At 42.3% G+C, this 144,179-nt stretch overlaps 2 protein-coding genes across 3 annotated transcripts; both read right to left on the bottom strand.

Annotated features, from left to right (window-relative positions):
- Positions 1–80,131: 80,131 nt before the first annotated feature.
- Dck (deoxycytidine kinase) lies at positions 80,132–97,692 on the bottom strand. Its single transcript, XM_051170466.1, has 7 exons — positions 97,597–97,692; positions 91,763–91,878; positions 87,443–87,636; positions 86,376–86,523; positions 83,722–83,837; positions 81,801–81,891; positions 80,132–80,204 (listed from the first exon to the last, which is right to left on the bottom strand). The coding sequence occupies exons 1-7, from the start codon at positions 97,685–97,687 to the stop codon at positions 80,178–80,180; spliced, it is 783 nt and encodes a 260-aa protein (XP_051026423.1). The 5' UTR covers positions 97,688–97,692; the 3' UTR covers positions 80,132–80,177.
- Positions 97,693–107,643: 9,951 nt separating this feature from the next.
- Mob1b (MOB kinase activator 1B) lies at positions 107,644–134,152 on the bottom strand. Of its 2 annotated transcripts, XM_051170299.1 has the most exons (6): positions 133,984–134,152; positions 124,000–124,166; positions 121,743–121,836; positions 116,655–116,788; positions 112,387–112,550; positions 107,644–109,192 (listed from the first exon to the last, which is right to left on the bottom strand). In XM_051170299.1, the coding sequence occupies exons 1-6, from the start codon at positions 133,995–133,997 to the stop codon at positions 109,115–109,117; spliced, it is 651 nt and encodes a 216-aa protein (XP_051026256.1). In that variant the 5' UTR covers positions 133,998–134,152; the 3' UTR covers positions 107,644–109,114. The 2 variants fall into 2 exon arrangements, with proteins under 2 accessions (XP_051026256.1, XP_051026257.1); XM_051170300.1 differs by lacking the exons at positions 107,644–109,192; positions 112,387–112,550 and adding an exon at positions 115,889–116,010.
- Positions 134,153–144,179: the final 10,027 nt, after the last annotated feature.

The raw sequence follows: 144,179 nt of genomic DNA, 5'->3' as shown, positions 1-144,179 counted from the left end.
AGTGAAAGAAAAACAATTACAAGTTAGATATGATAAGAGCCCCTCCTAGAAAGAATGAACACAGAAAGCACTTGGCATTTTTATTTTTCATAGTCTGTTATATAAAAGTCATCTTTTAAGAAGTTGTAGGGTTGGATAAAATGTGGGTGAATATTCATGGAGACCGAGGCACATGATTTCATCTGTGTTGAACCATTTTGCACTCATTTATTCAAACAAATGTTCATGGACTTGCCCAGATTCCTCAAGACCCAGCAAGTATTGAAGAAATAGATGAGCAAGACAGACAAGATCACTGACTAGAAGGAACTTAAATTCTAATGGGAAAAGAGACAGTGAGTAATAAGCAAACATAAAGTAAGTTGTATCATGGAATACTAAAGGAGAGAATCCTGTGATGAAGCGATTGAGGTTCACTGCCCCAAAGGCATAACATAGCAGCAGTAGCTGGTTGAATGAGGCAGCTGCACTGGACTATGTAGGGAAAGCCATCCAGGTAGATGAAACAGAAAAGTCAAAGACACTTGAAGGCAGAAGAACAGAAAGGGGTGGGTAATGGTGGGGCACGATGGCCAAAGGAAACAGGCGTGGCATCTGGAGGAAGAGGAAGGTGCCTTATCTCACAGGGAGCTACATATCCAGGAAGGAATTGCGGTCTTATTAGAAGATCGATCTGAATCTACTGAAAATTTGTAAACAAGGATGACATGTGCTCACATTAAGGCACTGCAAAGTTTACTTTTAGAACTGAGTGGAGAATAGATTGGAGCAGAAGATAGAGTGCCTTGTGGAGTGTTGTAGTCTGAATAGTGACCCTCTACAAAGCTCACAAAGTGACTTACTGCCACTGCAAACATAGTAAGATATTAAGACTTCAAAGGAGCAATGAGACTGGCGCTTTTATAAAACATGAGTCAGTCTCTTTCTCTCTCTCTCTCTCTCTCTCTCTCTCTCTCTCTCTCTCTCTCTCTCTCTCTCTCTCTTCTTGTTTTTTTCCCATTCTATTGATTCCTTTACTGATTTTAAATGGTCTAGTGATTTTGGGTTTAACTTGTACTTTTCCCAGTATTCTACAGTGCATCATTAAGTTGTTTATTTGATATCTCTCTGGTTTCTTCATGTAGGTAGTAGGGGCTATAAATGTACCTCTTAGAACTTCTTCTATTGTATCTCATAGGTTTGGGCATGCTGTGCTTTAATTTTCATTTGATTCTAGGATTTTTTTTTAATGTCCTTCTTTATTTATTCAATAGTACATTCCTCAGCCAATAGTGCTCTGTTTAATCTCCTAGAATTTGTGTAAGTTCTAAGATTTCTTCTGCTATTTACTTGTAATCTCATTCCATTACAATCAGATAGGATATAAGAAGTTGTTTCAATTTTCCTGTGCTTATTGAGATCTGCTTTATGCCATAACCCACTATTTCTCTTGGAGAAAGTTCCATGAGCTGCTGAGAAAAACATGTATTCGGCATTTTTTGGATGAAATATTCTGTACATCGTGTTAAGTCCTCTTGATCTATGATGTCTTCTAACATTCATATTTCTGTTTACTTTTTTTTTTTTTTATAGAGAAGTCCTGTCAATCCGTAGGAGGGGAGTATTGATGTCATCTGCTACTATTTTACTAGGGTTACTTTACGGCTTTATGCCTAAACACGTTTGTTTGTTTGATCAAGTTGGGTACACCTGTGTTTAGGGCATATCTGTTTTCAATCCTGTTTTCTTCAAGGATTTCTCCTCCAATACGAATGGAGTGGCCACACAGGGCACGGTAGTGCATGCCTTTCATCCCAGCACCCTGGGAGGCAGAGGCAGAGCTCCTGAGTTCAAGGTCATCCTGGTCTACAGAGTGAGTTCCAGGACAACAAAGGCTACACAGAAAAACACTGTTTTGGAAAAATAAATAAATAAAAATAATCATTTCTTCTCGCTATTCTTGGTTTGAAGTCTGTTCTGACAGATATCTACAGTGACAACTGCTTGTTTCCTTTTCCCATTTAGGTGGAACACCTTTTTAAAATCCCTTCCCCCTCAGGCAATGTCTGTTACATGTAATGGGGCTCATCGCATGGGTGCAGCAGACAGGTGGCACCTGCTTTCTGTCTAATCTACCAGTTTGTGTCTTTCGGTTGGAGAACTATGAATATTAATATTCAGAGCAATTACCGAAAGTTGTGTGCACTGACTCCTGTCATTTTGCTGAGTTTCTCGTGTTTGTATTTTTTTCCTCTTCCTTGCTTGATTACCTATTGGTCTAGCACTGTTTGTTCTTTACGGCGTCCTCCTGGATAGATTTGTTTTCTCTTCAGTCTGAAAGATTCCTTCTAGTGTTTTCCATAGAGTCGGTTCGGTGATTTTAAATTTCTTTAGCCTATTTTAATCTTGGAAACCTTCCCCTCCCCCCACCTAAAATCATGACAGCTTTGCTGGGTATAGTAGTCTGCCTTGGCACCCATTGCCCTTTACGACCTAAAACACCTCAGTCTAGGCCCTCTTCTCTTTTAAATGTTCGGTTAAATGGTATCCCATCATTCTGAGGGACCCACTTACTACCTAACTTGCTGCTCCTGTTTTGCTGCTTTTAATATGCTTTCTTTGTTCTGTGTATTTATAGTTTTGTTTTGTTTTGTAATATAAAGAGGAGAGGTTCTTTTCTGGTCATGACTGTCTGGTGTCTCAAATGTCTCCTGTACCTAGACTGACATGTCTTCTTTCACTTCTGGAAAATCCTTCTCTTTCTTCTATACCTATTATCCATGGAGTTCGTTTTCTCGGAGTATCATTGCTTCCTTAGAAATACCACATGGACCTTTTACTTACTTTTCTCCTTCTTTGATTATTCTGATTCCTTCATGTGGCCTTCAAGTCTGGTTACTCTGACCTCCTTTTAATGTATTCTATTGGTGAGAATTTCCACGGAGCTTTTATTTGATATATTGTGTTTATTTCTGACACTTTACATGGGTTTTTCCCTCTTTTGTATTTCTATCTCTTTGTTGAATTTCTCCTTTTTTGTTGTTGTTGGTGGTGGTGGTGGTGGTTTGGTATGGTTGTTTGTTTGTTTGTTTGTTTGTTGGCAGGGTTTCTCTTATAGTCCTAGCTATCCTGGATTTGCTTCGTAGACCAGGCTGGTCTCAAACTCACAGAGATCCCTGCCTCTGCCTCCCTAGTGCTGGGATTAAAAGTGTGTACTACCATGCCCAGCAAATTCCTCCTTTTGTATTTTGCATTACTTTCCTCCTTTTGCTCAGCTGTTTGTGTTCTCAACAGACATTTGTTTTCTCTTTCTTTTCTTTTCTTTCTTTGTTAACCATTCTATTGAGTTCTATATATTTCATCTGAGTCACTCTCTCTAGATGTCATAACTGAGGAGTAATTTTTGGAGGAGTTATGAGTCTTGGTTCTTGGGTTTTTTTTTTTTTAATTTCTTGTGTTCCTATGGTGGGGTTTACATATTTAGTATTACTTCTTTGCTTGTATTTTTTATCAACTATATTATTTGTTTTCATTGAAGTGTGTTCATGTAGGACGTGGAGTTGAATGTGCAGTTCAGAAAATAGTTCCTCAATCCAGGAGCTCAGGAGACTGGTGGCAAATTCTGTATTATTCCCTGAGTGATATAACAGCGAGAGCAATCACAGCAGTTTGTATTACCACTAGGTAAACATTGTATTAGCCAACAACTATTATAACCTGGTCAACTTCAACAACTATGGGAGAATAAAAAAATCAAGGGTAATATAGGGTATATATAGGCTTCGCCTTTCCCAAACCTACTTTATTTTAGGTTCTTTAAATGCTTATACCTCCCTTCCAATCCACCTAACCTAGATAGGAGAGAGAGGAGGTTTAAGAGAACAGGAGAAGTAGACATTCGTTAATTCAGTTCCTGGGAGCGATTCACGTGGCATAGTTGGCAGGATTTCAGCAGACCAGCAATTACACCAAAGTTGCTGCTGGGACCTGGAACAGCAACTGGAGCTCGGAGGCTCGAAGCCTTCACTGGAGCAGCCTCTCTAGGAGTGTCTCAAAGTGGAGTGATGAACTGCCAAACAATACCAAGACCCAAAAATCCCAGCCTCTTGTTGTGGGCATATATATCCTCTCAGAGTTTGTACTAGGATGTTTTCAGCTGGCAAAACCAAGCCTCCTCCCCCATGAAGTGGTTCGACTTCTAAGTGGATTAACACTTGTTCTCTCATAAATCTGTTCCCCATCCCACACTTGGGACCAAAACAAAAACATGTTTCTATCCACTACAGGTATACTCGAATTTATTTAGTAAGATTAAGAGTGGGATGTAACTTGAGGTATGGTGGGTAAAGATAAGAATTAAATATTAGGCCAGCTCTGAAAAGAAAAGAAAAAAATCAAGGGAGTGAGTGCTGTGTAATAGTTTCCTCCAAAACTGATACATCCATCCTTCCAGAAGCTCCTTAAGCAGAAAGGTAACCACCTCAAAATGGTTTCAGGAAATCCCTGAAACTGATCAGAATCACTAGGCTCTTCCCTGCCAGAGTAAGCTGAGAGTCCCAGTCAGATGGGAGAGAACTGAGCTGCAAAGAAGACTCTGGGGCCAGAGCAGCTTCCTGGAAGGAACGGAAACCCGCCCTCTGAGTGGCTTGGAAGAGTCACTAGGGAAGGACACTCTCCAACCTGCTGTGTTGCCTGCAGGCTGGGTGCAGTGTGTTCCAGGTTCCCAGCTTTTGTGAGCTGTCAGCCATGCTGGAGTGGGCTTTGAGTCACTTCTGCTCTGCTAAGTTACCCCCAACCCATATTCTTCTAAGTAACCCCGATAAAACTTATTGCTTCGCCAAATTGAACTTTAGTGGTACCCATACTTTGCTCTGTTATGGGCTTCCTTCCTATCGGGGATGAGCAGGTGCGTGTTGAGTCTCCTCAGGAGACTTGCAGAGTTGGTTGGTGGGTAAAGCAGCTACAACGGGAAAGTTGATATACTGTTATGGTCCCCAAGTTTTATAGATTATTAAAGCTATGGAAAGCAATAATTGAAAAGCAAATAGAAGAGGAACTAAAGAGGGAAAAAGAAGGGGGAAATATGACAGGAATAAAAGAGGAAATATGTGGCTAAAGAGTGTAGTAAACATAAAATATCAGCCGTGAAACTTAGCTGAGCAACAAGTGAACAAAAGCTAACTCACCATGAGACACATACACAAGAGTGGAAATTAAATAATAGAAAATAAAAAGAATAAATAAAAAGAACACCTACAGACTGAGTTGTTGGCACAGCTACCGTCTTAGGATTTCTATTGCTATGAGAAACACCATGACCAAAGAGATACTTGTGGAGGAAAAGGTTTATTTCATCTTATACTTCCAAGTAAGGGCCCATCTCTGGGGGGAAGTCCAGGCAGGAATTCCACCAGGGCAGGAACCTGGAGGCAGGAACTAATGCACAGGCCATGGAGGGGCATTTGCTTGCTTACTAGCTTGTTCTTCATGGTCTGCTCAGCCTGCTTTCTTACCGCACCTGGCATCACCAGCCTCTGTGTGACACTTCCTACATCTATCATCAATCAAGAAATGGCACCACAGGCTTGCACACAGGCCATTCTGGCGGAGTATTTTCTCAATTAAGTCTCCCAAAATGACTCTACTGTGTGTCAACATAAAACTAGGCAGCACAGCTACACTAAGTTGAAAAGTAAAGTTCTCTGATCCCTGTGCCTCTGACAGTCTGTCGTCCTCTGAAGTCTCAACATTCTCTGGGTTCAGGCATGGGGAGAGGGGAGACTTCTGCTCTGCTGTAGCTTCTTCTGGTCCTCCAGATCTGGTGTGCGTGAGGAGCCCTTCTTACCTTTACAGCTTCTCCTAATCTCTGCAGCCTTTCAATTCTGCTCTCACTTTTCCCTGAGCCATTGTATGGTATTTTATTTCTAAAAAGAGTGTCTGTCACCTCTCCTATCCTCACATCCTTTTTTCCTACCTGATCTTGGCCGCACCCACTAGCAAATGGGCAGGTGTAACTTGGCTTTCCTTGAATCTTTATGCGCTTGAGCCCACACAGCACAGGGAGAGTGAGGCTGTGCAACACAGATTCCACAGTAGGACGATTCCGCTGCTCTTTGCTAGGCTAGACAGCCTTTGAGCTATGACTGCAGTGTACGAAATCCAATTACCCCAAAGTTGCCGTGCTTGCTGCCAAGCCACTGCCTATGGGCAGTCTAGTTGGCAGCTCTTCCCAGCACAGATATGCGAGTGAGGAAGGAGTCTCCACATGGTCCCGACCCCCAAGCATGAAATCCACCCAGCCTCACATCTCTGCTAGAATTATAAACCCTGTAGAGGAGGCAATTTCCTCCTAACCCACAGAAACCAAGAACGGAATAGAATGATTACCACAGTAAATCCTGAAATCATTTATTTAGTGGCAGAAGTATCCAGGTTGGCCAGTTAATCAAACACTAAGAGAATAAATTAAGCTACAGTGCCACCAATATGCTGCATATGTACATATTTCATATAAATAACATATATATGTATATAATTCAAATACATATAGCAATAGTACAGATGTGTGCAATCCTGAAAAAATATTTAAGTGCACTCTAATGAAGACTAAATAACTGTATTTGCAGTACCTATTGGTCAGACAAAGAATCTAAGGTTCAGACATGCATTTGGTACTTTAATGCCTCTCAATAAAACTAAGTTTAATAGTAAAACATATTCAGGTTTGAAAAAAGCTAAATTCAAGGAGCCACATTTCTGAGCCCTGGTGCATATTCAAAGCTCATGATTTTTCTTGCATCCCATTAGCAGTTCTCCTGAAGTTAAGTCCACATAGGTGGGGCTATTATTGCTCTTTCAGATCCATAGTCAATATGAAACCCTTTATCTTTTACTTTTTTAAAATATTTAACTTTTTTGTTTAGTTTGATCTTCTCTGTATGAGTATTTGCCTAGTCGTATGTATGTGCACCGTGTGCCTGGCCGGTGCCTGTGGAAGCCACAAGAGATGCCCTGGAACTGGGGTTACAGGTGGCTGTGGGCCGCTGTGGCGGAGCTGGGAGCTGAACCCAGGTCCTCTGCAAAAACAAAAATTGTTCTTACCTGCAGAGCTGTCACTCTAGCACTGCCTCTCCTTTTATCCTTTATGAACAAAATCAATTGAACTCAAGACTTCAGGGTTTCCATTTGTACCTTCAATACTATGTCCTATGGGTCATGCCAATGTTAGTATGGGCTCATGGGTGTTAGAATTATGGAACCACCCCCCACCAAACACACACACACACACACACACACACACACACACACACACACTGCAGTAACACTATGTGCTTAATGTTTTCTTCGTTTTGTTTTGTGTTTTTTGAGACAGGCACTTTCTATTATTATGTACCTCTGGCTGTCCTGGGACTGACTATGTAGACCTGGCTGGTCTCAAACTCATAAAGATCCACCTGTCTCTGCCTCCTGATTAAAGATATGTGCCACCACTTCTGGCATTTCAATACTTTTTTCTTTTTTCACACACACACAAAAATAATAATAATAATAACTAACCCAGGGTGGCGTTGAAGCCTTATATTGTCCCAGATACAATAGGGGCTTTTTTATTGTCATTTACTGGGGTCACATCTTTCAACAAAACAAATATGTTTGTATGCTTATTTGCTGTTGTTTTCTGAAGAGTCTGATTTAAAAGGTTAAAGTTTTTTCCCCCCCGCCAGAATTATATATACAGTAGAAATGAGATTTTTAAAAACTTAGTTTAGGAGCTGGCAAGATGGCTCATCAGGTAAAGTCACTTGGCATCAAGCCTCATGGACTGAGTTCTGTCTACTGATCTCCCAGGGTGGGGAGAGAGAATCACTTCCAGCAAGGAGTCCTCTCATACGCACATGTGTGCCTTGGCATTGTGTGCTGCATGCAGAGAAACACACACACAGTTAAATCTTTTTTTTTTTTTTAAAGAAAACAGAACTTATTTATTTTTAACAGGGGATTACAAATCTTCTTCTATAAAATGTCAAGCAGAAAAATATTTGAGTTTGCTAGCCAGTCTCTCTTCGCTTTGAGAAAATAGCTGTAAATGGTATGCAAATGAACGGGTGTGGCCAGATTTGACCAAAAGGCTACGTTTTACCAATAGCTACCTTTCAGATGCCTTAATGTGGCTTTGTACTCATTGTTTTCGTTTTATTTGAGGCTACGCCACGCCTCCTTACTCAGCCCCACCTCCTGTGCTGTGGAGGAGGTCCGAAATAAGTCAATCATCCTATGACGTCAGCTGGAATGCTACAGAGCTACTCCGGAGCACAAGAGGCGGGAGAGACTGAGCCACAGACTGTATGAGGTGTTGCCGAATGGAAAATAGGTGTAAAAAGACAGCACGTGCCTTCATTAAACAACCTAATAAGACTAATGTGACCAAAGTAAAGCCCTAAACATACATACTCCTCCTATATAAAGGAAAAGTGAAAGACAGGAAGAAATTAAAAGATTAACTTCATAAAGTATCTAATGACCTCCTTCTTCTACTCGTAGGAGCAGATCCTGTGCTCCTGTGGCCACGCGAGACATGTTATCAACCTGCCCTGAACTGCTTGTTTCCTTCCCAGCTTGTGTTACCAATCACTTTCTAGCTTTTTTTTTAAGGTCTCTCCAACATCGGACACACCGAGGTCTGAAATCAAGCATAAAATGTTCTCTGGCATTGCTGATCCTTTGTTCCTTCCTGAACTAATCCACCGAATCCAGCTTCCCCTGTACTGTACAGTCATTAGCGGTTCACACTCCTACTCTGGTGAACTGTCGCTCCACGTGAAGGATAAGGACAAAGAAAGCTGAGAGAGAGAGAGAGAGAGAGAGAGAGAGAGAGAGAGAGAGAGAGAGAGGGGGGGGGGGGGGGGGGGGGGGGGGGGGAGAGAGAGAGAGAGAGCGCAAGAGCAACAAAGCTCAGGTCCTCTGTATTCCGTGCTGAAGTATCTAAATCCCAGCTACACGCATGACTTTTCCTGGCAATGGCAGTCAGAGTGGGACTGAACGTTCCTATTGCTTTGAGAAGGACCTCGCTAGATCCTTCTTGTCTTACGAATGTACCATGAAGCTTGGGAATCAGACCATGCGAGATCCAGAGCTTGGTTGCTCCTTGCCCTCTCAGGAACGTCTTTTACTGTGGTGGTAGTACTGCTGGCTGAATGCGGCAGTGTTTACTAGTCACTTACTAACCACATAAAGGCGCACATAACTTACTAACCACATAAAGCCTTCTCAGCGCACCAAACGTACCTACCGCTTTGGTCTATATCTGTGTTCTGTTGGGGAAGTAAGACTGTTTATCTCGGTCTTGGTATGAAGAAGAGCACAGCAAACGGTCCTCACTATTAAATTCACATCCCATCCCCTGGAATTTTAATCTCCCTGGAATCCTACACTCATTAGGAGATACAGTTGAGAGAAGGATCAGAATTACATCAAGTAGCAGACCTATTTCTTTTCAATCACCCGTTCCTTCATCTTTTAAACTCTGAAAGCAGAGTTAGTGACCCAAGTCAGAACCCATTATTTCTTCTTGTTGAATCACATTTATTTTCTTTCATTTCTTTTTTTTTTTAAGATTTATTTATTTATTATTATGTATACAGTGCTCTGCTTGCATGTGCTCCTGCAAGCCAGAAGAGGGCGCCATACCACATTACAGATGGTTATGAGCCACCATGTGGTTGCTGGGAATTGAACTCAGGACCTTTAGAAGAGCAGGCCGGTGCTCTTAACCACTGAGCCATCTCTCCAGCCCCCTTCTTTCATGGGAACATGATGTGGGGCCTGGAGAGAATAATTGTCTTTTATCGCCTGCTCTGTCCCTCCATTGTTTCGCACCATCCACTCGTTCAGCAATGCACAGAGTTAACGATGTGTGAAACACTATGCTGAGTGGTAGGAACGGGTAGCAAGGTGTGGCGCTGTCCTTGTCCTCAGAAAGCTTACTGAAATGGTCCTACAAAAGACCGATATTAAGTGAACAGAGAAATAGGCAATTTGTTAATTACAAATGGTTGTGATTACAATATGGTTAGTTACAAAAGGTTGGACAGCAGTCGTCTTTGAAAAGAAATAGCTGGAGACCAACTCAATGAGTTCTGGTGAGTGGGCACCTAACACCTAAAGAGATGACAACAGAAGACAACTTTTCTGTCTCCACATTCCCTGCCACTGACATCATCTCTCAGTGGAACACAACAATGGGGCATGGATGGTACTGCTTGGGTGGGGCAATGAATGTTCCTGTAGAGTAAGTTAATGAAAGAATCATAGTGCCACATGACAGCTTTTCTCACCCTATAACGCTATACTTGCCTTTAGGGAAATCCCACAAATTGTTTGCTTACTGCACAGTGAGTGGCCTGTTTGTTTTGTGTTGAAGAGCTCAAGTTGGTGTCTCCAGTGGAATTCTACAGATCAGTAATGGCACAGGTTCTTAAAGGAATGAAAATCAAACTGGAAATGCCGCCCCCCCAAAATCCCTCTCCAAGACACACTCTTTGTTCAGGCATACAGCCCTAAACAATGCTCAGAATTTGCAGGGAGGTTGCGATTTAATGCATCCTTAAGACTTCTCTAGTGACCTGGATGGTAAATATTTATTACTGAGAGCACCCCACTCTTCAAAGTGTGTCCTCCCTCAGGGGATCATCACATCTCATTCTCGTCCACGACATGGAAGGTGTGTGCCAGAAGCACCTACTTCCTCTTTTTGTCCAGTGCTGGGTATATTTTTGACCCTTTGAATGTGGCAAAAATATGAGCAACTCTGAGTACTGCTAGCCAATGTTTTCATTTGTGTACTTTCTTTCCCATAGGATTTTGTTTCAATCTTTCACAGTTTGTCTTTTTTTTTTTTTTCCTGGCCAAGCCCTTATTCTCTTATCCCATTTTTACACCTCACAGGACTTGTCTGAACTCCATGATATTGACGTCCCTCTCTGTGTCCAGACTCTCCCCCACCTCCGTTTCCGGTTTCATTTCCTCACTATTTAAGCTAGCTTCTGAATTTCCAAGGTAAACATGCTTTTTCCTTTCATCAACTTGTTGTAGAAATAAATGGAGTCATTTCTCTAACTTTTGGCTAAGATCAAGTATAGAAGAACAGAGGTGTTCCATGGGAGAACAATTCAGTGTGCAGAAAAACAATTACAGTTTCACCCAGGACTGAAAAAAATAGCATTAAAAATATTTGGGCATGTACAATTGCCGGCTCTGTATTCTTGAAAATGGGGTCTAGAGTTAATAGTGTATATGTATAAGACAAAATAATATCTTATATACATATATGTGTATTAGATTATATGTATGTATGTATGTATGTATGTATGTGTATAGGACTGCACAGAAAGCTCCTCATCATCATAGCAAATGAAAAGAATGATAATAAAGTTAGCACTCATCAAGGAATCTTCCTAGGAAGAGTCTAAAAAGAGGGAGGAAAAGGTCATGTAATGTGCATCATCACTGCTGCAGTTGTAAAATAACATTTTAAAACAACTGAGAATCAGTTAAATGCCATATGGTCCATCTTTTTGATTGTCCACAATGTTGAGAGAAAGCAGGAGTTTTTAGAAAGGGTGTCAAACACAGTTCCACATCCTTTGTATGACTATATAGCACATTGTTAACATAGATTTTACATTATAACTTAAAAAGTTTTATGTTTATTGATAAGCCAGCCATACTTTAACATGTAAGCCCATATAGAGCACTGGGAAATTCACCCAGGCATTTCACAGACAAAAAAGAGGAACTTCTTTTCTATCTGAAGGTAAAAAAAAAAAACCGATGAACCTGCCACTTCAGCACTCTCCTCGCCAGTTCCCACCACGCTCACCTTCAGACAGCTGCACACAAGCTAAGTCATCCCACACCCGCCCACCCACGCTTTCTGTATACTCCCCCTCCACTCTAACCAGAACCCAAACATCATGGGTGGCAAAGGGCACAGGAGAGCCAGGAGAAACTGGTCTGATGAGGAATCAAAATTCTGTAGCATTAGCATTACAAGTGCCTTTCCTCAGACCAGTGCTACAAGACTCTGGAGAACTTGGGAGGCTGGTGCTTAAAGGGGAAGGTACCACGGAGGCCATTGTTTGAACTAAGAGGTCTCTGAAACATCGGTTCAGCATATGAACTCTCTAACGAGCCTTTGAGAACCAGCCAGCTTCTACAAAAGCTCAGGGTAAGTGGGAACAGGGGATCAGCCGTGTTGATTAGTCTGTTTATTTAGCTAATAAAACTAAACTGTTTTTTTAGGCACAGTAGTTGGTTTCTTTGCCAGTGTAAGCAGAAAATTGGATTCACTGTGTTTAGGCATGCCCTTTCATTCAAGTCAGAGTTGTACGTTCGTAAATCTTATCGTGTTTAATATCTATGCAGGTGATTTCGGGACTATGGTGCTAACATTATTCATTCCTTTAAAAGAGAGACATGTGGGGCAAGGGGGTCTTTGCCTGAAATTCTGAGTTTCAATTGGGTCTTTCCCCCATAAACTTAGGTTACTGTTTATGGTTTTCCTCCCTTATAAACACCATAGCAGCCAGAGAGAGAGTTCTCATGAAATTTGTTTTTCATCATATAATGATCTTAAAATTCTATTTAAATCCTAAGTCAGGCGTGGCATTTCCTAGTGTGCTGGGTGTTTAGGAAGCTTGGTTTTCCTTTCACACCATTGCTTTCCGCCTCGGGAACCTCAGCAGGCAGAGTGATGCTGAGTGCCTCCTCTCTCCATTCTCCAGGCCTCCCCTCGAAAAATTCCCTACACGTGTAGTGTAGCGCGTGCATGCAGTATACGCAGAAACAACAAGCAGATCCTCCATACAATACTATTTATGGCCTATTTTCATGCTTCTTAGTATACAAAGGGTCCGGATGCACAAAGTCTAAGAAACTCAATTCAAAACTACATACACTTATAAAACTTATAAACTTATAAAAATTTTTAATTACGTTAGGTACAGAGGTACTTTTTAAATCATCAGGCTGGTCTTGTTACAAAGGCATACTCCAGGTTCTATTTATCAGTCATTTTTAGAAGAGAGGAAACCATTGAGATGTAATATGAATAAATTAATAAAATAAAATTAAAAAAAAAAACAGAAGAGAGGATGATGGCAGTATTCTGCTGGCTTGGTTTCTAACTTTCCCTCATACTTAAATAACTTATCATTCCAACTTCCGCTTTCTTTAACAACATTTCAGCTGTAGGTACATCCTTATCCTAGCGTCATATGTTCTCACAGATATCAGACAGTTATGTTTCACAACTCAGGTTTGCAGGTCTTTCGTAATTACAGGTTAAGAGTGCCGTGTTTACCTCTACAGACTAAGGAATAAATAATTAAGCAATGCGTGAGTAACGCAGCCATAATTATGCTATTTAGACAAGTGCTGGGTAGGAATAGTCTCCATTCACAAACAGGAAGCATTTTCTTTATGACATGCTGTTCTAAATCTCAATTTAGAATAACTAATGAAAATGATTATAAATCACTCTGCAAAATAAATAAATAAATAAATAAATAAAACCGCTAAGCCTGAGCTGAATCAGTCCTGTTGATTAGAGCTTGTTAAGGGTTTGGAGCAGAGAGATAATGTTGTCTCGTCATTGCTGGGCAAGGTCAAACACTGCTGTGGGTGAGAAGCAGGAGTTCCACAAGACAGAGACGTGCGTGCAACGATGGCCACACACCAGGCCTCCAATTGCTTCGGCTGTTAGGCAGGTCTTTTTTTTTAAAGACAGGGTCTCATGTGGCCCAGGTTGACTCTCACTTCCTATATGACCTTGAGCTTTGCTCTTCCTGCCTCCCGAATGCTGGGATTACAGGTGTCTGCCATCATTCAAGTTTTGCGTAGTGCGGGAGATCAACCTCATGGCTTGACATATGCTAGGCAAATACTCTACCGAGTCATATGCCTAGCCCTGTTAGGTCTTTTTTTTTTAAGACAGTATTTTTTCTACCACATGCATATAACACACACAACAGACACACACATATACACACCCATACACATATGACACACATGTACACATATGATACACACACATATACACACCCATACACACATGACGCATATACACATATGATACACACACACACACTCCTGCTATTTCTGTTAACAATATACACACACATATAACACACACTCACACACACTTCAACTATATCCGTTAACAATAACAAACGTCACAAAACAGTAATTCCCTTTGTTTTATGAAACAAACTCTAATACTTTCCATTCAACTGTATTTCAAGTGTTCATTGAGTTTTGTTATTCGTTAGATAGGCTTCAATTTATGCCACACTGAAACCATTAGAATTTTATAATGATAAAATGGTTCACGGGCAAAAAATGTTTTTTTTCGACAATGATACACAAAATGGATTCTTGACAAGTCATGTTTATTGATCCGGACCTATAGTCCCAGCACTTGGGAAGCTGAGGCAGGGGGATTGACTCGTTTTACATATTAACTTTTAACATGTATCACCATTTTTTTTTTCATAAATTTAAGTATAAATAACCAATTATTTATTAGCCACTCTTTATTTCTCATAGATTTGCTTTCTTCCAGCTTATTTATCTTTGTGGCCTTTGTCCTGACTTAGTCACTAATGAGTTCTTGAATTGCTGTATTACCTTAGAGTGTTTATTTCTTTTCTTTCTCTTATCCTCTGAACCAAGTCCAGTACAGATTGGTATAATGATTCTGATCCCTCCCACCCTCACCTTTTAATCAAGATAACCAGAATTCTCCATCATGCACTGGTGAACTGAGCCCCTGTATAATTCTTGCTGTGCCCCTGCCCCAATGAAAGCAAGCATCTCCTCTCCTCCTTCCTGTAAAACTTACCATGACTTTGAATAACAACTTGTTTTTACTTTCCCTTTCTCTCTCTCTCTCTCTCTCTCTCTCTCTCTCTCTCTCTCTCTCTTCCTTCCTTCCTTCTTTTCTCTGTTCCTTCCTTTCTTTCTTTTTGAGTGAAGGTGTTACTATGTAGCTCAGACTATCCTGGAACTCACTATGTAGCCTAGAGCATCCTTGAACTTACCATCTTTCTCCATCAGCCTTTCAGATCCTAGAATTACAGATACACAGCATCATGCTCAGCTTTGTGCTCATACGCCATGTAGGGTTTTGTTGCCCCATCTCTCAAGTTTCTTGCAAATGTGCTCTATTTTTATAACCAGTATTCTTTCCCTCAACGTATGCTATGGGGCATGCTTCCAGTTGCAGCATGATGCTCAGCCAACAGCCATCGTAACCCCATGGTAAAAAAAAAAAAAAGCCTTTGAAAAACCAAAAGTGTAATCTCATTCCCAGGGCAACAGAAAGGTGATTCTCAAGGCCGTCGGCATTTGGGGAACTCCACTTCAATGAGTGCTAACGTTCGAAAGTGCCCTTCTCTTTGGCTATTTCCCACCCAGTACTAGAGACATACTAAACCCATTGGAGTTCTTCTCTCCTGAAAGGCATACGTCAGTCATCCCCTCATTCATCTCATGTCTGGATGGATTGTGGTGAGTCTGAGCAAGCGCGGAGAGTGTGTGACTTTGCCTCATTCACCCAGCTGCCTCTTCACCCTTTCAGGCGTGCTGGTAGAGCAGACCAGTGACCGTCTGTGTTCCCTATCACATGCACCCTGGTTACTTGTGGCCAGCCTACCAGTGGCCAGACAAGGACGTGTACTAGAAAGTCAGTCTGAGCTACTGGAAGCAAACGAGATCTTTCTGCTTTTCGCTGTCTACTAATCAGTGGCATGGATGTGGCTCTGACTTCCTTTTCATAAGGTGTGGTGCACAAATTAGAATATTTTACCTCTAACAAGGAGGAGAGGAGCCAAGACATACTGCCTGCCTACTATTTTCCATGCCAAGTGCTGAAAGCCATACACATGTTCTCTCATTGGCTATCCATATCATCCCTACAAAAGACGCCATTTTCATTGCACTGAGTGACTTGCCCGTGGGCACATATCTTGTAGAAGAACTGGGGCTTCTGACCAAATCGGTCTTTTATCCACTCCCTCAGACTTCCAGGAAGCCTGCCTTTCTCTCGAAAATGACCCTACTTTGAGGATAAAATAATTAGCCTCTTCACTTAACAAACGAGTAAATAGATTACAATAGAGAAATGAGGCAGCCAGAGTGGAGAAAATAAATGTGAAATGAACATGGAAGAATGCTCAAATAAATTGTGAAACAAGCATAGCCTGAAGTAAATATCTGGAGACATCTGGCACACAGGCATCAAGAAGGGGATGCTTGTCCATAATATATTTGGTGATGATAACAAAAGCAATAGTAGAAAGAGCTTAAATGCCCATCAAGAGGAAAATGGGTAAATAAATTATAATATATTCACATAATGAATTCCCATATGGGTAGAAATATTATAAACTACATATATACATGTGAAAATTTAATTATTCTCAAAAGTGTAATTTGAAGAACAAGAATTCTTATTGAAGAACACATCACTAGTGAATAATTTTATAAATGGAGTGTTGAGCAAAGAAGGAAGTAATCGGAAAAATGGACGGTGTGGTTCTGTGTATGTGAGGGAGTATGTGTGTGTGTGAGAGTTATGTGAATGCATGTGTGTAAGAGTTTATGTGAATGCAAGTGTGTAAGAGTGTTTGTGAATACATGTGTGTGAGAGTGGATGTGTATGTGAGAGTGTGAGAGAGATTGTGTGTTTGGTGTGTGTGACACAATGTGTGAATGTGTGACTGTGTATGTGAGTGTGTTGTGAGGGTGTCTATGTGTTTGTGAGAGAGAATATATGTATATTCATGGTATATGTGTAATTGTGAAAGTGTATACATGTGGGGGTGGTGAGTGAGTGAGTGTGTGTTTCAAACATCAAGAAAAACTATATACTACATTTTTATGAGGTAGGAGAAGGCCACTTTAGAGCATCTGCATGGGCACTCTTCTAGATCTTTGGATAGTCGGTAAGAATGTAACAGCACTTATTTTCATAAACTATGTACAGTGAATTTTATTATACCCTTCACACATATTTTGGCGTTTTTAAACTGTTCAAAAAAGAAGTTTGCCATAAGTATGCAGACTATATACAAGAGCACACAGGAACAAAGAGAGAAGAGGGCTACAATAGAGGAAAGAGATTAGTCAGGGAGCCACAAGGAGGCATTAGGAGAAAGGTGAAATAGTTAGAAATATACACATTACAAAAGCTATACCGAAAGATTGTGCGTGTGCATGTGAGTGTGTGCGTGCGTGAGTGCGTGCGTGTGTGTGTGTGTGTGTATTGTATTGGAATTACTAAAAGAGTTGGCAGGATGTCTAGCCACTGCTGGCCAGTACTTTAGGGAGTAGGCTTAAGAAGGCTGCAAAAACTTGCTTCTTAGTACAGCTGACTTGCTGTCACAGTGAGAAAATTGTTTGTTCTTAGGAATGCATGAGTGAAATAAACACCAGAAAATGTTAGGCATGTACTAAAGTACTCATGTACTTCTCTTTGAATCTTCACTCTGCTTTTCTCTTTGTCTTGGTTTGGTTGGGGTGGGGTTTTTTGGTTTTTGGTTATTGGTTTTCAAGACAGGCTGTCTTGGACTCACTTTGTAGACCAGGCTGGCCTCGAACTCACAGAGATCCACCTGCCTCTGCCTCCAGAGTGCTGGGATTACAGGCATGTGCCACCACATCCAGCCTAGTTGTCAAACACCCTTTGTTTTGTATGTTGATTTAAACATGGTAGAGCAGCAATCTTTTAGCCCATATACCTAAAGCTGAGTGGACCCTAAGGAACTCATGGAGGCTGAGCTATCCTATGCTTATTGAGTCTCAGACGAAAGTGTGGCCATGTATGTGTGTGTATGCTGATGGTACACATGTGTGCGTGACACATATGTGTCTGTGTTTGACACACGAGAAGGAAAGAGTTACACGAATGACATTTAAGTGCAAAGCTAAGCAGCCGGGAGGATGGGTATTTCAAGGCGTGTATCAGGAAATGGGGAAGGTAAATAGAAAACTAGTGTGGTAGCGCTACCCAACAGAACATCAGAAATGTCTACCTATTCGCTAGTCCAGTCTCTTGGCTGGTGTGACAAAGAAACTGAATGTCAATTTGATGCTAATTACTTTGAGAGAAAATGGTCGCATATGGTCAGTGACAACCGTAATGGACAGTGCAAGGCATCTTCACCTCCTCACCTCTCAGAATGAGGTGAAGTCACCTGAGGACGACCTGAGGTGTGGACCTGTCACGGGGCAGCAATATCTGCCCCATAACACTCCTGATCACAGCAGAACTCTCTGCCACCATCCCCAAGGTTCCTTAAGTTTATGAGAAGACAGAAGAAAAATGCAGAAAGGAAAATGGGGCAAGCTGATGGAAAAGGAATGGGAGGGCAAACCCAGAGGCTAGTGGCTCTGACCACTTGGCAGTCTAAAACACAAAAGTGTCGTCTCAAAGACAATTCAGATCTCAAGCTCCAAAGCACGCTCCCCTACACTTCTCCCCTGCTGATCTCTGCGCAGTAAAGAGGTCGTTCATTGGACACTGTTGATGGGATAAGACTAAGGATTTGATTTTTTTTTTTTAAATCATCGTTTCTGCTTGCCCTGCTGAATGGCAGGACATGTGTAACATACTGAAAATTAAACTTACTCTTCCATTTGGATGACACACGCACTGAGCTTTTATTTGCCTTCTCCTGGCTAAAAAAAGGGCTCATGGTGTTCAGACTTTGTTCTGTCTGTATAAGAGGGCCTCACGTATTTACAGACCTGGCCTGGTAAACCTCGACTCCCAAAGGAAAGAGGCTTGAAGACCACCTCCATTTACCAGAAAGGACCTGGCTCCCCAGCTGTTCATATACGAATGTGAACAGATCTGCTACCTCCCCACTTCCCAAACTCCAGTTTGGTTTCTGTTTCTAGATACTGTGTTTCCATGGGCAACATCACTATGTACTGAAACTCATTGCTTGTACACTCCATGGATTTTTCAGCGTTCACCTTTTATTTTCATAATGTAACACAAGATAGACGATGTAGTTTTCTTTTTCAGCCATAAAATTCAAAGCATGCTCTTTAAACATTTGTGTTAGATGAGTGTTTACAAATATATATACACATATTAATATAGGAATTCACACTTAATCGATGAACAGTTAAGCCAGATGGCTAATTGGATTGAGGGTTTCTATTTGATGAATCGAAAAATATAATGCCATTATTGAAAGTAGGCCAGTAAAATGCTGGCCCTGCGTGCATCTTTGTAGTGCTAGGAAGAGAAAAGCCATTAGTGGGCAGCAAATTTCATCCAAAGCTGTCAGCAGAATTGATAACACAAACTCCACATTAAGCTAAAGAAGGTAAAATGAGAGCAATGGCCCTCCCAGCCCCATCCGTATGGAAGGCAGTGCCTGACTTGTGGCTGAAAATAGGAGATCATGAGAAACAGAGTAGCAAGCCCCATCCTTACTTAGAGGTAGCTATAAGGTTCCAATCCCTACCTGACAGAGGTTCGGAGACTTCCTAGTTTGATCCAGGAGCTGATGGTCTTTAATTCCCTCACATAAGGCCCTTTGAACATATTTCAAAAGAGATGTCTTATTCTTATGTCCCTTTTGAACCAAGAACCCAAAGTCATATCAGAAAGGAGCTGAGAGAAAGACTATCATTTGGAAGCTTTCCAACAATTAGGGGCATCTCCTTTTATTGTCTTCCCTCATAGTAGCATCTATGTTCAGCCTCTTAGTTTTAAACTAATGGTAGTGTCTCCATGCCAACTACCAGAGGATGAATAGTGCGAACATTCAAAGAAGGAAAACACGCCTTCGATTAAAGTCATTGTTTTTGTGGTACACCTTGCTTCAACCAGTTCCTCTTATGTCAGCCTTAAGGGTCTGAGTCCTTTTGTCCTGAGGACTTGAGGAAATCCATCTCTGTGGTGGGTTTTAAGATGTGGTTCCTTTAGACTGATCTGAAACTTGTTTTCCAGAGTCCTCAAAGAACCCTGAGAGGTCAACAAGAAAAAACCTTCAAGAAGAAGAGACATGTTGGCTCCATAGGAAGAAAACTGCTTTTATTATCAGGGCTTGTTCCGAAATTATACACCTCGGTGTTCCCTGTCACTCACTACTCAGCAGGAGGGCAGATGAGTAGAAAGTGAAAGAATGGTGAGGACTTCTGGCTTCTAAAGCCCTTTCCAGTCCCAGGGCTTTGATTTCCATGAGCCCCCTTCACAGCATTTAAAAAAAAAAAATTGGGGACCAGGCCTCGTGCCCTGACTAGAGAGAAAGCACCAAATATCTCCCTGCACGCTCAGGGCTTTCCTCTTTCCAGACACTTCCCTCTAGAGTCACTGTTGTGGGAAGTTCTCCATCTTCCCTCAGGACAACCAGGCCAGGCCAGTCTGCTACTGGGCACACGGAGTTCAGCCAAAACAAACCCAGTCTCAGAGATTCAGAAAATGGCTTTTTTTTTTGTGGCTACAAATAGACAGAGGGTTGCAAGGCCTCCTTAAGTCCCCTCTGAAAACCCTTGAGATCCAACCTGATTTGATTGTATAAGCTGAAGAAATATTTTTTTCATGATGTGATAAATTCACTTGCTATTCTGACAATTGAACTCCTGGTGTGTTGAAGTCAAGCCCCATTTGTTTCCTATTTCCTCTTTCTCTAACTCTGTTTCATGATGATGCCCCAGCAGAAGAACTCAAGACCTTGTTACATCCTGGGGAGAAGCGCCAGGGGGTAGGCGAGCAAGGCATCCCTGTGGCGTGTGGTGTGGCTTCCCACAGCAGACCTCCGAGCTCATTTCTCTAAATTCTTATTACCTCTGGGCAAGGTGAGGAAAAAGACACGTAGCAGTGGAGAGAATCAAAAGAAGATAGCAGAGGCGAAGACAAAAAGTAAAAGTAAAGAGGGAGAGAAATGAAAAGAGAGAAATTTGAAAGGAGAAAAGAGCTTCTCACTGACAACAGAATCCACGCAGTTCCCCATCTTCCAGGGAAAGTTAAAGGTTTCTTTCTTAAAATGACTAGAGAAAGCTGAGTTCACGCTACCCATTTCGAATGTCTTGGATCCTCTCCAAGAAAAGCAATGTGAAGTTGCCACAGAGGCCACACTGAGGTTGGTGAAGGCTTGTAACAGGATCTAGTCCCTAATGGGCCCTGGGCGGGGCAGGGGTGGGGCGGAGAGAGATCCCTCATCCTGACAGCACTCCTGGGGTCCTAGTTTCCCCTAATACAGAAGGCAGCAGGAGCTGACTACTGGATGTCATAGGGAGCTAGAAATGGCCCCACAAGGACCCAGCAGGGTTACCTCAGCAGGTCCCCAATCAGTTCCTCCTCTTCTGCAGCTAGGAGCACATTGTAACATGGATTCTGCAATTTTGTATTCACCTCTCCTGTGCAATATACAAAAAGACACCATCAATAAATGTTTTCCCAGTGTAGGTTTTTTTTTATTGAAAGAGGGACATGCTAGAAAGGAGCCACATTTATGGTCACCCTTATTCCTTCTCCTGTTTTTTTCCAAGCATTGAGCCCTAGCTTAAAAGATCTATTGAACCTTGGTTTTCTAATCGCTCTGGTTGAGTCCCCAGTACATCCTCCTGTATCAGACTCCGGAATGGCGAGGTTGGAGGTATGTGTCTCCATCCCAGGAAGATGTAACTACAGGATGGCAACTTGTGAGCCGAAAATGACTCAAGTGAAGCAAGGGAGATGGAGCCGGGTGAAGGCACGAGGGAAGCTGGCTCAAGAGCAACACGCAAAAGCAAACTCTGCAATGGAAAAAATTTGAGAGGTTGAGGCAGCATGAATGAATTGAAAATGAACCTTAAAGAATGATAGGGAGTTTGCAGATATGGTCATAAGAACAGTTAGGAGCAAGGAAGTGGGTGATTCATTTGGCTGCAGGATCATAATGGAGTAGGGCAAGCATAGAAGCCCAGACTTAACAGTCCGTAGCCGAGATGTACGTGGCCTCCTGAGCTACATGGATGAAAATCGATCGTGTTTGCTACATATCTTGAAAGTGAGATTGCCATGCTCTGAGGAAGGAAAGAATCAAGAGTGAGCTCTTGAATATGAGCAATTAGTAAATGCTAAATGAGCAATTAATTAGTAAATGCTAAATGAGCAATTAATTAGTAAATGGGGTGGCAAAGGGGGAAAGCTAGAGCAGTGGGGAGGGTCAGCATTTGGGGGGAAAATATCAAAATGGTATGTTTGTGATGCCTATTTAAAAATCTAATAGAACACAGAGAGCAATTAAATGCGTAAGTCTAGCAATGACAAAGAAATAAAAATTGCAGATACAGATCTCATTGTCACTAGTTATGAATTTTTTGGGGTAGTGCTACAGGTCAAATTCAGCTTCATCCAAACCCAGTCAGCAGTGACTTTATTCGATTTAATTAGGTAGCATTTATTCCTATTAGATGCAATAATATGTTCAAAAATCACCTATTTTTAAATAAATTCACTAGAAAAAAATTTAAAGGAAGATATTGAAAATACATAGAACCAGAACCTTTGATTTCTCTTTCTCAAAACAAACAAACAAACAAAGAACAGTTGTGTGTGATTGGAGTGACCTATATGGCTCTGGGGGAAAAATACCTTCAAGTACAGAGGTAGAAAAAAATATAAAAAATAAAAAGTACAGAGGTAGAGAAATAATGTGCGAAGAGCTGGAGCAGCCTCAAAGGTGAATGGTGTGTGAACACAGCTCACCATATTACCATATTAGCTAGAGAAGCCTCTTCAAGCTGGGCACATACTTTGCTAGAAGCTGTAAGTTGGTGTGATAGACCCCACCAAGGCTCCCCTGTGACAATGAAGGCCATCAAACCTTAGGCTCCAGCAGTGGGGCACAGCAGGGTCAGTTAACAGTGGTTCTCCATCTTCCTAAGGTCCTTGGATACAGGTTCTCGTGTTGTGGTCTTCCCCAAACATTAAAGTGTTTTTGTTGCTACTTCATAAGGGTAATCTCGCTCGGTTATAAAGAATAACGTAAATATCTGAGGTGCAGGCTGTCTGATATTCAACCCCTGTGAAAGAGTCAGTTCAATCCCTTAAAGGGGTCACAACCCATAGGTTGAGAAGTGCTGTGTTAGTCGCTGAAGAGGACCAGATACGGTGATGAACAGTGGGGACTATTTAGTGAATTTTGCTCTTGTTGTCAATAAGGGCTAGAAATGCACACACTGGGCAGTTTAGCTAGAAGACTTATATTGATCACCACTCCTCTCCCAACCAGATAATCCATTATGGTTAAATAGAAACGGATCAAGCATCGACATCCTTTGTCTGTACCTTTCCTCTGGCCTTCAGCAAATCCACCAGACAGTTCTGCCAAGTAGAAAAATCTTGTTTTGTTGGCAGAGAAGTATGAAGCACTGTGACAAAGGTAGAAGGATAGAGTCAGTCCAAAAAAGACACGGTGTTTGTATACTCTGTGGACCTTGAGATTAGCTGTTGAAGGGAACTTTGTTCGGTGACTGTACGAGCTCCGTGGAGATAATATAAATAGAATGAGGCTCAATGGTTGAGTTGTTTTTCTGGCAGGAGAGATGGAAAGGCTTGCTATGGCCTCGATCACTCCCTTCTTGCCCTAGTAAGAAGTGTTCTTTCCTGTAGACCCCACTTAAAGTGTTAAAAGACAATCATGGCCATCATTTGATGTGATTGTCACCTGTGATTTATCTTGTTTGTCAGGACAAGCCTTGGGAAAGAACTTAGACTGAAATCCAAATGGATATGAAAAAGAATTGATTGGTGAGGCAGCCAGAGAAAGGACAATGTTAATTTTTTCCATGGGAGTGATAACTGGCCTCCACAGAGTTCACATACTGACCCCTCTGACTTCATTTTATTCTCACTGATGAATAAACAATAGCCCCCATTAGTCAACTTAACTACCTGGCTTGTCATTCCAAGGGCATACTAATAATGCATGAAGTCTATGGTTCATAGCCCTGCTACGCTGCTGTTGAATAGAAATTTAAAAAAAAAAAATGTATTCGGCAAATACATCCATCCAGCGTTACTACTGAAACTCCAGCAAGATCTTTTTAGTATTTTCCCATTACCAACAAAGGAGCATATCTCATGTCAGGCACCACCTTCTTTGGCTAAGGAATTATGGCTGAGTTCACAAGGTTGTTTTTGCAAATGAACCATCTCACAAAGGCAGTCCTTCACCTTTAATCTTAAAGACACAGGAAAGTCTTTCTCTACACTGGTGTGCCAACCTCACCTGTGGCTCCTTTATTCTTCACCTTTTTGTGTGAATAAGGAGCTCCCCTCTTATCTGTTCCAAGTGGCCAGTGAACTTCCAGCTGTCTCTCAAAAGAACTGAAAGTACACATTCCACTGACAATCCGTGGCCAAAGCACTCCCCTATGCACTAGGTTCCTTCCCTAGTCACAATGGACTTGGAGGCAGTTGTTGGTCATCCAAGACATGACCAGCATTGAGTTCTATAGCACAGAGATCCCAGTCAAAGGACCTGTGATGAGACTAACAGTGAAGCATCAAAACAGGGTTTGCAATGAATAGCTGATCCTGTGCTCACAAAGGGCTGGCTGGACCAGACCTTAAAGCCACATGTTCCTAGGGAGAAGACTATAAAGAAAGTTCAGGATCTTATGGTTCCCTCAAGTCTGCCTCTCCAACACTAGGAGCCATCAAAGAGAAATACTGAGAGTTTGACATTTTAACCAAAATGACACCGAAAGCGCTGAAAGTCTCCCTTATGTCAAAAGTGCCATGCTCTTTAGGGAGACTACCTAAGCCTCAATACCTCAACAACACAAAGTAGATACATGCTGTACTCATCTGTAGCTTCAGTTTAGATAAGGCTGGGTTGAAATAGCATGAGATACATACATCACCTATGCTAGGAATCGTAAAGGTGTGGAATTAGAGAGTAGAATAGGAGCTACTGAGGGCTGGAGCTGGGGCAGGGGTACGAGGGAAAGTGAGGAAAGAGTGGTCAAGGGGCAATTCAGTTAGATGGGAGGAATAAGTACAAGAGGTCTATTATGCAGGATGGTGACAATAGTTAATAGAAAAGGATGTCCTCTTGAAAGTTGCTAAGAGAAGGATTTAAAATGTTCCTGCGCCAATGGATGTGTTACTTATGTTAGTTAACTTGACTTAGCTGTTCCGTGGCCTGTACATCAATACATATCTTTCCAGATATCATAGACACTTAATCTGCATATTTCAAAACATCATGTTGCATTCAGTAGCTACAGAATATATTGTCATTTAAAGAATCAATAAATAGAGAAGACATAAGTATTATGAACTTAGTCAGGCCAAGATTCCAGAAGCATTAAAGAACAATCTTAACTTTCTGTGTTGGCTTTAGGGCCCCCTGAAACTTGGTAGTGTGGTCCCCAGGAAGTCCCTCCCATGGTCTCCAGACACACATCTTCTGCTCAGGAAGGTGCCTCATCATCCTGGCTTTGGAGTTGAATGCCCTAGTGTGTGTGCACTCAAAGAAGACAGGGCCCAGGAGCATGCATTCCCAAGTCCCTGCCCAAAGTTACCAGCATGCTGTCAGGAAGTAGTTATCCCGGTTTGGGAAGTAGAGCTAGAGCCCACCATTACTGACTCAACTTTGGGGAGGACAGTGAAGCCTTAGACTTCACAAAATAAAAAACAAGAAACAGGAGTTGAGAAGCCCCTTACACTCCCAGCAGCAGAGCTAGAACACCTGGGCCAGGCAGAGGACAGCAGCAGGGGACAGCTGCAGCCTCTGGGCTGCTATGGAAGCAGTCTTCTCTCGCGTTCAGGAGACTGAGAGGCTGGGACCAATCAGCGAGGGAGGTAAACACAGCAGAAAATAGGGGTTTGGTTGTTAAGTTTAGAACACTTTCGGGGCCCCACAAAGAAGATGCAGGTGGAAAGTACAGGTTCTTTTTCTTTAGCAAACGACAGGGGCCCTTGGTGAAAAAACTGGTCTAAACATTGTAAGTAGATAGCATGGTCAAGGTCACGTCATAATGGCACCTAATATGGACCTGGCTGGATGGCAGGAGAAGCAAGACTAAAGGAAAGTTTGTGGTACCGAAGGGCAGCAACGTGGAGGAACACCACAGTAAGTTTCAGAGGAATCGTACATATTCACGAGCCAGGTGTGGTGGTACACACCCAAAATCCCAGTAGTCAGGGAGGCAGAGGCAGGGGGATTGCTGTGACTTCAAGGCCAGACTGGTCACTACAAAGTGACTCCAAGATAGCCAAAGCTGCACAGAGAAACCCTGTCCAAAAACAAAAACAAACAAACAAACAAACAAAAAAAAAAAAAACCCCAGCAACAACAACAACCATAGTTACATTAACTTGTATATAGAAAAGTTTTTATATTTTAAAAAAAGGGATTGCAATAAGAACCCTGTATTTTCAAGTAAAACTTTCGGAGATGATTCATGCATGTGCCTCGCCAGTCTCCCAAACCCCTTGACACATGTCCGCACACCTAGATGCATTCAGGTCTCTATTTGAGAATTGGAAATGTAAGGAGAGCCGAGCAGTGTGGGAGGCAGTCTCCTGAAAACTTCACGGGGGAAATTAATAATGTAGCAACAAGGCAGGGCTGGCTAGGCATTTGGTACCTGCCAAGAGAACAAAGTGTAGCACACTTCCTGGTCCTCTCATCTTTCGGTAGCCAGATTCTTGAAGCTAAGTTCCCTCTCTGAGCTACCAGAAATGGCACCATTATGGTTTTAAGACAGAGCCTTAAAAAGTCTGCCAGCTTCTGCTTTTGGGCTTGGGGCAGAATGGCCATAATATAAGAAGCCTGGCTTCTCTCTGTCACATGGAGAAGGGCTTAGAAACTCTTCCAGCTGAGGTGGCCTCGGCTGCCTGCTCCAACAGAGTACCAACTTCTAAGGCATGAGCCATCTCAGAAAGTTGGCGACACACTCCTGGGCTGTGTAATAGCCAATTGAAATAGCCATAAGCAAATAAGTGGATGCTGCTTGAACCACTGAGTGCTGAAAAGAACGAATAATGAGCACGCGGCCAATCTATTTAGGAAACAAGAAACAAGTAGCAGGAGCGAGAGAAGATGTCTTGGTGCTTCCCTTGCTCCCAAGGCTCTTGCATGTGTCCTGGGGCTAGCAATAAAAAGAACTTAACGGCATCACTCACCCCCAACACCATAATGAAAATATTCTACATTTCTGTGAGTCGTTTCCTGCTAACCGTGGGATTTCACCAATGCTTTGGACATAAGCAGGTAGTCAGTACAAACCTGTCGTCATGTCTATCCCTTTGACGTCCAGGGATTGCTAGCCTGCCACATTCCCCACATATCCATCTGCACTGTGGTGACCTGAGCCATCTGTCTCGCATGCGCAGTAACGGACAGGAATGTGCATGCTGTACTTATCCAGAGAGGGCAAAAGGCAGCAGAAGCTGGGGTTTGCGGTTTACTTAGGGTCTGTCAACACTAACTGTAGAAGAAACACTACTGAGAAATCGCGGCTAAGCAGAGCTGATAAAGTTACCAGGAAAAGACCTGCTGGTTTCCATTTATCAAGGTCTTACTCCAGAACTGCATTGCTTCGAGATATCTGCACTGTCTCTGTCTATCCCTCTGTCTCAGGCAGATGGGCGGAACCTACCCCTGCCCTAGCTATATATAACACTTAAACAAGGGGTGGCATCTGTCCAGCCAAAGCTGCAATAAGTACGAAAACCAACTCGGCATGCTACTTCTGTTAACATAGGAGTACACAGCTTTGGGAAATTTAAAAATAATTTTGCAGCTTCCTTTGGAGCTGAGACTCACCGTCAGCTGAAAACACATTTTAGAGCCCCCCGTCGACATGTGTCTGGAGAAGGAGTGGATTAATAATAGCTTACATTTCTATACTGCTTTTTTATCTCCAAGGATCCTAAAACAAGGGAAGCAGGCTGACTCTTTTTCTCCTTGTTTTAAAGGAAGAACCCTAGTGAATTTCAAAGCAGTCCTAAACACTACAACTAATTACAAAGAAATTTACTTTTGTAAAGTGTCAGGACATAATTATTATTTTTTTTTTTTAAACTTAAATAGCATCCGCGTCGCTCCTGAAAGCTCACAAAGCGGTGTCACCGTCAGCATTCTGCAAGCCTATCATCTCTTTCCAACAAAGACAGTCGCGGTGCCAGAAGACTCAGAGACATCATGGGTGAAAAGATTAAAAATAATAATAATAATTAGCAGTGCACAGGGAGCTCCATCTGGAGTTTGATAACACAGTGGGAGATAGATACAGATGGAAAAAGGTGGGTGGCATGAGTAGAATTCGTCCTGATCCCATGGGCTTAGGACCCTAGCCATACTCAGATTAGTGTAGGCTTTCTTTCTTCCTACTCCCTGCTATTCAAACAGAACAAACCAGTCCAGAGCCATCATGTCTTACCAGTGTCCAGGGTCTGCACAGTCTCTGGATCAGGCATCACCTTGCCTAGTATTATGACGTGGTCAGTAATACGTTTAGTGGCGTTTGGTAATCTTAGATTCACATCGTATTTCATCCTCTAATGCGCAGATTCTTTCTTATCTTTCGCCCAAGTAATTTGCATACACTTCCACATAGCAATTCTAGGCACAATGCTGCTTACTCTGAGCCTTTCCCTCTGACTGGCAGCTAATTAGAACCCTGAGAAGTTGGCAGGTGTTGAGATGAAAAGGCCTCATAAGCCCAGTTACAGCACAGACAATGGCTTTGTTTTTTTTATTAATTTATTCATATTACATCTCAATTGTTATCCCATCCCTTGTATCCTCCCATTCCTCCCTCCTTCCCGCTTTCCCCCTACTCCCCTCTCCTATGTCTGTGACTGAGGGGAACCTCCTCGCCCTGTATATGCTCGTAGGGTATCAAGTCTCTTCTTGGTTGCCTGCTATCCTTCCTCTGAGTGCCACCAGGCCTTCCCATCAAGGGGACGTGGTCAAAAATGGGGCACCAGAGTTCATGTGAAAGTCATATCCCACTCTCCACTAAATGGTGGAGAATGTCCTGTCCATTGGCTAGATCTGGGAAGGGATTCAAAGTTTACTGCACGTATTGTCCTTGGCTGATGCCATAGTTTGAGCGGGACCCCTGGGCCCAGATCTGCCCATCATAATGTTCTTCTTATACGTTTCTAGGACCCTCCGAATCCTTCTATTTCCCCATTCTCCCATGCTTCTCTCACCTAACGTCCCAATAGGATGTCCTCCCCTCTGTCCCAGTTTCCTGGTAAGTGAAGACTTTCATGGGACATGCCCCTTGGGCTAGTATGCAGATATAAGTGAATATATACCATTTGACTCTTTCTGCTTCTGGCTTATTCATTATGATCATTTCTAGTTCAATCCATTTGTCCAAAAATTTCTGGAATTCCTTGTTTTTAATAGCTGAGTAGTATTCCATAGTGTAAATGTACCACAGTTTCTTTATCCATTCTTCTACTGAGGGACACTTAGGCTGTTTCCATGTTCTGGCTATTATGAATACGGCCACTATGAATATGGTTGGGCATATGTCCCTGTAGTGTGGTGGAGCATTTTCTGGGTATATTCCAAGGAGTGGAATAGCTGGGTTTTGAGGAAGCCCTAATCCCATTTTTCTGAGAAAGTGCCAGATAGATTTCCAAAGTGGTTGTACCAGTTTGCATTCCCACCAGCAATGAAGGAGTGTCCCCCTCTCTCCACATCCTCGCCAGCATGTGGTGACAGACAACGGCTTTGTAATGGCCTGTTTAAGTCACATCACTTGCTTTGAGAATGAGAAGCTTCTTGATCTAGAGGCTTCCTAAGCAAGGAGGGCCTCTGCTATTAAAAAGAGTCGCCATCGTTGAAGGGGAAAGACACTTGAAAAGAGACAGGATTCTTTTCCTTGGTTTGTTTCCTTTGCGTGGAAGTGGCAACCTAGCAGAAGACAAGCAGACAACCCCCATCTCTCCCCACCGTTCCTAGCAAACATGGTCTTATGATGACCAAAGCTAAGAGCAAGTGGGTGAGAAGACAGGGTTATCTAATTGCAAAAAGGGAATGCGTTAATTGCACCATGGCTCCAAGGAATGCCGTTCTTTCCCTTCAGTGTCACAGTCTAGGAGGCCACTGAGGAACACTCACATAAAAAACATTTTCTGCATAAGAGAAATGTGTAAGAGAAGAATGTTCCCTCACTGTGTCACTGGGGGGGGGGGGAATCCCTGTCATTGTGACTGCTTAGCACACCCTCCTCCCATGAAGGGTTCTGTGAACTCCAAAGACACCTCCCTCAACTTGATTTTTTTTTTCTCCAAAAAAAGGAATTGATCTCCCAAATATTCACAGAAGATCTCATATTCTCATAGACTTTAAGCTTTGTGGGGTAAACAAAAGTATGAAGAGGGGCTTTGGTTTGGAGAAGCTGTAAAGCTGAGAGATATATATTATATGAAAGAAATAGTACAGTGGCGCACGCCTTTAATCCCAGCACTCGGGAGACAGAGGCAGGCAGAGCGCTGTGAGTTCGAGGCCAGCCTGGTCTACAAATCAAGTCCAGGACAGCCAAGGCTATACAGAGAAACCCTGTCTCAAAAAAAAAAAAAAAAGAAAGAAAGAAAAGAAAGAAAGAAAGAAAGAAAAAGAAAAGAAAAGAAAAAGAAAAAAAGAGTACAATAAAGGAGAGAAATGCATTAATGTATGACCTCCCTTAGAGCTTAGAGTGTATTGATAGTAAGTAAATGGATACTGAGTGTTTGTTAAACAAAATAAGAGACTGTTGAAGACTGTAGAACAGAGCCGTGGAAGTGGCAAAAACTGAGTAAAGCAACAGAAGAGAGAGCATTCTAGCTGAGAAACTGGAGCTGACTCTGCATGGATGAAAGACATTAGCAAAACGTATTTCAAGGATTGGAAATAATGCAAGCCGGCCGAAGAGGCAAGGTCCTTTGGGGTCACACTCAACTGCAGTTGGGCTGCGAAGGTGCTGTCTTTAGGTTGTGTCTCAAATGAGTGTGACATGTAAAAATAAGGGAATGTCGAAGTGGGACAGAAACAAGATTTGTAGCTATAAGACCTAATCTAGTCAACAGGAAACTCTCATGGGTATCAGACACTTACATCTACATTGCATATACATCTATACCATATACATAATATATATCTATATATACATATGTATGTAACCACAATTAATGAAAAATGACGTCATGAATTGGAAAGAGAGCAAGGAGGATTTTGTGGAAGGTTTTAGAGGGAGCAAAGAAAGGAGAAAATTATGTGATTATACCATAATCTCAAAAAATGCTATTTTTAATCACAAATGAGGGATTTGGTTCAGCTTGAAAGTCTCCCACCACCATGTTTTAACTAAATTGTAGTTATCATTATCATGTGAAATAGAATTTACCGTCATCCCTATGCTTATGCTTATAAGGCACAAGCCTCTTACAATACAACCAATGACTGTGTGCGCATTTCACATATTTTATGTATCCTAATATACCAGAGAACTTCTTGGCATGTTCCAATATCCTGAGATGAGATCTGACATGTCTAGGTAAAATACCATACAAGACAGCCACCACCAGAACAAAATAAACAAAGGATATATGTTCCATTGACAGAATTCCTACACATATTTATCAGTGAGTCAAAAGTTCATCAATAAGTAGATCATTACAGAAATATCAGTTTTTAAATACATCTGAATTTTTCTCAGATTACTCAGTCCTATTAGTTTAAAGAGAATTTAAATTGGCCCTTGCATGATCAAATATTAATATCACAAAATACTACATGTAAAAAAATAAAAAAATTTCGCAAAACTTGACAATAATTCTAAAAGCCTGCATGGTATTATTAATAGCAAATTATTTTCAATAATAGAAAGAAACTTGGATCAGCTATGCTGAAGGAAGTGTGAGTTATCTGTCTTTTAAAAATATTCAAAACAATTGTCATATCAAACGATGATCAAAGAAGATGCAGCTGAAAATACTTGAAAATGACATTATAGAGCTGCATCCACAATAGGCTTATAAATTTATTATTTTCCAAGTCTTGCATCGTTTATGAAATTTCTTGATTTTCAAATGTGACTATGGAGGCTGGTCATGGTGGCACACACCTTTAATCCCAGCACTTGGAATGCGGATCTCTGTGAGTTCCAAGGCAGCCTGGTCTACAAAGAGAGTTCCAGGAAAGCCAGAGCTGTTACACTGAAGGTGACTATGGCCAGGTGATGGCTGAGTGGATAAAGGCACATGTCGCCAAGCCTCACTACCTGAGTTATGCCTCCAGAACTTGCATAGTGGAAAGAGAGAACTGACTCCCACAAGTTGACTTACTCCTCATGTGCACCACATGGCACCTGCACCTGCACGTGCATGCGCCCAGAGGCATGCGTGCACATGCACGCGCGCACACACACACACACACACACACACACACACACACACACACACACACACACACAAATGTAAAACATGACTAACATGTGGCAATTTCTTTTCTTGTGGTAAATAAAAATGTTGGCCTGATTTTGCATATTTATTTATAAATTTTTTTTCTCTTTTAAACAGAGCTTCATCTCAGGTTCGAGAATCACAGGACCTGAGTCTGTCCGCTAAAGCTTCTAAATATTCTGCTAGTTCAGTGTCATGATATGATCCTGAAGTCTGAAACACAGTACACACCTTTGTCAGCTCCGATGACTTGCGGAGCAATATGTCGCTACAGGTACCTGTGATAAGAACACACTCTCGGACTTATTGTTCTTACAGTTACAGTTACTATTTTGGCGATTTGAGTAGGGACAACCCCCTTAGACTCATATGTTTGACTGCTTGGCCATAGAGTGGCACTATCAGTATGTGTAGCCTTTTTGGAGTAGGTGTGGCCTTGTTGGAGGAAGTGTGTCACTGTGGGGGCAGGTTTTGAGGTCTTCTATTTTCAAGCTACACCCCAGGTGGCACACAGTCTCCTGCTGCTGCTTGCAGATCAAGATGTGGAACTCTCAGCTCCTTCTCCAGCACCATGTCTGCCTGCCGCTGCCATGTTTCTCGCCATGATGATAATGGACCAAATCTCTGAAACTGTAAGCCAGCCCCAATTAGATGTTTGCCTTTATTACGGTTGGCCTTGGTCATAGTGTCTCTTCACAGCAATGAAACCCAAACTAAGACACTATTCTTTTGTTCTCTCTTCCTGAAATATTTTTAAGATGTTTGCCCATACCAGAAACCATATAACCAATAAACCCATAACCAAAGCTGAATGTGGCTCACATCTCTAAGCCCAGCACTCAGAAGGCTGAGGTAAGAGGACCATTATGAGCTCCATACCAGCCTGGGCTACAGTAGGAACCTGCCTCAGAAATAAAAACAACCAAGGCTGCAGAGATGGCTCAGGAGTTAGAAGCTTACACTGCCCTTGCAGAGGACAGTTCACAGAACATGTGTCAGGAAGTTCACAACCACCTAGGCCTCTGGTTACAGGGGATCCAAGGAAAGGGAAGGGACACAACTGAAGATTTCTGAGCAAAGGAGAGACATCGAGGCAACATTTGGAAGAAAGTAGTTTAGCAAGGCCAGTTGAGATGGTCACGGAAGTTAAGAGGTAGAAAGATGGGTTAGACGGCCAGTCCAGTGATGCCAAGTGAAGCGATGTGAACGAAATTGGTAGAATTAAAGTGAGGAGGAAAAAGGAAGAGCCATGGATCTGACAATGTAGAATGTGTAAAAATTGTAAGGGGCTCTTTTATAGCTTGAGTGTTGAGAGTGTGGGACTGAGACAATCAGTGTAGTATGTGTCGGTACACCCAATTACCAGACTGTGTGTGTCCGCTGGGAAAACAGGGAGCTGAAGTGTCACAACCCATCAAATAAACATACTAGAGAAATGAAAGCAGTGTGCACAAACATATGGGGTTCAGCTGACTAATTAAAGCACAAAAGTGCCAAACACAGATTCCACGGAGCCAGCGAGAAGAACGCAGCAGACGAGACACTCAACGTGGAAACCTCTCACGCACAGGACATGCACAGCATTTTACATGGGCACTGAGATCTGCCCTAGGGTGTTCATGTTTACACAGCCAACATTTTATTGGGTAATCCATCTCCCCAGCCCCACTCACTAAGATTTTATACACCCCAAATCTCCTCTTTTCTTTCTCTCATTCTACTAAAACATAATATTAACATAGTTTTCGAGAAAGAATACGTGGGGATAAAATAAAAGGTTTGTATTCCGACCTAGTTTTATTGATGTTTTGGCTGGGTATAGAATTCTCAGACTGAGTTCATTTTCTTTAAGATTTGAGAATATAACTCTCATTTTCTTTTTTTTCTTTTTTTTTTTTTAACTTTGCAGGCACTATTTGAAGTCATGTACAACTACCTCAAGTATCACAATGTTTATTGATAGATATAAGTATATAAAATCAGGGCATAAGCATGACTTGATAAATTAAGTAGACTTAATTTCAATACTGTAATAAGAGGAACGAATTCAAATTTTCACCATTTGTTTCACACCCACAAAAACCACTTCAAGGGCATTAATGATGTCTCAAAACTGATCAGTTTTATGCAAGTAAACCATGTTTCTTTTTAAAAAGACTTGTGCACTTGCCCAGGCTCAAGGATATTAAAATCTAGCACATATTTTCTTATGATAATAAGTTTGGATAAATTCAGTGTTTTGCTTATTTTCACTTTGAAAGTAAGGTAAATGTTCTTTAGAGTCCTTTTTTTTCCCCTAAGAAGATTGCAACATAAAAAACTATGTTCCTTGCCTGAAGTTGCCACCTCCTGTAGGCAGCTGGGACTCCCAGTGGAAGGAGGGAGACACCGACCCACCCATAAAACCTTCAACCTATAATTTGCCTTGCCTATAAGAAGTGTAGGGATAAAGATGGAGCAGAGATTGAGGGAATGGCAAACCAATGACTGGCCCAATTTGAGACCCACCCCATGGGAAAGAGGCAACCCCTCACACTATTAATGATACTCTGCTCTGAATGCAGACAGAAGCCTAGCATAACTATCTTCTGAGAGGCTTCATCCAGCAGCTGATGGAAACAGTTGCAGAGACCTACAGCCAAACAACAGGCTAAGCTCTGGGAGTTTTGTGAAAGAGTGGGAGGAAGGATTGAGGGAACCAGAGAGGTCAAGGACACCAAGAAGACCTACAAAATCAACTAATCTGGGCCCATGAGAGCTCACAGGGACTGAACCACCAACCAGAGTATGCATGGATCTAGACCCCCTACCTATATGTAGCAGATGTACAGTGTGGCCAACATGTGGGTCCCCTAACAATGGGAGTAGGGGCTGTCTCCAGGTCTGTTGCCTGCATCTGGATCCCTTCCCCCTAGCTGGGCTACTTTGTCAGACCCCAGAGGGAGATGTACTGAGTCCTGCTGCAGCTTGAAGTGCCAGGGTGGGTTGGAACCCCTTGGGGGCCTCCCCTTCTCTGAGGAGAAGAGGAAGAAATGGGGTACTGTGAGGATGGGACTGAAAGGAGGGAGGGAGCTGGGATCCGGCTATAAAGAGATTAAATAAATAAATGAATAAATCAATGAAAATTGTTTTCCTTGATAAAGGCCTTTTCATTTTAAAAAGCATTCAAAGTACCCAACAATCTCCAACTGCAAAGTATATTTTGCTTTCCTGAATATGTCCAATGTCAATCAGTATACAAAATAAATGACCCTTTGGGTCATCTGACAAAGTGTACATTAAATATTTTTTCTTTCTTTCTTTTTTTTTTTTTTTTTTTTTTTTTTTTTTGTTTGTTTTTTTTTTGAGTGTGTGTGTGTGTGTGTGTGTGTGTGTGTGGTTTTGTTTTTTGGTTTTTTTGGGGGGGGGTTGTTTGTTTTGTTTTTCGAGATAGGGTTTCTTTGTCTAGCCTTGGCTGTCCTGGACTCACCTTGGCTGTCCTGGACTCACTTTGTAGACCAGGCTGGCCTCATACTCACAGCAATCCACCTGCCTCTGCCTCCCGAGTGCTGAGATTAAAGGCATGCACCACCATGCCCAGCAAATACTTTTTCTTGTACATTAAATACTTTTTAAATAAAAAATTATCCAAACTGAGATGACAACATTTCACTTGTACATTTGAAAGACTTGAGGAAGTGCTAAGGTAATGGGTTCCTTGGTAAATTCTCGCGGGGCAAACAGACGGATCTAAATTTGAATCTCCATGTAAAAGGCAGACATGATGCTACCTACAACCCCAGCACCCATGTCAGGATCAGAAGGATTCCCTAGAAAATATTACATGATGTCATCAAAATATGGGATCTTTTTAAAGTCATGTATACAGATGAAGAGGGAACCAGTTGCTATTCCCGTGGCGATGAAAACGAGACCTTTAGTCACAAGATATAAAGTAGAAAATATGTGCGGTAACCAGATAAAAAGGTTTCATATACACTGTTAGGATGTAATTAGGAAGAGTGTGTTGAGGCTGGGCTGTGGTGGCGCACGCCTTTAATTCCAGCACTCTGGAGGCAGAGGCAGGTGGATTGCTGTGAGTTCAAGGCCAGCCTGGTCTACAAAGCAAGTTCAGGACAGCCAGGGCCACACAGAGAAACCCTGTCTTGAAAAAAAAAAAAAGAAATAAAGAAATGTTGTGTTGAATTTAGGAGAGTTATGACATGAATACGCTACAGATGTTCCTTGCTGCAGGAGAAATGGTTGAGTACGTGAGCTAATGGTGATGCTCACTCATCTTACCTCAGTAGTGACTTTACTATATGTGTCTACAACGTTATGCTGTATGCCTTATGTAATTACACTAAAATCTCTTTTCCTAATGAAAAAAACAAATTGTCTTTATAAAACAACTTGTGAGTGACAAAAGAAAATGGTCACAGAAAAGGATGCCCCCCTTCAAATTTCCTTACCCCGGAACTGTCACTAAGAAGCCGATCGGTTATTCATAAGGAGTCACATGAAGGCAAATTCTGCGTCAGATCTCAAGTCCTGAAGCAGATCCTCAGTGTGTCTCAGTGTTCTTAATCTGCTCCCATCACAAGGATTGGGGTTAGCCTCCTCATTTGGGGGTACGTTTGTTTTTTCCCCTTGAACAAGTAAATTTGGTCTGATAAGAAAAGTTTGTCTGTGCTCTTTGTAGCAGCAGTCACTACAGAACGGCGCCTTACATGAAAGGATCAGGCCAGAACCAGCGGGGCCCAGTATGATATGTCACATGTCTATAATCCCCATGCTAAGCCAAGTAGATCTGGAGTTCAAGCCACACTAACACAGATATTTTTAAAGGTTAATACACATACACATTTTATTATATACTGAAATGTTTAATAGTTTCAATATTTTCAGGAGTATAAACATGTCACTTCAGAGACCAATCCAACAATTTCCTTTTTGTACAAAAATGTGCCTCCCGACCACTTGACCCTTGCTCCCTGACCAAGGAGGAGTTTTCACTGTACTTTAGGCTTCTATTAATGTACAAATCTACTGCAATTAAAGATTGAGAGGGAACAGAGTCCAGTGGAGAGTGTATAAGGAAGCTGGGCAGAACATAATTTAATTATCAGAGCTGGAATTTGTCCAGAACTCCACCTGCCATAAGAAAAGTACCCTGGGATTTTTAATGACCACAAGTGGTCAGGATTCTGGTTTTACAGTTTGTCCAATTAATTTCCAAGCACATCGTGTGCTACAGCATTAGGTAAAGGAACTGGGGAATCCACTCGGCTAATAAGGGAGCTGGGGACTTGTACTAGTTTCCCAGAGGATTTTTCAAGGTACATGGAGATGTGCATTATCTCATGAGCACACAGTAAGTACTTCCATCGCAGACAACAAGACCCAGCCACTTCTTCTCCATCCAATTTGGGTGAGACTGTTTCTACAATCCAAGTCAGATTCAGAGTGAAAAATGCTAGACTGAGGAAGATCCTAGCATCTGTCTCTGCCTTTAGTATGGCCAAGTGTAGAATGCCCAGATTATTTTCTACATGTCCACTGCCCTGTGGAGGAATTTCACCTTCATATGTATCAGGTTTTCTTTCAGAAACTTGAGGTAAAATTTCAAAGTGAATTTTCAGTGTAAAAATTCTCATTTCTCATATTTTCTATTAATAAACTTCTGCTTTCTTTTCTTCAATTAATGCCTTCTTCAAAGTAAGGGCCATGGTCCCTACCATCATAAAAACAAGACAAAAGCATTTTTCTTAGTGAAAAATAGAAAGGCTCAGTGTCAGGGGCACTTTCTGCTCATCCACGGTCAGTCCCCAGCACCCTTGTCGGGTGGCTCGGGCCTTTGGGTACCTCCAGCTGATACTTCTGTACTCTGTGGGTAGTTGCAATCGCAGGCTCATATCCATACGTAGATGCACACACACATACACATGATTAGTACAAATTAAAGCCTTTTCTGTTTTAAAAAGCCCGGCTCTGTGGTACCTAGACACCCCACTCCATCAAACAAGTGTCTCCGTATCACCTCAGCAGAAACATATTTTCAGGATGGAGTCCATACTGAGTCAACCACAGTGACTCAGGACAGGCCCAGGTGTCTGAAGTTTAGTAAGCCCTGAAGGTCAATCTGGTTTTGAGAATTAAAACTTGAGCATCCTTTGGAGACAACAACATGTGATTGCGTGATTCTGAGAAGAAAAGCGTGTTGATATATCATATATACTCCACCCACTATCTTTCTCCCATTACTGTGTTTATTTTCTTTCACAGATAGCGTCTCCTTTAGGTAGGTCCCATCACTGCCGTTCTTGAGTTTAATTTCTTTTTCTTCAGGAACCATTGTGTAAAATTACTTTGGGATCTTATTAAAATGCAAGCTAATTAACCTGACCACATTTATTTTCACACTCAGACAATATGAGTAATTCATGAGAGACGCAAAACTTCAGACACAAGGGACGTTAAGATGCCTGTGACGCAAATAGAGGCATTAGGAAAAGATTATTGGACAATTTCAAACTGACTGCCACTTTTTCCTGTTACTGTAGCTGGTCTCCCAACATAATGTTTTGGTTTTCATTAAGGGGAAGGAGCTGTTTGAAGACATTTCAGAAATCCGTGCCATAGCAGCTGGAGTGAAGAAGGCAGCTTCCTCTTGCCAGTGCACTTGAGGCTTGCAGTCATCTGGAAAACGAAGCACTTGTAGAGTGAGATCTCTTGACTCCCTTCTTGCTCAAAACTGCCAACAGTCCATGGATGCTCAGAAATTTACTTCTGATGACTGTGCAGAATTAGCAGGTACCTGCTACCCTCACACAGAAGAGTGACGTGACCTTTAAAAAGAAGAGCGTACTTCTGCACTAAAGATGGTAAAGAGTCACCCAGATTTCTCTCAGTAGTGAGGGGTTTTCTAGGGTACAGAGTTGACAGTGCTAAAAATTGCATGGTCCAAGGCAAGCCAGGGTGACGAGGCATCCTATAGAAGGAGACGGAGCTCAAAAGATGTAACTGAACCATTTTTTAATGTTGTAAACACAGTTTGCCTCTTGGCACACTGAGAGGTAGTCTAAATTTCCACACCAATGAGACAACTTCTAAATTTACTTCTAAGTGTGTGTGTGTCTGTGTGTGTGTGTGTGTGTGTGTGTGTCTGTGTGTGTGTGTGTGTTTTCTAATGGCCAAGCTCAATACCTTCCCCATTGTAGACAAGTATTCTTCCACTGAGCTGTATCCTCAGCCCTTTATTGTTTATTTATCTACTTATTTTATATTTTCTCACCTAGGGCCTCACTAGTTACCCAGGTGGCCTTGAACTCACGCTGTAGCCCAGATGGGCTTTGAATTCACAATTCCCTTGGCATGGCCTCCCAAACAGTTTGCTATCCCTGGTATCAAGGCCAGAGACTCCCAAACCTCTAAAGAATTCCAGTCATAGCCAGGCATGGTGGTGCATGCTTGTAATTCCCAGCACTGGGGAGGCAGAGGCAGTTGGATTACTGTGAGTTCAAGGCCAGCCTGGTCTACAAATCGAGTCTAGGACAGCCAGGGATACACAAAGAAACTCTGTATAGAAAAACAACAACAACAACAACAATAATTCCAGTCATGGTTAGGAGATCCACCCTGTCCTTTTTGAGTCAGGAACACAGTCAATAAAGGGCAGAGAAGCCCTTGAGAAGGGATATAGAAAGAGCTTCATTAGAAAGGACCTGAGTGGGGGCGTTATTGAGCATGAAGCTGAATTACAATAGTACTTCCAACGGAAAGGCCTCTCAGGCAGCCAGTTATGTAAAAGGATCTAGTGTCTCCCAAACAGAGCCAAAAACATACAAGTAAGTCCAGTTAGCTTTTTCTCCAGTAAACAGGATTTTAAGTAGCAATTATGCATAGTACCTAGCTTCCTAGCCTGTAAGGCTAACCCCTATACACACCTGCTCCACGGACCTAAGCAAGAACAAGAATCCACTCGGGCTTATCCTAAACTTTCATAAAATGTTGTCTTTGAACACAAAGGATGCTAAGAAGCTTAAAGGGCACTTCATGAGAGAATTCCAGGGAGCTGAGTGAGAAGGACCAGAATCCTTTCTCCCCTAAAACAGCAATTGCACCAGAATGAGTCTGATATAACCGTGCTGGGAGCTCCAGTCGGTTAAGGTTTGTAACTTCCAGGGCTGGGTGATAAACAGTGATTAATTCTAAACAGTGATTAATTCTGACCAGCCCCAGCCCTGCCTGTTCTCCTCACATCCATCTGCTAACAGGAAGCTCTGTGTGTGTGTGTGTGTGTGTGTGTGTGTGTGTGTGTGTGTGTGTGTATGTGTGTGTGTGTGTGTGTGTGTGTGTTCCTAGAGGCAAGGTCCTCCAAGCACCAGAAATCTATTGTGATCATTGGCTTGCCCTACTGGTCTCAAAAGCCAGGTAGCTATTGTTACATCTCCTGTCACTGTCCACCTCTCTGGAGGGCTCCCAGAAGCTCTGAACAACTGGGACATCCCTGCTCCTTCCCCACCCTCTGCCGACCATTGAGACATTAAAGAACTCTGTGACGGGAAGGAGAATGTCACTGTGTCAGTCAGTCTTGTCAACCTGGTTTGTTTGATTTCCCAGGGTCTCACATGTAAGAGGTTCCCTTGAATTCTAGAAGAGACGTTAGACTTTGGAGTTTTGAACGCTGTTTGGACTTTTAGAGATTCTGGGGGGGTGTCAAAGGGTAGACTGTCATGATCTAAAGGTAATGTGTTAAGATGTCCTGTTGATAAGGGCTGGGCTTGTGACAGTTAATCTGGATTGTCAGCTTGACAAGATTACAGTTGCCTAGGGAACAAACCTCAGGGAGTGCCTGTTTGGGTACTTCCGAGGAAGTCAGACTGATGTGGAAAGACCCTCCCTGGGGCTGAGTGACACCGATTTGTGCACTGGGGTCACTTGCATTTATTTCTCTCAGTGTCCTGGTGGAGTACGCCCTATGACTGGGGACTTCATGTTCCTGCCACCAACCAATCTCTACCACATGGACTATACCCTCAAACCATGAGGTAAACCCTCCTCTCAAAGGTTACTTCTTCTCTGCAAAAAGTAAAGTAACCAATAAAATCATCACCCATCGCTATGGGAAGGGTAGGTTCAGAAGAGACCTGAAGTTTACAACTCAGACTGACTCTGAGCCCAGAGATAGCCTTTAACAATAGCACTTGGGAAGCAGACAGGAGAATCACAAGTTCAAGGCCAGCCCAGTCTACATAATGAGTTTGAGGCTAGACTAAACTATACTATGAGACTCCGTCTTATTAAAAACAAAAATAAGTAAAACAAAATAAGAGCAGACAATTCTGGAGAAAGGAAAAAAATCTGACATTTTTAGAGATGCCAATATTAACTAAAACATCTATGTTTCAACAAGAACAAAACAGAAAGTACACACAAAAAAAAAAACAAGAAAATACATTTTGTTCAAAAGAAAAACTAAAAGCTGTTCACTAGAAATACATGAGGACAAATCTGACAAGTACATTTTAAAAGTTGTCTTAGGTTACAGGGTGAAGCTTAGGGGTAGGGGTAGGCTACTTGGCCCGCATGTGCCTTAATCTCTAGGACCCTCTAGAACCCATAAACACATCTGTCTTAAAGACACTTACAGCAAGACACCGAGATATCAAGAAAACAACAGGTGAACAAACCGAAGCAACAGGATGCAGAAAGAAAAAGCTCAAAACAAACCGTAAGGAAGCCTTCAACCTGTGCACCAAAATGGCTGGAATGAAAAATTCACAGCAGTGCTGGGCGTGGCGGCGGCGCACGCCTTTAATCCCAACACTCGGGAGGCAGAGGCAGGTGGGTCACCCTGAGTTCGAGGCCAACCTAGTCTACAAAGCAAGTCCAGGAAAGCCAAGGATACATAAAGAGACGCTGTTTTGGGAAAAAAGAAAAGAAAAGAAAAGAAAAAAGAAAAATTCACAGCAGAAGTTTCATGACATCATTGAACAGAAGAAAACAAACTCTATCAATTCAAAGTGAAGATAGGTGATGTTATTAAGTCTAAGCAGGGAAAAAAAAAAAAAAAGATTGGACAAATAGAAGAGAGCATAGGGACCAAGCAGACCAATATACAGAGAAAGAAAATGCAACCAAAAAGGAAATTTATAATACCTTGAATTTGGTAAAAATACTTCATTATAAAATCCAAAAGGTTTAACAAACTCCAAGTAGAATGAACTCCCAAATATCCACACTGAGACACCGTATAACCAAATTTTCAAATGACAAGGGACCTTCAATAAAATTATCAGACTATTATTTATCAGAAATATAGTATACCATGACTGGGGAGATGGCTCAGTGGGTACAGTGCTTGCTGTGTAAGCCTGATGACCTGAGTTCAGTGTCCACAGCCCCCACAAGAGCCAGATGCAGTGGTAGCTATAATCCTAGGGTTCCTACAACAAGACAGGAGAGTTACCCCTAAGCTCTCAGGCCAGAAAGCCTGGAGTACACTGTGCAACAGAAAGAACAAGAGAGACTCTGTCTTCACAAGGCAGAAGGGAGAACCAACTCTCAAAAGTTGTTCTATAATTTCCAAATGTGCCTACGGTGCCTGTGTGCTTGTAAAACACACACACACACACACACACACACACACACACACACACACTGGGGAGCGAAGGGAGAAAGACAAAAATAAAAAATAAAGAGACTCGGTAAGCCAATGGGTAGGAGGCTAATAAAGTTCTAAGAGAAAAAATTGTTAACTGAAAGTTTAACATGTGGTCGGTCAAACTGTTTTTCAAAAGTGAGAAAGAAATTAGAATAAAACCAAATAAAAGCTGAGGTAGTCCATTACCTCAAGAACAGCCTTGCAAAATAATGTTAAGACACATGTTAAGAAAATGTTAGGGACATTAGGAAGTAACTGGAACCACACAAAGAGATAATAACCATAATAAAGATAAAGTCATGGCAACTGTAGAAGTTAGTATCACTTTAACTTGGGTTACAATACATCTTCTGTTCTGTATAATAAACTAATTCTTACAAAAAAAATAGCACTTGCATGAGGCTACATACCCATAGGTATATTGTTTATGACATCAACAAAATTAAAGGATAGAGAAAAATAGAAAGGAACAGGCTTGTAAGCTATTGGTTTTTAAGGTGGTATAAATTCAAATCAGTGCTGTAGCTTCAAAATGTTTAACTATACAAATATCAAACATCAAAAGGAGGCAGAAATTCCAGAAAACCCTATAGCATATACAGAGGACAAATAGCAAAATGATTAGTGGTTCCTTTACATACAAGTAGATTAAGTTAAATTCAATTAAACCTGGTCTAAAGACAGGGGTTGGCAGAACAGACCAAAACCCTATTATTTACAAGCTGTCTACAAGAAACTCTCTGAATATTCAGAGATTCCCAAAATACCTGTTGCGTGCAAGTGACAACCAAAAAGAGAAAGAAGGGACTAGGCCAAGGAGATGGCACAGGAGGGAAGGGCTCTTGCCTTCAGGACTGGCAACCTGAGTTCTATTCTGGGGTTTGACACAGTGCATGTTGTCCATGTTCACAAGCACACATGTAAGTATGGGCACACACACACATATGCACACACACACATATGCACACACAGATAAACAAATGTTTCTAAGAAGAACGGCTACACTAATATCAGACAGAGCTGATTTAAGTCTGTGAAGGGCTTTTAATGTACAGAGTCTGTTTTGTAAGGCTTAAGAGAATTCTAAGATAGTGATCACTGCACAACGATATAAATTTATTTAACACAATCAAACCATGGGCCTAAAACTTCATGTTAAGTACATTTTGTTAGAATGAAAATGTGAAAGAATGCAAATATACATTTGATTTACTCAATTGTCTAAGATAAAAATAAAAGACAGCATTTTAGAGGTGGGGATTATGTTTGCAGAGTCTGTTAATTAACTCATGTTCTGATTTATTAAAAGGCTCGGTGACAAAAGCCTGTCCCTAAAGCTAGTGAACTCCTTGTAGCCCTTTTCTTAACTGGCATCTCAGCCTCGGGTAGTACTAGCAAATTGCTTCAAAACACATGACCACTAAATACGACTATGCAACAGTCTCCTGTCAGCCATACTTCAGATTTAATCCCAGTACTCAGGAGGCAGTGGCAGGGGTTCAAGGCCAACCTGGTCTACAGAATGAGCTGCAGAACAGCCATGGCTGTCTGTGCCTCCAGAAAGGAAGGAGGGAGGGAGGGACGGAGGGACGGAGGGAGGGAGGGAGGAAGAAAGGAAGGAAGGACTTCTGATGTCATATTTATTTAAAATGTTGGTGTTTTGTTCATCATGGGTTTTCGTTGTTGTGGTTGACTTTCTTTCATTTCTAACGCACCAGAGTCACTAGTTCTCTTTAGTGCGTCTCCTCAGCCATCTTTGCAATTCTTCTGCTACCTGTCTTGGCAATGTTTTTCATATTCTCCTAGTTGCTAACTGCTTCCTCCTCCCTTCACCCTTCAGCCACACTACAGGAGTAACAGTCCCCTAGTCCAAGCCAATCCTCTGTCCCTGTGGGTCGGGTGCCTATTCCTGCGACGCGTTTTCAGAAAACTATTTTTCAACTTCCAGTGAAGTACTTTAATTTGACAAGTTTTAATAGATGGATTCATCAATAGCCATCACCTTGCCTTCCTGATGCCTGCCTTGTAGCCTATGGTACAAGAAGAAAGAAAGAAGTGACAGGAATCCCCCAAGGCCTCTTCTCACCATCGTTTCCACTTTGCCCTCCAGTCACTCAAATAGGTCAAACTCCCAACCTCACACTCTCAAATTTCTCCTCTGTGCCTTACACATACTCCTTATATCCGTTCATAGTACACAGTGCCCTTCTCTGGCCTCTTGGTTGTATTACGCTTCCCTTGCTATGTGCAACAATAAATCCAATGTCATCTTTTCTTTTAAAGCTCTTGTAAGCATTATTGCAACTATTCGTTCTAATTTGTTTCCACTCTAGATGAGGGTGAGGGATAGCTTCGTTTTGTTCTCTGTCACATGTCCAGCCATAACATGGCGCCCAGCTCCCACCAGACCCTGCTAAGTAATTAAATAAGTAGGGGAGGGCAGTCAATGAACTTCAAACACCATTCAAAGTCTATACAGTCAACGGACAATTGAGCCAATAAACAAAAGACAGCCGGGCACAGATTTCTCGAGTCCAGCTATGACTAGGAAGCAGCTAATTTGCAAGTCGCACCTTTTCTTAATTCTGGAGTCATTTCTCTCGCAAAATAACCCTGTGCTGCTTGTGTAACAGGCAGAAAACAGTCCGTTTGTTGGCTTGGCTATCCTAGGGCTTCTGGGCATCTTGGCAGACCCTGCAGGGCCATCTGGCCTTTAGCATCCCCCTCCCCCCCCCCAAGCTCAGTTCTGCTCCTGTGTGATCAAATGCTCTGCCATTGATCTTTTCCAGGATGCGAGGTTGTACCTGCTGTTCCCTGGCTCCTGCGTCTCATCAAAGAGTGAATACCAAATGGCTTTGCACCGCCATGCGGAAGAGGTTCAAGTTTTCCAAGTTCCAAAGGCACACCATAAAGATTTGGGAAGCCCTTCTCAACAGAAATTCACAGCATTCTGAAATGTTTATGCTCATACAGTAAGTAGAAGCAGCACATAGGATTGTACCAGGCAACTGGAGGGGTGTGAAAAAAAAAAAAAAAAAAGCCTAACCCTGTAAGTTAAACAATAATCATTGACTAACTTTCAACCTGTCTGCTGAACACTTGTGGCTATATACAAAACAAAGGTCAACAGAACAAAGCTAATTAGTGTAGAGCTTAACTTTGAGGAACTTCATTGAAGACTGGAGGGGGGGGGGCAGGTTGGGGGGGGGAGGCGGGGGAACCTGGCTTGGGAAAATGGGAGCTCTTACACCAACCAGACACAGACTTTAGCACATAACACTCAGCTTCTTGTCATCCTTTAAAAGCGTTGCAGACGACCTAAATTTACTCTGCAAAATAAGTTAAAAAAAAAAATCAAACAAGACCTAGAGAATGCTGTTACCCACACTGTGTGGTTAATAAACCACTAGCATACTGGACTCTCCAACATTCTTACTCTTATACAGGCTAAGAACTAAAACTTAGAAAGGGAAGAACCAGGCTAGGAAATTAGCATCATCTATAAAACCAGGAGAGCAGCCTCCAATATCATAGCATCGTAGAACTGGATGTGCGTATCCAGGGAAGCCCTTTTCTGCATCATAAAAGCCTGCACCCTATTTCTAACGTGGTACCCAAAAGAGATGCACATGCCTCTTAATGTCTGGGAAAGGGTCTGGGAATTCTAGCCCACACCACACAAGATCTCACAGCTAGCATAAGTACTTTTCCAATCCATTCTTGTCAGAGTCCTTCCCTCTAACCATCAATATGTGGGCCACTGTGCCTAGCCGCAGGCCAGGCAAGACAGCCTCATATAGGGTCTGATTCTCCAACTCCCCTCAAACTGCAAAGGAAAAAAAATCCCACCACAGCTCATGAGTCCCTGCTCCATTCCTGTCTTTCCTTACAATGTCATATCCTTGGGTTTTTCTTATAATCAAAAATCTACTAGGAATATCTGTATACTAAAAAGCATAATGAGAGATACATTTCAGATCTTTTCCCCACAGAGGACAGAGTTAACAGCCCTGTGATTTTTTTTTTTTTTTTTTTTTTTTTTACCAGTCTGGCTAATAATTTGGTGCCAGCACCAACTGCTGGCTGGATCAGCTAGTCAGCAGGACGGGGCTCACTGTTCCCTTGCTTGTGTGATTTTGGTTTTTGAACATTTAAAGTTGCCAACAACCCCAAATGGCATCTCATTACTTCTCTCCAATTTTTTTGTCTAATTGAAAATTAAAACCTATCATATTTGGACCAAATTTCGATAAGATACAGCAGTGACAAGCCACTGCAAGGCCATCTAGACGTGTGCTTACAATGAGTGGGGCAGAGGCTTTTATAGCAAACCTCAAAAGGGCCAAATGCATCACCGCTGTGTCACTGTGTCCATAATCATAAACCTTAGATGACTTCTTGAGCGCCCACCACTGTGACAAACCAACTCTGGGAATTTGGATTAACAAAATGAAACTGACACAGCTTACCAGTCCCTGAACCAGGATGAAACACTTGCTTATAAAAACAAAAGCTGCCTCTGCTTCTACCTGCCTATGGTTTAGATTTTCCTTAAGTAAAGACAAAGGGAGGTCAAAGTAAAGTAATGACAAATGCAAGACGGGAGACTTTACTTACAGTAGGTCAAGCATCAGGGCTCAGGTTTATAGCCAGAGGAGGTCACAGAACAACTGTGGACATCTGTGGAAAGGAAAATAATTGTGTGAGGTGTTTCAAACAACCTAAAGATCTTTCAGTGACAAATCAATACTCAGGGTGCTTAAATCTAGGTCGCAATCTCTTTCTCCCTGCCAATCCTAGGTTCTAGCCTCAGGATTCGGTTTTCTCACTTCTTCTGCTTTTGCTGCTGATGTAGTACCGTGCACAAATTCCCATTAACTAGGGAAAAAAAAAAAAAAAAGATCTAAAAATAGAAGATTTTAACTTGGCATCGTGGCACACACCTTTTAACTCCAGCATTTGGCAGAGGCAGGAGGATCTCTGTGAGTTCGAGGCCAACCTGGTCTACACAGTGAGTTCCAGGACAGACCCTATCTGTCTACATAGTGAGTCCCTGTTGCAAAAATTAATTAATTAGTTAATTAATTAGAGTAGTTCTAGTTATCACTTTAATTTTTAGTTAGCACATAAAGTAGTGGGTTTAGCTGTGACATTTGCATATATACAGAGCATCATACTCTGTTTTTAAGTTGCTCCCCCACCACATCCTCTCATCCCCAAACTCTTCTCTGCAGGTCTCCTTCTCTCTCATCCATTCGTCTGATTGTTTACAGTCCCTTATCCCCTCTTGTTCCCCTTTCTCGTACCTAAGGAGGAGAACACCTTCCTTTTCTTTTCTATGTTGGGATGCATGTATTATGTATGCATGTACGTTTGTGTGTGCACACATATGTAAACTGGACTTTAGATTCTACATAAGGAAAATGCATTTGTTTTTTTCAAAATAAAAGATTTCTTGCTAGAAAAATGTGTGGGAAACTTGTCTCTGCAAAACTCTCCTCATAAACATCTTCAAAGGAGCTGGGCATGTGGTGCATTCTCGCAGTCCTAGCCTTAGAAGGCAGAGGTAGAAGGATCAGAAGTTCAAAGCTAGCCTCGGCTACATAGTGAGTTAGAGGCTAGCCTGGTCTTTGGAAGATCTTGTCTCAAAAGAAAGAGTGTCAATAAATGCCTTGATTAATCTTGTATTGGAGGTTTTAGTGTATAAATACAAATAACCATTTTCACCAGGCAGTGGTGGCGCACGCCTTTAATCCCAGCACTTGGGAGGCAGAGGCAGGTGGATTGCTGTGAGTTTGAGGCCAGCCTGATCTACAATGTGAGTCCAGGACAGCCAAGGCTACACAGAGAAACCCTGTCTCCAAAAAAAAAAAAAAAAAAGCAACAAAAATATAACCATTTTCACATTTGTCAAAACGAAAGTTTTACCATAAGGATATATATATATATATATATATATATATATATTATATATATATATATATATATATATATATATCCTTACTGAAATATAACAAAATACAAATCTGCTGAAACCCATTAACCATGAGGATATTAACTCTATAGAAATGATTGATGTTTAAAGTGACTGTGTAACTAAAACTTGTATCTGGAATATCTTTGCCAGAGGATCAGTTGAAGCTTGCAGCATCCTGTATCCTTGAATGAAACCTTCTCTTGCCATGCAGGGAAATTCCACATACAGGCCACTAATGGTCCTCAAGGACACAATAGCTATTGTATAAATGCAGTTTAAAAGAAGAGAAGGAGAAGGAGAAGGAAGAAGAAACAAAGTTTGTGTTGCTTAGTTTTTAGGGGTTTTTTTTTGTTGTTGTTTGTTTTGTTGTTGTTGTTTTGGGTTTGTTTGTTTGTTTTTGAGACAGGGTTTCTTTGTATAGCCCTGAGTATTCTGAAACTTTCTTGGTAGACCAGGCTGACTTCAAACTCACAGAGATCTAGAGCCTCTGCCTCCCAATGCTGGGATTAAAGGTGTGTACCACCACACCCAGCACTTAGTTATTATAGATTTCATTATACTTAGGAGAAGCAAGTCTACATATTGTATATAAATATATGAATAAGAATAAAGCCAGTATTAGGAGAAAGGATATGCTATATTTCCCAACACCTATATCTTATTATTTCTGTTCCTGTGAAGGAAATGAAAATTCAGAATACTCAGAGAGTAATCATGTGACGGGTCACAGCCTCTCTGCTGGCTACATGAGAATTTGGGGCACCACCAACACAGCCCCCTCAGTTCATCTGCAGGATTAATTCATTTCAGAAGCTCTGAAAATCTGTCTTCAATGGGACAGTCTGTTGAGTGTCTTCCCATCTTTTCAGCATCCTCACTGGGTCCTGCTTCTTTCTGGATCTCTCTCTGGCTATGATTATCACAGTAACTTTTTTTGTCTTAGGAGAATCATTCAAAATAAATATCTCTAACACTATTTTTCTCAAGCATGTGGAGAAAGCCAATCCGAGGAGATTCTACTTTAAGTCCTATCATTCTACCTCTATCCTTAGTGCCTTACTAACAAGAAATAAACATTATCTCTTTTCAGTAGCACCTATGTCTGACTAAGCCATACTCTCAGTTAAAGTATGAAACAATCTTTACAAGAATACAAATGAAGTCACTGAGTCCCTTAAGCTACAAAGTCCTCTCATCACCCCAACTGATGACCCCCCCTTCTTTAATCTCTGCATATACATTTCTATTTGCTAAAAAGTCTTTCATTTAGGGAAACCTTTTTATTTGTCTGTTTGTTTGTTTATATTTTTGAGATAATATATTTCTGTGCAGCTTTGGCTGGCCTAGCGCTTGCTATGCCAATGGTCTTGAACTCACAGAGATCCTCTTGCCTTTGCCTCCTGAATGCTGGGATTAAAGGTACTTCAACACTATGTCCAGCTAAGTATTTGTGGTTGCTTTAAATAGAGACTGAAGAGTCCTCATGAGGGCCTCAGGTACATTAAAACAGACATAGGAACAGACTGCTGTAAATTGTATTGAATGTCAAGGGAATCATTCAAGCTATTCTTATAGACTATGTTCAGGGTAATCTTTATGGCCCATTATTAATGATGTTCTTAGAAGATGCTAATTAGGGCTGGAGAGATGGCTCAGCGGTTAAGAGCACTGTCTACTCTTTCAAAGGACCTGAGTTCAATTCCCAGCACCCACATGGCAGTTCGCAATTGTCTGTAACTCCAGTTCCAGAGGATCTGACACCCTAATATAGATGTACATGCAGGCAGAACACCAATGCACATAAAAATGAAGAAGATGCTAATTAATATAGAATATAGAATTCCCTTGAAATAATACAGAATTCAATGAACATCAAAAAGTTCCACTGGCCTGTGAAACAGAAGTTAGATATTTGGCAGCAGTCCCCTCCCCTTCTCCTCTTGAACACACACACAGGAGTGGAAGGTCAGCGGAGACAAAAGTGGATCCATATGCAGGAGTATGCCTTCCAATAAGCTAATAACTATTTGTCATGACAAAGATGCTTTTCATACGCCGGCCATTGCAGGGAAACCCTTACACAATTATTTCCCTTAGCACTCAGGATGACTCTATAACTTGTATATAAAATAACTTGAGCATCAGAGAGTCTTTTTTTTTTTATGTCAATATGTTTTGATGTCAATATGTTTTGATTATGCCCCCACCCCACAGAGACTCAGAGTTTTCTTAGAGGCATAGGGAGAAACTTGTGCACCTGGCAAATAGTGGTGGGTTCACAGTCTTACCCCTGATCCCCATGCCTTTGCTGTCCCTAAACCCCACATCTTTATCGATCCATTTTTTTAAATCTCATCTTCGCTCATTATTTCAGAGCCCATAACTGTGTCCTCTGTCTCCCTAAGCTGCTGTGGCTTTTACTTCAAGTGTCAATTCATATCCTTCCACATCAAAGACAAAGAATGTAATCATAGAGTAATCAGAATCAGCAACTAATAACGGATTTCTGTTTGTTTATTTGCTTGCTTTTCAAAACAGGGTTTCTCTGTGTAGCCTTGGCTGTCGTGGACTCACTTTGTAGAGCAGGTTGGCCTCGAACTCATATCCATCCACCTGCCTTGGCCTCTCGAGTGCTGGGATTAAAGGTGTGTGGCCACCATGCCCAGCTAATAATGGAATTTTTAAAAGGTAATAAAGCAAAGGATTGAAGAGAAGAGAGCTTAAGACATCTGTTTTGCTTATCATTGAAAATGGATATATTTCTTGAGGTATGTGTAATCTTTTTTAAGTCTCTGGTGGACGGGGGGTGTGCATGTGTGAGTGTGGGAGCACGCCACAATACATGTGTGGCACGGAGCATAGGTAGAAGTCAGAGGACACCACCAGGTGCTTCGTTTTTCACCTTGTTCAAGACTGGGTCTTTGTTTGCTGGCACATATGGCAGGCTGGCTGAGCTGGGAGCTGGGGGACACTGCTGTCTCCACCTCCCGCCTGGCGGTAGGAGCACCTGGGTTATAGATGCTGGGACCGTGTCTGGCTGTACATGAGGTTCCAGGCTTCCAAACTCAGGTTCTCATGTTTGAGCCTCAAGAATCCACAGAGCCAGGGCCCTGTCAAATACAGTACTTATAGTAGTTATAAATGAGTGAATTGGCTAGGCAGTGGTGGCACATGCCTTTAATCCCAGCACTTGGGAGGCAGAGGCAGGCGGATCACTGCAAGTTCAAGACCAGCCTGATCTACAAAGCGAGTCTAAGACAGCCAAGGCTACACAGAGAAACCCTGTCTCAAAAAAACAAAAAACTAAAATAAATTAAATTAATAATAATAATAAATAATGAGTGAATTACATTAAATTTATGAACATTGAACAACTTAAGTGTAAATGGAGAAATCAAGTTGGAATATGGTGTATAGCAAATGATGCCATGCATTTAAGTTTTAAATACATTTAAAAATGGATATATCCACTCATATAAAACATGATAAAGCACTGATGGGTAGGGAAAGTCCACATTAGGAGTGAATCATTATATACAGGGTAACTAAAAAGTTATGGCTTGCCGGGCATGGTGGCTCACGCCTGCAATTCCAGCACTTGGGAGGCAGAGGCAAGAGGATCGCTGTGAGTTTGAGGCCAGCGTGATCTACAAAGTGAGTCCAGGACAGGAAAGGCTAACACAGAGAGACTCTGTCTCAGGAAAGAAGAAGAAGAAGAAGAAGAAGAAGAAGAAGAAGAAGAAGAAGAAGAAGAAGAAGAAAGAAAGAAAGAAAGAAAAAGTTATGGCTCTAATAAGTAAACAAAGAACATTGAGTTTGTACTAATGTATTAATTTAAAAATATTAAGGATGGCCTAAAGAGATGGTGCATTGGTTAAGCGCACTGTCTGCTCTTGCAGAAGACCTAGGTTCAGTCCTCAGTGCCCACACGGTGGCTCACAACCATCCATAACTACAACTCCAGGAGATTTGACACCCTCTTATGGCCTCCACAGGCACCAAGCACACATGTGGTGCACAACCATACCTCAGGCAAAATATTCAAACACCTAAAATAAATCTTAAAAAGTAAAAAACACAAGCCGGGCATGGTAGCATATGCCTTTAATCCCAGCACTCAGGAGGCAGAGGCAGGAGGACTGATGTGAATTTGAGGCCAGCCTGGTCTATAAAGCAAGTCCTGGACAGCCATGGCTACACAGAGAAACTTTGTCTCAAAACAAACAAAACAAAACACAAAAAAGAAAGAAAGAAAAGAAAAGAAAAAAAAAGTAGAACCACTAAGGAAAGACATTAAAAAGTTTCCCTTTTTTCAGTATAGATGGCGTTTCTATGGCATGAATCGCTAGCATTTCTTGGCAGTCTAAAGTGTTTTCTTTCAACACAATTTTTCTGATATTTAATGGAGATAGGTAAATAGATAGATCATACATACATACATACATACATACATACATACATACATACATACACATACATACTTACTGAGAAAAAAGAAGACAGAACATGGACAGAGGCTGGCAGAAGCGTCCCGCATTCTCACCACTGTCCACTCACATTGTGAAGGTAGTGTAGTTTGGCGACTGTTGTTAGCAGTCTAGTTGGGGAGAAAGACATTATCAAAGTAATGATGAGAGCGGGCGGGGGGGGGGGGGGGGGGGGGCGGGGGGAGGAGATGGTGAAGGGAGCATCTGCAAATAGAGTGTTTGAAGTGTGAACCGGCAGACTAGCAGCAGGTGTGTAGAGCCTTGGTAGGCTGGAGCTGAGAGTTAAACATACCCAAGGAAGGAGACTAAGAGGACCCATGCTACCGGATAGCATCTATTAGAATAAACTTAAATTCCTTGAGACCGCAGATCATCCTGAGAAAATAATTAAACCTAACCCCAATTAGGACTGACATATCTGTGGCTCTATCAGATTAACTGGCGAATCCCAAATAACCTACAGATAAAGAGCAACAACAGAAAGCACAGAGCCTAGTACAAGCAAGAGGATCTAAGGGTTAGAGTCAGCGAAGCTAGTGGCTGGGCATTCTGACAGGACAGTACGTGCGAGCTCTGAACTACAGCTGTCTCAACCTAGAACATTTAGGACACAAGCCGTCCTGCTACCCACAGAAAGGAAGAAACATTGTTGTTTTCGAATGCAAAAAGTGACTCAGATGTTAGCAGGGACCCCAAATGAGAGACACGGCTGGCGGTAGCAAAGTCCGAAGTTTCCTAGACTCAAGAGACGGCAAGATCAGAATTCCAACTGGACCAGCTCCGGGGTAGTTCACGCTGCAGCTAGGAGCGGTGCAATTTTGCTCAGACGGGGCGCCTGCATCTTGTGCTAAAGCCAACAGATCTTGTCCTGCTCACGGACCCTCTATCGTTATCATAAGCTAGAACAAAGAGACATCCTTTTCTCATTTTGTGAAAGTTGAGATGGCTGAGACGGGGCTGTAGCAGGCAGCTGTGGAGATGGTGTGAAAAGCTAGATCCGTGCAGCAGCAGCGGCAGCAGCAGCAGCAGCAGCCAGCAGGGCTGAGCCTGGCAGCAGCTTTCCTCCCAAATCTACAGGCAGCCTGCAGCTGCAGAATTGGCAGCTGTGGCCACTGGGTTTGGGAAGGACAAGTGGTGAGCTGCATCATAGGCTCGCTACCGATGAGCAAAAGCGATTTGTTAGAATTTCCACAAACAGGAGGGGGGAAAAACTCTCAACAGTGGGTGGAGACCAGAGCAAGCAAGACACCAATGTGTTTGTGCTCTCGGGGTGGAGGAGGCCAAGACACTCAAACCGTGGCAGTTTGCTGCTGTGAGCAATCACGTTTATGAAAGACTTAGGACTCCAAAGTTAATGAAGAATGTAATAAACTAAATACACGTTTGAATTCCATCATTTTCACAAAACATATTTATATCCTTCTAAGATATGGGATCCTAGAGGGTTTTTAGTGAAGAAAGGAATGGAGGGGATGTTTCCAGAAAACTCAAAGGATCCATAATCACTTATGATTACCCTATAAATAAACGGCAATGTCTTTACCTATAACCAATAATTCGTGTGTTGCCCTCCAGCCTGGTTTTAAGAGGAACTTTGTGATGTAACTAGGATTTTATTCTGCAGATAAAAAGTATAAAAGGAGAGTGACAGACCGCTCAGAGCAGGAACTACTAAGCTCATAAATCCAGGTAAGACCAGGAGAGCCAGGCAATGACCTCACTGTTTGACCCCAACTGCTCCCACTGACCACATAAATCTATTAGCGCTTCGAGCAATCTCCAATTTATTTGAATATGCAAAGGTAAATAAAACCATCAAAATGAGAATGGAAGGGCTGGGGGGGGGGAGGACCACCTGTGAGCGTTTGTCTTGAGGCACTGTTGAGAATGGTCCAGCGACGTTTGTGGCACCCAGGCAACTGAAAATACTCACCCTCTTACCTAGCCCCATATCAGGAAGCGCTCAGTAACCAGCTCGTGCAGAAGACACAGGTGCACCGCACTTACCTAGCTCCTTGTCCATATCAGGAATTATGCTGTCTTCCCTGAGAGAATCCCCTCTGGGTGAAAGGCTCCCATCAGCTGACCTCTGGATAGAGCAGCAGAGGGCCAGGACAAGCCACCCCCAGTTGCCTCAGCACTGCCTCCTGACAAGGGCATAGGGGACACATGGACCGTCTTCCTGAGTCATGCTCAGGTGTAAACATATAAGCAGTGTCACAGTGAAGGATCACATGGGGACCAGGAAAGACGCATGCATGCTGCACTCCTGCTGTCAAGGTAACAGCTATCTTGGATTCCTGGCAACCGGATCCTGCCAGGCCCGCCCTCAGAGACACTATGGGATTAACCAGGCTCTCCCCAGGGGAGGTCAGGGCCCTCTGAAGGGCTGGTCCATATGTTTGTCCCTTCAGAGAGGAGAGGGGTGTTGCTGCCAGAGTGCGGCAGATTATCAGCATTTTTTTTCTACTGTGAATGACACAGCCCCATAGTCCTTACATTTCTTTTTTTCCTGCATCCAGTAAATGCTCAGCTACCCACAAGGGAGTCTGCCTCCAGACAGTGACAACTGATAACCTGCTGGCATCCCGGCCTTCATGAAAAGTGATCCATAAAAAATTGAAGCCCTTCTCTCTAGTAATTCAAATCCTATTACTACGGCCTTTGAGGATCTAACGACGCTTGAAGGTCATCCTGACTACAGAACTTTGGATGAAGTAGCAAACCTGATGTTCAAAACAATAATGGACATATTCTTTTGATTAGACATAGGTTTTCTTAGTTGTATGTGCCCTGTATATGTGTCTGAGGACGATAAATGATAAGCTTCCAAGAGGAGAGCCTGGCCCCATTAAAAGACCTCAACTGTCACTCCTTCCCCAGGAGGCATCTCACAAGGAATGATGGTTGCAGATATTTGGGCTACTGGACAGTAAATGTTTTCTGGCTCCCTGAGCTGACTCAGAGACTCTCAGCCTTGCCATAGGAGCAGCCGTGCATAATCAAAGACTAAACATCATGTCATAATCCCATGCTTCAGTGTAAAATTATTACAGAAGACAAACCCCAAATGTGGAAAATATGGCTGCAAGGGTCTACGTGGGTGATAGAGATGGTGGCTAGGAAGGCAGCCCAGATTGAAGGCACCGAGCATGCTAAGTGGTACCCAGGTTCTGGCACGAAGGGTAGAATGCAGCCTACTCAGAATGAGAAAGGGAAAGAGAAAAACCTAAACAGAGATGGCAGCTGGTTTCAGCCACATGCCAAGCTAATGAAAGCATTCAGGTCTCAGGCTGGAGAGATGGCTCAGCAGTTACGAGTAATGCTCGCACAGAGGACTTGGGTTTGAATCCCAGCTCCCCCACACCATAGCTAAGAACACTCTGAAACTCCAGTGCCCAGGGATCCAATGCCTTCTCCTGACTTCCACCGACACCACGCACATGTGATGCAGAGGTATACATACAGGCAAAACACCTATATATAAACTAAAAATAAATAAATCGCTGAATAATAACATCCAGAGCTTCAATACAAACATCTCATGATGTAAAATGGCAGTGACTTTCTAAACACTGGTTAAAGAAAACCTCAGAGAGGTAGCATGCGTGCTCCTCTCTAGTAGACACCAAAAGAAATTCAAAGGAATGGAAGGCCACTGAAAGTCAAAGAAGATTCCAGAGTGAATGTACCAAGAAAGCCACGCAAAGGGCCGGGAGATCTGGAAGTGTGGGGTCTGCAGCAGACCCAGATCAGAAAGCTGGCTGGAAGAAACTGAAGACCTATTTAATACAGTTGCTATGATGGCCCAAGGAGACAGTCTGAAGATAGAAAAGTCATAGAAATAGGAACTGTGGCTTTTGAGAAGTCCACCGAAGCTGCGCACGCTGTGTGTCTGTGTTTCAGAGTGCACTGCTAGTTGATACACCAATGTCCATCACGGAGGGTGAGTGGAACGTATGACAGGATGATTGTCCCCAGCAACACCCTGTGGGCTCGTTAGCACTGGCCTGTGGTTAGGACCGAGAGAATGGGCAAGGGGCAGTCTGTTGATGCAAATTGCCGACACAAAGGCACTGACATGAGAAATACAATATGCATGACCGAGAATGGTTAGCATGGGATTTAGAAGGAATAAAATTGAAGTTAGGGAGAGAGCTCTAAGTGGTGGTGTTGACAACATGGCAGCTGTTTGGGCCTGAGATAAACATGGGCTGGATAACAAGATGGAGTGTGGAAATATCCTCGAGCTTTGGCAAGCGCTTAAGCAGAGGACTGGGAACAGTAAGCCATGCTCTCAATTGAGGAGAGGATATGGCAAGGCATGGAGGATGAAGAGGCAGCAACCCAGAATCCAACGGATGGACCCTGGTAATAACCACATGAAGGATGCTGGCAGGAAGTGGATGGATGTAGTACTAGGCCGTGGCATGGATCAAGCAGGCTTCTAGATCAAGTACAGTGGATAGCCTTGGACTACATGGCTCCAGCATTGACTGTAGTGCCTCCCACATCGAGCATATGGGTCAGACCATGCTTTAGTCTGGAGCACATGAATGTGCCCATTAGCCACATGGCCCAACCCATGGGAATACAACATGTGGAATCTTGTATAAAGTGCATGGGCCCTGCTTTGATGGCACAGATCTGAGTAGGGAGTAAACACAGGCATAAGGTAGGCCTGAAGATCGTGAGCCCCGGGATGAGTATCGTGCTAATAACAGAGTACGTGAAAATATCAAGACCAAAAGAGTCAAGTGCCTGGACCCAGGCCTAGGTGTTGGCCCTGAATGCACAGGTCTAGTTATATGAGTAAAGTAGGCTCAGCCTTCCCTGTACCATTGACATGGAGCATAGCAGTTCATCAGTTTCTTCTGGCAAATACACGAGAAACCTCTTAAGTGTTTTTACATGGAAAATGCTAAAGGATAAATTCAACAAACAGAGCATCACTGCATCCTAACATCAAGATGAAAAACAGGAAGCCCTAGGGGAGATACTTGCACAACCACGCTTATTGCAGCAATATTCACAATAGCTGATTATAAAACCATCCTGAATGTCCATTTACATATGAATGAGTAAAAAAATGTGTGGGGTTTTATTCAGCAATAAAAACAATTGAAATTATGTCATTTGCAGGAAAATATGATATAGTCATATTAAGCAAAACAAGTCAAACTCAAGCAAATATTTTGTGTTTTCCCTCATTTGTAGACCTGGGACATGTCAAATCGTTTGTGCAAGCACATCATGAAGAGAAGTGAAACTGTCGTAGGGGAAGGGGGGAGGGTTAAGGGGCATGGCGGGAAATGGGGTGGGGAGAGAAGAGAGTATGGGGTGAATACAATCAAAACACATGACATAAGTGTATAAAAATGTCTTTATGAAACCCATTGCTGTGTACAATGAATGTAAGCCAATAAACAACGGTCACTGACCTGCCTGCATGATACACTAATGCAATGGTGGCACAAAAGTTCTGAGAGTAACCAACAAATAATCTGGTTAGAATTAAGGCCCATTCCATGAGATGGAACACATCCCCGACACTGCCTGGGTGGCCATGAACTGAGATGAGATAGCCCATGCATGGGCCTAGGGGGAATCCAAATACTATTGTTCTGCTCAAGGACATGGCTGTAAAACAACTCTTAACGAAACTCTGCTACACCCATAGGTCAGTGTCTTGCTCAGCCAGCCTGAAAGAAGCTTCCTACAGGAGAGGAAACAAATGGAAAGGCCCACAGCCAGACAATATGCAGAATAAAGGAGCTTGGAGCCTACAGCCCTTGTTGGGATGGTTTCATCACAGACTTCCTCTCAGGGCTCAGAGAACTGTACAGAAGAGGTATTAAGATTGTAAGAGGCAGTGGGCATGGAAGACACTAAGGAAACAGTGCCTTCCACATACAGCATGGCTGGCACATATATGAATTTACAGAGACTGTGGCAGCATATACAGGGCCAATGCAAGTCCAAACCAGATGGAGTCCCAGCACTGAGAGTGGAAGTGGAAATGAACTCCATCCTTAAGCCAGAAGCTCTCTCCAACTGACAACTGTTTGAAAGGAAAACATCATTTTCTCTAATGGAGTCTTCCTATGTATACAAACCAGACTTAAGCCGGGCACAGTAGTGCACACCTTTAATCCCAGCACTTGGGAGGCAGGAGGATCTCTGTGAGTTCGAGGCCAGCCTGGTCTACAGAGTGAGTCCAGGACAGCCAAGGCTACAAAGAGAAACCCTGTCTTGAAAAACCAAAAAAAGAAAAAAGAAAAAGAAGAGTCCTGGTGAAGCAGACTGCAAAATCCACATTAAGACCACAACATGTGGCTACTGCAATTTTTACCCAAAAACATTGCTAATAGCAGGCTGACATTCTTCTGTCTAAATGCAGTAACCTCCCATTTTCTCATCAGGTAAACAGGAATCTGGTCTAAATGCTGCCTAATCGCGGGCTAAGAATAGCACAAACTCGAAGGATGCCACTGGCTAGAGAGGCCCGGATTTTTCCTTCTGCTGCGCTGTTGCAGGTCCTCCAGGTTGACATCAGGCCCTGGCTTGCCATAATTGTGTCCGGATGGATTGAGTCCCTCCTGCAGTGAGTATGCTCTCAGCAGTGCCTCCTTTCCTAGTCAAGCAACTGGGACAGAGCCCCAAAAAAGCTTAGCTTCTCCACCCTCCCCCTCCCTCCCTTCTCCACTCTCTCTTCCTCTTCCCTCTTGTTCCCCTCCCCCTTCCTTCCTCTCACCTTTTTTTTTTTATTAATTTGTTCAGATTACAACTCAATTGTTATCCCATCACTTGTATCCTCCCATTCCTCCCTCCCTCCCACTTTCATCCTATTCCCCTGCCCTAGGTCTAAGACCGAGGGGGACCTCCTCCCCCACTATATGGTCATAGGCTATCAAGTCTCATCTTGGTAGCCTGCTTACTCTTTCTTTGAGTGCCACCAGGCCTCCCCATACAAGAGGCCTACAGAACACCAAATAGAATAGACTAGAATATAGACTAGAAAAGAAAATCTTCCCGACACATAATAATAAAAACACAAAATATACAGAACAAAGAAAAATATTAAAAGCAGCAAGAGAAAAAGGCAAAGTAACATACAATGACAAACCTACCAGAATCACACCTGACTTCTCAGCAGAGACCATAAAAGCCAGAAGGGTCTGGACAGAGAGATCCTACAAGCCCTAAGAGACCACAGATGCCAGGCCAGACTACTATACCCAGCGAAACTATCAATAACCATTGACAGAGAAAACAAAATATTCCATGACAAGAACAAATTCAAACAGTACCTATCCACAAATCTGGCTTTACAGAAGTTAATAGACAGAAAACTCCACCCCAAAGGAACAAGCCACAACCAAAACTACACAGGAAATAGATAACTACACCATCACAAAAACACAGACACACAAACGCTCTACTGTAACCAACATCAAAAATCAAGAGACTTAACAGTCACTTGTCATTAATATCTCTCAACATCAATGGTCTCAACTCTCCAACAAAAAGACACAGACTAACTGAATGGATACATAAACAAGACCCAACATCCTTCTGCAATCCTCTCACCTTTTAAATAATAATCGCTACATCCTGAGCCTAAAACTGTTGGAACCGAGGTTAGTGAGCATCTTTGCAATGCCTCATTTTAATAGTAAACTAGGTACAAAGAGCCTCTGTTTTGAACAATATGAAGGTTGTTCCATGGAGCTCATATTCTAGGGAATTCTCTTTCTAGTGAAATACTTCTGCAGTCATTTCCATAAACTGATGAAAACTACTTTGTTTTTCAAAACAGATGCTAGTCGGGGACTACGGGACTACGTGGGAACTCTCCCACCACATCTGCTAACTTTCAGCCTACTCTCCTCTGGAAACGGCTGCTTCCTGGGCCCTCATTCCTCATCTGAGACATGAAGAGTCTCAGATGTGGCCCATCACTACAGCAAACAGATGACAGGCACTAGGGATTTTAATGTCACGTCATAATTGTTTAGCATCCACCCAAGTACTTTAGGTAATTTACTCTTGTTCTCTATTTCAATCTACTAAGGCACCTTTCCTACATCATCTTGAGAAAATTCTACCCATAAAGTACTGAGGGTTTTTTTTTTTTTTTTTTTTTTTTGGTTTTTCGAGACAGGGTTTCTCTGTGTAGCCTTGGCCATCCTGGACTCACTTTGTAGACCAGGCTGGCCTCGAACTCACAGTGATCCGCCTGCCTCTGCCTCCCGAGTGCTGGGATTAAAGGCGTGCGCCACCATGCCTGGCAAGGGTTATTTTTTTAATGTCTGGAGCTGATAACTGCATGTTTTATGTAATTTTTGTGTAAGGTATATAATTCTACATGCTAAAGATGCAGTAGGACCGCAAAGGGTAAAATTCCTGCTCCAATGAGCTTACTTTCCAGTAGTGAGGTGCACCTGCACTACAGAAACAGGCCAAGTTGTGAAATGCTGATAACTGTTACGGGGGGAAATGAGCCAAGAAAGGAGTGGGGCATAATTCTACGCAGAAACAGTAAATACAGTCTCGCGGGAAAGGCACATTTCAACAAATATTTGAAACACTCAAATATGTAAGACATCCCTTCAGGAAGCATTGTAACTCATTTCCTTTCTAATATTATCTTCCGTGTGGGGAGCCTAAAGATTATGTTTTGATTTATGCATACATGGAACGTGGGTGGACTCCTTGGGACCCACTCCTGTTCTCTGCAAAAGCAGTAAGCACTGCAAATGGCTAAGGCATCTATCTCTACAACCTCCTCCGTGGGAATTTAAAGAATCATCCTTTATAGATGGAGAGATAGCTAGGACTTCAGAGTGCTCTGGTGCCACTTTTCTGACCACGTCCCCTGGATGGGGAGGCCTGGCAGCACTCAGAGAAAGGATAGCAAGTTACCAAGAAGAGACTCGATACTCTAAGAGCATATATAGGGGGAGGAGGCCTCCTTCAATCACAGACATAGGGGAGGGGAGAAGGGGGGAAGTGGGAGGGAGGGAGGAATAGGAGGATACAAGGGAAGGGCTAACAATTGAGATGTAATATGAATAAATTAATTTTTAAAATGGAAAAAAAAATAGAGTGCTTGCTGAGCAAGCAGGAAGACCTGAGTTTGGATACCTAGTGTGTGTATGCACGTGCGCTTGGGATTGCCAGTACCATCCTCACCAAAAATTGGCAGCTCCTGGTTCAATGAGACCCCTTATCTCAACAGATGGCAGAGAGTGGTAAAACAAGACACTGTCCATTATCCCCTGGGCTCTGAACATGACAGCTATACAAGGGAATGGATACAAAACACACACACACACACACACACACACACACACAAAGAGGGAGAGACTCATATTCTATAGCTTTGTAATTTCTTTAGTTCTGAAGAAAACTGTAACCAATACACTTAGTACATAGATGAAATTAGGTGTACTAGCAAAAGATGTGAGCATATGACACAGTAGGTAAAGGCATTTGATGCCAAGCCTGATGGCCTGGATTGAGTTCCCCAGAACCCACACTGTAGACAGAGAGAATGGAACCCTTTATATTGTCTTCTGGCATCCACATTTACACCATGGTAATATGCACATGCACATGTACGGCGCTTAAAATTTCTAAAGAAATAAATATAAGAGGAAATGTAGGTAACGAATAAAGACGGCATTATACAACCGTGGGGAAAAGTCGTCTTTAAAGAGGTTTTGAAGCCATTAGAATAGCCATCTATGAGAAGTTTTTATATCACGTCCTTCGTGCCAACACAAATTTGCAGTGCATAAAAGCTTTAAACATTGAAAACAAAAGCATCAAAGTACCTGAAACAAAAGAAAGTTTCCTCAGCGCAGTAGGGCAGGCATCACTAAGTATGTAAAACATTGAAACTGTTTATAAATCATAAGTTCAAACATATTCCATACCACAGAAAGCAGAATTGGAAGACATTTTTCATCAAGGAGGAAAAGGGAACGGCTGCGCATTATGAGAGGAGCTCTGCCGCAAGCACCTTGGCAAGAGTGAGATGATTTTAAATGGCTGCATCTTTGACTCAGAAGTTCCGCAGCTAGGAATCCATCATGTAAGACAGATAATGGACACGGGCGAGAAGAACCGTGTGTGTGTGTGTGTGTGTGTGTGTGTGTGTGTGTGTGTGTGTGTGTGTTGTAATCTGTTCTAGATTCGTAGTCTTTTGTTTCATTTGTTTGTTGTTGTTGCTGCTGCTGCTGTCGTTGTCGTCTTGAGACAGGGTCTCATGATGTGGCCCAAGATGGCATCAGACTCTGGATCCTTGTGCCTCTGCCTCCAAGTGCTGTGATTAGGGGCATGCGCCATTGAGCTCTGCTTAAATTTACAATCGTTGTATAAACTATACCTCAACGTTTAAAAAGCTAGCCTGGGGTTTCTTTTTATTCAACTGCAACCTACGTGTGCCCGCATTACCCACATTCCTCTCTCTTTCTCCCCCACAAGCTCACAGAATTCCAATGCCAGACAAGGCGAATGCAAAGTCACAAGGAAAGCAGAAACACAAATATTTTTAACTGGTGGGAAGATCAAAGAAAAGTCAATAATGAACTGCGGCTTCATCAAACATTTACAGAACAAAGTGACCAGTGGCCGAGATGTGTGTTAGGATTGTATTTGATTTAGAGCAATTTATTCCGAAATTTGCAATTGTCGTTTAAGTCTAACATTATGATAAGAAACTATAGTGAAATTTTAGTTTATTGTGGTTTTAGGAAACTGAAATCTGCTTAAAACACATTTTTGAAATAAAAAAAAAATGTTCTTTTTATGAGTTTGTGTTTGTATTGCCCTTCATACCAGTGATCTTTATGTATTAAGGGCAGCTGTCTAACAGGCTGGTCCACACTCAGAAAATACATTTATATTCCTTTTCACACCAAGTGTGCTTGTTTCAGTCAAAAACAGGCATTCCTCGTTGACATCAGAAGCCAGATCCCTCCCCTGTCATCGGAAGTAGAGTGCAGTGGGAGGGTAAAGAGTAAAGTAGAGTCATAGGCCAACAGCAGCCAAGTCAGTGACCTCTGGGGAAAACCCACTAGGCACCTCCTGCCAGAAGCTGCAATTCGAGAAGCATGGGCAAACCACGTCACTAGTACACAACCAGCTTCGGGAGGGCCGATGGCAGGACAGAAGGGCGGGCGTCTAATCCACGCTACAGCACCGCTCCATCACATAACCAGCCGTCCGCTGAGCGAGTTCGGAGGGATATGAAACTACGCGATCATCAGCCACCAAAAGGGGCGGGGTGTAAAGAACTTGATAGCATTAACAGCAATTATTCCCAGGCTTGTTATACACTTTCTTGGAGGAAAAAAAAGCAAAGAAAATATAAAAATTCTTCAAGCCCTTCTGAAGTAGGCGTGTCTAGAGGTTTGTGGATTTTTTGGTTTTTTTTTTTTTTTTTTTTTTTTTGGTTTTTCGAGACAGGGTTTCTCCGTGTAGCCTTGGCCATCCTGGACTCACTTTGTAGACCAGAGGTGTTTCTATAATTAAAGGTTCTTAGTTTTAAACTTCGCTCACCTCACTGCCGTGGAGGGTGAGTCCTCCACGAGGAAGGAGCTATGTGATGGAGCCAAAGGGAAAGACCTAGGGGTATCTGACTGAAACCAGTGCCTTCTACTAGATGTAAGTCAGGGGACAATGCGGAGCTTAGCGAGAAAGAACGAAGATGGTTTCTCGGCCTCTAACAACTCACACAGATAACGATGTGAGAAGGGCGGTGTTTCCAGGTGGAAAGAAAGACAAAGGCTTTCTACTCTGAGATCCCAGTTCAAATAAATCAGAGCGTCATTGCCTTTTACCAAGTTATGTCCTTTGAACCTCAGTTGCCCCATCTAGATTGTTACAAGAATTAAATATTAACATCTATGAAGGCCGAGTCCCTTAACAGATACTCAATAAATGACAATTACGTTCAGAGCTTTCTACTTTCTCATTATTTGCTTTTCACTCATATGTTTAGGCACTAACTTATAGTAAAATGGTGAGTAAAGCATATGGCTCCCATGGAGTTTTCATCTAGTAGGGAACACACACACACACAAATAAAATGAAACAGCAACAATAAAGATAGATCATGACGGGAAGAAGGAAAGTGTTTGGTGCTGTGCTAACTCAGAAGAGAGGCACCTCACTAAGTGTCAGGCTGGCCCCAGAGGAGTTTCTTGGAGAAACTACAGCAGAAAAGAGTGCGGAAAAGGAGTCAGCAAATGAAGCGCAGGAAGTTAGGAAATATTTTTTTTCTTTTTTAAAAGATTTATGTATTATGTATAGAGTGCTCTGCCTGCATGTACACCTTTAGGCATCTGATCTCATTATAGATGGCTCTTAACCTCTGAGCCATCTCTCCAGCCCAGGAAATATTTTCAAAGGCCTAGAATTGGGGGAGATTATGTTTGCCAAAGATTACCTCAAAACATCCATCAAGACATAACCTTGTTCTAGAAATACAGCATACTCTCCTATAGGTCCTCCTGGGTTTGCCACTGATCATAAGTGTCATGACGTGGAGGCTTTCACCTGACAACAACAACTAAAGAAACACCTCGATGGGCGTGGTAGCGCCCACCTTTAATCCCAGCACTTGGGAGGCAGAGGCAGGTGGATCACTGTGAGTTCGAGGCCAGCCTGGCTTACAAAGTGACTCCAGGACAGCCAAGGCTATACAAAGAGACTCTGTCTCGAAAAACCAAAAACCAAAACAACAACAACAACAAAAACCGAACAAACAAAAAAAGAAACACCTTCTTGTCTTCCGCCAAAATCCTACCATAGTCAAGCATAAATTGCATCCCTCAGTCACTAGCCTCAAGCCCCAAGCCTCTGGCCATGTGGTCCAGTAATCCATAGCATGCCCTCGTATTCCCATCCAGGGACAATAACAGTGCACTGGAAGATGGATAAACACCGCCAATACCCACCATGACCTTACAGCCCAGTTAAACAGCAACAGCATGTAGTTAAATGTTACTTGAATGATCTGTTTAACAAATGTCATTAAAGATCAAATAAGGAAAGATCGTGATGAAAATAAATATAAAAATGTTACTATAGTTTGAGGCATCTGTACCTAGTATAAGCAGTTTTAGAAGACCCTACTACTATATATTGTTATACAACAGGTACATATACAGACAAAAATAGATCATATGTTTTTATTAGCTGAGGAAGAAATATTTAAGGACTAAATGACAAAATATGTAAAGTTGTTTTGACTAATAAAGCACTTCATAAATGGTCCCTGTATTCTCTTTACAAGCAAGTTAAACCTGAAAATGTATCTCTCTTTGACGTCATTCTAAGTTTTTCCCTTTATACATGACATATAGAGAGAGAGCATTCCTTTATACATCATTGAACTCTTAATAACAAATAAAGCAATAATATTTTGCACCTAATGGCGTTACTACACTTCAGACTAAGCTTATAAAGTGAGGCTTTCTCAAACTCTTAATAAGGAGAAAGAAAATTACCAATTTGGAGAATGCTATGAAAAAGCCAATTTCTTCTTAAATACACAATTATTTAAAATAATTATACAGCTTAAAACAGGACTGGCTTTAAATTAACAAATTTGTGTGCATATTAAAATACCAGATATTATCAACTATAATAAAATATTGAGCCTTGAACTTTAATTAACTTGAATAATAAAGTTCTTCAACTGTGGCAATAGGATCATTTATCAGTAAAGAAAAATTAGTACAGGAAAATAGCGAAATAATAAAACAGCATAGGCAAACAGCACCACAGACTTGGTACATAAAGCAGGTAATAGAGATTTTTGCTTATAACAAGAATATTTTGAAGCATTTTTATAAACTTCAAAAAATTGATGAGTGGGATAAGAGCATGACCTTTATGCAAGTAGATGGGATATTCGGTTTCCCTATTTACCATCTATTTATTTAGCTTTGAATTCGCCTAGCGTAGTGTAATAACCCTGATTGGCCCCCAGGCAGTCTTCCCATGGCACTGATGTTGTTTCCCCTTCTTTCTACGTATTTGATCAGGAAAGACCATAAAAATGCACGCAGTATTTGAACCTGTAGATGTGAAACATGTGCATCTTTCTCTACATGTGTTTCCCTTGATAATAGATGAAAATCAAATTAGGACGGAAGCTCCGTGGTTTTGTCAGTCCCTAGTAAGGCAGAAAGGTAGAAATGCACCATGTCTTCGGTGCTGCCTGTCCATTACACTCAATAAAAACACCTATGGTTGTACTTACAGCCCGTGTCCTTCACCTGGTCTGCAGTGATGCCTTTTCAGCAACGATGCCCGGAAAAATCAAAGAAATCCACCTACCCACCTTTCAAGCTCCTTGTATCTTCTGAAAGATGCAAGCTCAAGAGTTGCCAAGTGAGATGGGGAAACACAGCCAAACAGGGACTTCTGGCCAATCTGAAAACAGCAGGTCATGGCCAACAAACGTACCATCCTCTTGCTTTTTTCCTCCTCTTTTTTTCTTTCTCTCTCTCTCTTTTTTAAGAGTTAGGAACAGTTCTTGTTCAAAATTAATATAACACAAAGATATTTATATTTCTTTTGTATGAAGTGGTCATTTGGGAAAAATTATAGTAAGGAAAATGCAAAAGTCATGACGGTTATTACTTCTACATTTATTTATTTATTTAGAGAGAGAGAGAGAAAGAGTGTGTGTGTGTGTGTGTGTGTGTGTGTGTGTGTGTGTGTATGTGTGTGTGATGTGCATGTGGAGGTCAGAGGACTATTTTGAGAGTCAGTTCTCTTCTGTTTTTATGTGGTTTCTGGGAATCTAACTTGGGTCACATCCATACTCGAGGTTACCTGGTCCATGGGTTTCCAGGCGGCTCTCCTGTCTGCCTCCCATCTCATTGTAGGAGTACCAGGATTGCACATTTAGCCTCTGACACAAATTCTGCAGTGAACGTGGCCTGTCAGGCTGAGCATCCTCTGCTTTTGTGGCTGAGCTGTTTCCCAGGCCCTACTGCTGTTTCATACGCAGTGCCCATCTGTTATGAAGAGACAAGCAACCACAAGGTGGGAATTGTGAGCTGTCTTTACATTTTATTTCTCTTTCTTGGAGGTTTCTGAATGACAACTATTAACATTCATATGTATCAAAATAAATAAAGGCCTTTCACAGGTTTTATACTATTGGTTCTTTAAAACAAACCTGCATCTTGGAAAGGTTCTAATGCCACAAGTAAGGAAACTGAAGCTCACAGAAGCCAAAGCTTGGCCAAGGCACAGACAAGAGAGGGTTGTATTCAAATTCTACATTTGTTACACACACACAAACACATACACAGACAATACAGAGAGACATGTATACAAACATACACACACACACACACACACACACACACACACACACACACACAATCTCCCTAAAGGTATTGAAATAAAATGGTATTTAAAGTTTACCCCTTTATGTAGCTGCTGTGTCCATGCACTTGTGGGATTCTTACTGGTTGCCCTCCTGCCCTCTCCTTGTCTCTCTTCTTTATTCTTTGCCTCGGTTTCTTCTATAGAGGTCATTTTAAATATATATCTTGATTTTTGTCCTATTTGGAACTTTTCTTAAATTCAAGTATGCCATGAATGTTTGTGTTCTTGTCTGCAGTGCAACATTTAAGAAATGACTAAAGAAGCAATAAAAACGCCTCATGCTCTGATGTTAAAACTCTCTCCCCTAATTCTTTTTCTTCCTTCCTTCCTTCCTTCCTTCCTTTCTCTTTCATTCTTTCTCCTTGCTTTTTGAGACAGGGCTGCTCTGTGTAGCTTTGGCTGTCCTGGATTTGCTTTGTAGACCAGGCTGACCTTGAACTCACAGAGATCCATCCGCCTTTGCCTCCCTGAGTGCTTCATATGGGTTTAAACCACTGCTTCCCCTAATCTCCAAATGTATTAAATTCCTACCACAAATCCAAATATTATAATATACGTGGGAAAGTGATTTAACTTTGAAAGCAATGGAGCAGAGGCTGATGGGAAGGTTCCAGTGCTAACCAGAGCCAAAAGAGGAAAGGAAAGTGCCAGGAGAGGTCTCTGTGGTAATGTGCAGGGCGCAGAAGAATGAGAAATGGCTGTACTATTCTGACTTTTAAAAATGTTTTCATTTGAGGCTGGAGAGATGGCTCAGTGGTTAAGAGCATTGGTTGTTCTCCCAGAGGTCCTGAGTTCAATTCTCACAACCATCTATAATGTCATCTGATGCCCTCTTCTGGCCTGCAGGCATACAAGAAGACAGAGCACTCAGACACATAAATAAATAAATCTTTTTTTTTTTTTTTTTTTTTTTTTTGGTCTTTTTTTGAGACAGGGTTTCTCTGTGTGGCCTTGGCTGTCCTGGACTCACTTTTGTAGACCAGGCTGGCCTCGAACTCACAGTGATCCACCTGCCTCTGCCTCCCGAGTGCTGGAATTAAAGGCGTGCGCCACTACACCTGGCAAATAAATAAATAAATCTTAAGAAAAAAATGTTTTCATTTAAAAAGAGCCTCAGCTAAAATTTAAGGTGACATATTTTTTTGTACAAACTTGATAAATAAAGTAATACTTAAGATAAAAAGAACGGTTTAACATTTTAAAGTTCTAGTATCTAAAGGGCAACTCGTAAGGCCCTTCACAAGCAACGAGTTATGGTTTTACTGGCGGACAATTGTGATTCCAGGATTTAAGGGAAAAAAAGAGGAGAGAGAGCAAGTGATTTATCAAGTGTGCTTAGCAGTTTCTGTGACTTTAATACATTGTCACATGCTAGTCATATTAGGCAGGCTTAAGAACTAATGAAGCTGGGTGTGGTGGCACTTGTGACAGTGGCGCTCAGGAGGCTGAGGCAGTGTGCTAATCATTGTTCCATTACTATGAAGAGAACCCCGTAGCCAAGGTAACTTATAAAGGAAAGCATTTCATATGAGGCTTGTTTACAGTTTCAGAGCGAAGGGAGCATTGGCAACAGGCAGCCCAAGTGCCGGGGGAGTAGCTGAGCCCTTTCATCTTCTGGAGGCAGTTGGAGGCAGAGAAAGGGAGAGACTGGGCATGATAAGGAAAACCTCAAAGTCCACCCCCCAGTGACACATCCCCTCCACTAAGGCCACACCTCCTAAACCTTCCCAAAACAGTTCCACAGACTAGAGACCAAATATTCAAATATATAAGCCGATTGCGCCATTCTCACTCAAACCAACAGAGGCAGGATTGGGAGTTTGAGGCCAGCCTGGGCTACGTACATAGTTAGACTCTGTGCCCAAACATTAAGGGTTAGGGTATCGATGGTGAGCTATCCCTTGCCAAGCATGGACAAGGCTCTAGCTGTGATAGCCAGCGTGGAATGGGTGGGAAAGCTGGCTGCTGATCAACAAAACGTAAGGGAAAAAGCTGGAAAACAATTTAGGTTAAAATTTTTTTTTTAAATGAAATGTCAAATTCATGAATGATTTTGGATAAGCCACAAATACTTCAAAAACTACATGCCAGCATTCTACCACAGACACATGCAAGCACGCACACGTGTACCTTAGGCAGGAAATACTACTATGAATAAGCTCTACAAAGCTAGACACGCCACACACCTGTTGTCCCGACTACTCAAGTACTTGGGCTCAAACAAGAAGGTTACCTCAGCCCACGAGTTCAAGGCAACACAGTGAAATGAACTCTAAGAAATAAAGTTAAATTCTAGAAGAGCCAGGCATGATGGCATGTGCATGTATCCTGAGCACTGGATTAGCAGAAGAGCTGTGAGTTAGACACCAACCTGGGCTACATAGTAACACCCACCCCCTCTGTAGATACATACATACATACATACATACATACATACATACATGATAGATAAGCACTAGTACATGAAACTGAATCTCTAAAATAACCTTAAATTGGTAAAATAGAACAATGTTTCCTAGCAGACAACATAAAGCTAGGTAGCAATGGTTCACCACAGTAGTATTGCCTCTGCATTTTGTGAGCTGTGAGCTATTTTCTTATTTTAATATTTCTTCAATCATTAAATTATTTTAAAGGACATATTCTAATTTGTGTGTGTGTGTGTGTATATGTGCAGTTTTTGTGTGTATGTGCACATGTGGAGGCCCGAAGCTGACACTGGGTACCTTCCCTCATCTTTTTTTTGTTTTGTTTTGTTGTTTTTGTTTTTCAGACAGGGTTGACTCTCTTTGTTACTTGGGAGCTCACTAGTTGGCTAATGCGGCTGGCTAGCAAGCTCTGAAGAAACACCCTTCTCTTCCACCATCAAGTGGAAGGCTAAAGACACACACCTGGCCAGCTGTGTCTCAGAACTCAGGCACAGGTGCTCCTGCCCACACAGCAGACACTTCACCAACAGAGCCATCTCCCCGCTCAGCTTCTTTTATAAAGAATTGTTTGCTATGATTGTCAAGTAGAGACTAAGTAACAATTTTTTTAAAATCTGACATTATAAACCAAGAGGAAAATACTAATATGCTCAAATTCTAACTGACTGAACTTTCAGTTTAAGTTAGGCCCAGGTACCTTTCATTTAGCATAAATAAGAAGCAATAAATTCTGCCGATAACTAAATTTCAATATTAAAAATATACTATTATCTTTCCAATATGGAAATCGAGAGTTGGGTTTCTGAATCTAAACAAGACTGCTGAATGATCACAAAGATATAGAAACGCAGTCTGCTGAAAGATACCAAATATACGCAAATGTAGTCTATGCATATTCTGTATGCTGTACGTGCACACATGAGAATGTGCAGCAGTGATATGCAAGGATATGGCTGAGGTGATGGTAAACTCTACTGTTTCTACTCACAATTTTCTAGATTGGTTAACTTTCTCTGTTAAACGTTATTTAGGGCCCATCAAAGTAGGACCGTCTCCCTTCTCTTTCTTTGTCATGATTACTTTGTTTCTCTAGTTTGCTTCCTGCTGCTGCAATAAACACCATGACTAGAGGCAACTTAAGGAGAAAAGGGGTCGCTCAGCTTACACTTCAGGGCACAATCAATCCATCACTGAGGCAGGAGTTATGTTATGCTGCTTCTGGGCTGGCTTCCTACCCAGCGGTAGCACCGCCCACAGTGGCCTCCTACATCAATAGGTAGAGGTAGGAGGATCTCTGTGAGTTCGAGGCCAGCCTGGTCTACAAAGAGAGTCCAGACCAACCAAAGCTACAGAGAGAAACCCCATCTTGAAAACCCAAAAAGAAAGAAAGAAAGAAAAAAAGGTGGGGGGAATGCTCTACAGACAGGCCAATTGCATCAAGGCAAAGCTGCTTGAGACCTCCTCAGATTGCTCTGGCTGTATCAAGCTCACAGCTGATGCTAACTAGAATAATAAAATAAAAAACTACAAAACAGGAAGGGAAAAACACACATTATCAAAAGGCTTGCTTTGCCTTTAGTCCCCATTGCATGAAGGTTTACCTAGGTGTCCCCGGCACTGTCCCTTTGACCATTCTAGGAATAGTGGGTTCATTACACTAACCATAATAATCTTTTTAAAAAATAATTTATTTAATTTTATTGTATGTGCATTGGTGTCAGATCCCTTGTAACTGGAATTACACAGTTGTGAGCTGCCATGTGGGTGCTGGGAATTGAACTCAGGTCCTTTGGAAAAACAGACAGTGCTCTTAACAACTGAGCCATCTATCTCTCCAGCCCCCATAATAGTCTTTTAACAAAATAAAAGATTAATAGTTTTTTTCCTTTTACAAACACAGCTATTAAAAAAACAAAACAAAAAAAAAAAAAAAAAAAAAACCAAATATCAACGTATACATATTGGGAATTATTTTTATTTTAGTCTATCTTCTAAAAAGGAAGACAAAAATATTTATCTCCCTTGCTTAAACATAACGGATTTGGACATGGTAGTGCATAACAATCCTAGCATCACCAAGAAAGCCAGTACAGAATAGTTCCAGGCAACATGGGCTCTACCCACCTGTGTTAGACAGACTCGGTCTTCATGACAAACTGCTTGAGCGAAACAGCTAGAGATTTTCCTTTGACCTGTATTTTCAGCCCGTTGGCTGGGAGTGAGGACATGGGCAGACACAGGAGTTCCATCGCGCGGACGCCAGGAGCTCAGAGAATTCTGTACTAGTAGGCTTCCTTCTTCCTTTTATTCCAAGTAAGACCCTAGCAAACTAGATGGTGCTATCCACATCCAAGATAGAGCTTTCTCCTCTTAAATAATCCTCCCTGGAGGGGCTGGAGAAATGGCTCAACAGTTAAGAACACACACTGCTTATGCCGAGGGCCGGCATTCAATCAGCAACATCTTACCCAAGTAGATCACAGCCGTCTGTAACTCCAGCTCCAGTAGTCTGTCGCCCTCTTCTGGCCTCCCCAGGGAACTGCATGCCTGCGCACACACCCACACATACAAATGTATGCATACACTTTTTTTTTTTTTTTTTAAAGCATATAGAATTAAACTTTTAATTGGGCTTATGGTTCCAGGTTAGAATCCATGATGGCAAGGCAGAACGATGACGTCAGGGACAATATCTGAGCGCTCACATTTCAAGCCACGAGCAATACACAGAGAGCAGAGAGAATGGCCCCGGCACCTTTGGGGTAATTGCAGGTGTCAGCTCTTTACTTCTCAAGTCTTATGTAGAAAATCCACCTGCGCCCAACATCCTCATGTGTTTTCCTTACATCTTCCTTAGCTTCCGATATGGTTTTGCTTAGGTTCCCTTGGCTATTTGAAGTCTTCTGTGCTCTGACTTGAATTTGGGGTGTTTCCTCCAGCTTTGCAAAGGTATTCTTGGTATTAAAAGTCACCCACCACTGCACTAGACCTAAATAACCTTTTTCCCCACCCCCTAAATAACCTTTTTATGTCTGGCAGTGGTTTGTTTTTGTAAAATTAGGTGCTGTTCCAACACTTGCCATATAAATTTGCATCTCATTCTGATTTTCTTCAAGTAGATTTTTTTTTTTAATGTATCTTGTAAATGTGATGAGTTATTGTACTGGTGATGTTTCTTTCTTTTTACTGAAAATAGATTTTCTTTCATATAATAGTTTCTGATCACCTCTCCCTCGGGGGTCTCCTCTCAGATCCTCCTCACATCCCATCAAACTTCAGGCTTTCTTTCTCCTCTTTAGAAAACAAATAGTAACCAAAACCAAACAAACAAAGGCCGGGCGTGGTGGCGCACGTCGTCGAGGCCAGCCTGGTCTACAAAGTGAGTCCTGGACAGCCAAAAGCTACACAGAGAAACCCTGTCTCGAAAAAACAAACAAAACAAACAGGAATAAAGCAAAACAAACAGGGTGGGAAGTGAAACAAAGAGAAAGCACAAGCAGCACTTGTACACACAGAGAGTCCTAAACACACAGAAAACCCATAGCAAAGCATTTCTTTTAATTCCTCGTTGGCATATTCATTCACATTCTTTTTCTTTCTTTCTTTCTTTCTTTCTTAATTTGTTTTTATTTTTCGAGACAGGGTTTCTCTGTGTAGACTTGGCTGTCATGGATTCACTTTGCAGACCAGGCTGGCCTCGAACTCAGAGAGATCTACCTACCTCTTCCTCCTGAGTGCATGTGCCACCCAGCCCAGCCCATTCACATTTTTAATGATGGTATTTACTAAAATTTTTGCATACGTATAGTTTAAAATCCAGGCAGTGGTGGCACACACCTTTTATCTCAGCACTTGGTAGGCAGAAGCAGGCACCGGATCTCCCCTAAGTTCAAGGTCAGCCTGGTCTACAGAGTCTGGGACAGCTGGGCTACAAAGAAAGCCTGTCTTAAAAAAACAAAAATGGGGGCTGGAGAGATGGCTCAGAGGTTAAGAGACACTCACTGTTTGCTCTTCCAGAGGTTCTGAGTTCAATTCCCAGCAACCACATAGGGGCTCACAAACATCTAGAATGAGATCTGGTGCCTTCTTCTGGCCTGCAGGTGTACACTATATAATAAATAAATCTTAAAAAAACAAAAAACAAAAAAATGTCAAGACTAGAAAGCTGCAAATTGCTCCTGAGTTTTCTCATAATTTTTATGACTTGTAAAAAATAAATTGACACATACTTTTAGCAAAAATGTCTTCGTTCACAACGAACTATAAATTTTACAATATTAAGATACAAAAGCATTTGTATTTACCACTTTTCAAATAATAAAAGTAGAGAAAGTTATGAAGTAATATCTCTTAATAAATTTAAAATTCCCCCAAAGGAAGAATAGTCGCTAATATACATTTTTTCCTTCATCAGCCCTTGTCATACAGGAGAAACTTAATATTCATTAATGAACAAATCAAATAGTAAATGAATTGACTTAATTTTCATACTAAGAACATTTTTCCAATTATCTCAACCACCATAACAATCCTGCTTCCCAGATGGAAGCCCAGATCATAGCTCTGTGAGGCTCTCCACACTTTGGAGATCACACTGCATTCCGCCCAAACACAGTAGAATCCTACTGCAGTTCTGCTCCCCTCACTCTCCTGTTCTGAGGCAGGGTCTCTGTAGCTCAGGCTGATGCTGAACTCTTGGTCCGTTCCCAGTGCTGAGATTACACCCAGCTCATTCCTGCCCACTATGGCAGACTCACTAATTTTGCAGGTACAGTCAACACATTAAATAAGGAGAAATAACCATAGTAACACCTATTTAGCACATTTATTTTGCTCCTTTTCTGGTAGGGTCTCGCTACACAGCCCTAGTTATTAGCCTCAAACTTGAGGTGGCCATCCTGCCTCTGCCTCCCTAGTGCCGGGATGACAGCCATGTGGCGCCATGCTCAGCTTCTGAGCTCTTTCAAATGATCCATATACATTACACGTTTAAGCTGTTACGGTTTATGGGCCGGCGCTATTATTTATTCATGTGGTGCTAACGATTAAGCATTGCGCCTTGCACATGTGAGGCAAGTACACCATCTTCATTCGTTTATGGCCCCACTATAAAGACACTGGAGTTTATACTTGCCCAAAGTAAGACAGGAAATAGTAAGACCAAATCTGTAGGCTACACTGTTGTCTTGGAAGCCTGTGCACACAGTTTCTGTAGTGTCTAGTAAAGCTAATTCCTACTTAGTAACGGCTGTGATGCTTATCAAATAGAAATGTAATTAACGTGATGGAGTCTGTTTCTTGCTTTTATTGGCATTTATACAAAACAATGGTTTCACTTTGACGTTCTCATACATGTATGCAATGTATTTCAATCATATTCCACCCCACAACAGTCTATATAACACCTTCAGTTGCTGCTCATCAACCGTCTGCACATGAGAGAAAACATGTGCTGGCATACTTTGCTTAGTATGATGGTCTCTAGGCCCGCCCATTTTCTGGCAAATGACTGTCTTCCCTATGGCTAAAATTCTGTTGTACATATACATGCCATTTATGCACCCATCTGTTGATGGGTAGGTTGTGGGTGTATATGTAAGTATCACTTTTGAATGCTGACTTGGATCCTTCAGGCATACAGCCAGGATGGCAGTTCCATTCCTAATGCATTAAGGACCTCCATACTGATTTCTGTAGCGGCTGTACTTTGCTTGGTTTTGTTTTTATTTTGAGACAGGGTTTCTCTGTAACAGCCTTAACTGTCCTGGAACTCACTTTGTATACTTGAAACTCAGAGATCCACCTGCCTCTGCCTCCAAGATCTGGGATTAAAGGCATGCCCCACCACACCCAGCTTACTAACAGTAATCAACCCGTATCATCCTGATCCACCTTTGCTGTCTCTATTAGGTGACCTGTATTTTCTCCAGGTTAAGGATGCTGAGCATTTGTAATGTACTTACTTGCCATTTTCACTTGAGCAGTAAGTGTTGCTTCTGCTGAGTCATCTTTCCAGCCCCCGTTTACATGTCCTTTGAGAACCCGGTTCAATGTACATGCCCACTTAATTACTAAAATATTTGCTCTTTTGGTATTTAACGTCTTTATAGATTCTGAATATTACTCGCATTAGATAAAGCCAGGCACTACCTGCCAGGCTGTGGGCCACACCTTCACTATGGAAATCTACGCAGCAGCCTTTTAATTTCATATAATCTTGTTTGTCAATCTTGCTATTATGCTCTGGAGCACTGTCCCATTGGGTCATAGAGACTGCGCACAATGACACACACCTCCTGCTATCTGTCTCCACACTTGCAAGAAGATTGTGAGTTTGAGACCAGCCTGGTCTACATAGCAGGACAGTCTCAAACACAAAGGGGGATGCAGGAGATAGGGAGCAGAGAGGGAGGGGAAACTATGGTCGGGATGTAATATATAAGAAATAAAACAAATCAGTTGATCTTTTTAGAAACTGGAGCAAAGCCAATACAAGGAAACAGACATGCTAGAAAAGGCATACATGTGCACGTGTTCACAGTATACATGCAGACATGCATATCCGCATGCAAACCTAAAGCTTCATGAATCCTGGAAAGAGATCTGAATGGAAAATGGAAAGCCATAAAATTCCTAAGAAATAACCAGATCATTTCCCATTCAGAAAAAATTTTTTAAACTCACAGTTCAAGATTTAATTCATTTATTGACAAATATTTAAGTTGCAAATTTATTTATTTCAAACAAAAATAGAAAGAAGTCAGATCTATCACAAGACAGGTTATGGTTTTTACAGACTGGAAATTGAGTCCCCCTTCAAAGGTCAGTGGTACTTGTGTCTTTGAATAAGAAACCAAAAATATAAAGTAGCATTTTAGAAAGGAAAATTAGTTTCAAAATAAATGCATTCAAGAAATTATACATTTTTCCTAATGTGAAAGGTTAATTACTTGGTAAAAACAATGTACATCTTAACAAACTACAGTGGGAATAAAACAACAACAAAAAAAATACTTTAATTATATATAAGTATACAATGAATCCAAGCAGATTACAGCTACATGGATGTAGTTTAGACAGGTACATTATTAACAGGAGCTTTAAGCCTCTCTGTATTTGTTAATTCTAGTTCCTCGTTCAACAAAAATTGTAACATTTCCATGATACACTATAATATAAAGCAAAGTTGTTTTATCAATAATTTCTGTAAGTGGGAAAACTTTAAAGAGAATCCTACAAACCAAACATATGAAGCAAAGTATGATCACAGCACATCCACAGCAGAAACCTGTGACCCCCAATAGTAAGTTAGCAGCTGCCTAATTACTCCAAGTAGAAAGAAGGCCCAAGTGTACAGCAGGTGGTGACAAGTAGACTGAACAGACTTAAAAGCTAAGATGTCCCCTTGGCTTGACTTATCTCAATATCTTTAATGTGAGTGTTGGGAGTAGGGAGGGAGGCAGATGTGGGTGTATCTCTGTGTAGGTTCAAGGTCAGACCAGCCTGGTCTACACAGTGAGATCCAGGACAGCCAGGGCTAGAGAGACCCGGTACACTGGAACTGTTGACTGCTGGAGGAAGACCGCAAAAGATAAAGGAGCCAACGCTTTCCTCAAAGGTGCCTAGTCCAATGTACTGAGAGGCATGGTTGGTGCTTTTGTATTGACATCATATGATGAGATAAAAGCATTATGTCTAATGTAATTAAAAACTCAAGCTCACTGGTTCGCACAAGTTCACACAGGGGGGAAAAAAGGAAAAGGTAAAAGAAAAAGAAAACCATAATTTAAACAAGCACTTTAACTGTATGAGAAAAGCAGTAGCTATCTAAATGAAGCGTTGTACTTAGCTTTGTACTTATGTAATGAACTTCTTGCCTACCTCTTAAATACAGAGTTCTTCTGGTCCAGAAATTCAGACAAATAAAGAGTACTCATCACGAGTGAAGACACAGAGATAAAAATTAAATGATAAACCGCCAAAGCGGGAACAGAGACTAACCTCCTCCTCTACGAATGCACCACACAGACACACAGTGCGAACATGTGCGCACACAGTGGTGTGGGAACATGGTCTCATCTCCAACCTTCAGTAGAGTGAAGGGAGAGAGAGACACTTGATATAAAAACAAAACTTCAGGGGCTGGGGCCAGTTACTGCAGAGAACTTTCTTAGCATGACAGACCCTGGCTTCGATCTCCAGCACCAGCAAAGGGAACAGAAAGAAAAATAAAACAGGTCAGCATCACTGTTCTAGGGACTCCCTCCCCCAGTGCCGCTGCTCCGCCTGTAACAGGCATGCTCACTCACATAAGACACGTGTGGTTTGCGTGCAACATCAAAGTGTCTACTTAACTGGTCACCATTAAAGCAAGCCGCACAATGAAAACACAACCCGCTCAGGATGACTGAGAAGGCAGACTAAGGCTGGGCTTTTGGTGACACTTTATCCACTCACTTTACTGACTTAGGAACACCTAAAGCCAGCCTTCCCCTTGTGAGAGATAAATACCTCTGATTTAAAACTGAGGAAGGAAGGGGGCGGAGTGTGTAGGGGAGTAAAGGAGGGAAACAAAGTTTTACATAGGCTTCTGAATATTAAATAATATATACATTATATATATGTATAAGAAAAGGGTCTTTTCCTTAAAACAAAAAACAGTTTAAAACCTTGAATTGTAAAGACTTTTTATGAATATCAAGCTAAGATACACGAAAATGAAGTTTCTGGAAACTTTTGGTGCCAGCTGTCTCCTGTGCAATCACAAAGTACTCAAAAACTCTTTGACCTGAAGAAAAAAAAAAAAAATTAATACAGTTCAATTACCTTGGTATCTCCTATTCATCTTCATTTAAGAGTACAGAAGAGCTGGACAGCCAATTATATTAATGCTATCTCAATGCCGCAGTATTTACTTTCAAAACAAATACTAGGTATTTCAGTAGTAGGATGAATAGCCTAAAATGATTAATTTACACTTAAGGTTGATACAGTTTAAAGAAAGATTGATACAATCCTAAAAGACCTGTAACACTGGTTTTATGGTCTCTGTTTATTTACACACGTACATTTAAATAACATAGACCAATGATATGTATAGCTTTAATACACTGATAATTATGAGATATTAAACACCTTTACAATTCAGACACATATGTCTCTAGTATTAAGGCATAAATTTCTTGTTATTTTATATTTTTATGTGAGAATATTCTGTCTGCATGCGTATGACCACATGCACGCCTGGTGCCAGAAGAAGCCAAAAGAGGCTATCAGAGTCCCTAAAGTTGGAGTTAGGGACAGTTTTAAGTCACCGGTGCTGGGAATCCGGCTCCTCTGAGGAGAAGCTAGCTAGTGCTCTTAAGTGCTGAGCCATCTCCTAGCCCCAAGGTGTTAAGTGTCTGGACAAAGCTATGTAAAGTCTGAATAAACCTAGCCAACAGATGAAGACAACGCAAGACTCTCATTCTCCACTCTAGACTACAAAATTCTCCTTAGAAGATGAAGGTTGGTGACTTTTAAAACTACTCTCCCAAATTCCAGGATTATTAATTTTGAAAAGAATAATGTGAAATGAGTCCAGGTATAAGAAAGGAAAGGGCTTATTTACAAACAAGAAATTTGGCACTGAAGAGATGACTCGATGTTTAAGAGAACTTGCTGCATTTGCACAGGACCCAGGTTTGATTCCCAGCTCCCACAATGACAGCTCACAACCACCTGTAACTCCAGTTCCAGAGGATCTTATAGGCATAAGGTTGTTGTGTAGCTTAAATTCTGATTTCTGTTACAATGCTGTGTAAACACTGTTCCCCAATTGTTCCCTGGTGTGCCAGTAAAGCAGCTTACAGCCAATCACTGAGCAAGGGAGAATAGGGCTGGACTTCCTGCCAGCCGAGGGGGGGGAGGGGAGGAGTTACAAGAGGAAGTAGGGGGATTCAGCAAGAAACAGGTGCACAGGAGATGAAGAAGATTCAGCTGGAGCAACAAAAGAACTAAAAAAGCAAGTAATTTGGGGATCGTGACAATGATGGAGTCAGGATAGCATAGAGGGTTAAGAACAGACTTAAATTGCTCAAGATTGTGTTGTGAAGTTTAATTTTAAACAAATATAAAAGAAGTCTCAATTATTTGTGTGATAACTGGGTTAGGAAATAAGGTCAGAGAAACAAACCTAGAATGCGTATATGTCTGTGTGTGTGTGTGTGTCTGTGTGTGTGTGTGTGCGCGCGTGCGTGCGCAGAATGCCTAGAAGCACTCCACTCCCAAGCCATACCCCCAGTCCTCTCCATGTAATATATAGAAACTTTCCTGCAAGGTGTTTTCTATTAATAGAATTGTCTTAGACAAGACAAAACAAGCGCTAGTGTTTTTCTAAACCAACCTTTTCAACCAGACTTTCATGTTTGTCTTTAAAGTCTTCGTTAACATCCAGTATGAGGATCGGCACCTCCTGGAGGTAATCAAAGTCGGTTCTGTTTACAAAGAAAGATGAACAAAATCAGAAAAGCACCAAATCAAAGAAAAATATTAAAAACTCCTATCATTTAAAACTCAAAATATTGTCAATCGTTTTATCCTAGCTTTTTTTTTGGTAGTGATGCTATTCCAGGACGTTTGATCCATTTCAAACCCCAAGACTGTGAAACTGTAAAAACCTGTTTCTGGCTTGGTGTGATTCAGCCATAACACACACCTTTAATCCAAGAGCTTTCTGTTTATTGTAAACAAGTGGCTATGGTGTGGCTCAGCCCTAGCACACACCTTTAATCCAAGAGCTTTCTATACACTGGATCTAAGAAAGATAACCCTAGGCCAAGAGGCAGAGCAAGAAACCAGCTGGCAGGGATTAAGCAGAAAGGAGAGCTTTTTGGCTTTTTCCTCTGGGCTGTCAGCTGAGCTAGGAGGCTTTGGCCTTGGGATGTGGCTTTCAGCCTTTGACCTTTTGGGTTTTAGGGCTTTTAGCTTTGAGCTGAGTAGAAAGGTCAGCGGGGTGCTTTCGCTGCCTCTCTGAGCTAGCAGGTGTTCACTCCAGCATCTGGCTCCTGAGTCTTCATTGGTAAAATTGAACAATTTGGGATTTAGTTTTTTTTTTTTTTTTTTAAACAGCATGACACAGCTGGGAGTCTCCTGTTTACATGTGAATTTACAATAATCTCAGTTACAGGATATGTAACACTAGGCATTATGATCTGCCGTTCCTCAAAAGCAAACGTCACGAGGAAGAGGTTTTATGTTTTATAAAGATGAAGAAGCTGCTGGTATAGCCTAGCTGCGGAGCACTTGCCTAGTGCGTGACCAAGGCAGTGAGGCTCCATTCCCAACCCTGCCAAAATATATACAGAAAACTAAACCCAGCGGAGCCATTTAGAGCCCCAGGGACTACACAGTTATATACTGTCCAAGAGCTAGCTCAATGTTCCTGCCATTCACTAGGCTACTGTCTCCCAGGCATGACTGAAGACATGGGTTTAAAGCACACCCCAGTATCTTCCCTTAGCCACGTCAGATGCATTCCAAGACCTCCAGTAAGCCTAAAACCACGGGTGCCATGCACTCTATGTATACTATGGTTTTTCTCTTACACAACAAACTCAATGCTTCTACTTTAAAACTGCCCTTTCCTTTCCTTATGTTAAGAAGGCTCCCTTTTCCACTTAAAGCACATCATAGCATCTCTTTGGATGCCCAGTTGCCAGCCTCAGTCACTACTCTAGCACTTCCATTACTCAGGCAAGGGACGCTGGATTACAAGCACTGACATACTGTGACGGTTACTCCCAAAACAGGACAGCTGCTAATGGCTACGGAGGATGTCCTGTACATGCCTAAACAAGCTGGACAAAAGGAGCACTCATATCCTGCGCATCTCTGGGTGGAACGGGACAGAGCTGGACAGCACAGGATTAACACTACTCAGAACAGAAGGCGATACTGTCTCGGGTCTCAAGCCCCTGGGCTCGGGCCTCCCAGGCAGCAGGACCACAGACAGGTATGATCAGGCCTGGCAAACAATTTCAAATTTATGAATTCTTTCTGAAACGTCACATAAATTAAAACTATATAACACCAGACTATTCCACCTTAAAATTATTTCTAAGTGGGTCTTAATAACATAGACAGACTTACATTATTATTTAAAGTAAATATCCCTTTAGAAGATACTATTACAAAACCTTCAAACAAGTGTCTCGGAAATATGAAGGAATAAATACATGAATAAAAATAAACATGCTACTACTCAGATCAAGACTAAAAGTTGATAGAGGGAATCATGAGCAGCAAGCAGCGTGAAGAAGTCTTACTTCAGAGTTCGATGGAGGAGCCAGCTCTCGTGTTTATAGTGAAGTTTCTCTAAATACTCAAGAGGAATGCCTTGTTCTTCGTTTCTTCCTCGCAAATATATCCTATTTAAGCATTTCTAAACACAATAAGAAAAAGTCAAGTAACTATTTGTGTCTACTGCTATTAAATTTTTATCTTCTGATGTCTTTTTGTGTGTGTGTATTTTTGTTTTTGTTTGTTTTCCAAGACAGGGTTTCTCTGTATAGCCTTGGCTGTCCTGGCCTCACTTTGTTAACTTAACATAAAGACATCAGAAGAAGCCAGGGGGAGGTGGTGCACACCTTTAATGCCAGCACTCAGGGAGGCAGAAGCAAGGGGATCTATGTGAGTTCAAGGTCAGCCTGGTCTCAAAGCTGAATCCAGGACAGCCAAGGCTACACAGAGAAACCCTGCCACACCCCCCCCCAAACAAAACAAAACAAAACAAAACCAGAACAACAACAACAAAAAAAATGAAGTCGCTAATTTTTCCATTTAAGTGCTCATTTCAGCCACATGGTAGTTCTAAAATAAGCAGAACTTTGAAAAATAAAAAAGTACCCACAAATGAAACACTCTGATTTCAGTACGATAAAAGGAGATGTTTGGGGAGTTATTAGTTCATTAAATATTTATTTATTTATTTATTTATTTATTTTAGAAAATAACTTAAAATGTGTCAATCTATCTATCCAAGTTGGTTGTTCAGCAAACATGTTTGTGTCTGTGTTCTGTCTGTGCTCCGCTCTGTAAGACTGGTTCGCCACTGCGTCCATCACAGCTCTGAACCACTATGGCCTAAAGGAACACAGGGCGCTTTACACCTGTTCTCAGTTTGCACAACTGAGCAAGGTCACCACCAGTCACTGTAGCTTTTCAGCGCTTGAAGCATGTGCTAATATGGTCACCAAGGAACAGAATTTTCAAACTTTACATATAACTTTAATAATCAGAACCTTAAATAGCCACATTAGACCACGTGACTCTAAATCATTTTCTCTACCAGAATACATAGAAATGAAATTTCATACAATTTGCGAGAGCTTGTAGACACTCAAATGTAAGATCCACCACACTGCTCTGTAGTGAAACACCTGTCTAGTCTACAATGTACAAGGTCCTAGGTTCAATCCCCAGCACTGCAGAAAGGAGGAAAAAAAGGGACCTCCAACAAATAATATTCATGAGATATGATAGCACATAAACTGTGCCACAGTCTGCTATGAATCCTTTTTTAATAATCTTTTAATTAAAATATGTAAGTCAGGTGTGGTGGCACACACCCTCTAATCCCAGTAGCCAGGAGACAAAGGCAGGCAGACCTCTGAGTTAGAGGCCAACCCATTCCACATAGTGAGTTCCAGGACTGCCAGGACAACATAGAGAGAGCTTGTCTCCAAAAAACAAAACAACACAAATCAGATATCATAAATGATAGCCTGGGAATACAGCTCAATCATTGATGCATTTACCACAGAATGCGGGAGGACCTAACGTTACAGCCCAGCGCACACATGCAATCTGGGAGCCGGTAGGAGGTAGGTGCATCCTCCAAGCTGGCCACCATTCTAGCCAACCAGTGGGCTTCTGCTTCAGAGACCTTCTCTCAAAAATTAAGGTGCTGAGGCAGAGACAAGCCGTCATCTCCAGGGACAAGCCTTGTGATAGGGTATCTAATCCCAAGCAGCCAGCCCTAAACACATTCATAGGAATAACACTGAAGGGGCTCAAAAGTCTGCACTTACTAATTTATATGTACACATATATGTAACAATAATAATTAAAGATTAAGAAGCATGATTCTGAAAGTGAGGACATGATAAAAATTAGGAGGGAGGAAAGAATGTAAAAAAAAAAGAGCAGTTATATATCTGATTTGACCTTTCTGGGATTCATTGCGTCATATATATAATAAATAAAAGAAATTTTACTTAATACAAGGTCTATTTCCAGAGGAAGTCCCTTAACTGAAAATGACAGTATCTCTATGTCTCTTTGCAAGTATGCCACTATTTGTACTAAGTCACACGTAACCATAAAATGTTTCTTAAAGTGAACCTCAACAGTTGCGCTATTCATAAAGCAATCCTTTATGTTTATTATGTTTCCACTGTGTCCCCAGACCTTCTGGCACTAGGACTCCAACAACAGCTAAAGTCCCTATCCAAAGCCCCACTTCATTCGGCCCGTTTTAGAAGGGGCTTCGGCAAGTTTCTTATTCTAGCTCTGATGAGATATGAGAATCTGAGTAAGTTAGGAATTAAGACAAAAAAATAAAATAGGACTGGTGAAGAACAGAGAAAAACCAAACTTGCCACATCTGGATTCTAGTTTGCTGAAAAAATCTGTACTGCTAGGAGCTTCCAGGGCAAGAGATAGACAGTTAGCTTTACTTATTTGTTTTTAATTTTATGCCTATGAGGTTTGGCTGCATGAATGTCTGGTCACCCATATGTGTAGTACCAGCAGAGGCCTGAAGAGGGCATCAGATTCCCTGGACCTGGATGCCTGTGAGCGACCATGTAGAGACTGGGAATTGAATTTGGGTTTTACATTGTCATTACTACATCCCTCTTATGATTTCTGATACTACTTTAAAATCTCAATGGCACAAGCAAATGTTTATTGGTCTCACCTCTGGCTTAGCTTGAAGATAAATTATTCCATCCAATTCAAGGCTTTGGCCAAACTGGCTATTCATCCAGTCATGCCAATCTTGATATATTGTCCACTCTGTTTCATTCATGCAGTCAGATTCATACAAGTTAGATGCGAAAATATACCTGAAAGAGAATTTTCATCAGCATGTGCATCCTTTCAAACAGGAAAACAGGAAAGAGGTCATGGGCATAAAGCAGGCTCCTAAACCCTGTCACAACAAGTACCTTGAGAAGCACACAATGTCTTTCCTAGAAATGTGTTCTTTGCCAGTGGCTCTCAAAATGCTGACTAAGGGTCCCTGGAGGACCCCAATCCCCTTCCAGTCCTGAGAAGCCAGCTTACCTCACACACTATTATATTTCAGTAAGAACACATATATGCGCACATAAATACACATGCATGGATGAAAGCCCACCGTCACTAAGACAGGCATTGGTGAGCTATAATGTGTAAGGCAATGCTACTCTTCTCATTATATTTTTGTTTTAAAACGTTTTTAGCAGAAGTTATAGCTATGTTAATACAAAGTATGTTTATTACTAATGATTCTAATTTTATATTTGTATATTGATTCTCAATATAGTCTAGTAGCAGACGTACCAAATGACAAACTTCTTTAGACTACTAAACAACTAAAGGAAAGAGATCCTGAGACCAAAACCTTTCTAAGGCCCTCTTCTGAAATAGTGAGAGGTGAAAAGGCTCCTTGTTATAAGCAGGGAAATTCTAAAATACCTTTAAAAATGTTCAGTTTTTATAGCCTTTTTCTAGTTGAGAATCTAGGATATAAATGCAGGCATAATCAGAACAGATAAGGATTTTAAAGGGTTGGAAAGAAAGGATTTCTTTGGAAGTTCCAATTAGATGACCATCTCATTCTCCACCCATCCTGGCCTACTGTCACTGCTAAAGGGACTTTGAAATGCCATTTTCTATCTCAAACTTCCAGCTCAGCCTCTAATTTGATTATCAGGAAATGAGAAAAAAAGAAAAGCGTGTAGTTATAAAGGCCAAAGAGCCAAATATAAGCCATTTGCATACCTGTCACTATATACAGATCGTTCAAAAAATAACACAGGTTTCTCTGCATCTTTGAGCTTGCCGTTGAGAGCAGCAAGCTGAGCTCGGATGCGGCTGAGACAGGCATACGCCTGGAAGGTAAAAGACCACCGTTCAGGTTTCTCATACATCATTTGAAGAACGTTCCCGCCACTTTTCTGAGATGTTGTCAGCTCCTATTTTAAATTGGCAAAAGAAACAAACAAAAACCAATATAACTGCCAATAGAGTTGCTGTAACTTTTTTGTTTGTTTTGTGTTTTTTGAGATAAGGTTCTCAACATGTAGCTCTAGCTGCCCTGGACCGCACAGACATCCACTTGCTTCTGCCTCCCAAGTGCTGGGATTACAGGCCTGCACTACTATGCCCGTCTATTGTAGTTTCTTGAGAGGTTCTTACTGAGAAATGGGGAGTGGGGTGCTGGAGAGACAGCTCTGTGGTGAAGAGCACTTACACTTCTTGCAGAGGAACTTTACCCATATAGTGCAGACATACATGCAGACAATAAGTACATATTCACAAAAATAAAATGAAAATTAGCAAGTACCCTCATTAAAATTAAATACATCAAATTACTATAGAACATATAGGACACTGAAATTATGGATAATTTTATTGTCTTCTACATAATTTAGACTTGCTATCACCTTATGACCTCACTATTTTGTAAGAAGTATATATAGATTAATGTTATTATAAAAAAGAATTGTCAAAATAAAAACAGAAAACAATGCTGCTGTTTCATAGGTAAATGACACATTATTTTACATCCTTTCCCTTAGCTTCTACTTTCTAAATGGGTTCAGGGGCAAGAAGTACATTAGAGCAAAGTATGATTGACGCAGGTAAAATAGCTTGAGTCATTCCACTATGTGGACATATGTCAACACACTACGTTCTAAACCCTAAATGTTCTGTCAACTTAAGACTGTGTGTGTGATTCTCCACAGGTAAGTGGAGAGTGGGGACTGACTTTCGCACGAACTCTGGTGCCCCATACTTGACCGCATCCCCTTGATGGGGAGGCCCGATGGCACTCAGAGGAAGGATAGCGGACTACCAAGAAGAGACTTGATACCCTAGGATCATATTCAGGGGCAGGAGGTCCCCCTCAGTCACAGTCATAGCGGAGGGAAGTAGGGGGAAAGCGGGAGGGAGGGAGAAATGAGAGGTTACACGGGATGGAATAACAATTGAGAGGTAATATGAGTGAATTAATAAAAAATTATAATGCAAAAGAAAAGACTGTGTGTGTGCACTAGGGAGGCAGAGGCAGGAGGGTCGCTGTGAGTTCGAGGCCAGCCTGGTCTGCAAAGGAGTCCAGGACAGTCAAGGCTAAGACAGAGGGACCCTGTTTCGGGAAAAAAAAAAACAAAGACAACTGTGTGTGTGTGTGTGTGTGTGTGTGTGTGTGTGCACACGCGCGCACGCGCGCACGCGCATGCGCACTCTAAGGCACGTTCAAGTGCCTGTGTGGAGGTCAGAGCACAATGTCCAGAAGTTGGTTCTCTCCTGCTCCATTTTTTGAGGGGTCCTCACTTGCTCTTCCAGCAGCACTATATACTACGGGATAGATGGCTGCACCCTAGAAATGCTGGGTTCCAGGTGCATCCCATGACTGCTGACTTTCTGTAGTTTCCAGGAGGTTCAGGTTGTTAGGCCTGCATGGCAAATGCTTCTGTCTGCTGAGCTACCTTGTCAAGCAAGCCTCAGCCTTTTAAGATGTAAACCGTAGTGCCAGGCATGGTGGCACACGGCTATGATCTTAGCACGTAGGAAGTAGAAAAGAATGAGACGCTCAAGACCAGCCTCGGCTATATTAAATGTTGTCTCAAAAAAACCAAAGACAAAAACAAACAACAAAACGATAAAAATGATCATTGGGAACAATGATTCCCTAAAAGAATGCAAACGGAGGAAAAAGGCGATCAGGGGAACAAAAGGAGAAATCCTGCTCACAGTGTGCATGTGTGTGTGTGTGTGTGTGGATGTGTGTATATAATTGTTTTACACTCATGGAAAGTGTACACTATTAATTTTAAGTAAGTCCTCTAAAAAAAGATTAACAGCAATCATCTGCTGGTCTGTTTTTTTTGTTTGCTTATTTCTTTGTTTTTGATACAGTGTTTCTCTATGTAGTCTTGGCTGTGCTGGAACTCTCCTTGTAGACCAGGCTGGCCTAGAACTCACAGAGATCCACCTGCCTCTGCTTCCGCCATCTGCTGATTTTCAAAATCATTTTTGCCTGAATTTAGGGAACTAGGAAGATAGCCGTGTCATCTTTGCACTGTACCATGTCTTATTTTGACAAGACTGGTGGTAGACTATTGGTAGCACAGTGACATTTCAGCCACTAGATGGCAGGTTAAAAAAAAAAAAAAAAAAAACAGGTAGAACAAAATAAGCTAAGCAGCAGTTCCTGAGGGAAGGTGGAAAGGCGCTAACAGCCACGTTCTTCCAGCTCTGTTGCCTCCGAGAAGAGTGCAATCTAAAGGACTGGCTAGTTAGATGTGCAGACAGTCCACGTTTCACTGCTGACCGTACTCTAAGAAGGCTGAGTTTCAGACACCAGGTAATTCACATTATAACTACAAAGAGCAGATCAAGAAATGGGTGGGAGAAGAGCTCTGAGAAGAATAAAACCTGTTTCATTCTGTGTTATTTTCTGTGGTGTTAGGCCTTGTGCATGCTTGGCAAGTGACTTACTATGGGGCTACATACCAGCCCTTTAAAAAAAAAAAAAAATTTTTTTTTGGAGTTTAGTAAAGTCTGGTGATAGGGAGGGAAAACAATGTCCAAAAACACAGAGAAGCCCATCTCCTACTTAATGTTTCATATTATCCACAAAATTCTGTTTCTCACATTTTCGGATCCCTACTTAAAGTACAGAATGCCATAGCCTTCAACTCATACATGAAAATTTAAGAAAATGGGTTCCACGTGGGGAGGAAGTCCCTTTAAAATTTAGTGCTTGAAATCCAAAGAGTTGAGATATACTTAGTTGTGCCCCTGCCCTAAAGTTAACTATACTTTGCAAATAAAAGTATGAGAAGTTTTTTTAGTTATTAAAACCTTATACCCAAAAGAACAAAAAGTCACATATCCCTGTGTGGGCTTGTCTTATGTAAATTTGAAACACACTCTAGTCATATGAGGAGGGACCCTCAATTTAGCGAATGCCTCCATTAAATCTGGCCGTAGGCAAGGCAGTAGGGCATTTTCTTAACTAGCAATTAATGGAGGTGGGTGGGGCCACCTCATTGTGGGCGGAGCCATCCGAGGGCTGGTGGTTCAGGAGTCTATAAGCAGGCTGAGCGAGCCATGGGGAACCTGCCAGTAAGCAGCACCCCTCCATGGCTCTGCATTGGCTCCTGCCTCCAGGTCCCTGGCCTGCTTGGGTTCCCGTCCTGACTTCCTCAGATGATGAACTGAGAATGTGGAAGGGTAAGCAAAGTAAGTCTTTTCCTCCCAAAGCTGTTGCTGCTGCTCAAGGTGTCTCGTGGCAGCAATGGCGACCCTGGCTAAGACAGTCCACAAAGGCGGTACAGTTTCTTGCTACTTTTTCCTTCTACATATGATTTACATTTTAAACACCCTGTAATTCCCAGAAATCCTCACTAACTTGTTTCAGACTGGACAACCTTCTAGGCCTTTCCATCTTCTCTAGAAGTGACAACTTAGAAGTCCTTATCACACACGGCCATAACTTGCACTGTGAGGAAGTGTTATTTCCCATTTTCTCATTTGCAATGCAATTTGGAAACACGTCCAAAATGAAACGGTGTGCAGAGCGATGGTTTAGTCCAAAGAAACGGGAGATAAGTGCTTATCTAGGTGCCAAAGGGCTAAAATGATTAATGAAATTCAATTACTGGAGGCTCGGGTTTTCTTACTCATTTTCATTTAAAATATAGACAATCGCTCAAATTTTTAAATTTCTAATTAGATTTTTTAACTTAGATATGATAGCACATCAATCTTCAACGCAGAGCTTGGTGAATTTTTATGCACAGAACTAGACTTCAAAGTTTTATTGGAAAAGTTGGGGTGGGGGGTGTTCAAGAGACACAATACACTGCTTTAAACCTGTAGAATTATTATTATTTTTTTTTTAGTGTATGGCTATTTTTCCTGAATGTATGTATGTCTGTGCACATACATATCCTGTGTGGCCACGGAGACCACAAGAGGGCACCAGAACTCCTAGAACTGGAGTTGCAGACAGTTATGGGCTAGCACACGGCTCCTGTAGAACAGCCATCTCCAGGGCCTAAGGACACTTAGATTTATTGTCTTACACACCTCAAATTCATCTTGAGTATTCTGAACATTGCACCATCTGGCGACAGGCTCAGGAACCACTTCCCAATCCTCAGAAACTTGTTTCAGGATATTCACAAACGTTGACTTCCCAGCAGCTGTTGTAAAACACAAAGACAAAAATTAAGAAAATGTGTTTAAAAAAAAAAAAAAGGAAAACACAAGCAGTGGTCATCAAGATCAATAGTAAACAGCGGGCAGTGGTGGTGCACACCTTGAATCTCGGCACTTGGGAGGCAGGCAGGTGGATCCCTGTGAGTTCGAGGGTAGCCTGGTCTACAGAACCACTTCACTCATCACCAGCCTGTGTGCCCTGGGCTGGTCATGTAACACAATTATGAGGCACCCAGTATTGACACCCCTCATACATAACCTGTCTGCCATCACAGTCAGGCAGCAAGGTGACACCCTGTGGGTATGTGATCACAGGCTGGCATGTCACAACACTGTCATTACAAAGCTTACACTTGAAAACTGTATAATATCACACACACACACACACACACACACACACACACACACAAGCACCCTGCAAACATATCTCTTAATGTTTTAAGTAATTAATGTGTTGGGCTGTATTCTAAGATAGTGAGGGCTGTTACACAAAGAAAACCTGTCTCAAAAAAACAAAACAAAATAAAAGATTAATAATGAACAATACACACACAGAAACACAAAGACCTTTTTCTTCATCTTTTATATAAATTTCAACTTATAAAGATGGTCCAATTATGCTGAGCAAATTTGTTTTTATTTATTTTTCATTTTCCAAAGACAAGACAGAAGAATTAAAAACCTGGCCAAGTTTTTTAAAAGATGTTTGTTTAAAAAACAAAAACAAAGCTGGGCATGGTGGTGCACGCCTGTAATCCTAGCACTCGGGAGGCAGAGGCAGGCGGATCAAGGCCAGCCTGGTCTACAAAGCTAGTCCAGAACAGCCAAGGCTACACAGAGAAACCCTGTCTTGGAAAAACCAAAAGCCTGTTGGAGGTTGGTCTGATGTATTTTGATGCTAATTACTGCTTGCATTCTCTGTGCCCCACCAGTACCTAATCTGTCGGATCAAAAAAAAAAAAAAAAAAAAAAAAGGCCATCACACCTGGGCGGGGCAAATGGGATAGGTGTGGCTAAGGTTCCAGGGCTGGAGGAGAGATTGAGAATCCTGGGAGGGACAGAAGAGGATAAAAGGAAGTAGGGTAGGTGGAGGAGAAGCACATGGCTGGTGAGGATGGAGATTTGGCCCAGATGAAGAACATTAGCAAGTGTTTGGGATTATGGATGGGAGGCAGCTCAATAGATTTTATTAGAAGTAGATGGCATGGGATTGGGGCAGGTACGGGATTCCTGCCCCAATATGGGAGGCACTTTAGGGGACTAATATCTGCTGTGCCCGAGGTTAACTACGGCTATTTCATAATATAACAGGTGTCTGTGTCTTGATTGATTGTTAGGGGGTTAGAAAATACTATTGTAATATTATTAGGCCATATTGGTAAAATAACTGCAACAAAAACCACCTAATTTTTTTTTTAAATGAAGGGGAAAGGAGGCTAGAGACCCCAATTGAACAAGAACAAGAAAGGACCAATCGTGCACGCCTTTGATACCAGGACTTGGGAAGCAGAGGTAGGCAAATTTCTTAAGTTTGAGGCCAGCCTGGTGTACAGAGTGAGTCCCAGGGCAGCCAGGACTACACAGAGAAACCCTGTCTCAAAAAAAAAAAAAAAAAACAAAAAGGAACCAGTAATAAATAAACCAATTTAGAAATAACTATAAGGGGCTGGAGTGATGGCTCAGAGGTTAAGGGCACAGTCTGCTCTTCCAGAGGTCCTGAGTTCAATTCCAGGCAACCACATGGTGGCTCACAACCATCTATAATGTGATCTGATGCCCTCTTCTGGCCTGCAGGTGTACATGCAGGCAGAGCACTGTAAATAAATCTTTAAAAAGAAAAAAAAAAAGAAATAACTATAAAATCAGCCGGGCTGTGGTGGCACACGCCTTTAATCTCAGCACTTGGGAGGCAGAGGCAGGTGGATCTCCATTGAGTTCGAGGCCAGCCTGGACTACAGAGCCAGGTCCAGGACAGCCAGAGCTGTTACACAGAGAAACCCTGTCTCGAAAAAAACAAAAAACAAAACAAAAATAAATAAATAAAATAACTATAAAATCAATGTGAAGGTTCACCTAATGCTTAAGAGCTGTTGACTATTGATATCTGGCCACAATAAACCCTATAGCTAAAAGTTTTTTTTTTCCCGAAAGAGGGTTTTTCTGTGTAGCCTTAGCTGTCCTGGACTCACTTTGTAGACCAGGCTGGCCTCAAACTCACAGCAATCCTCCTGCCTCTGCCTCCCGAATGCTGGGATTAAACGACTAGAAACTATTTTAAGTCTTGCAAAGCATTCCCTAAGAGTAACAGCTGTAGAAATCTGCCTCACATTTATGGCTCTGTGCTCTCTACCAAACCCTTAAAAACACACACACACACACTCACACACACACACTCACACACACACCTACCTATATAGCTTCAATATATTTGCCAAGTGTCCTCTTCCTTATAAAATGGACTTAAGATACCTTTGACTTGCAGAACTGTACAAGGCAAGAGGGGATCCGGAAAGACCTTAAAGTCTCATGCACAGAGCACAGGAAAGGGAGGAATCAATAAGCTGACAGACAGTGAAGAGCAAACCACGGAAGTATATTAAAGCCAAAAGAAGAAACAGATGTAATGATGAGCTGGGTGCCTACTGAGTTTGTCAGAACACTTGTGAGCAAAATTTTGTGTGGAAAGGCTTCAATTTACAGTGAGTAACTAAACGCATTTATAAGATTCAAATGTCAGTCGCTCATTGCACTAGGCAGAAAGAGAGAACGTGGAATTCAGGGTCCACAGGAGACACTAAAGGATCTCAGACTAGTCAAGAGGCTGAAAGCGCTTAAGGCTGGCACAGGAAGCTGCGTATAAAGTATAACATAGTCATGCTTTAAGTTTGTAAATGCTAGCCGGGCGGGAGGCAGAGGCAGGCGGATCGCTGTGAGTTTGAGGCCAGCCTGGTCTACAAAGTGAGTCCAGGATGGCCAAGATAGAGAAACCCTGTCTGGGGGAAAAAAACAACACTATAAAATTGTAAATGCTCAATTTTGCTTCAAGCTGAGTAATCATAGTCAGCTGTGGTTCCCCAAGTAGTCACTACCCAGTTCCTCAGCTTTTGGGGGTCAGCATCAGAGCTGAGAAGAGCTAATGAACTAATATTCTAGAAAGGTGAAAGGCCATGAGAAGCAGGGACACCTACTAATGGCTCTACAAGTCACGGGGAGAGACGTGGCTGCACAAGGCTTTGATCCCGAGCACTGTAAAGCAGGTAGAATTCTGTGACTCTGAAGCCAGCCTGATCAACATGGTGAGTTCCAGGCCAGTCAGTACTGCCCAGTCAAACAAAACACAACCAGAAAGTCTTGGTCAGATCTTTCTTGTTAAGCAAGCATCAGCATACCAAAAGTCACACTGAGCACACTGAACCGGAGCCCAAGAAGCCTCCACAGATCTCATCTGCGGGAACAGCTCCCACAGAACCCGAGGAAACAACATCATCTAACTACGCACGCGCAACTAAAAATGACCAGGCAAGACTTCAAATTTCAGGAAGAACACTAAGAATGACAAACCAGTCTTCACAGACTGTGAAATTCTTACAACAGGCTTGGTCCTGACAAATAAGCTGAAGGTGATGTAAACAACCGTATGAGAGCCATGGACAGCTAATGAGGCCCTCCTCCTAGGAAAGCTAACAGATGGCAAAGAACACACTTGATCTAAATGGCAATTGCTCCCACAGAGCTAAACATCTAAGTGCCATCAAATCTTCAGGGTTTTTGTTTGCTTGTTTTGATTTTGGGGCGGGGGGCAGGGTGGGGGTTCAGTCAGAGACCTGGATGCTTAAGGGAACTCTCAATACTTGGAAATGCTAGTAGCCACTTTTTTCCTAAGTGTGTAAATGCAGCTATTAACGTGCAGCTCTTCTCAGCTCAACAGCGGGGGTTAGGCATAAATAGCCCAGTTGCATCTGTATGGAGAAAGAAAGCAGTGAACGGGAGATGGAGTGGCTCAGTCTTCAGCGCTGCGAAGGCTACAGGGCTGCGAAGGCTACAGGACACAGGGAGGGAAGGAGACTTCCAGGTGTGTGTTGCCTACCTGGGTTTGGGGACAGGGACATTATAGTTCTGATTCTCGGGGTTGTCCATTGGAATTTACCTCAAAGATGACTTTACTGAGAACTTTCTCCCATCATTACCTATGGGCATCTTTTTTGGTTTCCCGGGAGACAGGGTTTCTCTGGGCAGCCCTGGCTGCTGGGCTGGAACTCTCTCCTTGTAGACACCAGGCTGGCCTCAAACTCACAGGCCTGCCTCTGCCTCCAAGTGCAGGGATTAAAGAACTGCACTAGCAGGGACGCTCTGGGCACATTTGGTCATCTTTATCCACTAGGAGACTTACGAAGATCTTCACTCATAAACCACTCATAAACATGACATCTCAAAGAATTTAAGAAATGAGGATCTAGTGCCGGGCGTGGTGGTGCACACCTTTAATCCCAGCACTCGGGAGGCAGAGGCAGGCGGATCGCTGTGAATTCAAGGCCAGCCTGGTCTACATGAGTCCAGGACAGCCAAGGCTACACGAAGAAACCCTGTCTCAAAAAAACAAAACAAAACAAAACCAAACGAACAACAACAAACAACAAAAAAGAGCCCTGTTTTAAGTGTGGAGCAAGTAAAACATGCCTTGAGTGCTTACACCTGCTTCTTAAAGAGACAGTGCTTTGAATGTGGTAAAAATGAAAACATCTGCTGCATACACGGATAGTCAGTACTCAATCTGCAGCCCAAAACATAACGGCTGTATCAAAACAGGAAACAGCAGTTGATTTTTTTGTGGTAGGAAATGTAAAACTATGGGAAGTTCATGTTCACCTTGCACAGGGTAGTTGACCCCCCAATTACGGCTAAGAACAGAAACTCTAATGGTCTTTGAGCCGTAACCCACCCAGTGTTTACCTGTAGGGGGAAAGGGATTTTTAAAAATGCCACTGTCAGAATCATTAAAAACGTCTTTCTTGAGCCGGGCATGGTGGTGCACACCTTTAATCCCAACACAAAAAACAAAACAAAACTTTCCTAGGCCAGGAGTGGTGGCACACGCCTTTAATCCCAGCACTCGGGAGGCAGAGGCAGGCGATTGCTATGAGTTCAAGACGAGCCTGGTCTACAAAGTGAGTTCAGGACAGCCAGACTACATAGAAAGCCAGTCTCAAAAAACCAAATAAATAGATCAAAATCAAAAGCGTTACAGAAAATTAACAGCATGAATGAATCTTAAAAGCACTCTGGTAAACCAAACAAGACACAGAAGACCAGACACTCTGGTTCTGGAGAAACCAAACTTGCAGCAGCGATTAAAAAGAAACATGTTAGGGCTTGTAAGGGGATGGAGAAGGGAGAAAGAGCCGAATACAAAGAAGCGCAATGGAACTGGATGGGAGATGACGAAAATGTTCTCAATTTTGCGGTAAAACCGCAAGTCGGTGAAACCCACGGGAAGAGCACACCTAAAAGGGGTTTCGCTTACCTGAATTATATCTCAAGAAAGGCAGCACCCGCTCCCACCACCACCAACCCTGGCGTTTGGAAGCCCTGAGCGCGCCTCACAAAGCCCGGGGCTGGCGCCGGGCCGGACGAGCCACCGCGCCGGCGCGTGCAGGGCAGCGGGGAGGAAACGCCGCGGTGCGGGCACCGGAGCGCAGCCTTACCGATGTTCCCCTCGATGGAGATCTTCTTGATGCGGGTCCCCTCGGAGCTGGTCGAGGGAGAAGGGCAGAGTCTCTTAGGCGGGGTGGCCATGGCTGGCTGGCTGGCTGGCGGCGGCTCGGGCGCGGAACCTGCAGGAGCGCGGCGGCGGTGGGTGCGGATGGCTCCGGGTTGCAGCGTCAGTCTCGCGCCGGCGGGACCCGCACTTTGACTTTGGCGCGCGGAGGCGGAGAGACTGGGCGGGCCTGTGGGGCGGCCACGCCCTGACGGCCGGGACTCCCACCCTCCAAGCCTCTCCCCCGCCTGCGGGATTTGCCCGGTGTGTGGTTCCTCCTAGCGAGCGAGGATCCCGGGGCCACGGAGGGCAGGGGGCGGGGCTTGTGAAGCGAACCTGGGGAGGGCGGGGTTACGGGGGGCAGGCCTTGAGCGATGAGCTCATTTGAGGGCAGGGGGCGGGGCTTGCGCGAAACGGGGCGCCGGCCCAGCAGGATGAGCCCTTGGGACCCTGTCAGGCTTGGTAGTAAATTCAAACGTGAGAGCCTCAGCTGGTGTCTCCGGCTGGAAACATATAGCTGTCCCTCAGTATTTCAAGCTTGCTTTCGTTACCAGTGTGAATCCTACCATACTGCCCGGCATGACACGAAGTGCCAGGAATGACAGGAAAGTAGGAAGCAGCAACTACTGGTGTAAAGACCAGTGGGAACTGAGACAGGAAACAAGTTATCAAGCCACCCAAGAGCTCTCCGCCTTAATTTGCATGCTCCGTTCTGCCATTTATAAAGTTACCTAACACTAAGTATGTTTCTCAGCAGCATGGCTGTGACTCAACATTGCACGTCCTTTGCCTAGCACGTGATTAATTTTAATGTTATATATGTGTGTCCATATAGAGATGTACCCTACACACACACACACACACACACACACACACACACATTCACTCATTTATAAGACAACTAGAACCAGATGCAGTTTATTCTTAGTCAGGATAAAGACATAATAAAACAGATTACCCAATCTAGAGGTTAGATTCAAATTATCTACAAAAACTAAAGGACTTATTGTAGGCTCAATTTTCTTAGCAAATATATTTTATTATGAACTTATTAACCTGGAGTACTTCATTTATAACCCAACTAACCTAAACAATAGGAAAAGAAGATTAAAGAATACAATAACAAAACCCTAAGGATATCAGTTCAAAGGAACAATTCTCCTAGCAGTAATCAGCAGCATTTCTTCTGCTGGAATCTGGAACAACCAGAACCCGGAACCTCCGCCAGAGCTCGGAGCCCCGAAGCTTTCCCTTAAGCGGTTCTCTCTAGGAGCTTCTAGAAGTGGAGCGATGAACAGCCAAAACTATCCCAAGTCTCCCAAGGCCCCGCCTGTTGTTTTTGGCTCATTTTTATACCTCCTCTCAGAATTTGTTCAAGGATGTCTTTCAGCTGGGTAATAACCAATCTCCCCCACATGGTGGCTCCACTTCTAAGGGGATAAACATCACCTGCTCTCTCACAAGTCTTTTTCTCATCCTCCACTTGTGATCTAAACAAAAAACATGTTTTTCTCTCCTTCAGATATGTTTGTATTCTGATGAAAGGTTATGGACTTGGGTGGGTAGGGAGATGGAAAGGATCTGGGAGGAGTTGGAGGAAGGGAAGCCAGAATCAGAATATATTGTATAAAAAATATTTTTTTCAATTAAGAGGCTGGAGTGATGGCTCAAGAGTTAAGAGTACTACCTGCCCTTACAGAGGACTCAGGTTCAATTCCCAGCTTCTATATGGCAGCTCACAACCACCTTTAATTCCAGTTTTAGGGGTTCCAATGCCACTTTTGATCTCCATGGACTCCTGTATACACATATGTACATTCAATCACACAAACACACTATGAAATACACAGTACTGGAGCCTGACCTCTGGCCTCTTTGTCTACACACTGCACCATTAGTGACTGACAACTACAGCCACTGCCAAAATACTTTCACCCTTAAGATCTAAGAACAATGCCACTAACATAAATACCTCCAAATAATGATAATATTTTGATAATACCGTAGAATACACATTTCCTTTTGTAACTTCAGTAATCAGGGTAAATTACCCTCTAACATTGTTTATTAATATTTAATGATTTATAATAGATTATTTTTTAGTTCAGTTGAAAAACCCACAAATATTTCATTATTTTGCTGTTTCTTTTTTTACTGAAATATTGTACACTAAAGAAAGCATTAGTTTCAGGGGCTGGAGAGATGGTTCGGAGGTTAAGAGCACTGCGTGCTCTTCCAAAGATCCTGAGTTCAAGTCTCAGCAACCACATAGTGGCTCATAACCATCTGTAATGAGATCCGGTGCCCTCTTCTGTCGTGAAAGTGTATACTGAACACAGTGTACACAGTAAATTAATTTTTAAAAAGCATTAGTTTAAATTGCAGGCATCTAAGAAGAGCCTTTAAACCCTAGACCCAATGACACAATTTCTAAACTTTAGTTTTCTATTATGTAAAGGTAAGTAGATGATAACGACCAGTGTTGTGAGAATTACCGAAAGCACTGCCTAACAAATGTTGAAATGTCCAATATGTTCTGTATACTCTCTGCTTTGCTTTGAAATGTGTTCAGTGTATAAATAACTACAGTAAAAATAAATAGTAATACAAAGTCAGGATTCATGGCCAAACGTAACTATTTATTAGGGGTTTTGTTTCTTATGAACAGTTTTACTTAAAAAAAACAAAACAAAAAAAAAACTAGAATTTAAATACCTCCCATTCCACCACATTTAAGACTGTATACATTATTTACATCTCTCAAATAAAGTATTACAAATTTTCTGACATTCAGTATTTCCTTTCAAATAACAATAACAAAGCAAACTTTGATCAATAACTACAATTTGCATAATCTTGGCACAATTTACAATATGGCGCCCACTTTGCATTTCCTATGTAGACCATTCTTGTCCCACCTAACTACCTCCCTAGAGAAGCTGCCCCCTTCTGAGGACAGGCTCTTGTCCCCATGGCTCTTGTCACTTCCTCACCGAGAGCAGACTGTGAGCGCTGCCCCTCTGCTTCCAGTACTTGGCACCGGCAGTACTTCTGATTTCTGTCTTCAGAAATGATTTCTACTCCAACTTTAAGTGTTCCTTGTATTTGCTATCTTCATGACATTATTTCTACTAATTTTAAATAATAACTTAAATGTATAGGGAAAAAAATCAAACATAACAAAGGTATTTCCTAAAATATTAGTGATTTTACCACCCTGGTTATGCATGTACAAAAATAACAAATACAATTTAGTAGCTGTAAAAAACTATTTTCCCTAAAAATAGTCATTTCTGCAGGACAATTTAAGAAGGTGTATGAAAATGTACTAATCTATTTTACAACTAATACATCTATTTTGAAATCAAAATAAAAATGCAAATTTGTGCAAAAGTAGAATATCCACTTACAAGGAATAATAATGGAAGAGAAAATAAGAAATTGTCACATTACGTCACCAATAACTAACAATAACTAAAACTTTGGTGACATAAAGAAGCCTTTCAACCAAACAAAAGAAAACCTGTATGTCAACAGTACTTCAGAATCTTTAACAATGATGACAGGTAAAATCAGCCTTGAGTGCATGTGAGCGGATATGTGCATACACACAACACAGATGTGAGTGGGAAAACACTAATCTGTAAAGGCTTTACTTTACTGCATGTCTGACAATTTTACTCCAAAGCTTCCTCTGTGTACCACTATGTGCAAAAGAGAAAGAAGGGAGGGGGAAAGGGAGGGAGGGAGGGAGGGAGAAAGGGAGAAAGAGAGAGAGGAAGGGAGGGAGGACGGGAGGGAGGGGGAACTTGCACCACACTTATAAAATTGAGGGCCCAGGCATGGTGGCACATACCTTTAATCCCAGCACTCAGGAGGCAGAAGCTCAAGGCCAGCCTGGTCTACAAACAGAGTCCAGGACAGCCAAGGCTACACAGAGAAACAACAACAACAAAAAAAAAGTTTTGAAAACTGAGGGCCCAATATTTTCATCTGTATTTTCTTCTCTTTCGTCAGTATATAAATGAGTGTTAGACAGAGAGCAGTCTTATACCTTCAAAATAAATTCTTAGAAAATAACTTGTTAGGAAAGCCTTAAAATTTCAAATCATTTGCATTCAGAATTTTGTTGCATGTCTGTTAGCTTTGGACTTTCCTATAAAATCTTGAAACAGACCTCTAATCACTTATCATCTCACATACAGCCACGCTGGTAACAGCAGCTCCTGTGGTCAATCTCAGTGGTATGGCAAAACCCTGATGCTTAAAGTACATTAGGAGTGATGCTTGAAGATGGAGCTGGCCTTATACCTGGGATGTTCTAAAATAAGATGTTTTCCTAGTATGCAGTCACATTCTAAAATACAAATAAACTTTTGGTCTAGCATATCTTCAAAAGACAATTAGAATTTAATGTTATAAATGATATGTGCTGAATACTTACAAAATTTTAGATGCTATTCATATTATGTAGGCTAAGACTTGGCAAATTTATGAATAAAATTCCTTATAATTTTCCTGTACATCAACCTCCAATCTTTCATTAAAGCCAAATTGAAAGAAAAGCCTGTTTAAAATAAAATAGAAAACAATGGAGATAAGTAAAGGCTTTATTTCTTTAAACTGCTGTTTTAAGTATTGGATCCACTTTTCCATACTATCCTCTCAATCAAAATATCCTACACAATTCAAAAGTTTTAAAGAAAAAGGAGGAAAAATTTAGAAAGCAAGTTCTATAGAAAAATCTTGGTTTTAAAATTCTATTTAAATACAAAGTAATTAAACTGAATTTTTAAAAAAAGTTTTCACATGACCATTCTTACTTCCAGCAGTGACATCATGAAGCTGGTCTTCCCTTCTGCGATGCAGTCAATGTCTGCAGCCCTCCGCAGATGTAGAGCCTAAACTATTCTCTTGCTTTCCACACTGCCTTAGTTCTCAAAGAATAGCCAAGTTAGTGAGCTTGGTTTGGTAGTTAATGTAGGTTCTATTAAGTTTGAAAATTGTTTTTGTGCAACAAAAAAATTAAACTGGTTTTTCTTACGTAGTCATAGCCAATTCTCAAAGCATCTAGGGCACATGACAAGGGTCCACAACCACATTTAGCAGCACAGCTAAAATAAACAGTGCTCCAAAGAGAAGTGCTCAGTCAACTCTCACCTGGATGGTAAGGTACAATATACTCATTTTAAAACAAAGTTCGGACAACTTAGTATCTGCATCTCACATAATCTACTATTTCAGTGGTTATCAAAACCTCTCTTGGAGAGGGTGTAGACAAAGCTATGAAAGAAATCTGTTGTGTTGCTACTTTTCCCATAAGCAAGGAAAATGCTCATTACATAAAATGGAATCTAGTGATTACATATGCAAAATATAAATATCCACATTTCTATTTCTGGTAAGAGAGTGTAGTGCTTCATCCATCCTGATAATCCAGGTAGTAACTCAGTCTGAAATACACATTAAAAATATACTCTGCTACCTAACACACTGTATGTGACCATTTAGAATTTACAATGACTAATAAATCAGAGTTAAAAAGAGGCAACATCTAACAATCATTCATTTTCAGGTACACAGAGCTCCATAGCCACCCACCAGCACACACATATGCTTTCTGTCTGGGGCAGTCGAATTGCATGGCTTTTGAGGGACGTGGAAGAACCAGGTCAGCAAAGGAACAAGGCCAGCAGCACCACCTACTGCTAAGGACAAACATGTCACTCAGTCACCCCCACTAGTCTGACAACTACATAACGCCTAAAGCTTGCTTCATCATAACCACATTTAACCAAAGCACTGCGAGTAACAATATAATGATAACTTACTACATTCAACTGTATGGGATGAGCTTATGAATGAACGAGGAAAAAACAACTTGTGTTTTTATAACTGTATAAAAAGAAATGGGGTGCCCAGGTGTGGTGGTGCACAGTTAATCCCAGCATGAAGGGTGGTGAGGCAAGCAGATCTCTTAGAGGTTGAGGTCAATCTGGTCACAAAAATGAATTGGGAGGGGGGATTATTATCTCACTTATTTATAAATGAAAAGATCTGAAAAAAAAAAAAAAACCTCAAAGACATTTATAAGCAAGCTCTCATGCACAATCAAGCTCTGATCTTTCCTATATAAAAGGGCACTTAGCCAACTTCTATTGAACTGACTTTCTCTGTATTCTGGTGCCATGTCTCTTTACTTACAGCCATCTACCATCATGTACAATTGCCAACCCGCTCCCCAGAACTTCCACTTTTTCTCACCATATATACATACATATATGTCTCCTTATTTCCAAAAATTGAGCAAATACTTGAAACCGCGGCACCTGAGATTCTGGCACAGTGAAAATAAACTCCTGTCTACATACAGTGAGAAGATAAGTCCTACTACCAAGCACTGATTTCTAGGACTAGTTTTCCATTTTGATAGTATACTATACGTAAGGCTTAAAGGACAGAAACAGCTGCTCACTCCTCTCTCTACATGCTGCTGCAACGGAAGCCCCTTGTCAGAGGTGATACGGAGTCGTATATGCCATGGAAGACTACCGCCAGGAGTGGCTGTGTGCTCCATTTCCTGCACAGAGAGGACTCAAACATCAGAATTCTGAAGCAACCCATAATGGTTGACATTATCTATTTAGATACTAAAAAAGTATTTTAAGAAAATCAGCTAGCTAGCTGTCAGTTCATAAATAAGCATCACTAATCAATGCCCAGTATTAGGTACCTTTTCCAAGCTGTTTCGTGTTCCTTTTATTATTGGTACTTGGTGAGTAATTGCCATTATAGAAATGAAATGGAGAAAAAGGCAGTTCCTAGTGATCATAATTGCAAGGAAATTCAATTGTCCACTTGGTAACAACAAAGCCAAATTTACCTAATTTTTTTAGACTCTTTTCCACTAAGTATATGCATACAAATTCAGAGAAAGCATTTCTATTTTACTAGGGGAAAGGCATGAGTCTCTAATGAGAGAGACAGAGACAGAGTCAGAGACAGAGAGACAGAGAGACAAAATATGAATGAGAATATTGAGGGAAACAAATTTATCCAAACTGAGCCGGGCGTGGTGGCGCATGCCTTTAATCCCAGCACTCGGGAGGCAGAGGCAGGCGGATCACTGTGAGTTCGAGGCCAGCCTGGTCTACAAAGTGAGTCCAGGACAGCCAAGGCTACACAGAGAAACCCTGTCTCGAAAAACAAAACAAACAAACAAACAAACAAATTTATCCAAACTGACAAGATAAAACTCAGAGTCTAACCTGCTGTGATAGTGCACGCCTTTAATCCCAGCAATCAGGAGGCAGAGGCAGGCCGATCTCTAAGTTCCAAGTCAGCTTGGTCTACAAAGTAAGTCCAGGACAACCAAGGCTACACAGAAAGACCCTGTCTTGAAAAAAGCAAGACTGTCAGAGTCTAAAAAGAGCATTTCTCAAAAACAAAACTGAAAGGGGAACCTCAATATTAATTCTAAAAACCAAATTCCTGAATGTGTAATTGATGATAATAGAACAGAGTGCCATGTCAACTAAAATTTAAGTCATTAACTACCAAGCTAGCATTTTCATTACTTAATTATCACTGAAAAGAAAAAATATTTCACAGTGAAAAAATAAAAAGTCAGGATGCTTCAATTTGCACCAATAATCAAGGTAGTGTATCATTTAAAATGACAGGCAAATACCAGCTCCATTCACTGAATGGAAATGCTAAAAAGTGATTAATTTCCCCAAATAGTTGTTTAATTCCATGGTTAATGTCTGTACCTAAAACTATTTTAACTTTTCATGGAAACTGATTTCTTTTAAAAAAGGCTCCAAGACTCTGATTGTAAGTAGTAGTCACCATTCTATTCCAGGTATTAAAACAGGACTTTGTAGAATTTGACCGCCACACTTAATCCTTTCTGTAATTTCCCAATCGAACTAATGCCTGTGGCCAACCGTTCTCATTTTCCTTTCCTCTTTGGAGTACAAGGGGATTCTGCACTTGTGGCTCATTTGGCAGTTGCTAGGAAACCTCACAGTTCAGCATCCTTTCTGGAGATGGCAATTCTATATATAACCTGAAGCTTTACACTTACAGTGCACTTACATGTATAAGGAAGCTAAAATGCAATAGCTATTACATTTCAACACCCTCACATTTCAAAGTCACAGATATTAAGAGATGGGAAAAAACCTGCTTGTAGAACCTTAAATGTCTGTGGAAGAGAATATATTAGTCAATATCAAAAATAATTGGAAGATTAATCCTTCTGTCAGTCGCCACATTATATTACAGTTCACATCACAACGCCAACTCAGAAAAGCTGCCACACCCCTGGAGAAACTTATCTGACATCACTATGGAGCTGGAGCTGGTCATCACGTGTCGTCCATCACTATCAGCATACACACACACATCATGTGTGTGTCATTCCTACGACAATGACAGTGGGGGCACTAACTTGCACGACATCTTGAATCTTGGGTCACAACTGGTTGAATCCTCCGTGCGCAACCGAAAAAATCCATGCTCTGGTGGTTGCTGAGCCCAATGAGCTTTATACCCAGATCATCCATGCTACTGAAGCAGGCGCTGACTTCGGTGACCTGCTGGACAGCTGCTTGTTAACGTTATGTCTACATCATGCTTATGAGGGCAACCGCTGGGTTTTTGAGGGTAGTGCTGCCCATCCCGTCGGTATTTGGAAGCCAATGGTCTCATCCTGAAAGCACTTGAGAACAAGGAGAACAGCGACCTTCATCAGCTCTTCCCTTCAGCTGGACTGGGATGCAGAACAAAACAGACCCTCCGTACATTAACTAACAATAATCTTGAACTGTGACACAGAGGCCAATTTCTTTCTTTTTGCAGCCTTTTCCTTCCCAAACTTGTTGTCGGCGAAAAAGTATGTTTGGAGAAGGTTTTGCATCAAATCAATATTCATGCGGAGCAGGGATTGCCACAATATCCTGCTGGTGGGAAGGCCACAGGGCTCATGACCATTGTCTTTGGAATAATGCGGGCTAGTTTCACCTTTAAGCTCCTGTTTATCCATCATGGACTGAATCTGGAAGGCAGGCATGACGCCAAGGACATTGTTATTACCAGCTCAGTGGCCCAGGCATGCTTTTCAAGGCTACTCACGATCAAAATGGTGCTGGATCATATTTTACATCATGAAGGCAACCATACTATGCTTCATCCCTTGGTTCAGACGCTGGAGTGAGGGCAGAGGTTGACAGCTTTCAGCCTGCTCTGAAAGGGCTATCCAGGCACAAGTAGTATGCGCCTTAGTCTGTCAGGAGTAAAAATCTGGAGCATGGCCTCTTCCCGCAATTGCACTGGGGATAGCAAAGCACTTTAGCTGGGGTCACTGTGGGGGAACAATGCCAACAACTCAGGGAAGCAGCTAGTGAGGCCAGATGGGAACTCCAGGCACATGCTGAGGACCAAGAAATGAAGAACCTTGGTCTTGACCAGGCTGAAGCAGAGATCCTTCTATGAGTTCAATAGAAAGAAGCATGAGATTGGGACACTGCAGGCTGATGTCATACTGGCTACGAAACATGAGAAGCTGAAGCAGTTAGCAGCTGCTATTGGGGGTGCAGCATCAGGAGGACCAGGCCCCCTCACTGCAGGATCCACTAATCCATGCCTCCTCCAGTGGCCCTCCACATCTCCCACGTGCTCTAGGCCAGCATGACAGCTATTGTTGAACGGGACCTAGACTGCAATCCACCATCAGTCTGAGGACGGGGGAACAAGCAGAGAGGAAGCTCCTCGGGAGGCATGAGAGCATCCTATCCACCTTTCCAGCTTCTGGGTTCAGATAGTGAAAGGGAAGAAAAGGAGGAATGTCAGCACCTGTCTGATCAGCAACAGTCTGATGCTGATCTTGACTGGGAGCAGTGCCCGCTGGATGGCCTGCCGCATGATGGCTCCACTACTGAAGCTCTCAACCCCCTTCCACATGACCACACTTAAAGCCTGCCTCGTGGCAATGTACTCAGTGCTTTGGATCTTCAAGCTGGTCCAGACCAGGACGGGTGGGCTAGCAGGGTCAGCTAGAAACAGCCCTACGGCATTAGGAACCAGACAGCTCTCCAATCCCTGAGTCTCCACAGGGTCGATCGAAGCAATCAACTACAAAGTCTATGCCCTTCACTTCCCCAGGAATGCATCCAATCCTGCCTTCATGCCTGGCCTCTCAAAATCCCCCAGAAGTGAATGCCAATGCTCACCACCCCAAGCCGCTGAGACAGCAGGAGTTAAATCCCAGACAGCTGGAGGAAATCAAGATCACTTAAATGAAGGGCTGTGGGCAGCACTTAGTTACTATCCTCGTGGATACAGCCTCATGGTTTTGTCACTCAGTGCGGAGCTCAATTACAGCACTCTGATTGTCTGTTAGGGGACAAGGCCCCTGGATGGAGTTCCACGGATGACGATCCTGAGAACAAGAAGATCGTTATCATGAATGATCGTGAGCAGATTTGGGAAGATTTGGCACTGTTAGCCCGGTTTGAATATTATGAGAATTTATAAAATAAGAGTTGTTTGGGGGCCACTACTTCATTGCCCTCTGAGCTTTCCTGTTTCTATTCACAGGAACATGGCTACCTCATAATTCCTGACCAAGTTAAATCACTGCATTCCACTACTGCCCCATCACTGCCACCTGGGCCCCAAGCCCTCCAGGTTATGCCTCAGCACAGTGACTACTGACTTCTGAGACAGCACTTCTGAGTTCTCAGGCAGCTACATTATTTGTTTTGTATTAAGAAAAAATAATAATAATTAAAATTTTTGTTGTTCTACATTTATGTTCTACATGCACACCTTTACAAATTACGGCAAAAATAATTAAGAAATAATTTTAGTTGTTTTACATTTATGTTCTACATGCACAACTTTACAAATTATGTTTTTTCAATGTAGTAAAAGCTGGACATCAATTTGAGTAGACTATGGCTTTTATAACAGATTACTTTACAACATGCACAAGTAAGTGCCCTAGATAGAAATTCTAATATTGTTTCAAGTTCTGTTCAGTCCTGTATCTGTGCTTTGCACCTCAGAAGTGAGCCTATCAAGGCACTTAAAAACATGTAAGTCTTTTTGAGGGACTTCAAAGTGGGCCACAATTTACACACGGTATCTAATCCATCACCATTTGTTTTCAGCATACAATATCATAGAAAGTCCTCAATAAACAAAATCAGGTTAATAAAAGTAATATAAAAACACTGTACACCACCAAGACAAAACTTGCCCCTTTCAACTGTAGAGAAGGTTCCTGGCTCCTCTAGCAACAGAGTATGATTTTATATATTCAGAAGAGAAAAAAAGGTAACCCAAGCAAGCCCCAAACCTAAAACAGAAGCAATCCCGACAAAAACAAAATATAACAACACCCAAGTACACTCTACATAGCTCCACTTGAGGGAGAATTTGCACAGCTTTTCATCCTTTTATCTGTCCTTTGAGGTGAGTTTTTCAATCAGTTCTTGGAGTGGTGCAAGTTCTCTTCTGTCAATCAGGTTGAACTCCTACAAAAAGCAAAACATTATTTGCATCTAATTCCCAAGCAGATTACCATGAACATTACTGGATATCAGCTTCTGGAATAAACACTGAAATATACCAATCAAATAGGGATTTGATATCACTGCAAAGAAAAGATTTTTCCATGGAAAAATTAAAAAATCAGAATGCTTCAAACTGTGCCAATAGTAAAATACTACATCTTTTAAAATGACTTTTTAAATGATTTCTCCTGAACTACTTTTTTTTTAATGAATAAAGGTCACATATACTTCCAATCTTCTGTATGATAGACTATTCTCAACGCCCAACGTAATCCATCATAAACATCCATCATATGCCAAGTGCCACTAGAGAACTCTAGAGACGCTTTAGGCCCAGTATTACAAGCCTACCCCTCAGATCAGTGCAGTCTGGGCCAAGAACATATGGCAATACATACCACTGCCTACATATTTGTATTGCACATTAAAGTAATACTGTTAAATAAAGCATGTCCTATCTTCGTCTTGACAAATCTTCCGAGTGAGCAAAAAGAAAACTCAAATTTAGAATTCTGAAAAGTCCTCAGGATTCTACACTAGAAAGGAGATGGCTCTGAGCTCCTGGCCCTCCATTAACCTGTCTTTCCACCCCAATCTCCATCTGCAACGGAAGAGGCCTCATGCAAATGAGTAAAGATAAGTTGGCTGGCATGTATGAGTGATGTCCACATACCTCTAACAAGCAGCTGTCATCTGGATACTCCTCATGTCTGAAGTTACACTTATTTGACACGTGACCTAGTCTCCAAAGAATAAGCAGCACTCTATCTGAGAGCATGTGGGTAGGAGATTCTGGGATCACATATATTTTAAGTACATAAGATACTAAAAAGACCTGGGAAAGTCTGTTGTTGGCCCTGTAGAATCTAAATTATCTGCGATCACAACAAGATTACCTAAACTGAAAGGCCCGAGCAAGTGATCTTCTTAATCAGAAGGTGCTGCCGCTAGGGTGAGATGTGCAAAACGTCCTGGACTCGCTTTATAGTCCAGACCGGCCTTAATATTTTCTCCTGAAGCAGCAGTTTATCCTAAACTTTGGCAATCATAATCTGCTAACTAAAATATTAATGTGGTTTTTGTTTTTATGGGTCTGTAGATGAGACTGTCAAATAATTCTCAAAAAAAGTTTTAGAAAGTTACAATCTCTCTCTCTCTCTCTCTCTCTCTCTCTCTCTCTCTCTCTCTCTCTCTCTCTCGTTTTTCGAGACAGGGTTTCTCTGTGTAGCCTTGGCTGTCCTGGACTCACTTTGTAGACCAGGCTGGCCTTGAACTCATAGTGATCCACCTGCCTCTGCCTCCCGAGTGCTGGGATTAAAGACGTGGGCCACCACTGCCCGGCTAAATTACAATCTCTTTAAATGTGTTTTCACAGAAAATTTTAAAGAAGTATGCCTTCAATATAAGGAGTATTAATGAAAATGGACACTTTTCTTCAGTGGAAAGTAAAGACAACATTTATAGACTTATGCTCACATATAAAAACAACACAAAGTAAAACTTGCTTTCTCCCAACCACCATCTTCTTGTAATCTCTACAGAAACAGGAATCATACTAGTTGGCTCATCTATTTCCAACTCTCTCACCTTTCCTTACATTTCTCTCTCTCTTTCTCTCTCTCTCTCTTTTTTTTTTTTTTTTTTTGTATAGTTTTGCTTGTTTTGTTTTTCGAGACAGGGTTTCTCTGTGTAGCCTTGGCCATCCTGGACTCACTTTGTAGACCACGCTGGCCTCGACTCACAGCGATCCGCCTGCCTCTGCCTCCCAAGTGCTGGGATTAAAGGCGTGCGCCACCACGCCCGGCTTCCTTATATTTCTCTAATTAGAGAATTAAATAAAAATATACTCATATATAGTTTTTTTCATTCCTTGTTTGTTGAAGACAAAGTACTGATAGGCAACCCAGGCTGGCCTTCAATTCCTGATTCTCCTGCCTCAGCCTCTAAGAGTACTAGGACTGTGTGTAGAGGCCACCGTACCTGGCTTTTTTCCTAAGGCTAGATCTCTGAGGATTAAAGAAAGGGGACATCATCTAGCAAGTCAGTTCGAACTCTAAGGAACCTCTCGAAGACACTCTGACTCCCTTCCCCACACAGGACAGATAGTCATTAGCTTCAAAATTACTTAGACTATGTTTGGGTTTTTGTTTTGGTTTGGTTTGGTTTTTTTGTTTTGTTTTGTTTTGTTTTGTTTTGTTTTGTTTTGTTTTGTTTTCCAAGACAGGGTTTCTCTGTGTAGCCTTGACTGTCCTGGACTCACTTTGTAGACCAGGCTGGCCTGGAACTCACAGCAATCCACCTGCTTCTGCCTCCCAAGTGCTGGGATTAAAGGAATGCACCATCACACCCAGCTTGGTTTTTTGTCTCGTTTTGGGGGTTTTTTCTTGGGAGGGAGGGTTAAGAGACAAAGTTTCTCTGTGTAGGCTTGACTGTCCTGGACTCATTTTGTAGACCAGGCTGGCCTCGAACTCAGTGATCCGCCTGCCTCTGCCTCCCAAGTGCTGGGATTAAAGTTTTTTTTTTTTTTTAATGAGGAAAATAAGGATGTGATATTCAAAGCATAAATCCAGAAAAGAATCCACTAATAAAGATCCAAGATTTTTCTTAAAGTAGAGGTTTAAGAGAAAAAAGGGTGCTAAAATGCTTGCGACCAAGTTCACTACATGTCCGCCCAACTAGTCCAGTTTGAATTCAGATTCAGTTCCTTTCCCCCCCCCCTACTTTGGTTGGTTTTTGTTTGTTGCTTGTTTCTGTTGGTTTCAGTTGTTGGCTATCCATTTTTTGTTTGTTGAGACAGGATGGTAGGGCCCTGGGATGGCCTGAAGCTTACTAAATAGCAGGCTGGCTTTGAAAGCATAATCTTTAGGCTTCAGCCTCTCGAGGGCCAACGTTATAGACAAGTTCCTAACATCTGACTCACTAGTCAGGGTTCTTATTTAGCCTCTGTACATGGCCTGGGAATTCACGCAGTCCAAGCAAGGCAAGGCATCTTAGAACCGGTCTAGGCTGCCTACCATAAACCCGAGAGACTAATGAAATTAAGCAGAATGCAGATTAGAGATAGCAAGTTCCATCCTGATAGTGTATATGTACCATTTATTCACAGAATTCTAAAAATAAACACGAAGCAGGGAAAGTCTCATTAGTCAACCTACCTGAACAAAAAAAATAAAGTGCTTGAAAGACGTGTTCAGATGTGCTTCCTCCTGAAGCTGGATCACAGGGTCAAAATGTTGGTGATAAATGTGAGCATAAACTCTAAAGAGTCGTTTGAGTATTGTTTTTGCCACTGACATGAAATTCTTCGGGAATGGAACACCTAGTAAAGAGATAAGCACCCTTCTATTAATAAGAGCACAGAACAGCATGATTTGTCATCAAGTAGCAACAGTGCTGAAAACTGTAATGTATACAAATCTCTATTTTACATGCCCATAAAATCTTTGTGAAATTCTTAACACATGATTAATGAAAGTGCACCACCACGCCCAGCTTAGAATTATTCTTCTTTTCTTTTTTTTTTTTTCCGAGACAGGGTTTCTTGGCTGTCCTGGACTCACTTTGTAGACTAGGCTGGCCTAGAACTCACAGAAAGTTGCCTGCCTCTGCCTCCGCCTCCAGAGTGCTAGGATTACAGGCATGTACCACCATGCCCAGCTATATACATCTAGTGTTTTAACTGTAAGGTCAGATAATAGAAAATAAGTAGTCTACTTCTTGACTTAATTTATTTATTAAGTTTTAAATTTTATTTATTTCTTATGTATATGGTGTTCTGCCTGCATGTACACCTGCAGGCCAGAAGTGGGCATCAGATCACATTACATGTGGTTGCTGGGAATTGAACTCAGGACCTCTGGAAGAGCCGTCAGTGCTCTTAACCTCCGAGTCATCTCTCCAGCCCTTGACTTAATTTATTATTTGCTGAATTCTTTTGTAATATTTCAGATTAAAATGTCACTAACCTTATTTCTAATCAAAGAAGGTTGGTTTTTTTTTTTCCCTGAGACAGCGTTTCTCTGTGTAGCCTTGGCTGTCCTGGACTCTTTTTGTAGAACAGGCTGGACTCGAACTCACAGAGATCTGCTTGTCTCTGCCTCCCAAGTGCTGGGATTACAAGCGTGTGCCATCACAGCCAGCTCAGGATAATTTTTTGTGGCATACTGTACCTCTAACATAATGCCACTTTACAAATATCTAAGAGGCAGTCCAGCTAAAGCTCACTCCTGGGCTGTGAAGTCTGTTAACATTAAGCACTACACATAGATGTGCTAACATCAATAATGTATTAACAGCTTCAGTCATGTTTAAAATGCTTATAGTTTACCAGACGCACGCACACACACTCACGCACGCACGCACTCTTAGCCTAAGGAGATTCTGATCCAGGCATACTGACAAGTATCTGTAATCTCAGGACCTTGGAGGCTGAGAAAGGATGACAGTGAATTCAAGACCAGCCTGAGATTCAGAGCAAGATCCTATCTCAAGAAAATAAAAATAAAAATGAGATTTGCAACTTGGAAGGATATTATCCTAAGTGCATACCAGACCCCAAGAGATTATTCTTTGATCTTACTTATATTTTGAGTAAGAAAGAAGATGAAATATAAAGAAGCTAAAATCATGGTTATGGGGTAATGGGATAGGATAAGATTTATCTGGAGCAAAGATACAGGGTAGTCAAGTCTAAACACCTAATATAAAATATAAGAATAAAATCCATAATAATATACTATATTGATTATAATACTATTAAATATATAAATACTACTGAATAAATAATACTATTCTCCATTTAACACCACTAAAATTTTTTAATAGTTGGGTAATTATAGCTGCTTCCACAACAGAATACAATAGGTTAACTATAACACAATGCATACTAATTTGTTTTACTATGAAAGCTATTTTACTATAAATATATATACTACTACCATGCTATAACAAATATATACAATTTTTAAATTTTTCAATAAAAATCTGGGCCGGGCCAGGCACAGTGGTGCACATCTTTAATCCCAGCACTCAGGGGACAGAAGCAGGAGGACTGCTGTGAGGCCAGCCTGGTCTACAAAGCAAGTCCAGGAGAGCTAAGGCTATACAGAGAAATCCTGTCTCAAAAATCAACAACAAGCTGGCCAGTGAGATTGTTTAGCAAGTAAAAGCACTTACTGAGTGAGCCCAGTGGCCTGAGTTTAATCCCCAGAAAGCATGTAAAAGTGAGGGAGGGAAGAGGTGCCACAAAGTTGACCTCTGACCCCCACATCCACACACACGCATAAACACAGTAGTTGTAAGTAGATTTTTTTTTTTAAAGAATACAAAATGCTATACTCTAAATGTTAAAGTTGGCAAGACAAGCAAACACTGGTATCAATGGCTCACTGTCATATCTATTGCCCATTTACCACCACTAAAGATCACAAGGAAACAAACACACCACAACTAAGGGACATTCTAAAATGTCAAAGGCATGATAGACCAAAAAGACTGGAGTCCACATATTCTAGACTATGGAGATGACAAGACACAGCACTACATGAAAACCATTAGCAATGATCTTCTCTTTAGCTATAAAGACCATTACTAGTAAAACCTGAAGAACATAAACAGGACCTAAGATCCGAGAAGACCTAAGACTCCAGAGAGTAGTGCTCTACTGAAAGCACATGATGCTAGCCAAAAGTTATACAACAATACTCTGAGGGCAAACTGTTAAACAGTTTTTTCAGAAAACATAGTTGCATGTATTTTGATAATTAAAAACACATGGGAATTGTCTAATGGTTACAATTTAAACTTTTTTTTTTTTTTAACAATTTAAACTTAATAGGAACACCAAACAAGTCACTCAGGCTAAACCCTCATGTTTCTTCTTTCTCTCACATATCTTGATTTCAAAATCTATGTTATATGTGGTAGTGCCTGCCTGGAGTCACATTCATGAGGTTCAGGCAGGAAGGAGACCCTATCTCAAAACAAAAGAACAAAACAAAATCTTAAGAATAATTTTCTTGTGTTTATTTGTTTTTGAGACAGAGCTCCTCTGTGTGTAGCTCTGGCTGTCTCAGGACTCTGAGGAACTCAGGAGGCAGAAGCTGGCGGATCTCTGGTCTGGTCTACAGGCAAGTTCCAGGACAGCCAAGGTTACACAGAGAAGCCCAGTCTTGAGGAGGGGGAAAAAAATGCAAACACCCAAACACACATTCAAATAATCTTCTTTGCCAGGCGTGGTGACGCACACCTGTAAGCCCAGCACTTGGGAGGTAGAGGCAGGTGATCTCTGTGAGTTCGAGGCCAGCCTAGACTACAAAGCAAGTCCAGGACAGCCAAGGCTACACAGAGAAACCCTGTCTCGGAAAAATAAAAAATAACCTTTTTTGAGCTGGGCGTGGTGGTGCATGCCTTTAATCCCAGCACTTGGGAGGCAGAGGCAGGTGAATCGCTGTGAGTTCGAGGCCAGACTGGTCTACAAAGTGAGCCCAGGACAACCAAGGCTACACAGAGAAACCCTGTCTTGAAAAACAAAAACAAAAACAAAACCCAAAAAACAATAAATAACCTTTTTGGATTAGAAATGTTAGTGACATTTTAATCTGAAATATCACAAAAAAATTCAGCAAATAATAAATTTAAGTCAAGGACTGGAGAGAAGCTCAGACTGCTCTTTCAGAGGTCCTGAGTTCAATTTCCAGCTGGCACATGGTGGCTCATAACCATCTGTAATGTGATCTGATGCCCTCTTCTGGCCTGCAGGTGTACATGCAGGCAAAACACTGTATACATAAGAAATAAATAAAATTTAAAATTTAATAAATAAATTAAGTCAAGAAGTAAACTACTTCTTTTCTTTTTTCAGTTTTTCAAGACAGGGTTTCCCTGTGTAGCCTGGACTGTCCTGGACTCTGTAGACCAGGCTAGCCTCGAACACACAATAATCCACCTGCCTCTGCCTCCCAAGTGCTGGGATTAAAGGCGTGCACCACCACCACCCAGCTTATTTTCTATTATCTAACCTTTCAATTCAAACACTAGACGCATATAGCTGGGTGTGGCGGCACACTCCTGTAATCCCAGCACTCTGGAGGCAGAGGCAGGTGGATCTCTGGGAGTTCAAGGCCAGCCTGGTCTACAAAGTGAGTTTAGGACAGCCAGGGCTGTTACACAGAAAAACCCTGTCTCAGAAAAACCAAAAACAAAACAAAACACTACAGATACAAGGGTGGAGGGGGGGAATCAGTTTACATGAGATAGCTTGCTTTTGCTATGACTGGGCTTACAAGCTCTGTGCCTCTTCTTGGAAACTACTTAATGCACAAGCTCATCTACACAGTCCCAAGGAACTACGAAATCTGTTGGAAAAGAAGAGACAGAGGAACTGTAGAAACAAAATTATCCCAATTATATTAAATAATTTTACCAATCTTTGATGGAAATAATGTCTCATCATCCAGCTGGTCCTGAACCCAAGTCATCAGGTAATCAATGTACTTTGGTGCAGAGCACTTAATGGGCTTTTTTATGTTTGTTCCATCTGCCCAATGATACTCATATCTGAATGGAAAGATAGAAAGCAAACAAACATCAGAAGAGAGGTATAAATGTGCACATATATATGTGTGGGTATGTATATACACACACATATATATAATGAATGTATACACGAACATGGGCTAAACAATCTGTTCTTCCAAGTATACATTTTTCAATCACCAGTAGCCTGTTTTGCACTTACCACAATCCAACTCAAAGAATCACATCAAACTCATCTTCTATTTAGATGTTTTCTTCACCTGTCTGATTCTCTTTTCTTTTCCTTTTTTTTTTTTAAGACAATGTCTCACTATATAGACCATGCTGGCTTGAAACTCAAGAGATCCAGCTGCCTCTGCCTCCCGAGTGCTGGGATTAAAGGCGTGCGCCATCACGCCGGCTTCCCAAAAGCATCTTAAAGAGCTCTCTAATAGAGAGTAGAATCATGTATTGCTGAAGTGGGAGAACTTACTTCTCTATTCTATGATGGCACTCTTTGAACTTTACAGTTGTTTTTCTTCCTTACATAAAATGCACAGCAATTCTTTTTACAGGAGCTTTAAATTTGGGCTTAAGTATAAAGAATGACAGAAAATTCAAAGTAATGCTAACGTAAATAAGAATGGCTCAGTTGCCTGGTGAGATAGCTTAGTGGTTAAGAACACTGGTTGCTGCTCTTCCAGAGGTCCAGAGTTCAATATCCAGCAACCACATGGTGGCTCATGACCACATGCAGATAGAGAACTCCTACATTTACAAAAATATTTTTAAATATTTATTTATTATTATGTATACAATGTTCTGTATGCATGTACACCTGCACACCAGAAGAGGGCATTAGATCACATTATAGATGGTTGTGAGCCACCATGTGGTTGCTGGGAACTGAACTCAGGACCTTTGGAAGAACAGGTGGCATTCTTAACCACTGAGCCATCTCTCTAGCCCTATATATATAAATTTTTAAAGAAAGAATGGTTCAGTAGTTTAGTACATTTGAATGAGGAACTAATGTATCCTTAAAGAAAATTGGCAACTCTAAAGAGCTCATGTTTTGGATATACCACCCTTTGATTTAATAAACATCTAATATGCAACTATCATGTGAGAAACACAAGGTCAAAAACAAGGAACACTAAAGTGAAATGCACTTCCCCTACTCTGAAAAACAAGATTAGAAGAAGATATGCCAAAAATATATAAGTAAAACTATGTATGAACTGCCTATCTAAAGTGAACAATTTACCCTTGAAAGATCTACCTATAAATGCAAATGTTGATCTGTATTCAAGCCAAATCCTCTTTTAAAAAATATTTAATTTAATTTAAGTTTATGTGTGTTGGTGTGAGGGTGTCATATCTTGGACTTACAGACAATTGTGAGCTGCCATGTGGGTGCTGGGAATTGATCCCGGGTCCTTTGGAAGGGCAGGAAGTGCTCTTAACCCTTGAGCCATCTCTCCAGCCCTTGGCCAAACCCTCTTAAACAATTCATACGATCTCTCTCTCTCTCTCTCTCTCTCTCTCCCCTCTCTCTCTCTCCTCTCTCTCTCTCTCTCTCTCTCTCTCTCCCCTCCCTCCCTCCCTTTCTCTCTCTCTCTGAGACACACACACACACACACACACCACATACACACTTACAGTAATAAGACTTTTCTTGCACTGTACAATAAGCATGTCCATCAACATAGCCCTAAAGAACTAAGTACATAGCTCAAACTCCAAAATATAGAAATCTATAAACTGAATTGTCATTTAGATTTTTAGTTTCCAACATTCTTCTGCTAATTCACTTTTTTATTTGTTCGTTTTTTCAAGAACTATATTCTTTTTGTTTTGTTTGTTTTTCTTCTTTCTTTCTTTTTTGGTTTTTCAAGACAGGGTTTCTCTGTGTATAGCCGTGGCTGTCCTGGACTCACTTTGTAGGCCAGATTGGCCTATAACGCACAGTGATCCACCTGCCCAGCCTCCTGAGTGCTGGGATTGCAAGCATGCACAATCGCGCTTGGCCTACTTCACTCTTTTTATCAACTATTTTCTAACCTTTTCTGCCAGAGTTTGACCTGACTGAGAACCTGACTGAAGAATAGATAAGTTAGCCCAACAAAGGAAATGGAAATAACAGAGAAATAGTTCATGGAATTTAAACTGATAAAAATTATCTTCAATAGTGCAAATGAGGATGCTTTAGATTTATCAAATCCATACCTTAACAATAACCCAAACCTACCCCAAGCAGCGATGACCTTGATAATCAACAGCTCTTAGAACATCCTTCTTATCATTGCTAGGGCATGACCAGCAAATCCAATATAACCTCTCAAAATGGAGACTCCCAAGCACCTCTGGTGGCCTGATGCATCTCGTTCCCAGTCAAGAATTCTATTATAAACTTAAAGACTCAGTGCAGTTGTAAGCCCATTTCCTCTTCTCTGAACCTCTTGAGAGACAGAATGTAGCTAGGACTTACCTATTACTATTTCTCACTTAAGACAAATGAACTTAGGCTGAAGTTAAGTGTGCTTGCTGCTCTTACAAGAGGACCTGGGTTTAGTTTCCAGCACTCACATAGTAGCTCACAGCTATCTTTAACTCCAGTTTTCTAGGGGATCTGATACCCTCTCTTCTGGCCTCTGTGGGCCTTGTAAACACATAGTCTACACACATACACATAAAATAATAGACAAGTAAATAAATCTTTAAGAAAGAAGAATGTGCGCTGAAGAGATGGCTCGGTGGTTAACAGTACTGGCTGTTCTTCCAGAGGACCTGGATTTAATTGTCAGCAACCACATGGGAGTTCAAAACTGACTGTAACTCCAGTTCCAGGGGATCTGACACCCTCACACAGACATACATGCAGGCAAAACTCCAATGCACATAAAATAAAAATGAATTTAAAAAAGAAAACCAAAAGGCATCTCTATTTTTTCTCTACAGTAAGAAAATTTAAAGTCTTCACAATGTTTGTTAACTTGTTATTGATTTTCAGGTGTTCACCCACTTCTGCATATAAAAACCAAAAGCAAACAGTAAATCAAAGATTCATATTCAGTGTCCTGAAGTTTTTGGGTTTTTTTGTTTGGTTTGGTTTGGTTTGGTTTGGTTTTTCAAGACAGGGTTTCCCTATGTAGCCTTAGCTGTCCTATACTCACTTTGTAGACCACATTGGCCTAGAACTCACAATGATCCACTTGCCTCTGCCTCCGGCGTGCTGCGATTAAAGGCATGCGCCACCACACCCAGCCTGAAGTTTTAAAAATAACCTTAACTCTCAGGCCAGACTCGGTGGCTCGAGCCTTTAATCCCAGCACTCCAGAGGCAGAGGCAGGTAGATTGCTGTGATGTTTATTCTAAGTATTTCCTGTTTGTGTAAACATGTCACCATTTGTTCTTTGTGTTGCCAATAAAACCAACTAGCCAATGCTGAGCAATAACAGAGAATAGGGAGAGACATCCTGATCCAGTGAGGGGAGGGAAAGAGAAGGAAGGTAAGGTTGGACCCTGGAGGAGGAAGACCAGGAAGCACCAGGAGGAATGAGCCAGACCTAGGAGATGAGTAAAAGCAAGTTATCAAGTGGGAAACCAGAACAAGAGAAAACTATACTAGCATGGAGGTTTAGGATGGAGTAATTATTGCAAAGCACTGTACTATAGGCTAATTAATAGATCCTGTGTGGCCGGGCAGTGGTGGCGTATACCTTTAATCCCAGCACTTGGGAGGCAGAGGCAGGTGGTCTCTGTGAGTTCGAAGCCAGCCTGGTCTACAGAGCAAGTTCCAGGATATCTAGAGCTATTACACAGAAAAACGCTGTCTCGGAAAAAAAAAAAAAGATCCTGTGTGGTTATCTGGGTATAAGCCTGGATTAAGGAGTAGCTATTGATACCACTAAAATAATAACTCAATATTAAACTATCCTTCAACATGTGGTAAGAAAGTAGTGCAAATCAGACACAGCTCTCTGCTTTTCTAGTGAAAATGGTCAGTGTGCGTTCTACTTCCTCCTAAGAGAGCAACACATCTTTCCCACGCATCCACATCTTTGCTGCAAGTTAAAGATCAGCTGACTAAATTCTTTATGTTCACAGTGAAATATAAGGCATCTAACATTCTGGTGAATGTTACAATATGAAGTAAAGCATATGTTATATTGACATATCACTAATAAATAGCAGTCTTTATTAGTAGTAATGATAAAAGCCAACTTCAAAAGGGCATTGGCCCAAGCAATATTTATTGATTGCTGAAGAGGTGGTAAGTGCTACCTTTGAACCAAGACAGATTTAAAAGAATAAAGAATTTGAGTGGCACACCTGAAACCCCAGATTTGACTCACATTATTACAGTATAAACACTAGGTAATGAAAAACATAATCATTATAAAAGTTAAACCACTAGAGCTGAAGAGATGCCTCAGCTGTTTGGAGCATGCAAAGCTGTCTCAGAGGACCAGAGATCGGCTCCAATTTCAGGCAGCTCCAGAGATCAGGTAACTCTGGCCATTGCGGGCACTTGCACTCACATGCACACACCTACACACACACTTAACAACGTTATTTTTTAAATGAAAAAGTTCAGCAGAAAGAGCACATCTACACTGAAGAATCCTAGGCACCTCCAAAAGGAAAGAAATGTTAAACATGGGCCAGCAACAAGGGTGAGACATTTTAATATATTAACATAAGGTAAAAAGAAGAGAACAAACTGTTCAAGGATAGATGAAGTGACTTTTCAGAAGAAACAGTGACGACCAAGGAGTGTCCAGGGAGCTGGTTCAGGTGGATGGGAAGACAGGCAGGGGCAGGAGAGGAAAGGTAGGAAGCAGCCAGAAGGCAGGGTGGCAACAAGCTGATTGCTCACAGGGCAGCCACTGAGGAACTGCTAGAACCTAGGACATGCATGGCTACTCACTTTCTTCTCATCTAAGAGCCCAACCACAGTGACAAGGAAAACTGGTCATTAACAGTATCTTACTTTGGTCCAGCTGACATCACCGGACAGCTCTCCTCTGTACAGAAGTCCGTGATAGTTCCATAAAGCATATTGATTTGATTGAAAAAATCCACAGCTGCAAAGCAAATGTCTATTATAAGTAAAATAAAATAGTGAAAAGTAGTTTTGACTCTACTGAAGCAGAATCCTTGGTTCTTCTTCCCTATAAACACAGGTAGAAACCTCACAAATTCTCAATTGTTGACCGTAATAAAATTAGGAGCTTGTATTAAAGAGCAAGAGAACAAAGAGTATGAGAAATTATTGACAATTCTTATAAAAAATCAATATATAAAATATTCAAAAAACTGTATGTGAGTAAGAAAAGACAGCACACCAGGAAATATAATAATTTAAAATGCCCCTTCACAAAAAAGGTTTCTAGATAATCATAAAATTCTAAGGGGAAAAATGTTGGCAATAATGAAACCATAAATTTAAATATAATGGGTTGCCATTCCAAAGCCACCCACCAGCTAAAAACTTACTTCAAAATGCAAAGAGCCAGGAATACCCAGCACACTTTAAATGTCTGTGTGTGCGTGCAAAGGCCAGAAAAGGGCATCGGCTGCTATTCTAGTACCACAGACAATTCACTTCCAGCAACTGAGACTGAGAAAATACAGACAGAAAATTTTTTTGGTTTCTCTTTTCTTTTTTTTTAATAACTTATTTTTAATTTAATGTGCACTGGTGTTTTGCCTGCATGTATGTCTGTATGAGGGTGATGGACCTGGAACTCTCTGGAACTGGGAGTTACAGACAGCTGTGAACTGCCCTGTGGGTGCTGGGAATTGAACCCAGGTCCTTTGGAAAAGCAGCCAGTGCTCTTAACTGCTGAGCCATCTCTCCAGCCACCCCACCCCACCCCCACTTTTTTTTTTAAGATAGGGTTTCTCTCTGTAGCCTTGGCTGTCCTGGACTCACTTTGTAAACCAGGCTGGCCTCAAACTCACAGAGATCCATCGGTCTCTCCTGAGTGCTGGAACTACAGGCATGCGCCACAGTGCCAGGACATAGCCATTGTTAATTCTTAATTAGTCTATGCAAGCTGGCAAAATGACTTAGTGGGTAAGAGCGCCTGCCACCAAGTCTGACAACCTGAGTTCGATCCCCAGGACCCACATAGTAAAGGGAGAAAACTGTCTTCTGACCTCCACATATTTGAGGTGTGGCATGTGTACCACTCATGCACATTAACACGAACATGAACACACAAATAAATATAACAAATTTTAAATAACTAAATAAGTTAATAAATGAGTTCTCAAAGGTACAAAAACACAAGCAAGTGCCAAAAGAAAAAAAGAAAAAGAAAAAGAAAAAAAAAAGAATAAAAAGCAAACAGGAGAGGAGGGGACAGGAAGGGCAGAGCAGGCAGGCAATGTTAGCTTGCATCTTTAATCCCAGCAACTGGGAGGCAGACATCTCTCTAAATCAAAGACCACCCTAATCTACATAGTGAGTTCTATACCAGCCAAGGCTACACAGTAAGACCCTGTATGATACACATATACATTGGAAGTTTATTCTGATTATCTTTGAGATATCAAAAAATCTTTAGCCGGACCTGGTGGCGCTCGCCTTTAATTCCAGCACTCGGGAGGCAGAGGCAGGCGGATCGCTGTGAGTTCAAGACCAGCCTGGTCTACAAAGTGAGTCCAGGATGGCCAAGGCTACACAGAGAAACCCTGTCTCGAAAAACAAAACAAACAAACAAAAAAAAAAAACTTAAAAAAAAATTTTATGTATGTATGAGTGCTCTATCTGCATGTACACCTGCATGCCAGAAGAGGGCACCACATCTCATTACAGATGATTGTGAGTCACAATGTGGTTGATGGGAATTGAACTCAGTACTCTGGAAGAGCAGACAATCAGGGTGCCTGTCTCTCCAGCCCCTCATAAAAATCTTATAGGTAAGATGGCTCTCACCAATAAAATGAAGAAAAACAACAATAACAACAACATTTATTTTTAATAAGAAAACTGTTTTAGTCCAAAACTATAATCACATAATTAATTAATCACATAATTTAAAAATACTGATAGCAACATTCTATTGACATTTCATAAAATTTCATACAAAAATCATAAAGACTAAAGCTGGATTGTGACATCATCACTATATTGTGACTAGAGGGCTGAAGAGATCCTAGACTAGATAACACCTCAACATTCACATAATGAGGTCACTGACCCAATTCAGAGTGTGCGGAGAAACAGAAGAGCTACTTACTGTTAACTGCAACCCACTCATTCAGATCCTCTCCCTCAGGAAGCATGACAGCCATGCGGAGGTTGCCACTGCCAAGTGTGGCTTCTGCATGTTTTAAGAGCTCATACTGGTGAGACCCCTCTGGGATGTTCTTCTTTGGTTTAAAAGTTTTAGAGGAGCGACTACCACTAAAAAGAAAAAAAGGGGGGAAGGGAAGGCTTTATTATTTAAATACTATCAATGGAATCTACATTTTATTACTGGATAAAATAAGTCATATTTTATTGGGAATTTCAGCCCCCAAACCTAAACTATACTAGCTACACTAATCCTAGCAATAATGCAGTTGCAGTAATGATTATGCTAACTATCCAAAACACATACAAACTTCCTCTACATTCTCCAAGTTAGAGGGAGAAAAAGAACTTTCAGCTGTAACTAATACAGCTCTCCACAGCAAACTAACCATTCTATATTACAAACTGTAATCTACAAAAACAGAGAAGCACTTCCATAATAAATATTTTTAATTTTACTTTGTTTTTTGTTTTTAAGACAGTTTCTCTGTGTAGCTTTGGCTGTCCTGGAACTCTCTTTGTAGACCAGGCTGGCCTTGAACTCACAGAGATCTGCCTGCCTCTCCCTAAAGATGGAATTAAAAGCATGAATCACAACTGCCCCGCTTTAACTTTTCTTGTAAGATGCAGACATACTTTTGTATCAATAAGCCGGGCGTGGTGGTGCAGGCCTTTAATCCCAGCACTCCGGAGGCAGAGCCAGGCGGATCGTTGTGAGTTCGAGGCCAGTCTGGTCTACAAAGCGAGTCCAGGACAGCCAAGGCTACACAGAGAAACCCTATCTCAAAAAACAAAAAAAAAAACAAAAAACCCTTTTGTATCAATAAAACACAAAAACCCATGAGCAAAGGCGGGAAAAAGGTAAATGTTCTCTACACAACTGTAGGAAGCATTTCCAATCAACCTTAATAGAGAATTCTGGTTAAACAGGTAATATGACTGATATGCTCAAATTTCATAATGTATACATATATACATGTAGTATAGTGTATGTAACACTCCATGAGTCCACATGTATAGACTCAACCAAACAAAAACTGAAAACACCCAAGGAAATTATACTTTACAAAACATATACACGGTGCTTCCCTGTCATTCTCTAGAGTATAATAGCACTTAGATTGTGCAAGTAAACAAGAAATGAGCTGAAAAGTCATAAGAGGGTGAATATAGTATATATGCAAGAATCATAACATTCTATAAAACACATTTATGCACATACATACAGACTTTATAATCTTTGCACGATCCTGGACCCAATCCCCCATGGAGATAGCAGGACAAGAGAGAGAGAGAGAGATACAGACAGACAGACACACACAAACACAGAGAGAGACAGAGACAGAAACAGAGACAGAGACAGACAGAGTGACAGAGTGTGTTAAACTAGGTTTAAAAATAGTTTTAAAGTTAAGAGTAGGATGCGGTGGTAGACAACTTTTGGTCTCAGGAGGCAGAGCCAGGCAGATCTCTGAGAGTTTGAGGTGAGCCTGGTGTACATACTGAGTTTCAGAATAGCCAGGAGTACAAAAAGAAACCCTGTCTCAAAAACAAACATTTAGCCGGGCATGGTGGCTCATGCCTTTAATTCCAGCACCTGGGAAGCAGAGTTCGAGGCCAGCCTGGTCTACAAAAATTGAGTCCAGGATAGCCAGGATTGTTACAGAGAAACCCTGTCTCAAAAAAAGCTAAACAAAACAAAACCCAAAAACATTTAGACATTTGAAGATATGGCAATGGAAAACAGAAGCCTAAAAACAACACTGTAGGCATAAGATTATTGTGTAATTCAAATGCTAATTTCTGCACCCCCATATTACTGCTTCCCAATTGTCCCCTGATATGCCAATAAAACAGCTTACATATAGCCAATCACTGAGCAGGGAAGAGAATAGGGTTGGATTTCCTGCCAGCCATGGGAGGAGGAGTTGGAAGAGAAAGTAGGGGATTGCGCCACTGGAGACATCAGAAGGAGCTGGAGAAGGAATGCTACAAAGTGCAAGTATCTTTGGGATGTAAACTGGGAGCAAACCAGAATAGCTTAGAAAGTTAAGAATAGAGAGATAACTGCTCAGTTCTTGTGCTGTGAAGCTTATTATTACACAAATATAAATAAGTCTCATTTATTTGTGTGGTATCTGGGTTAAGAGAGAAACTGAGGAACAATTACAGTTTTATAAAAATAACTTTTAGCCGGGCATGGTGGCGCAGGCCTTTAATCCCAGCACTCGGGAGGCAGAGGCAGGCGGATCGTTGTGAGTTCAAGGCCAGCCTGGTCTACAAAGTGAGTCCAGGATGGCCAAGGCTACACAGAGAAACCCTGTCTTGAAAAACCAAAATAATAATAATAATAATAATAATAATAACTTTTAACAGGACAAACAATGGTGAACCATTACAGGCTCCAGAGCTTTCCTCAACCCTTTCTCTGAAGTTTAAATTCCACATTCCTCCCCTCTTCCTCAAGATACAGCTGTAGCTCTCAACCCTAGCTGCACCTTATTACTATGAAGGATCGTGAAGTAAGCTTTAGGTCACCAATCAGCCCAAATACCCAACGCAAATGGCAGCATTACTCTAATGACACTTTCTCATTTAAATGTTGTCTCTTTTTGAGTGCTTAATTAAAATTAGATTAGCATTTCTCAACTCTGAACATATGCATCCTCCTCCTATGTCTTTACTCAACAGCCAAGGAATCTCTTTAAAACCATTCATAAGTAGATGTCACTCCTCCTGTGAGAACCACTGAGTGGCTTCCCAGTGCTCTCAGAACAAATCCAAAGGTGAAATACTGGATAAGGTCAAGCTGTAGAACACACTAAAGCATGCAGACTTTTCTTCAGTTTAATCATAATGCATTAAAGACCAAATTCCCACCAGCGCAGTAGCGCAAACCTTTAATCCCAGCAATCAGGAGGTAAGTTCCAGGCCAGCCTGGTCTACAAAACAAGTCCAGGACAGCCAGGACTACAAGAGAAACTCTGTCTTGAAAAAAAAAAAACACAAACAAAATAAACACCAAATTCCGTAGATGGGTGGTAGTGGTACACACCTTTTAGGAGACCAAGGTCAGCCTGATCTATCTAGGACAGTCAAGGCTGCACAGCGAAACCCTGCCTCAAAAAACTAAGAGAGGGAGCAATATGGCTCAGCAGCTCAGAGCACGGGCTGCTTTTGCACAGGCCGCAGGTTCGCTTCCCAGCACCCACACCAAGGCCTGCAACTCCAATTCCAAAGGATCCGATGCCCTCTTCTGGCCTCCACCGGCAGCAGCACACAAGTGGTGCCCAGGTGTAAACGCAGGCACAGAACACATTGAGAACAAATAAGTAAGGAAAGAAAGAAATCACAACTCAGCACCTGGTTTTCAATTTTTTTTTTTCAGAGTCCAGAAATGTAAAGATGAGATGTTAGTATGTTTTAAGACACTAACACTTTAACACTGCCCTCTTCTGCTTAAGTTTTTTGAGACAAAGTTTCTCTGTGTAGCCCTCACTGTCCTGAACTCACGTCCAGCAGCTCCTGTGTGTTCAGAGATTCCTTTCAAAGCTTCAATAGACACAGCAACAATAGCTGCATCAGCCTCTATTGACTTAGCTCATTTCCCATCATGTGCTTCTGCAGCAGCATTCAATGTATATGCGAAAAATGTGTATGACTGCTGTACTATAGAGTGCATGTAATTTTTAATTTTATAGTGCTTTTTTCCTCCACAAACAAGTCACATGCTTCAAAACTCTTATTAATACCCTATGAGAATAGCTGGTCTTTGAAGATAAGAATTAGACTGAAAATCCCCCTTTTAGTTCCCCACACAGCACTTACAAAGAAGTTAGACCCTTATGGTTAAACACAGTACTTGTAAGGGGTATTTATATTAACCGTTCACAGCTGTGGGGATGAGCATTTTGGAGGCCTACAGACATGGTGAGTGAAGTCTCTGCGGCTCCTGCGGCTCCTCGAAAGATCCTGATCCACTGCACAGCAGTCACCTACTAGGGACTCTTAGCACACTACTGAAGTCTCAAAGTGGACCCAAGGCTAGGACAGTGACTACTTCCCCCTTCCTTACAGAAGTCTCCTGAGGTGACCCTGCGGGTGTGTCCCGAGTCCCGTCTTCCCCCGCCAACACACACACACACACACACACACACACACACACACATTTCCTCATAGCTACACCAACCTCATTGATTGCTATTGGTGCTTAAGGCTAGCATGGGATGGTCTGACTGGGCTTTCAACCTTTTAAAGGCTTATACACAGAACAATAAAGTTAGATCTACACTTTTGAGTCTGGTCTCCGGAGTCTTTTTTGTTTTTGTTTGGTTTTTCGAGAAAGGGTTTCTCTGTGTAGCCTTGTCTGTCCTGGACTCGATTTGTAGACCAGGTCAACCTCAAACTCACAGCAATCCACCTGCCTCTGCCTCCCAAGTGCTGGGATTACAGGCATGCACCACCATACCCAGCTGGTCTCGAGAGTCTTACTTCCTGAGATTCTGTGTGGGCTCCATGCCACTCACCCTTTTCACCCTAGTTCCTGATCCCCATACACAGCACTTCCTTGAGTTCGAGATTCTAGTCTACAGAGTGAGTTACAGGACAGGCAGAGATACATAGGGAATTCCTGTCTTTTTTTCTTTTCTCTCTTTTTTTTTTTTTTTTTTTTTTTTTTTTCAGAGATAGGGTCTCTCTGTATTAGCCTTGGCTGTCCTGGACTCACTTTGTAGACCAGGCCGGCCTTGAACTCACAGCGATCCACCTGCCTCTGGGATTAAAGGTGTGTGCCACCATGCCTTGCGAGAATCCGTCCTGAAAAAACAAAACAAAACAAAATTTGGGCCAGGGGTGGTGGAGCCCACCTTTAATCCCAGCACTCGGGAGGCAGAGACAGGCAGACTGCTGTGAGTTCGAGGCCAGCCTGGTCTAAAAAGTGAGTCTACGACAGCCAAGGCTACACAGAGAAACCCTGCCTTGAAAAACCAAAAACAAACAAACAAACAGCTGGGTCTCCTTTCTTCCATTTGTATTGTTACAAAAGAAAAATGGAAGGTGCCCAGCATAGAAAGTAGTACATATTTTCTTCCTTTCTGCCTTCCATTCCTAAACCATTTTTGTTTCTCCTATGTGTAAACAGACTGATTTATATTCACTCACACAACTAAACCACTTTTCGTTCCTTAGTTAACTGCACTGTTTCAACTCTATCAGAAAGCCTTATATTGGGAATGGAGAGATGGCTCAGAGGTTAAGAGCACTGCCTGCTCTTCCAAAGGCCCTGAGTTCAATTCCCAGCAACCACATGGTGGCTCATAAACATTATAATGAGAATCTGGTGCCCTCTTCTGGCATGCAGAATACTGTATACATAATTTTTTTAAAAATTTAATAGAAGCCTTATGTACTTTCATTTTTTCATTATTTCTCAAAAGAATTTTAAAATGCTAGAAAAAAAGAAAACACTCAATATACTTTTTGATGATTACTAAAAATCACTTTTATCCTAATTTCTCTGCATTTTACATACATAAAATAGCAAGATGGGGAGGAAAACTCCTAAGTAAGGAGACCTGTGTTCCAAAGACAAGGCCAGCAATCCTAATTTGGTAATTGTGATGTTATCCCTCCAGTAAAATAGGGAACAGGCCATTACTGAGAAGCACCCATTTAATGACAAGTAAAATGTATTATTTCCCCCTTTCTTTCTTAGAAAACTCTCACATTACATTAAATATCACCCAATTTTTTTCATGAACCTCCCTGAAGTCTACTTAGAACAAACTGCTTCCTAGGCTTCAGGACCCCGTGAGTACACTGGCCCACTAGAGAGGATGTCGCTATACCACCTGCTGTCTCTGGAGCACCCACACTCTCCACACACGCAGTTAAGGATTCAAGCCTGCAAACTACCTTAGGTTTCTATATTCACCATGTGGGGGTTCAGTTTAATCTGCAGACACACAGAGGCCAGGGTACAGCACAACCACAGGTTAGCCCAGCCTTTTCACATAACACAAGAAAAATTTATCCTGAACATTTGTACAAAACTTATACAAAAGTGTCACTCTGGAAGACTGTCCTGTACCCACCAGGATTACCCTTAACTGCTTCCAGTCCCACCCAAAAGTTCCTTACCCTGCCTAACTTTGCTCCACGGCACTTCTGCTGTCCCACATTACATACTTTACTGACATTTAATACTGTCGTCACTGGCTGAAACATAAGTCCCACTAAGTGGGAAGCTTGTCCATCTTATCATAAATGATACTCATGTCTTCACTGTGCTGGGACATAGTGGGAGTTGTGAGGGTTTTAATAGAGCTTTCCTTCTCAGACATGACTCATGTTGTTCTAACCCTATCTCACACTGTCCTGTTTCCTCTGCTTTATCTACTAACCGCAGCCTTCCCGAAAAGGTTCCAAAAGCAGAGAATATCTGTACTTAACTTATTTTTTCCTCTTTTCTTGCTTCTCCTGTATAATACTCAAGAAACTATTAAATAAAAATTGCAAGACTGCCGGGCATGGTGGCGCACACCTTTAGTCCCAGCACTTGAGAGGCAGAGGCAGACGGATCTCTGTGAGTTCGAGGCCAGCCTGGGCTGCATAGAGAAACCCTGTCTCAAAAAAAAAAAAAAAAAAAAAAAAAAAGCCAAACAAACAAAAAAAGCAAGATTAAACCAGGCGTGGTGGCACAGGCCTTAATCTACAAAGTGAGTCCAAGACAGCCAAGTCTATGTAGAGAAACCCTGTCTCAAAAAAAAAAAAGAAAAGAAAAGAAAAGAAAATTGCAAGATTAAAATTTTGTTTGTTTTCTTAGACAGGGTCTCACTATTAGCCTTGGCTGGCCTAGAACTGGCTAGGTAGTCCAGACTTACCTTGAACTCACAGAGATCCACCTGGCTCTGCCTCCTAAATGCTGGCTGGGATTAAAGGTGTATGCCACGTGCCTGGCTCCCTCCAGATTAACTTTTTTGGCTTGTTAAAGTGGTAGGAAAAACCTGTTGAGAGTGTATTAACTTCTATTTCTAACCTTGCTAAAAAGTGTTCCCCAAACAATACAAACACTCTAGATGATCACATTAGTTACAGCAATACTGTCTTATATAACTAATAATCATCAGGGAAAAAAATGAACTAATCTGCCTCATAACTGCACCTAATACTGTATCACATAAAAACAGGACACTGCTATATTTATATCCAGATATATATATCCAGAAAACAGCACTAGGACCTTTCCCATCACCGAGTTTCAGCCAAATACAGCTGTCCTACACTACAACCACTTTAGCTTATGAGTTCCAAGACACAAGCCTGTCAGAAGTAGCCATCCTCACTGCTACTTTACAGCTTTTAAATTCTTGAAAAGAGGCCAGGCGTGGTGGTGCATGCCTTTAATCTCAGCATTTAGGAGGCAGAGGCAGGCGGATTGCTGTGAGTTCAAAGTCAGTCTGGTCTACAAAGGGAGTCTAGGACAGCCAAGGCTATACAGAGAAACCTTGCCTCAAATAATAATAATAATAATAATAACAACAACAACAACAACAATTATTATTCTTGAAAAGAGAATATAAGCAATGCAAAATTACACTCAACGTGGGAGTATGTTGGTATGTTGGCTAAAGGTAACATATGAAACAACTTACAGTATAAGCCACGCAGTGATAGGCTGAGAGTCAGCCCTAGAATAGATGAACAAGTTCAAACGTGTCAGGCAGGTTGACACAAGCCAGACCCTGTGCCTACGAGAAAAATCTGCCCAGGGTGAACCTTTCCTAATAGTTCAGCTTTGCCTGAACACCCTAAAAAGAAATGGTGTCCTATATATGACCATGTGAAAGTAAGGTGCTACCAATAGGGTGCCTAAAACTTATGGAAGTGGGAAAGAGAAATCTGAACAGACAGGAATTGCTAAATGCCATTTGCTCCACAATAATAAAGAAGCATGTGAGGTGGATTACAGCCTTTACAGGTTTTTAATTTTTGCTTTAAAGTAGCTTGCTTGCTTGCTTGCTTTCTTTTGGCGGGGGGTGTTGTGTGTGTGTGTGTGTGTGTGTTTTTTTTTCCAGACAAGGTTTCTCTGTGTAGCCTTGGCTGTCCTACTCGCTTTGTAGGCTTTGTAGATCAACTAAGTGATCCACTTGCCTATGCCTCCCGAGTGCTGGGGTTAAAGGCGTGGACCACCAAGGCCAACTTTCAAGTAGCTTTCTCTTAAAGCAAATGTTAAGAAAATGTTCAGGAGTTACTCTTCAGGAATAGCAGGCTACCAAGAAGAGATCTGATACCCCTCGTCACAGTCATAGGGGAGGGGAGTAAGGGGAAAATGGGAGGGAGGGAGGAATGGGAGGACACAAGGGATGGGATAACAAGTGAGATGGGACCTAAAGTTCGTCTGTTGGTTCCATAACCTTCCTGTCCCGTTTTTCTACCCTGACCTCCACCTTCACTTCAAACTGATATTAAATAAATAATAAGTAAAATAATGACCAGCACTAAATGTAGGGCTAAAGCTGGTATTAAAAAATGAGTTGCCAAACTACAGCCCAGTTGACCTACATTAATCCTGGCCACATTACCTAATTCCTATCTGGATGGTGATTAACAAAATATAATCCCTACAAATCAAAAACAAAAACAAACAAACAAAAACACTGCAAGAAGTAGGGTGCTGAAGTCCCCAGACTGTCACCAGGGAATCCAAGCCCTCAAAGCAGCCCTATTTTGAAGTTATCTCTATGGAACTTGGCGAAGACCTAACAAGTATGTTAAGGGGGTCGGGGTAGCACTGTAAGAACAATCCACCTTCTATGCTTGGGACTAAGAAAACAGCAATGGCATCTGGCAACACACACACACACACACACACACACACACACACACACACACACACACACACACACACCCTACACCTATACTGTATCGATAGATATAGACAGATGAGCAAAGACCAAGCAGGGTGGAGTAATGCAGACATGGACACGGGGGTCAATGACCCAGGCAGCACCGGGAGGACATGGAGGCAAGACCCGGGCAGCACACGGAGGACAGGGAGGCAGGGCCAGGGCAGCACACGGAGGACAGGGAGGCAGGGCCCGGGCAGTACACGGAGGACATGGAGGCAGGACCCGGGCAGCACACGGAGGACATGGAGGCAGGGCCCGTGCAGCACCGGGAGGACAGGGAGGCAGGGCCCGTGCAGCACCGGGAGGGCCCGGGCAGTACCGGGAGGACAGAGAGGCAGGGCCCGTGCAGCACCGGGAGGACAGAGAGGCAGGGCCCGTGCAGCACCGGGAGGACAGAGAGGCAGGGCCCGGGCAGCACCGGGAGGACAGAGAGGCAGGACCCGGGCAGCACCGGGAGGACAGGGAGGCAGGGCCCGGGCAGCACCGGGAGGACAGGGAGGCAGGGCCCGGGCAGCACCGGGAGGACAGAGAGGCAGGGCCCGGGCAGCACCGGGAGGACAGAGAGGCAGGACCCGGGCAGCACCGGGAGGACAGAGAGGCAGGGCCCGGGCAGCACCGGGAGGACAGGGAGGCAGGGCCCGGGCAGCACCGGGAGGACAGAGAGGCAGGGCCCGTGCAGCACCGGGAGGACAGGGAGGCAGGGCCCGGGCAGCACCGGGAGGACAGGGAGGCAGGGCCCGTGCAGCACCGGGAGGACAGGGAGGCAGGGCCCGGGCAGCACCGGGAGGACAGAGAGGCAGGGCCCGGGCAGCACCGGGAGGACAGGGAGGCAGGGCCCGGGCAGCACACGGAGGACAGGGAGGCAGGGCCCGGGCAGCACCGGGAGGACAGGGAGGCAGGGCCCGGGCAGCACCGGGAGGACGAGGAGTCAGGACCCGGGCAGCACACGGAGGACAGGGCCTCGGGAGCCCGCGGCCCAGGGGGCGGCGGAACAAAGCTGGCGCGGCTGGTTTACTTACAACAAGAAGCTCATGTCGGCCGCGCCGTGGGCTGCCGGCTCGGCAGAGCGAAACCTGGGCCGGCCGGCTTGAATCAGAGGAAACGCGAAGGAGAAAGGAGGACGCTCGCCGGCCGCGACTTCTTCAGCTTCGCTACTGCCGGCGGCCCGCGGACGGGCGGAAGTTGGGCACCTGGCTCGCCAAGCTCGGCGGACTGGAAGCGGAGCAGCCGAGAAAGCACCGCCCGCCGCGTCCACCTCAGTTAGCTCCGCGCCCCGCGGCAGCGAAATCTCGCGAGAGAGCGCGGGCGCCCTGCCCACCTCGGGATCACCTTCGGGTCACCTCCGCACCGGACTCTGACGTGCAGTAGTTTGCCCGAGCACGTGACCCGAAGTCATGGCCAGGCGTCGGCTGGTGCGGTCACCAGGAGGGAAGCGGACTTCGATTCCTGGATTCTTGGGTCTTGTAGTGAGGGAGAGAATCGCAGTTAAAGAGGACTCGGTTTCTGTGCTCAAGTTTAGGCAAGCACTCCACCAACTGAGCTACATCCTTAGTCCCTCTATAAACAAAGATCCATCTTTTTCTTTCTGCTCAGAATGACTTGGGGACAGCAACTAGGGAAATTGAGGGAGCCAAGGAGAGCTGAGGTCGATATATCATGAGCCCCAGAGTGGCAGGGAAACTGATGATCAGTGGCCTTATGGATTAACCAGTTGTCAGCCTCGCCCTTAGAGGACCTTTAATTCTCACGTGCTTTAGAGGCTGAGGGCAAAGCTTTATGTTTAAGAATGGTTGGTGGCTCCCAAGATGGCTTAGCCAGTAAAGGAGCTTGCCACCAAGCCCGACAGCCTGGAACCCACACAGTAAAGAGAACCAGTTTCTACAAGTTGTCCTCTGACTTCCATTCATATGCAGTTAAATCAGAATGGTTGATACTGTGCTTAGTGGCCCTGCCTGAACCCCTCCCACTGCGTCAGAGATCGAGGTAGAAGTATCTCAAGTTTGAGGTACACCAGTTCAGCATAGAAACTCTCAGGAACAGCAAATAATAATTTGAAAGGCAGCCTCAGATGGTAACAAGAGGCCCAGGTGAGAGACAAAGGTAGGCAGATCTGTGTGAGTCCAAAGCCAGCCTACTCTACATATTGAGTTCCAGGCCAACTAGAGATACACAGTGAGATGCTGTCTCAGAAACAAAACAAAAGCCGGGCATGGTGGCGCACGCCTTTAATCCCAGCACTCCGGAGGCAGAGGCAGGCAGATCGCTGTGAGTTCGAGGCCAGCCTGGTCTACAAAGTGAGTCCAGGATGGCCAAGGCAACACAGAGAAACCCTGCCTCAATGGCTCAGTGGTCCTGAGTTCAATTCCCAGCAAAACATAATAGGAAAAGAATTTATTATAATAAAAGCAGGTTGGGGATATAAAAGCCTTGTGTTCAAATCTTAATATAATACTATCGTACAGTATATAATCCCATAAAGGTCTTCCAAAAGTAAGATTTGCCTCAGCAGGTTAGGAAATATTTGAGAAAGAATAGTTGAGACAATACATCAGAGCCTCAGTCTCACTCACTTTTAACTGTGGTCCTGGCAGCCAGCATGGCTGTGTGCTTGGGAAAGAAGGCTACAAGGACAGGATACTGACTGTGACAACAGCCAGACACTGACTCAGAAAACCAGTACACAATAATGCTTTAGATCGTTTGTTGTTTTGGTTTGGTTTCTTTGTTTGTTTTGTTTTTGTTTTTTTGAGACAGGGTTTCTCTATGTAGCCCTAGCTGTCCTAGAACTTGCTCTGTTGACCAGGCTGGCCTCGAACTCAGAGATCCGCCTACTTCTGCCACCACAGCCAGGCTATTACATGATCTTTAAGAAACTTTTCCATTCTAAAGCTCCATCCTGCCAGAGGCATCCTTCTAAGCCTGGCACGGCACACAGCTCTTACCTGGTCTCCTGACTTGAGTTAGGTGGCCCTGTCTTTTGTCTGGTATAACTTTTATGCATCCTATCACACTGAATCAGGAAAAAGACGGGCAGAGGGAAGACTGCACGCATAACTGCTGAGCGCTGCTCTATCACATCGCCTCCTTGGATTGACATATGAGCAAACTCAAACATGTTGGTCCTAAAAAGAGAGAAAAGGACCAGGCATAGTGGCACATGCCTTTAATCTCAGCACTTGGGAGGCAGAGGCAGGCAGATCACTGTGAGTTCAAGGCCAGCCTGGTCTATACAGCAAGTCCAGGACAGCCAAGGCTACACTACACAGAGAAACCCTGGAGAGAGAGAGAAAGAGACAGAGAGAGAGAGAGAAATGTCATGTTAATAATGCAGAATATAATTCTGCAAGGTTAAACTTTAAATCAAGCAATGACTGTTACATGAAAGTCTTCAGTATACTAGAAATACTGAGTGTTTTGGAATCAAAGACAATTGCATTCGAGTAGATTTTTTTTTTTAAATGATTTCTGCTTTAGCAGTATATATCTAATTCTACTTTCTTTCTTTTTTTTTTTTTTTTTTTTTTTTTTTTGGCTTTTCGAGACAGGGTCTCTCTGTGTAGTCTTGACTGTCCTAGACTCACTTTGTAGTCCAGGCTGGCCTCGAACCCACAGCGATCCGCCTGCCTCTGCCTCCCAAGTGCTGGAATTAAAAGGCATGCGCCACCATGCCCGGCATCTAATTCCACTTTCTAAAGTTTTGGGGTTTTGTTTTTTTGTTTTTTTTTTTCAGTTCTGGAGTTTGAATACACTAAAGTTTTTGAGTGTGTGTGTGTGTGTGTGTGTGTGTGTGTGTGTGTGCCGTGTAGGCTAATGTGTGTAAATTCACAAGGCTGATTTTAGGGGCCTTCCTCAAGCGCTTTCACCTTATTTGGCGAAGCAGAGTCTCTCAGTCGAACCCACAGTTCACTAACAAATCCAGCCAGCTTGCTACAGGGATCCCACCCACGTCTTGTGAGCCACGGGAATCATCAGTGGGTGGTCATACCCACCTGGCACTTACCAACATTCTGGGGTCCTGAACTCCAGTCCTCAAACTGGCTGCATAAGTGGCATTTCACACTGAGTCATCTTCCAGGACCTAAAGTTTTATGTATTGGTTTTATTTATGTGTGTGAGTGTGTGCCTACATGTTGGTATGCGCACCGTGTGTATGAAGGTGCCCTCAGAGATCAAAGGGGCACATCTCATTCCTTTTAGATGTACAGAGCTTATTGTAGCGGCCTGATATGGGTGCTGGGAACCAAACATGGCTCCTCTGCAGGACTAGCGATGCCCTTAACTACTGGATTTAGGTTTTTAAGAAAGTTATTCTGTCAGGTTATAATGTCTGTGCAGAGTGGGCAAGGAGAAGGGTGGCATCAGATGAGGGTGGACATTTGGACAGGAGCCTTCCAGTGCTCAGTAACACTCTTGGATTCTGCAGGCTAACATTTGCATTTTAATCCAAGAGCACTGAGAAGCCAGAAAGCACGATATAAATAATAATAATAATATGAGCCGGGCGTGGTGGCGCAGGCCTTTAATCCCAGCACTCGGGAGGCAGAGGCAGGCGGATCGCTGTGAGTTCAAGGCCAGCCTGGTCTACAAAGCGAGTCCAGGACAGCCAAGGCTACACAGAGAAACCCTGTCTCAAAAAAACAAAAGCAAAAAATAATAATATACAATTAGTTGGAATATTTAAAAAATATTAAACACATACAAATGGCCATAGGCTGAAATTAAAAAAAGAAAAAAAGAAAAAAGAAAACCACACGGCTCACAATTGGCTTTTGACCCTGATGAGCATCTCTTCTGGATTTCACTGCCCCTTGCAGCAAATGTACTGTAGGTACCCACCGTTCCTGAGGCTGTGGACTTCTAAAACCGTCCAGCTGGTTCTCAGTAACTGATATTTTACTTACAATGCTATTGTTCATAGAAATAAGGAAAGAAAGATGAAGTAAAGCCAACAACACCTTGAATTGGTGGTGGGGGTTAGTGGAAGAAAGGGGTCAAAGATGGCTGTGGGTTTCACGTGGCCAATTACTGAGTAGTACTGCCAATTTGTACTACTGTGAGTCACAGGCTGAGGGTTACCACCAAAGGCTTCATCTGGGACTTGTCCACTTTGAGATGTCTGGTAAGCACCCAGGTCAAGTTTTGGCCTCCATTGTGATGCCTTGGAGTAGTCTAAACCCAAACCGTGGATGTATGTGTCTTTGTCTTCTGCAAATGATCAGCTTTCAAAGTCTCCAAAGGAGGTTTACATAGGAAATCATGCCAGGTAAAAATAGACCAGCAAAGTGTCACCTTTACACATCTGTGTTTCTTCTTTCTTTAATTCTCTTCCCAAAATAAAAACAGAATCTAATCAAACCTCTAGATCTGACTTACCAGCTCATAGAAAATGTAGGTGTGAAAAGGATGTGGGTTAAAAAAATATTAAGCCACGCTTGGTAGCATGTGCCTCTAATCTCAGCACTTGGAAGGCAGAGGCCAGGTGGATTACTATGAGTTCGAGGCCAGCCTAGTCTACAAATCGAGACCAGGACAGCAAAGATAACATAAAGAAACCCTGTGTTAATTAAATACCACCAAACCAAATAACCCAATTAAGAAATGGGGCTCAGCATTAAACAGAGAATTCTCATCAGAAGAATAGCAAATGGCTGAGAAACACTTAAAGAAATGCTCAGCCGGGTGTGGTGGCACACGCCTTTAATCCCAGCACTCGGGAGGCAGAAGCAGGCGGATCGCTGTGAGTTCGAGGCCAGCCTGGACTACAAAGTGAGTCCAGGACAGTCAAGGCTACACAAAGAAACCATGTCTCGAAAAGAAAAAAAAAAAAAGAAAAAAAAGAAATGCTCAAAGTCTTTAGTCATCAGAGAAATGAAAATCAAAACGACTCTGAGATTCCATCTTACACCCATCAGAATGGCTAAGATCAAAAATTCAAGTGACACCACATGCTGGTGAGGATGTGGAGAGAGAGGAACACTCCTTCATTGCCGGTGGGAATGCAAACTTGTACAACCACTTTGGAAATCTATCTGGTGCTATCTCAGAAAACTAGGTATAGGCTTCCTCAAGACCCAGCTATTCCACTCCTTGGAATATACCCAGAAAATGCTCCATCACACAACAAGGTCATATGCTCAACCTGTTCATAGCAGCCTTATTCATAATAGCCAGAACCTGGAAACAACCTAAATGCCCCTCAGTTGAAGAATGGATAAAGAAACTGTGGTACATTTACACTATGGAATACGACTCAGCTATTAAAAACAACGAAATCCCCAAATTTGTGGACAAATGGATGGGACTAGAAATGATCATAATGAGTGAGTTAACCCAGAAGCAGAAAGACTCACATGGTATATACTCACTTATAATTGGGCACTAGCCCAAAAGGCATGTCCCACGAAAGTCTTCACTTACCAGGAGATTGGGATAGAGGTGAGGACATCCTACTAAGACTCTAGGTAAGAGAAATATAGGAGATGGGGAAATAGAAGGACCCAGAGGGTCCTAGAAACCTATAAGAAGAATCGTGATGGGTGGGTCGGGGTCCAGGGGGGTCTGCTCAAACTATTGCACTAACCAAGGACAATACAATGGTAAACATCAAACCCCTACTCTGATCTACCCAATGGACAGGACATTCTCCACAGTTGTATGAAGAGCGGGGATTGACTGTGACATGAACTCTGGTGCTCCATATTTGACCACCTCTCCTTGGTGGGGAGGCCTGGTGGCACTCAAAGAAAGAATATGCAGGCTACCAAGATGAGACTTGATAGCCTATGACCATATACTAGGGGAGGAGATCCCCCTCGGTCATAGACCTAGGGGAGGGGAATAGGGTGAAAGTGGGAGGGAGGGAGGAATGGGAGGATACAAGTGATCGGATGGCAATTGAGTTTTAATCTGAATAAATTAATAAAATTTAAAAAGAAAAAATAAGCCGGGCATGGTGGCGCATGCCTTTAATCCCAGCACTCGGGAGGCAGAGGCAGGCAGATCACTGTACGTTCAAGGCCAGCCTGGACTACAAAGTGAGTCCAGGACAGTCAAGGCTACACAGAGAAACCCTGTCTCGAAAAACAAAACAAAAACAAAAACAAAAACAAAAAAAAACAAACAAAAAAAGAAAAGAAAAAGAAAAAGAAAGAAACCCTGTCTCAAACAGCCAAATAAATAAATAAATAAATAAAAGTAAAATGATACCACACGCAATCAGCAAAATTCAGACTGTGGGGGAACCGTGCTGGGCCTAATTCCTTCAACAAAAGAAAAAGAAAACCAGCACTTGGGAGGCAGAGGCAGGTGGATCGCTGTGAGTTCACGGCCAGCCTGGTCTACAAAGTGAGTCTAGGACAGCCAAGGCTACACAGAGAAATCCTGTCTCAAAAAATTTAAAAAAAAAAAAAAGAAAGAAAGAAAGAAAGAAAAAGAGAAGCACTGAAGGAGAAACTGGGAGTCAGCTTTCTGTTACTATGACAAAATACTTAATAACAGCCTGGTGAGTGTGAGGCTGATAATGTTTATACCCATAGTGCTGCCCTCAGCCTTTCCCAGAGAGGTTTCTTCCTGCAAAGGGAAGCAGTGAACAACTTATAACTGGTTAAAGTGCTGAAAAACAGTGACTGGTAAGTAAGTGTTCAGCTCAAGTGAAACATCTATAACAAGTCATTACACACACACACAACACACACACAGACATACACAGACATATATACACAGACACACACACACACACACACACAACACACACTGTTGGGGAACGGTTTGTGTGCTGTGTATTCAGATGCTAATTTCTGTGCCCTGAAATCTGGTTGCAGTCCAGATGTGGGCATTGTCACTAGTATTAAAGAAATCTCCTGTCCAGCATTGTTCGTCATTGTCATTGATTGGCTAATAAAGAGCTGAACAGCCAATAGCTGGGTAGGAAAGGAGAGGAGAAGGTGCTGGAGAGGAAAGAGGAGAGGTTGAGGAGGAAGTAGCCATGAGGACAAACATGGAGCAGGAGCAGCCAGAGCAAGCGTAGATGGCAGGTAATGGGGCACATGTCTGGGAAGTGGTCCAGACCAGCACAGTCAGGTTAGAACAGCCATAGTGCTTTACAGCTTAGTGATACATGCAGGAGGTCTCCATGTCATTATTTGGGAGCTAGAACAGGCCTAGAAAAGGCCCTAGAGCTGGGCGTGGTGGCGCACACCTTTAATCCCAGCACTCAGGAGGCAGAGGCAGGCGATCACTGTGAGTTCAAGGCCAGCCTGGTCTACAAAGTGAGTATAGAACAGCCAAGGCTGCACAGAGAAACCCTGTCTCAAAAGAAAGAAAGAAAGAAAGAAAGAAAGAAAGAAAGAAAGAAAGAAAGAAAGAAAGAAAGAGCGGGCCCTTATATTATTTTTACACACACGGCTCAGAGAACGAGGAAGAAGGAATGGAGACGACACAAGAGCAGGAGGATGGGAAGGAGTGCTGTGAGACAGTCTTCTGAACACAACAGTCACCGCCCTCACAAACACTGCAGCTGTGATTGCCTGCCGTCGATCAAGGCGAGATCAGTGCACCATCAGCATTCCAGAAGGACAGTGGAAAGGAGAGGTGTGTGTATGGGGGTGTCCAGAGGGCGCAGGAGGGAACTGGGGGTAGATACGATCATGATACGTTATATACAGATAGGATTTGTCAATGAGTAAATAAGATATTTTCATAAAGTTGCTAGAAATAATAATGCTTTATTAACTAACACCCTACATTAGCTTTCTTTCTGCATCTATTTAAAGATAAGTTTTTTCAACTATAAAACTAAAAGCAGACACTACTAATGTCAGAGGGAAAGAATGCTTGCCCCAGCCCAAATCCTTTTGTTTTGTTTTGTTTTGCTTTGCTTTGTTTTGTTTTTCAAGACAGGGTTTCCATGTCTAGGCCAAACCAGACTGGCCTCAAACTCACAGCAATCCACCTGCCTCTGCCTCCCAAGCGCTGGGATTAAAGGCGTGCACCACCACGCCCGGCTCCAGCCCAAATTCTTTTTTTTTTCTTCCAAGACAGGGTCTCTCTGTGTAGCCTTAGCCATCCTGGACTCACTTTGTAGACCAGGCTGGCCTCGAACTCACAGCGATCCGCCTGCCTCTGCCTCCTGAGTGCTGGGATTAAAGGCGTGCGCCACCACGCCCGGCTCCAAATTCTTAAAGATTCTGGAGTAGTTGTTCTCCTTGGATTCAGAAATGTGACCTGCCTCATAGAATGGGCATCTAAGCAGGGAATCTAGAAAAAGGCACCTGGTAGCAAAGCGTTAGTAACCTGATAGGATGCGCCTCGTCCTACAGGAATGTTTTGACTGGATAATATTTAGATAAATATGGTAATTATTCCATCGAATTCCTTAATTACATAAGATTGTTTTTACAGCTGCCATTTATCAAATATTTCTATGAGGCAATCACTTTACAATTTCACTTTTTTTTTTTTCATTCATGGCTCATAATGTTTCATAAGGTTGATGTATGTAGGGGACGGGCCATACGGCCAATGTTCAGCCATCTTGTCAGAGCCTAGGTTCCTATTTCTCCAGCAGTCTGTCATTTACCAGAAACCAGCTGACCCTGTCGTGGTTCAGCAGTTAGACTAAAGATAAGATTTAGACGGAGCCACCCTGTTGTAGTTTAGCAGTTAGATTAGATAAAAATAGCGAAATATTCGGTGTGGCAGAACGTTGTGACCTGCTTGGAATTCCTCGCATCTTGAGACAGCCTGCAGCTGGGTTGCCATAGCAATATGCTTCCCTGCCCCCTGCCTTATAAAAACTCTGTGAAATTTTTCAATAAACGGGGCTTGATCAGAATCCAGACTTGCCCTCATTTCTTTGTGTCTCTTGTCCCCCCACTTGTCTGCCCCCTCCACAGGTACACATTGAAGACCACGAAGGCCGGAACACATGTGATGTGTTGTTTCCCCCTTTTTATTTTATTTTTTATTTTGTTTTTTTGAGAAAGGGTTTCTCTGTGTATCCTTGGCTGTTCTGGACTCGCTTTGTAGACCAGGCTGGCCTAGAACTCACAGCGATCTGCCTGCCTCTGCCTCCCGAGTGCTGGGATTAAAGGCGTGCGCCACCACTGCTTGGCTTGCTTTCTCCCTTTTTATAAACAAGGAAAGAGTCCATAACTAGCTCAAGTTCAGAGCTACTAAGTACAATCTAAATTTAGGAAACTCCACTTCCCCATTGTTCCTCCCCTCCCAGATAGACTCAATTAAAATTAATATATTCTAAGTAAAATTGGGCATATTAAACAATTCTACTTCTTAGAGCCAGCAATTAAACCTGGCTTTGGCCGGGCGTGGTGGCACATGCATTTAATCTCAGCAATCAGGAGGCAGAGACAGGCAGATCAATGTGAGTTTGAGGCCAGCCTGGTCTACAAAGCGAGACCAGGACAGCCAAGATAACATAGAGAAACCCTGTCTCAAAAAACAAAAAGCCAATAAACCTGACTTTGTGTTTCATCAAGATAGACTGCAGCTATAAACACTTCTGGGGAAAGAGTGGTTTTACCTAGAAAAGAATGGAGGGTCTGAGGAGACCTGACTTGGATGCCCAGAACCCTAATAAAAAAACTATGCCTAGCTGAGTGTGGTGGCACATGCCTTTAATCCTAGAACTCAGGAGGCAGAGGCTGGTGGATCTCTGTGTGTCTGGGGCCAGCCATTATTAGATGATGAGACGCTGTCTCCAAACAACAACAGGCAAACCAACCAAACAAAAAGCAAACACAAGCACACTGCTCACAGTCTGTATCCACAACACTGAACGGGGGAGGGGGTGCAGGGGAGGGGAGGACCCAGGAGGATTCCAGGAGCTTGCTGGCTCTCTGGCTATTTTCAGCTAAAGCAGCCTGCTCCCAAATTAGTGGGAGACCCTGTCTCAAAAAGTGAGGAGAAGCCGGGCGTGGTGGTGCACGCCTTTAATTCCAGCACTCGGGAGGCAGAGGCAGGTGGATCGCTGTGAGTTCGAGGCCAGCCTGGTCTACAAGTGAGTCCAGGATGGCCAAGGCTACACAGAGAAACCCTGTCTCGGAAAAAAAAAAAAGTGAGGAGAGTAGGCTAGAAAAATACCCAATGTTCACATAGGGCCTCCACATGTGCACACACAAGCAAGTGCAGAGGCACACACATTCAACACACACCAGCATGTAAGGCTGGTGGTTCTCAATGCTGCATTTTAGAAAAT

This window comes from Acomys russatus, chromosome 28, assembly GCF_903995435.1.
Source record: "Acomys russatus chromosome 28, mAcoRus1.1, whole genome shotgun sequence".
NCBI lineage: Eukaryota > Metazoa > Chordata > Mammalia > Rodentia > Muridae > Acomys > Acomys russatus.
Note: the sequence above shows the minus strand (reverse complement) of the source record. Positions and strands in the feature narration are given on the sequence as shown.

Coding starts and splice junctions, on each gene's coding strand:
- Dck (XM_051170466.1), bottom strand. CDS start 97,687: ATGGCCACCCCGCCTAAGAGACTCTGCCCTTCTCCCTCGACCAGCTCC. Junction 81,892..83,721: donor CTCCTCCATCGAACTCTGAA/GTAAGACTTCTT, acceptor CTTTGTAAACAG/AACCGACTTTGATTACCTCC. Junction 80,205..81,800: donor ATGAAAGTCTGGTTGAAAAG/GTTGGTTTAGAA, acceptor TTTTTTCTTCAG/GTCAAAGAGTTTTTGAGTAC.
- Mob1b (XM_051170299.1), bottom strand. Junction 116,789..121,742: donor GTGATGTCAGCTGGACCAAA/GTAAGATACTGT, acceptor CTTTCCATTCAG/ATATGAGTATCATTGGGCAG. Junction 109,193..112,386: donor ACTTTATTTTTTTTGTTCAG/GTAGGTTGACTA, acceptor TGCTTTTTGTAG/GAGTTCAACCTGATTGACAG.